Below are 144,179 nucleotides of genomic sequence, written 5' to 3' on the forward strand. Positions count from 1 at the left end.
GAATCCAGTCTGATAGTTATATTTATTGTCATATCACACACAGACACACACACACTCCACGCAAATTATATATACTCTAATTCCAAAGCACTCCATGAATGAATGATCATTTGAAGCTTGTTAGCTAGTGAGTTAGAAGTAGAATTCAATGACTAGTGGCTCACAGAGCTGAAAAACTGTTAATGCATGGTATTAACAATGATGTAGAAATAAAGAAAACAGGCTAAATTATACAAGGTTACAAAAGAGCAACAAAGATATTAAAATAGCTGTTTAACTTAATGATACAAGCAATTTCATTTCATTCTTTCTTTCTTCTTCTTCTTCTTTTTTTTTTTTTTTTGCTTTTTTAGGGCCATACCTGAGGCACATGGAAGTTCCCAGGCTAGGAGTTGAATTGGAGCTGCAGCCGCTGGCCTACGTCACAGCTACAGCAACGTGGGATCCAAGCTGTGTCTGCAACCCATACCACAGCTCATGGCAACACTCAGTTTTTCACCTGCTGAGCAAGGCCAGTGGATGGAACTTGCATCCTCATGGATACTAGACGGGTTTGCTGCCACTGAGCCACAACGGGAACTGCGATATCATTTCATCTTAATGTACTTTCTCCCCAAAATATTTAATCTATCCCAGATTCATTTCCTGTATTATTTAATTACCATGGTAATTCTATGAAACCCCTTAGAGGTGAGTAAATAATACATCTGGGAAAGACCTAAATGAATAATACACCTAGAAAGAGTCCGGAAAAGTTAGGAGTGTTCTACTAATCTGACATTTGCTGCCCATCTGTTCATGCTCGTGAGCTGCAATAGGACAAATAGAGAAGCCACTTCTCCCCAGAACCAGGAGGGCAGAACACAGATGTCACAGGACAGGTGAGTTTTACAGGTATTGTGGCTACTTGCTTATGCACTCATCAAAACATTTGCTGCTTATTTTCTTCTTCTTTATGTTACACTTGCTCTGTCCGCATATAATTTATATGCAATCAAATTTAATGAATTGCTTTTCAGTCACTAGCGTCACCTGTTTATGTGATTTCATTTTCCAATAAATGTTATTTTGTTGCCTATTATATACACTAGTGTTCATTGATAGCAATATATTTATTTTTAGCTGTATGATTTTCTGTTTTATTTTTAGGACTGGTAGACATTACTTTTTCCATTATGGTTTATTATGAGATATTGAATATAGTTCCCTATGCTGTGCAGTAGGGCCTTGGTGGTTATCATTTTTTTATTAAGATAGATATCACTGAATATCCAGGATTTATGATTTTGTATTTCCATTTCATAGAAACAGTATACTTTATTTGATGTGCAATATAATCCTTTCCCCTAAAATCAACTCTAGATCATCTTTCAGTGCTTTTATGTAAAAGAGTACAAAAAAGTAAAACTTTCTTCAGCAAATTGGGAGGTGCCATATGTATCTGCAATATAGTAACTAACAGTGATAACAGCATTAACTGCCATCATCGAGTACTAAACAACTCGTATCCATTATCTTACTTAATTTTCTGAGTGACATCAGGTTATCCCATGCAGACAATGACACCATGTAGCACAGAGCCCAGGGACAGTCAATATTTGGAAATCCAACCAGCTAGGTCGCCAGTGGCACTGGTGCTCTGAGGTTTGTTCTTTGTAAAATAAGCCTGCAGAATAAACCCACTTCTCTAGCCAGCAGTTTTAGCTAACCATTTCTAATTTTTTTTTTCTTTTTATAGCCGCACCTGCAACATATGGAAGCTCCAGGACTAGGGGTTGAATCAGAGCTGCAGCTGCCGGCCTACACCACAGCCAGCGCAACATAAGATCTAAACCACATCTGGGAGCTATGCTGCAGCTAGCGGCAACGACACATCCTTATCCCACTGAGCAAGGCCAGGGATTGAACCCACATTTTCAAGGATATTGTCTCGGGTTCTTAACCTGCTGAGCCACAACAGGAACTCCTCGCTAACCACTTCAATTAACATGTGACCACACTAGCAAAAGTGTTAAATTATTTCGGACATCTTTCAAAGGCAACATACTAGCTGAAAGCACAGAAAGAAGAGGAGGCTGGACGGCTCACATGGGGCAAAGTCTGTTTTGCAGTTTCCTGGTTTGGGGGAGGGGGTATGGCTGGGTGTGTGGCAAAGCATCCGATGGAATATTTCCCTTCTTTTTTCATAGGTGAAGTAAGGGCTTGTTTTGTCTCTACACCTTCCACAGCGGGACATTTTTATCTTTCTTCCTGTACATACAAATATTTCCAGCTAATCTAGCTTATAAATCAGGTAAAACTAGAGTCTCAAACACCACCTAAAACAGATGAATATATGTATCTGTTTATATGGAATAAACAGAATTATGGGATTAGTATAAACATACGATACTGCTGTGGAGAGTAAGGTTTCAGTCCCCTTGGATGACAAAGATGAGTGAGACCCATGCCTGCCTCAAGGACTGGTGATCTGGGTGGGGTCACAGGTAGGTGAGCAAGTGTCACATAAGGCAATGATGCAAGGGAACACACGCACAGGCTCCTGTGGGGGCCCAGAAGGAGGAGCCTCCTGGATGGCATGAGTCTTTTCACAAGGTCTTCAATGCCCAAAGCCAAGGACAGGGTGGGGGGAAGGGGGCTTTGAGACCTCCGACAGCAGCATTTATAGCATTTACCAGAGATGAGCTGGAAGAGGCAGTGGTTGTATGCCCTTCAAATTGGGTGGTCTAAATACTTGCCTTTCCCTCTCTGTAAAATGACTCATTCTCAGCATATTTATGTGTAAAACTGCTTTGGACTTTAAGTTTATCAAGGACCAGAATCATGTCATTCTAACATGAATTACCACAATATAAGACACAGAATTGGGTTGAAGCAGCACTTAGCAAGTGATTTCTGGAGATGACAGAGATATTTCCAGGCACGACTGTGCTCAGGCTGTGTTCCAAAGTACTTAAAATTCCCTGGTGCCCCACCCCCACCCCCCCCTCATTCTTTCCAGGCACCAGTCTCTCTGCTGCCCTTGGGCTTGGCTCAGGGCTTCCCTACTTGAGCCCCTCCCCACCTGGCAACCTGGCCAAAGACTCCCCTGCAAATGAGCCTCCTCCTCCCCTCTCCTGCCTGTCAGAGTCCCCCTTTCACATCTGTTCACTGGAAGGATGGCTGTATCATTTAACTGGATTTCACTAATGTGTGAAAGCCCAAATGCCTGGCTTATTGTATGAGCTATCACAAAAAATTAAAAAATATTTTTGCCTTTTTAGGGCCGCACCCACGGCACATGGAAGTTCCCAGGCTAGGGGTCGAATCGGAGCTGCACCTGCTGGCCTACGCCACAGCCAGAGCAACACCGGATCCAAGCTGCATCTGTGATCTACACCACAGCTCAGGGCAATGCCGGATCCTTAACCCACTGAGTGAGGCCAGGAGAACAGGCATCCTCATGGGTATTAGTCAGGTTCGTTACCGCTGAGCAATGACGGGAACTCCGCCCCAAAATTTACTTTTTTAAAAGAAGAGGTTTTACGTTCCAGTAGGCAAAGAGCGTAGCTTCAGCTGAGATTGTTTTCTTTTTGCTCTCCTGGTCTCTTAAATTATGCCCTTGGGAAACAGAGTCTCTGCTCGAGTCAACCTGCTGTGACCCTTGGACTTTAGAATATTCAAGTGCCCTCTGCAGGCAAGAATAATCTTGTGTTACATACAACATTTATACTGTGTGTGTGTGTGTGTGGTGTGCACTGCACACACCTCCACCAAGACCGTGGAGGGTTCCATCATCATGCTTCCCTCATCTAGACCCCAGGGCAGGCCACCCCTCTCCTGGGCCTTGCTTGCTTCAGCGGTCACCTACTTGGTTCCCCTTATTCTCATTGTCCCACAGTTTCTTCTATACCCAGCCACCAAAGTGATCCTTAACAATTTAGGCCATCTTTGTCACCTATTTCTTTACTTTCTTTTTACAGCCACACCTATGGCAAATGGAAGTTCCCAGGCTAGGGGTCAAATTGGAGCTGCAGCTGCCAGCAATGTGGGATCTGAGCTGTGTCTGCGACCTACACCACAGCTCAGGGCAATGCTGGATCCTTAACCCACTGAGTGAGGCCAGGGATCGAACCCACATCCTCACGGACACTATGTTGGGTTCTTAACTTGCTGAGCCACAATGGGAACTCCTATTTAAGATCTTGGAATCTTCCCCTTGCCCTCATAATTTTTTCCCCCAGAGGGTAAGATTTCCCTTTATCATTACATCAGTTTCACAAAATAAACCCAGCACAGCCAGAAAGATGGAGCAGATAAAGTGTCAACACAGAGGCCTGGCAACAGAAGGAGGGGAATCTAGTCACCTTCTCCACACGCCCAGCCTGGGAAGAGATTTCTGTCACACAAGAGTGACAGCAGCCCACACAAGAAGTGATCATTCTACGGACACTGTGAGGTAAGAAGCAAAACATCTTAGCAGGCGGGGGTCTGAGCAGGGCAAGAAAATAATGTGGTAAGTGACCTTGCCTACTGCCCCTGCCTCCTTCCCTCCTCTCTGCACCCCTTGCTCACTGCACCCCCTGACTTGGGCCTTCTTTCTGTTCTTTGCACAGCCTTGCTTTAGGACTGTTGGCTTTGGCTTCAAATACTCTTGGGCCTGGAATATTCTTCTCAAAGTCTGTCCGTGATTAGCTCCTTTCACACCTTCCTGTTTTAGCTCATCAGTCGCTTTGTCACTTTCACCTCTAGTGAAACCAACCTGCCCACTGCATCACGTGGCTTTGTTTTGTTGCCACCCTAGTGGCTCTGTTGCCACCCTAGCGGCTCTGTTACCACCTGAAATGATTTTTCATTCACACAACACTGAGTGCCGGCAGAGGGCGCTATCTTATACATTCAGGACACATCCCGGCTCAAACAGACCAGCTCCCTGCCTCCTGGAGCTGACACATGTTGTCAATCTTATTGTTTACTTATTTAGGTCAGCCTGCTTGACTGGAATAGGAGCTGTATGGGGGCAGGGACCTTAGACAGCCTTGTTTTCTGCTTTTTCCCCAGAGCCTATAACTGTGCCTGCTACATCCTTTATGGCCAATCAATATTTGTTGAATGCATGAGCAAATGTTTCTATTTTTTCTTAGGGTACATAAAACAACACTTTAAATTCCTATCATTGTGATAAAGTTAATTCATTTATTACAAAAAAATGAGCCAAACAAGAAACTTAATTTTCGATTATTCAAATAATCTGTAACAATAATTAGCATTTATTGACCACTATGTGTCAGTCATTGTAGTAAGTGCTTTATATGTATTATCTTTTCAAAATTTCCTGATGCAGATAAGACTGTTCTCCCCTCTTTTTTTATTTTTTGCTTTTTTAAGGCCACACCTGCAGCGTATGGAATTTCCCAGGCTAGGGGTCAAATTGGAGCTGCAGCTGCCAGTCTACACCACAGCCACAGCAATGCCAGATCATAGCCATGTCTTCGAGCTATACCACATCTCACAGCAATGCCACTGAGCGGGACCAGGGATGGAACCCACGTCCTCATGGATTCTAGCCAGGTTCATTGCCACTGAGTCACAACGGGAACTCCTATTCTCCCCTCTTTAAGAAGAGGAAATTGGGGCTTAAAGAAGTTGCCCACCATCACGAAGCCATCAAATGGGAGGACAGGCCAGTCTGGATTCCAGAGTCCATGCTTTCAACCTCCTCTCTGTGCTACCTCTCCACACACCCACACTCATATCTCAAAGAATGTCTACTTTACTCAATGGCTCCCTCTACCACCCTCTGAATAAGCTCAACACTCTTAGCAGAGCAAGTGGGACTCTTACAGGTCAGGCTCTCTCCTGTGCTGGCCTCCTCTCCTCCTCCCCTCACTTCCTACTCTGCGCTGAACCATCACAGCTCCCTGATTTTCCATGCTGCTTTCCCCTCCTTGCCACTGTATATTTTTCCTGCCTTTGAAACTCCTACTCATACCTCAAAACTCAGCTATCCCTTTCTCTAGATGCCCTTCCTGCTTTCCTGGGCTGGATTATGTGCCCTTTCTCTGCTGCTCCCCAGAACCTTGGATGTGCCCCTATAAATCACACTGAACGGTCTTCCCTCATCTCCACATTTCCAGGGATAAGTACAAAGCTTGGAACAGAGATGTTGGAATAGTGGATTTTTATTTGGGGATTGGTTGAGTGCCCTGCTCTAGTGTTTTACACACGGTGGGGAAAGAATCCTACGACAAAGAGAAGGTCATTAGAATGCAGCATGTGCATCTGCAGCAGCATGGATGCAACTAGAGATGATCATACTAAGTGGAATAAGACAGAGAAAGACAAATACCATATGATACCATTTATATGTGGAATCTAAAATATGGCACAAATGGGAGTTCCCATTGTGGTGCAGGGGAAACGAATCTGACTAGTATCCATGAGGATGCAGCTTTGATCTCTGGCTTCTCTCAGTGGGTTAAGGATCCAGTGTTGCTGTAAGCTGTGGTATAGGTTGCAGACATAGCTCAGATATGGTGTTGCTGGGGCTGTGCTGTAGGCCGGCAGCTGTAGCTCCGATTCAACCCCCTAACCTGGGAACCTCCATGTGTTGTGTGTTGGGCCCTAAAAAGCAAAAATAAATAAATAAATATAAATGGCACAAATGAATCTACCTGTAAGGGGGTTGATAGCCAAGGGGGAGGGGGGAGGGAGCAGGATGGACTGCGAGTTTGGGGTTAGTAGATGCAAACTCTTACATTTAGAATGGAGAAGCATGAGGCCCTTCTGTATAGCACAGAGAACTGTGTCCAGTCTCAGGATAGACCATGAGGGATGATAATATAAGAAAAGGAATGTATATATAGATAGGACACTGGGTCACTTGGCTTTACCGCAGAAATTGGCACAACATCGTAAATCAACTATAACTAAACAATAAGAATGTGGCACGTGGAAATCCTCATTGGTGAGATCACACGAACATAAAAACGGTGGGCCAAGAGGCACAGGCATTGGGGGGTGGGGCGGGAGTGGTGCTTAATGCATTCGTTCCTAGAACCGTATCTTTCCCTTTATTCTCACCCAGAAGGCTTTTGTTCCTCATTCAGCTGAAAAATGAGATGCTGGGATTTCTCCCTCAGGCCTCAGATTCCAGAGTCTCTACTGATCTCTAGGCTCTGTGGCCTCAAATATACTGGGGCCTTCCACAGAATGAATGCATCCCTTTTTTTTGGTATATCCTTTCAGTGGTTATATCTGCTGGTATTTGCACAAAATAATCAATTTTCTTTCTTTTTTTTTTTTTAATTTTTCTTTTTTGGGCCACACCTGTAGCATATGGAGGTTCCTAGGCTAGGGGTCAAATCGGAGCTACATCCACTGGCCTACACCACAGCCACAGCAATGCCAGATCCGAGCCACGTCTGCGACCTACACCACAGCTCATGGCAACACCAGATCCTTAACCCACTGAGTGAGGCCAGGGATCAAACCTGACACCTCATGTTTCCTAGTCAGATTTGTTTCCACTGTGCCATGACAGGAACTCCAGAATAATCAATTTTCTAAAAGTGCTTTTATTTATTTTTTTAATTTTTTTTTGTCTTTTTGCTATTTCTTGGGCCACTCCTGCGGCATATGGAGGTGCCCAGGCTAGGGGTCGAATCGGAGCTGTAGCTGCCGGCCTACGCCAGAGCCACAGCAACACTGGATCCAAGCCGTGTCTGCAACCTACACCACAGCTCATGGCAACGCTGGATCGTTAACCCACTGAGCAAGGGCAGGGATCGAACCCGCAACCTCATGTTTCCTAGTCGGATTCGTTAACCACTGCGCCACTACGGGAACTCCTAAAAGTGCTTTTATTTTATTATTATTATTATTTTGCTTTTTAGGGCTGCACCATCAGCATATGGAAGTTCCAAGGCTAGGGGTCGAATTGGAGCTGCAGCTGTCAGCCTACACCACAGCCATAGCAACTCAGGATCTGAGCCATGTCCATGACCTACACCACAGCTCATGGCAATGACGGATCCCTGACGCACTGAGCGAGGCCAGGGATTGAACACCCATTCTCATGGATAGTAGTTGGATTTGTTTCTGCTGTGCTACAGTGGGACTCCCTAGCCCATCTTGTCTTAAAACAACGTAGCCATTCAGTGATTTGTTCTACAAATGTTTATTGAGCTCTACGACATGCCAGCTATTGTTCTAGATGAGTAATGTTCAATAAAATTTTGGTGGTGATGAAATGGTCTATACCTGTCCTGATCAATATAGTAGCCACTGACCCCAGTTGGCTGTAGAGCACCCCCATGTGGCTAGTACAACTGAAACACTGAGTTTTTAAATTTTATTTCATTGCAGTTAAGTTAAAGTAAGTAGTCACATGTAATGAGGGGGCTGCCGAGATGGACAGTATAATTCTAGATGCTGGGGAAACATCAGTTAGAAACAAAGATCCTTGCCCTTGTGGAGTTTACACTTTGGATGAAGGTAGAGGTGAGAGAGGACGAGAAAGGCAATACATAAAATGTAGTAAGTAAATATGTCAAATAACAAATAACTAAAACATAGCACATGATGTGCTGCAGAAAATGAAAAACACGCAGCAAAGTCAGAAGGCCCGGGTTGCATTTTAAAATAGGGCAGTTGGGGAGTTCCTCTTGTGGCTCAATGGGTTAAGAACCTGACATAGTGTCCATGAGTATGCAGGTTCAGTCCCTGGACTCGCTTAGTGGGTTAAGGGTCCAGTGTTTCCACAAGCTGCAATGTCGGTTGCACATGCGTCTCAGATCTGGTATTGCTGTGGCTGCAGTGTAGGTTGGCAACTGCAGCTCCAATTCGACCCCTAGCCAGGGAACTTCCATATGCTGCGGGTATGGCCCGAAAAAGAAAAAAAGAAAAAAGAAAAAATAGGGTGGTTGGATTAATCTCAGAACTTTGGGATCTTTTGGTTTTGATAATTCAGCCCAATCCAATTTCAGCCTCATTTTTTCTCCTTCCCCCCTTCCTTTTCAGAGGAAGAGGAAATTTTATTCCACCTTGCTCCTTAAGGATGGAGCAAGAAAGGGATAGAAATGGCAGGTTTGCCCTTCCAACTGGCCTTGCTCTAGGTCCCTCTGATGCTGATGGTCTCTGCCAGAGTGAGAGTTCCATGGAGATGATGCCATGGGGCTTCCTAAGGGGTCGGGTAGGGGTCACCCCAGCCCCGTGTGTGGTGGAGCCCTTTCTTAGAGAAGGGCAGACATGCATCCTTCTGCTGCCATTAGCCCATCCCCAGAACACCCTCTTTGCCTGCCTGAGTAGTCCTAGGGCCCCTGCCCTTCCTGTAACTGATACTGTCCCTCCTGTGAAAGTCAAGGGAACCATTGAGAACCCTGCTGCCCTTCACCAGGCCACTGACCCTTCTGACCCGCTGGCCAAGCCTCCCACCTTCAGAATCTCTGTGAGAAACAGGCACCAGTCCTTATGTCCACAAGACCCCTGTCCTCCCACTGTCCCAACACACACACCACGCTCTTCCAAGACCCCCTCCTCCTGATCAACTCTGTGTGGACAGGAGGTGCACTGAGGAGGGTGCAGCCTGGGCAGCTCCACCAGTGGCCAGCTGCGGAGGGAGCTAAGTGGGTTCCCTTCAGTCTCTTGGTGACCCAAATGATTTGGCGGGGGTGGGTGGGTGGGGGTGGGAAATAGGGCTCCTGACACAAGCCCTGCACAGTCCCTGCCTCCTCTCCTCGTTTGCCTTTGATTAATGACCAACTTCTCCCCTCACCCCCCCAGCCATCCCTTCCCAGTCCAGGCTGTGATGGTGGAGCCTGGGTCAGGCAGGCTGGGGTGATGGATGAGGAAGCAGCAGGGTCCGGCACCTCTTAGTCAGCTCTGTAAGGACTAATGTCTCTCTCTCTCAACCTCTCTCTCTCTCATGACCTTCCCCTAAGCATTGAATCTTAGCATCAGTTTGGACAAGAAAAATCCTACCTAGCACCACATTATACTTTTCAGTATTAAATCACAAGTGGGTTTTTTTTTTTTTTTCCTGTCTTTTCTAGGGCCGCTTCTGCAGCATATGGAGGTTCCCAGGCTAGGGGTCTAATTGGAGCTGTAGCCACCGGCCTACACCACAGCCACAGCAATGCGGGATCCGAGCCGCGTCTGCAACCTACACCACAGCTCACGGCAATGCCGGATCGTTAACCACTGAGCAAGGGCAGGGATTGAACCCGCAACCTCATGGTTCCTAGTTGGATTTGTTAACCACTGCACCATGACGGGAACTCCTTTTTTTCTGCACAAGTGGTATTTTTAACTCCATGTTAAATGATCAATTTACACAACCACCTGGGCATACAACATAAAGCCTTCCTTCTCTGGTTGTCGTTTGATTCAGAGAAAGGGATTCTCCACAAGAGAATAGAGACAAACTTCAGATCTCCGACTGACCACAGTAACCAAAATACATGAGAAGAAGAAAGATTGAAGAACTATAGGCTGGAGGCAGTCTAGCGCAATGGTTACCAAGGCAACTGTTCTGCCATCATTTGTGTCACCTGGCCTGCTCTGGTTATTAGTGACCAAACTAAGGACTGTTTCTCCAGATCTGATGATGAGGTTCCCTTTGCAGAGCTGGGTCTAGGCACATGACCCAGGCTCCAGCCATCAGCTGCATCCACAGGAGATCAATTTGGAAATGAGAAACACAAGGCAGCAGAGTGGCGTGGCTGGGGCTTCTCAGGCAAGGCTGGGAAGGAAGCTGCCCAGCTTCAGAAGAGCAGCAACTCCAGGCTGAGGCCCTGGCACAAATGGGACAGTGGTAAAAACTATAACATCCAAAGCTCGGAAGGAGCATGGTTTCCATGGCTGACCAGTGAGCACTGGGTTTGAGGACTTGTTTCAAGTCTTCAGAGTGAATCATCTCCCTGTTCAGCAGCTGTGAGAGTCACCCAGTATCCTTTTAGCAAGATGACTTATGTTTTTGAATTATTTGTGACTCCAATTAACACTTTGTTAAAACACACCCATATGGTATCAGAGCCAAAAATCAAGTGGTGAAATTATTTCTCCTTTTAGTATCATTAACTAGCACATTGTGAAATTCTGTTGAAACAGCAAAAGCTCCCTTATCCATGTAACCACTCTGTCCCCTCACCTCTGACCTGTGTCATACCTGCCCTCAAGTCACAGAGCTAGCTGCACGGACAACCGTGGATTGTGCAATTCCAACTGCAGCAAACAGCTGCCTGAGCAAAGAGGTCAGGGCATTGAATTATTTGCTGTTTTGAACCTGGGTCCGAAATACCATTGGGTTAACTTACTTATGGAGAGCAGTGGTGTATGTTGCTAAAATTCTGTTCTCAAGAGACCATCAGGTCCCTGGGAAATTACCCTTAGGACAAAGCTGGCACAGAGACGTCCACGATCTAATGCCAACCAGGTGGTTTTCCAATCAATCCCCTGAGCTCCTGTGAGATGTTAAGCTTTTACACATCTATGTATTTCTATTTTTTTTTCTTTTTATGGCCACACCTGTGGCATATGGAAGTTCCCAGGTCAAATCTGAGTTACAGTTGTCGGCCTATGCCACAGTCACAGCAACACCAGATCTGAGCTGCATCTGTGACCTATGCTGTGGCAACTCTGAATTTTAATCCACTGAGGGAGGCTAGGGATCGAACCTGCATCCTCAATGAGACTATGTTGGGTTCTTAGCCCACTGAGCCACAGTGGGAACTCCTATTTCTCTATTATTAAATCAGAGATAGCAGGGCCATTGCTGTGAGTGATTTTAAGCTGCTGAGGTCGTTTTATAAAACATTATGGAGGGAGATTTATTCCAGGAGAAATAAATTCTGGTTCCTGCAGCCCTCTTGCTTTTAAGAGGAAGCCTTCTGGGAGGTATTGCTGTGTAGCATAGCAGTTAAGTGCATGAGCTTTGTTGAGTCCCAGCTCTTCCCTTCATATCTGCACCTCATTGGGCAAGTTCACTTGACCTCTCTAAGCCTCAGTTTCTTTACCAGCATCGTTGTCCACCATGGTGGTACAGCAAACAAGACAGCAGGTAGAGAAAAAAACCATGAGGGTTTGTGCAAAAAGGCAACTTTGTAGATTAGGGGTTAAAAACTTGCATGAAAGTTTCCTGGTTGCTTTTTAGCTTATAGAGTTGAGGCTGAGGGTTGTGAAGGAGAGGTGAGGGAGAGGGGAAATGCAGAAGGCGTGGGGAGAGTGATGAGAGTTTGGAACAGCCCTTTTGAGGGTAGGGAAAAAATGGGCTCAAGCAAGAAAGAACAAAGTATTAGGGGGGAGCTGATGGCTTGGTGAGGGTGCAGACCCTGATCTGGAGGGGCACCCCTCTCCCCCGTGCCGGATTGCTGCAGCAGGCTCCTTGAGCAGTGAGGTTCAAAGGAAGCCTCGATGCTGTCATGTGATGGTTGGGGTTTCAAAAGGTTAAATGACTCATTGAAGGTCACTGAGATTTTTACGCAAGTGGCCTGTCTCCAAGCCCAGTGCTCTTTCTCATCTGTAACAGGAGATATAGCCCTATCCCTATCTCGTTCCCTTGGGCTTCATCTTTCAGGTTTGCAAGAGCCTCTGGGCCAGGCGCTGCGGAAAGGCCCAGTCCTCTAGGACGTTGTACTGTAAGTTCTGCTCCTCATCTGCTGCCCACCGGTTATGTTACATGTCACTCAAAGCCCCTGGCTTGTTTCTATAATGAAATTATGTTCTGGAAGCTTGAGTTCTAAAGTGCTGATTTTGGGAGAAGGCAGTCTTGTGCTGTGTTGAGAAGCCCCCCATTCACCAGGAGCTCCGACGCCTTCATAGCACCTCCTTCCTCCAGAAGGTCTAGTCAGCTGTGCATCCATGTTTAAAGACTCACACAAGTTACCTCAAATATTTGCCACTGGCCCTCACCTAAAATCACTTAAATATACATTGGCAGTAGTCAAACATTACATCCAAACAGGGCAGAAAGTTGTAAAAGAAAATGACGGCACGTTTTAAGGAAGAAAACTGTGTAGAAAAGTCAAATAAATCCATGAAGTTTGAACCAAGGCACTCTGAAGGCCATGGCTGTGACACTGAGCACCTGTCAGTAATAGACCAAGACCTTTCCAACTGAGTGGATCTGTGTCTAGTGCACTAGAGAAAATTCCTTTACTCCTGGTACACAAGACTTCTTCTTTTTAAAAAAGGGCTGCACCGGTGGCATATGGAAATTCCCAGGCTGGGGGTCGAATCAGATCTGCAGCTGCCAGCCTACCCAAAGCCACAGCCACCAGGGATTCTAGTGGATCTGCTTCCTCCACCACAGCTCACGATAACGCTGGATCCTTAACCCACTAAAGGAGACCAGGGATCCAGCCTGTGTCATGGACACTAGTCTGCTTGGTTACTGCTAAGCCACAACAGGAATTCCCAACAGACTCCCTGAATTGAGCTTTTTAATAAAATGCCGGAGAGCCATAGAACCAACTATAATTCATTAGGAATTGAGAAGACATTTAGGGCTATAGTTTTCATCGGTGGGTGTGCTTTTCCAAATGTCATCAGTGGAGCTGGAGCTCCTCGAAGAAGAATTAGTGGGAAATGTTTTGGGTTTGGTTTTCACCGGCAATAAGTGAATTTATTTTCCATCACTACCTTTCCAGTACTTTCGTACTCAATTATAAAATGAGGGCCTTGAGTTTCGAGTCCGAGCAAGGTTAACCAGCGTAAAGGCATCAGTCACTCGTCCAAACTCCGGGCACCCTCAGCCCCCTCCCTGAGGTCTCACTAGAATCGAGCTCACCGAGCGCTTCCGGGAACCGCGAGGTAGGAAAGCGACGTGGAGGCCTGGGCTCCCAGAACTCCCGCCAGCCCCGCCAGCCCCGCCAGCCCCGCCTGCTCCCGGCGAGGGGCGGCCTTTTGGCCTGAGCGCGTCGCCGCACCGCGCCGATTTCCGCTTCCCCGGCCGGCGGCTGGGGGCTGGCGGGCAGGAGGTTCACCGGCCCCAGGCCGGCCCCGCGCAGCCCGCCCCGGCTGCAGGGGCGCTCCTGAGCCCGCGGGGCCGCCCTGCAGGGTGCAGTCCGGCGCGGGAGGCGGGGCGGAGGGCAGGCCTGGCGCCGACGTGTGTGTGAAGCGGCCGCCCCCGCAGCCCAGGGAGAGTCGAGAGCAGGCGGCGGAGCGCGAGCAGGACGCGGCCGGTCGGCTGGGCGGTGAGCGCAGCCCCGCCGGGCGCTCGCGGGCTTAAGGGAACTGGCCGGGAGGAGGGAGTGGGGAGGGGGCGGGCCTCCGCGCCTGGGCGGCGTGACCTTCCCGGGCAGCTGGGATCCGGGGTCTCGGACCCGCCGCACACGTGCCCGGGGACCCGCGGGCGCCCCACTCCCGGGCGCTGCACCGGGCTCGGCGGAGACTGCGGGGCTCTGCGGCCTCCTGCCCGCAGTGGTCAACTCCTGGGAAAGGTTGTCCTCCTTTGCCCCCTCGTCGTGTCACCGAGCCTCCGGGCTCCGCGCCATCTGAGTCTCGCGCCGGACGGGGCGGAGGCGCTTATGAATGGGAGACTCGCAGATTGCTGGGCAGAGTCAGCGAACCGGGAAGACCAAGTTAGAAGTCGTTTCCCTAAGCCGCCCCTCGTGCGGACTGGGATCCCGAGCCCCCGGAGCTGGAGCTCCCGCCCCGGCTGCTGAGCAGCGAGGCCGGTTTGCATCCCAGAGCCCTTGGGCTTCAGCTCTGGGCGGTCTGGATGGGGGGCGGCCTCCCACCGCGCCAGCTTCGGCCTGAAGCTGGAATCTTCCCGGAGCAATTCGTGTTACTTAGTGGGGAATGAGGCCTCCTCGGATTTTCCCCCAAGAGAAGAGAATTTCCCCAAGGAACGGGAAGATATTTGGCGCTGTTTCTTCTGGAGTCGGACTTTGGTGTAGTTTGAAAGAGGGGTAAAAGGGACGCTGTAAGGACTCGGTTTTTCTGTCCCACGGGTACCAAAGGCTCACGAATCAATGTAATTAAGTCATGCTAATCAGTCTTGCCTCTGCAAGACCTGTTATCTTCAAGCCAAACCTACGCTTAATTTGAAACAGTTGCCCACACCTTCTGAGTTACTCTGTGTTCTGTTTACTGTCCTAAAAATTCTACAAGCGGTTATTTGTAGCAGTTGATGCGTTTAAGTCTGACTTTTACCTAAAGGGGTTGACTTCGCATTGATGAGATAGTACCATCTGCTGTGCCTCTTTCCTGCTAAATTAAGAAAGAGATGTCCACCCCCCAAGGGAATGAACCCTAGAGAATTTTCTGAGAGGCTCTGCTGGACATACCCTGCCTGTGTGGCTCCTCTCCTCACTGCCTCCATTTTCCTCTAAAAGGCAGGGTTGGGTTTTTCCTGTGTGACCAGGTTGGGATACTCTGGAGTGAAGTATTGGTTGGTAGGCACAGACCCAAAAGGCAAGACGTGCCTTGCACCCTCTCTGCCACTGATTCCGTGTGTGACCTTTGACAAGCCTTTGCCTTCTTTGGCCTCAGCTTTCTGTCTGGCAAACGAGGATGTTGGATCGGGACCCTGATATCCTTCTCTAGATTTCCAGTGGCTACCCCCTTATCGGTAACTGGTGCTGCCTCTCCAGGCCTTCAGTAACGTGAAATTGGGTTCATGTGGCTTAGTTGCTTTATTAAGTGCTATGCTTTTTGTTGTTGCTGGTTTTAAAGGCTTTTTTTTTTTTTTTCCTTAATTTTTTGGTAAAGAAAGGAAGATTTTTGGTGTCTGGTCATTGGCAACATGCTTGAAGTGGTTCACAAACTTCTTGGTGGCTAAAGTGATTTTCTGCTGATGATCAGGATGATGTCGGTGTGTTCATTGATCGGGTCCTCTGGCCTGGTCACCCCCTCCAAGAGGTGTCCTAATGGGGGACACACAGGTCTTCAGTGTGAAGAGTAAAAAGTGTTCCATGTTATTCACCCAGGAGTCAATGACGTAGTTTGAAAACCGTACAGCATTGTTTATTGAAATATTCTGTTAATGAGCCTCTCCTTTCCTAGACACTGTTTATTAAGTCCATGCCTCAGCAGTGGTTGACGTCTGTCTAAAGGTGGAGGAGAAGTCTCTGGGTTTCCCAAACTGTTAGGCTCCAGCTCAAACCTATTAAATCAAGATCTCTGAGAGAGAGGCCTGGTTATTTGACTACTTAACCAGTGTCCCAGGTGATTCTTATCTAGCCTTTTGGGGCACAGTGGCTGGGTGTTGCTTCTCAAATTGTGGTTGGTAGGCTGGCATTATCAGCCTCACCTGGGAGCATTCCAGGGCAGTAGCGTCAGAATTGGTAACTTAACAAGGTCCCCAGGTGATTTGTGTGCCCCTTAGGATTGAGAAGCTCTGGAGGGGACTCTGACGGCAGAGTTTGGTGCTGTGCTGTAGTTGTTCTAAGATCTCGTGGTGGGTGGCTCTCAGTTCATCATTGTGTTTGTCTGGTGCGGCTATTTGTCATTGCCCTTGTATTGTAATGATAGTACTTTTATTATTCACTTGTATAAACAGGGACCTCCAGCTTTAGGGACCCAAAGGGCCACCCTACTGGTGGTAGGGCAGGCGAATGTCACTTGGCAGAACTCTTAACCCCTTCTTTTCCAGACCTGCTGTTTTGTGACCTTCCCTTAGGGGCTTCTCACAGGCTGCTGTCCGAATTTGGAAGAGTCTGGTGGAAAGATAGTTCAATTTAGGCCTTTGAAAAACTAACTGGGGGCTTGGGATGTCTTGTTGGCTTCTTATTGGGCATTCAATTGAGGTTTCAGAAAGGTTGGTTGAAGTGCTCCCACCTGTTGCCATAGCTGCTCTGCTCAGGCAAGGGTTTGGATCTGCATGCTTTTCATGGGGAGGTGGTGGTGGGTGGGGGAGGCAACACAGATGACTAATCTGCTCTGATATCTCAAGCCCCCTCTTTTGAAGCAATGTAGAGCCAGTTTCCTGGCTCCTAGAAGTTCAAGTCCAGTAGCTATGCAGCTGGCCTGACTGATGGTGAACTCTTGCCCCCTCCAGGGATATGAGGTGCCCGTCCTGAGCTCCAGAGAGCTGCCCTCCACGGAGCCTAGGAGAGGAGCGGGCGAACATGAAGTCCAATCCTGCCATCCAAGCTGCCATTGACCTCACGGCGGGGGCTGCAGGTAATGCCAGAGAAAACCCCGACCTTTGTTCAAGTACCTTTTGTAAGTGAGATCATGTGAAGGCGTGATGAAAACACCCATTCTTTTTTATAATTTTATTATAGTTGATTTGCCATGTTCTGTCAATTTCTGCTGTACAGAAAGTGACCCAGTTATACATACATATATATATATATATATATATATATATACACACACATTCTTTTTCTCATATTCTGTCATGTTCTGTCTCAAGTGATTGGATGTAATTTCCTGTGCTATACAGCAGGACCTCATGGCTTATCCATTCTAAATGGAATAGTTTCTTCTATTAACCCCAAACTCCCAGTCCACCCCACTCCCTCCCCCTCCTGCTTGGCAACCACAAGTCTGCTCTCTGGGTCTGTGAGTCTGGTGAAAACATTATCTTTGTCACTTCATTACCGCAGAATGAATTCCCTTAATAGTGTAATACTGTGGTCCAGGCACAGCAGGAGGTGGAGTAGTTCCTATTGCATGAAAACTGAGTCAGGTATGGGGTGGAATGTCCCCAGTTTACAGCTGGAAAACATCACAGTTCAGAGCTGAAGTCACTTGTCTGTTGCCATGTGTCTGGGAGATGGAGAATTCCACTCCAAGCCTGGCAGTCTTCAGGGTCCTTGTAGTGAGACAATAACACTGGGCCATCTGTCCAGGGAAATCCCAGTTACTGTCCTCACTGCTGCTGGCGAGAGAAAAGAAAGCCTCAGCCATGGCTTTGGTAAATGAGACTGACCTTTGGTTATGTCTTAAAGCCAAGAAAAGAAAGGAGAGGACCCAAGATTGGCTGGGGAGTGGTAGGCGGGCGAGCCGGGGCAGATTCTGGCCCCACCTGGCACAGGCAGGCTCTCCTGGGCAGCTCCTGCAACCATAGGCTGCCCTTTGGAAAGGCTGTTCTTGACTCAGCCTGAGGCAGATAATGGAATTGGAAGCGCCTGGGTGGTAGCTTGGGTCTCCAGATTCCTGGATGATTTTGGGGCCGGAGGAGCGGTGGAATGCCCTTACTTTCCTGGTGAAAATGCTGCCTTAGCCTTGCCTCCCTCACTGATTCTTAGAATGGGACACTGCTCCCTGGGATGGAGAGGCCTGGGGAGTGGGTTACCCATTGTTCTCTTATCTGGGTCGACAGGTCTAGGGCAGTCAGGAGGCCACATCCTCTCATCTTGTCATAAAACAAACAAAAAACAAACATGGGTTCGTGGGTTCAGGGAAGATCAGTATTTTCCCATGAAGCACAAATCTGCCAAGGCAGGCTGATGAGGACGGCTGGCGAGGGCGCATTGCAGACGCTGATAAGAAGCTCAGGCAAGGGCGCTCCCAGGTCAGAGACCACGAGAAGCGGGGGGACTAAGGGCCGCCGGAGTTCCGCCTCTTGTATGATGAGTGCCTTTGGGTCGGACCCTCATGGTGCTGAGGAATCGAGCCCCCCAGACCCTGTGTACTGTTGCCTCCTCCAGTCCCTTCACCGCCCTCCCCTGTGCCTTGCTGCAGAGGGTGCTGATGCTGGCAGCAGTGGGCCCCTGGGCTTGCCTCTGGCCTCCTCTTAGCCTCCTGTGAATGCCGGAGCTCACTTGCGCCTCTGCATTTAGGATGCTCAGCTTTTGGAATTCTGTGTCTTTTCAGTTAGTCTGTCAAAGATGTGGGATCTCTTGTGATAAAATTAAAACTTAACTTTTACTAGAAAGGCTTTTATGCTTGGGCAGATATCTGGGTGTTGCATTTATGACATACTGTAAGGTTTTTTTTTTGTGTGTGTGTCTTTTTGCCTTTTCTTGGGCTGCTCCCGAGGCATATGGAGGTGCCCAGGCTAGGGGTCAAATCGGAGCTGTAGCCGCCGGCCTACACCAGAGCCACAGCCACGCGGGATCCGAGCCGCGTCTGCAGCCTACACCACAGCTCACGGCAACGCTGAATCCTTAACCCACTGAGCAAGGGCAGGGATCGAACCCACAACCTCATGGTTCCTAGTCGGATTCGTTAACCACTGCGCCACAACGGGAACTCCTGTCCTGTCATCTTTGAATTAATAGTACGCGGTGGCCAACAGCGGCCCCCAGAAGTGGGGTTACTGTGGGGCCTTCACTGCCCCAGCTCTCTGGTTGGGGAGATGATGGGCTTTGGGATTTTTCTGTGGCTGTTGCCAGGAGCAGAGCACTCTAGTGTTTGTGGACGCAGCCTGTCCATGGAAGTGTGAGAGCAGAGGCAGCTGTGGTCCCAGGTGATACAGGTGTAGCGTCCGTGTGTTCTTCTGGGTGTGTCTCCTTTTATCTTAACCCTCCCCCTCCAAGAAGTTTTTCAGGGCTGGGAAGCTGTCAGGGACAAAGCTGTTTAGGAGAGACTCCAGGAAAGAATGAAGAGCCCCAGGCGGCTGCGTTGGGGCAGATTTGAAGGAGGTAGTTAGGTAATTGGACAATTACTGAAAAGAGGCAGCTTGCATCTCAAAAGTTAGATTCCCGTAAAGGGAAGCCTTGGTAGCACTTGAAGTTTTGGTAGTTTAACACTGTGAAATGACGCATTCCTTCTATGGACTGCTCTGTCGCAATGTTCCTTGTTTTAAGTAGTGTAGTTGGGAAATGGGGCATTTTAGATCATTGCAATTTATCCTCTTGGCTGCCAAAATTAACAACAAACCAAAACCTTTTTTTTTTTTTTTTTTTAAACTATATGGCCATACCTGTGGCATATGGAAGTTCTGGGCCAGGGATTGAATCTGAGCTTTAGCTATGACATATGCAGCTGAGGCAACACTGGATCCTTAACCCTCTGTGCTGGGCTGGGGAGTGAATCTATACCTCTAGGGCAACCCATGCCCCTGCAGTTGGATCCTTAATCTGCTGTGCCACAGAGGGAACTCCCCCAAAGCTTTTTTTTTTCCTTTTTAAAAGTTTCATTGAAGTACATTTTATTTACAATGTTGTGATAATTTCTGCTGTACAGCAAAGTACATGTACACATATCCATTTTTTTAGTTTCTTTTGTAATAGAGATTATCACAAAATATTCAGTAGAGTTAACCGTGCTATATAGCAGGTCCCATTAGCCAGTCATTCCATATACCACAGTGTGTACACGCCAATCCTGAACCCCCTAGTCCATCCCTCCCCCCCACCCCGCCTGTCCCCTTTGGTAACCATAAGTTTTTTTTCTAAGTCTGTGAGTCTGTTTCTGTTCCAAAAATAAGTTGATTTGTATCCTTTTTTAGATTCCACATATAAAGGGTATTATATGATGTGTATCTTCCACTAACTTCATTTAGTGTAATAATCTCTAGGTCCATCCATGTTGCTGCAGATGGCGTTATTTCATTTTTTATGGATGAGTAGTATTCCATTGTGAATATGTATCACATCTTCTTAATCCATTCATCTGTCCATGAACATTTAGGTTGCTTGCATGTCTTGGCTGTTGTAGAAGTGCTGCAGTGAACATTGGAGTGCACGTATCTTTTCGAATTAATGGTTTTCTCCAGATACTTGCCCAGGAGTGGGATTGTTGGATCATATGGTAACTCTATTTTTAGTTTTTTGAGGAACCTCCATACTGTTCTCCTTAGTGGTCATACCATTGTGCATTCCCACCAACAGTGTAAGAGGGTTCCCTTTTCTCTACCCCCTCTCCGGCATTTATTGTTTGTAGACTTTGATGATGGCTAGTATTCTGATTGATATAAGATGATACTTTTGATATGCATTTAGTAGTTTTAATTTGCATTTCTCTAATGATTAGTGATGGTGAGCATCTTTTCATGTGTTTCTTGGCCATCTGTATGTCTTTTTTTGAGAAGTGTCTAACTTCTGCCCATTTTTTGATTTTTTTTTTTTATATTGAGCTATATGAGTTGTTTGTATATTTTGGAGATTAATCTCTTGTCAGTCGTTTGATTTGGATATATTTTCTCCCATTCTGTGGGTTATGTTTTCATTTTGCTTATGGTTTCCTTTGCTATGCAAAAACTTTTAAGTTTAATTAAGTCCAATTTGTTTATTTTTGCTTTTTTATTGTCATTACTCTAGGAAGTGGATCTGAGAAGATACTGCTGTGGTTTATGTCAGAGAGTGTTCTGCCTATGTTTTCCTCTAAGAGTTTTAGTCTTATAGTTAGGTCTTTGATCCATTTTGGGTTTATTTTTGTGTATGGTGTTAGAGAGTGCGGAATTTCATTTTTACATGTGGCTGTCCAGTTTTCTCAGCACCACTCACTAAAGAGACTGGCGTTTCTCCATTGTATAATCTTGCCCTCTTCATAGTAGATTAATTGGCCCAGGTGGGTGGGCTTATTTCTGGGCTTTCTATCCTGTTGCATTGATCTCTGTTTCTGTTTTTGTGCCAGAACCATACTGCTCTGATGACTGTAACTTTGTTATACTCTGAAGTCAGGGAAGCCTGATTCCTTCAGCTCCACTTGTCTTTCTCAGGATTGCTTTGGCTATTTGGGGTCTTTAGTGTTTTCATACAAATAATTTTTGTTGTTGTTGTTGTAGTTCTTTGAAAATGCCAAATGCTTTGGGTTGTATAGTCGTTTCAGTGATACTGATTCTTCTAATGCAAGAGCATGGTATGTTTTCAACTATTGGTGTCGTCTTGATTTCTTTCATCAGCATCTTAGAGTTTTCAGAGTGCAGGTCTTTTGTCTCTTCAGGTAGACTTATTCCTAGGTATTTTGTTGTTTTTGATGTGATGGTAAATGGGATTGTTTCTCTATTTCTCCTTCTGATTATTCATTGTTATTATATAGAGAGGCAATATAGGGAACTCCCCCAAAGCTTTTTTTGATGGGAATATTTTGGAAATGACACGCCTCTCTGCACTGTTAACATTGACTGACTGCCTCCGGGGGTTTGAGCCTGTCCCCTCTGCCTGAGAGGGTAGGGTGAAGGAGGCCTTGCTGGCTGACAGTTTGCTTCTCCGTTCCACCTCTGCACTCCTGTGCGCTGTACCTCACCACCATCACTGCCCTGGCCCTGCTGCATTTCCTCAGTGCTTTGTCATTTGCTGACTCTTGTATGCTAAGGATGGAAAATCTACAACTCTAGCCTTGGGAAGCTGTAGGATGCAACACACATCAGCATCTCCCACAGAGGAAAGTGCAGTGGGGACACCTACACAAAAATGCAAGGGCTGTTTCCCTCTGTCTCCTAAGGAGAGTGAGACGATGAGGTCTGAGCTCTAAGCAAGTGGGAAAGTAGTTCCTGGACATTGTTCTCAGCTTTGTTGACTTTTAGGTCTGAGGACCTGTGAGGTCTCAAGGGGTTGGGGTTGGTATTCAGAATAGTCATCACCCCCAAGGGTGGGGCACAGTGAGTGTCCTGACTGTGTGATGGTAAATTACACAGGAGTTAGCTTACTTCTGGGAATTGTAGGCAGCATTGGAAAATCCATTTGCCTCCTACCTTTTCCTGGCTGGAGATGTAACTGTTACAGATACGCAGCAAATGCATACTGTCATAACCCACATGTCTGAGCTGTTTAGGGTGATTGGAGAACTTTCTTGTTAAAATGTTACAGCTCTGAATTAACTGCTTTATTCTATGTAGCTGAATCTAGGTTATCAAAATTGAGAACCTGCTTTAAAAATTCTGACATTCCCCTCTTCTTTTGGAATCATTATTTTTGATATAAGTAGGATCTTTAAGACTAAAAGCCCAGGCATAACTGGGAGAGAATAACTAATTATGGAAACATCTTATTAAATTATATTCCACTAATTCAGAACTTGGGATAGGGTGGCAAGACAAAGTAGAAATGTGTCACTGCTCTCCTAGAAGAAAGAACAGTGGTGAAAGGGTCCCAGAGATCATACTTGTACTGCTTAAAAGACATAGTCAAATAGTTTTCAGACTCTTTTTTGGAAATATATCCATCTACCTACAGTTAATTAGGAATTACTCTTTTTTTTTTTTTCCTTCGGTGGCAGTGGAAGTTCTTAGGCCAGGGAATCAAACTTGTGCCACAGCAGCAGCCCAAGCCAAAGCAGTGACAACACTGGATCCTTAACCCACTGAGCCACCAGGGAACTCTAAGTGGGAGTTCTTTTTTTTTTTTAATCTTTTTTTGAGGCGTTCCACTTGTGGCTCAGTGGAAACGAACCTGACTGGTATCCATGAGTTTGCAGGTTCAATCCCTGGCCTTGCTCAGTGGTTAAGGGCCTGGTGTGGCTGTAGCTGTGGTGTAGGCCAGCAGCTGCAGCTCCAATTTCACCCCTAGCCTGGGAACTTTCATATGCCACACATACAGCTGTAAAAAGAAAAAAAAAATTCCTTTTTAAAAATTATAGTTGATTTACAATGTGCCAATTTCTGCTGTACAGGAAAGTGACCTGGTTATACATATATCCCAGGCGATTATATGTGGTTCCCTGTGCTATGTAATAGGACCTTGTTTTTTATCCATTTTTATTTTTATTTTTAATTTATTTTTTATCCATTTTTGAAGTAGTAGTTGGCATCTACTGACCCCAAATTCCCAGTCCAACTCCCTCCTCCCATGTGGCAAACACGTCTATTCTCTATGTCCTTGAGTCTGTTTCTATTTTGTATATAAGTTCATTGGCGTCACATTTTAGATTCCATATATAAATGATAACGTATGGTGTTTGTCATTCGGTCTGACTTACTTCACTTACTATGATAATTTCTACGCCTGTCCATGTTGCTGCAAATAGCATTATTTCATTCTTTTTATAGCTGAGTAGTATTCCATTGTGTGTGTACATACCACATTTGGTTTTTTTTTGTTGTTTTTTTTTTGTCTTTTTGCTATTTCTTGGGCCGCTCCCATGGCATATGGAGGTTCCCAGGCTAGGAGTCTAATTGGAGCTATAGCTGCCACCGCCGGCCTACACCACAGCCACAGCAACGCGGGATCCAAGCCGTGTCAGCAACCTACACCACAGCTCACGGCAACGCCGGATCGTTAACCCACTGAGCAAGGGCAGGGACCGAACCCGCAACCTCATGGTTCCTAGTCGGATTCGTTAACCACTGCGCCACGACGGGAACTCCAATACCACATTTCTTAATCCATTCACCTGTCTGTGGACATTTAGGTTGTTTCCATGTCTTGGCTATTGTAAATAGTACCTCTCTGAACATTAAGGTGCATGTATCTTTTTGAATTAGGGTTTTCTCCAGATGGATGCCCAGGAGTGAGATTGCTGGATCATATGGCATCTCTATTTTTAGTTTTTTAAGGAACCTCTGTCCTGTTCTTCATAGTGGTTGTACCAATTTACATTCCCACCAGCAGTGGAGGAGGGTTCCCATTTCTCTACACCCCCCTCTAGCCTTTGTTATTTGTCGACTTATTAATGATGGCCATTCTGACCTATGTGAGATGCTACCTCGTAGTTTTGATTTGCATTTCTCTAATAATTGGTGATGTTGAGCATCTTTTCATATGCCTACTGGCCACCAGCCATCCGTATGTCTCCTTTGGAAAAATGTCTATTTAGGTCTCTGCTCATTTTTCAACTGGGTTGTTTATTTTTGTTGTTGTTGTTGAGTTGTGTGAGCTGTTTGTATATTTTTGAGATGAAGCCCTTCTCAGTTGCATCATTTGCACCTGTTTTCTATAGTTCTGTAGGTTGTCTTTTTTTTTTTTTTTTTAAATGGTTTCCTTTGCTGTGTAAAAGCTTGTAAGTTTGAATAGGTCCCATTTGTTTATTTTTGTTTTTATTTTCATTTTTAAACATTTTGTTGAAGTTTAGTTGATTTACAATGTTTTGATAATTTCTACTGTACAACAAATGATTCAGTTATACATGTACACATCCATTCTCTTTCAGACTCTTCCCATATAGATCATCACAGAATATCGGGAAGAATTCCCCACGCTATATAGCAGATTGCCCTTGGCCAGTCATTCCATATACTACAATGTGCATATGCGCTAATCCCAAACCCCCTGTCTATCACCCCTACCCTCCATCTGTCCCCTTTGGTAACCACAGTTTGTTTTCAAAGACTGTGATTCTGTTCCTGTTCTGCAGATAAGTTCCTTTGCATCCTTTTTTAGAGTCCACATATAAGTGACATCGTATGATACTTGTCTTTGACTAACTTCCCTTAATATGATAATCTCTAGGTCAGTTCATGTTGATGCAAATAGCATTATTTCATTTATTCCATCGTATATATGTACCACATCTTTATCCATTCATCTATTTAGGGTGCTTCCATGTCTTGGCTGTTGTAAATAGTGCATGTATCTTTTTGAATTATGATTTTCTCCAGATATATGCCCAGAAGTAGGATTGCCCAATCATATGGTAATTCTATTTTTAGTTTTTTGAGGAACATCCATACTGTTCTCTATAGTGGTTGTACCAATTTACATTTCTACCAACAGTGTAAGAGGGTTTTCTTTTCTCTACACTCTCTCCAGCATTTATTGTTTGTAGTTTTTTTTTTTTTTTTGGCTTTTTGAGGGCCACACCTCTGGCATATGGAGGTTCGCAGACTAGGGGGCCAATCAGAGCTACAGCTGCTGGCCTACACCACAGCCACAGCAACGCAGGATCCAAGCTGTGTCTGCTACCTACACCACAGCTCATGGCAATGCCAGATCCCTGACCCACTGAGTGAGGCCAGGGATTGAACCCGAAACCTCATGGTTACTGATCGGATTCATTTCTGCTGCGCCACAACTCGAACTCCTTGTTTGTAGATTTTTTGGATCATGGCCATTCTAGCTGGTGTAAGGTGGTAACTCATATTTTTGATTTGCATTTCTCTAATGATTAACAATATTGAGCATCATGCATTTGTTTGTTTGTTTTTGGGCCATCTGTCTGTCTCCTTTGGAGCAATGTATATTTAGATCTTCTGCCCATTCTAGGTCGGGCTTTTTGGTTTTTTTGATATTGAGCTGTATGAGTTTGTGTAATTTGGAGATTAATCCCTCGTCAGTCCCTTCATTTGCAAATGTTTTCTCCCATTCTGTGGGTTGTGTTTTCATTTTGTTTATGGTTTTCTTTGCTATGCAAAAACTATTAAGTTTAAGTAGGTCCAGGAGTTCTGTCATGGCTCAGTGGTTAACAAATCTGACTAGGAACCATGAGGTTGCGGGTTTGATTCCTGGCCTTGCTCAGTGGGTTAAGGATCCAGTGTTGCCGTGAGCTGTGGTGTAGTTCACAGACGAGGCTCGGATCTGGTGTTTTGGTGGCTCTGGCATAGGCTGGCAGCTACAGCTCCGATTCGACCCTTAGCCTGGGAACCTCCATATGCCGCAGGTGTGGCCCTAGAAAAGACCAAAAAAAAAAAAGTTTACTTAGGTCCAATTTGTTTATTTTTGGTTTTATTTTTATTACTCTAGGAGGTGGGTCTGAGAAGATACTGCTGCAGCTTATGTCAGAGTTTTTGGCCTATGTTTTCCTCTAGGAGTTTTATAGTATCCAGTCTTATATTTAGGTCTTTAATTCATTTGGGGTTTATTTTTGTGTATGGTGTTAGAGAATATTCTAATTTCATTCTTTTACATGTAGCTGTCTGATTTTCCCAGCACCACTAATTGAAGAGACTTTCTTTTCTCCATGTTATAATCTTGTCTCCATAGTAGATTAGTTGACCCTGGGTGGGTGGGTTTATTTCTGGGCTTTTCATCCTGTTCCATTGATCTCTAATTCTGTTCTTGTGCCAGTACCATACCATTTTGATGACTGTAGCTTTGTATTATAGTCTGAGGTCAGGAAGCCTGATTTATTCAATTCCATTTTCCTTTCTCAGGATTGCTTTTGCTATTCGGGGTCTTTTGTGTTTCATGCAAATTAAAACAATTTTTTTCTTTTTATCTATTGCCTTGGGAGGCCGACCTAAGAAAACACTTGTATGGTTTATGTCAGAATGTTTTGCCTATGTTCTCTTCTAGGAGTTTGATGGGGTCATGTCTTATGCTTAAGTCTTTAAGCCATTTTGAGTTTATTTTTGTGCATGATGTGAGGGTGTGTTCTAACTTCATTGATTTACATGCAGCTGTCCAGTTTTCCCAGCACTACTTCCTGAAGAGACTTTTTCACATTTTATATTGTTGCCTCCTTTGTCGAAGATTAATTGACCCTAGGTGTCTGGGTTTATTTCTGGGCTCTCTGTTCTGTTACATTGATCCGTATGTGTGTTTTGGTACCAGTACCACACTGTCTGGATTACTGTAGCTCTGTAATATTGTCTGACGTCTGGGAGAATTATGGATCCTGCTTGTTTTTTTGTTTGTTTTTTTGTTTTGTTTTTCCCCCCCTCAGGATTGCTTTGGCAATTCTGGGGCTTTTATGGTTCCATATAAATGTTTAGATTATTTGTTCTAGTTCTGTGAAAAATGTCTTGAGTAATTTGATAGGGATAGCATTAAATCTGTAGATTACTTTGGGTGGTATGGCCCTTTTAACAACATTGATTCTTCTGATCCAGGATCATGGGATATCTTTCTATTTCTTTGAATCCTTTTTAATTTCCTTGATGAATGTTTTATAGTTCTCAGCATGTAAGTCTTTCATTTCCTTGGTCAGGTTTACTCTTAGGTATTTAATTTTTAGGGGTACAATTTTAAAAGGTATTGTTTTTTATATTCATTTTCTAATATTTCATTGTTAGTATAGAGAAAGGCAACCAATTTCTGAATGTTAATCCTACCTGTTACTGTTAATCTTATCCTGCTACTTTGCTTAGTTTGTTGATAACTTTGAGTAGTTTTTGTGTCATTAGAGTCATTAGGGTTTTCTATGTAAGTATCATGTCATCTGTACATAGTGACCTTTTCTTTCCTCCTTTTTTTTTTTTTGGTCTGGTTGCTATGTTGAGTAAAGGTGATGAGAGTGGGCAGCCTTGTCTTGTTCCAGATTTTTGCAGGAAGATTTTTAGCTTTTCTGCATCGAATGTTATATTGGCTTTGGGTTTGTCATGAATGACTTTTATGATGTTGACATATGTTCCCTCTATACCTACTTTGGTAAGAGTTTTTTTTGTTGTTGTTGTTTTTTCTTTTTAGGGTTGTACCTGCAGCATATGGAAGTTCCCACCCCAGGTATTGAATCAGAGTTGAAACTGCCAGCCTACATCAGCCACAGCAACATGGGATCTGAGCCGTGTCTGCAACCTACATCACAGCTCACAGCAATGCCAGATCCTTAACCCATTCAGCAAGGCCAGGGATCAATCCTAATGGATATCAGTTGGGTTCATAACCTGCTGAGCTCCATGCAGCAACTCTCTGGTAAGAGTTTTTATCATGAATGGATGTTGGACTTTATCAGATGCTTTTCCTGCATCTGTTCAAATGATCATGTGATTTTTGACTTTCCTTTTGTTAATGTGTATTACATTGTCTTAGGTATGTTGAACCATCCTTGTCCCATTTGGTCGTGGTGTATGATCTTTATGTATTGTTGGATTTAGTTGGATAAAATTTTGTTGAATTTTTGCATCTATATTCTTCAAATATTTATTGGCCTATAATTTTCTTTTTTGGTAGTATCTTCATCTGCCTTAGGTATTAGGGTGATGGTGGCTTCACAGAATGTCTTTGAAAGTGTTCCTTCTTCTTCAATCTTTTGGAAGAGTTTAAGAAGGATCAGTATAAGTTCTTCTTTGTATATTTGGTAGAATTTGCCTGTGAAGCCATCTGGTCCTGGACTATTGTTTGTAAGAAGTTTTTAAAAATAACATAATTAATTTAATTTCTAGTAATTGTTCTGTTCAAATTATCTGTTCTTGATTCAGTGTTGGTGGGCTATTTGTTTCTAGAAAGTTGTCCATTTCTTCTAGGTTGTCAGATTTGTTGGCATGCAATAGTTCATAGTATTCTCTTATGGTTTTTTAGTATTTCTGCAGTATCATTGAGATTTCTCCTTTTTCATTTCTTACTTTGTTTATTTGGGTTCTCTCTCTCTTCTTGGTGAGTCTGGCCAGAGGTTTGTCAATTTTGTTTACTCTTTGAAAGAACCAACCCTTGGTTTTTATTTCCTTTGTATTTTTTTTAAATTTTCTTTCTATTGTTTTATTTTAAACTAAATGAATTTTACTGTATTTATATTTGTACAACCATCATCACAGCCTAATTTTACATTTCCGTCCCAAATCGCCAGCCCATCCGTCCCCCACAGCCTGTCCGCTTTGGTAATCTTAAGGTTTTCAAAGTTGTGAGTCCGTTTTCTGTTATGCAAGTAAGTTCATTGTATCCTTTTTTAAGTGATAGCATATGACCTTTGTGTTTCACTGTCTAACTTTACTTACCATGGTAACTTCGAGGTATATCCATGTTGTTGCAAATGCCATTATTTCGTTCTTTTTTGTGGCTGAGTAATCCATTGTGTGTATGTACCACATCTTCTTGATCCACTCCTTTGTCAGTGGACATTTAGGTTGCTTCCATGTCTTGGCTATTGTATATGGTACTGCAGTGAACACTGGGGTACATGTATCTTTCTGAGTCATGGTTTTCTCTGGATAGATTCCTAGGAGTGGGATTGCTAGGTCAGATGATAATTCTATTTTTAGTTTTTTGAGGAAACTCCATACTGTTTTCCATAGTGGTTTCACCAGTTTACATTCCCACCAACAGTGGGAGGTTGGTTCCCTTTTCTCCACACCTTCTCTAGCATTAAGTTTGTAGACTTCTTGTGATGGCCATTCTAGCCAGGATAAGGTGGTACCTCATAGTAGTTTTGATTTGCATTTCTCTAATAGTTAGTGATGTTGAACATCTTTTCATGTGTTTTTGGCCATCTATAAATCTTCTTTGGAGAATTGACTATTTAGATCCTCTGTCCATTTTTCGATGTGGTTATTTTTTTGGTATTGAGCTGTAGGAGGTGTTGATGTATTTTGGGAGGTAATCCTTGTCAGTCACTTCATTTGCAAATGTTTTCTCCCATACTGTGGGTTATCTTTTTGTTTTGTTTATGGTTTCCTTTGCTATGCAAAAATTTTTAAGTTTAATTAGGTCCCATTTATTTATTTTCATTGTCATTACTCTAGGAGGTGGATTTGAGAAGATAACTTCTGCGGTTTATGTCAGAGAATGTTTGACCTATGTTTTCCTCTAAGAGTTTTATAGTATCCAGTCTTATAGTTAGGTCTTTAATCCATTTTGAGTTTATTTTTATGTATAATGTTAGAGAGTGTTCCAATGTCATTCTTTTACATGTAGCTGTCCAGTTTTCCTAGCACCACTTATTGAAGGGACTCTTTTTTCTCCATTGTGTATTTTTGCCTCCTTTGTCATAGATTAGTTGACCATAGGTACGTGGATTTAATATTGGGATTTCCATCCTGTTCCACCTATTACTATTTCTGTTTTGGGGCCAGTACCGTACTGTTGTGATGACTGTAGCTTTGTGATATAGTATGAAGTCAGGGAGCCTGATTCCTCCAGCTGTATTTTTCTTTCTCAGGATTGCATTGTCTATTCTGGATCTTTTGTGCTTCCAAACAAACTTTAAAATATGTTGTTCTAGTTCTATAAAAAAATGCCATTGGTAACTTGATAGGAATTGCATTGAATCTGTAGATTGCCTTGGGCAGTATAGTCATTCTAACAATATTGATTCTTCCAATCCAAGAGCATGGTATATCTTTCCATCTGTTTGTGTCATCTTTGATTTCTTTCATCAGCAACTTAGAGTTTTCAGAGTACAGCCATTTTGTCTCTTCAAATAATTTATTCTTAGGTTTTTTATTCTGTTTTGATGAGGTGAATCAGATTGTTTCACTAATTTCTCTTTCTGATCTTTCATTGTTAATATGTAGAAATGAAGTTGATTTCTGTGTATTAATTTTGTATCCTGCAATTTTACATAATTCATTGATGAGCTAACAGTTTTCTGGTAGTGTCTTTAGGATCTTCTAGATACAGTGTCATGTCATCTGCAAAGAGTGATAGTTTTACTTGTTCTTTTCATTTTGGATTCCTTTTATTTCTTTCTTCTCTGAGTGCTGTGGCTAGGACTTGCAAAACTATGTTGACTAGAAGTGGTGAGAGCAGACATCCTTGTCTTGTTTCTAATCTAGCAATTGTCTAACTGTTCTGTTGTGTCCTTTAGGATTCCTGTTACCTTGCTGATTTTCTGTCTCAAAGATGTGAGCCTTGTGTGAGGTGTTAGTCTCCTACTATTTCTGTATTCCCATCAACTTCTTTTATATGTATTAGTATTTGCTGTAGGTATTTGGGTGCTCTTATATTAGGGGTATATATTTTGATGTGTTTAATATCCTCGTCTTGGGGAGTTCCCATCGTGGCGCAGTGGTTAACGAATCCGACTAGGAACCATGAGGTTGCGGGTTCGGTCCCTGCCCTTGCTCAGTGGGTTAACGATCCGGCATTGCCGTGAGCTGTGGTGTAGGTCGCAGACGCGGCTCAGATCCCCCGTTGCTGTGGCTCTGGCGTAAGCTGGTGGCTACAGCTCCGATGGACCCCTAGCCTGGGTACCTCCATATGCCGCGGGAGTAGCCCAAAGAAATAGCAAAAAAAGTCAAAAAAAAAAAAATCCTTGTCTTGAATTGATCCTTTCATCATTAAATAGTGTTTTTCCTTATGACCTTTGTTTTAAAGTCTATTTTGTCTGATATAAGTATTGTAACTTCCACTTTCCTGTCATTTCCATTTACATGAAATATCTTTTTCCATCCTCTCATTTTCAATTTATGTGTCCTTTACCATAAGGCAGGTGCCTTATAGGCAGCATATTGTAGGCTCTTATTTTTTTTTAATCGGTCTTTTTAGGGCCACACCTGTGGCATATAGAAGTTCCCAGGCTAGAGGTCAAATCAGAGCTACAGCTGCTGGCCTACACCACAGCAAGGCGGGATCCAAGCCACATATGTGACCTACACCACAGCTCATGGCAACACTGAATCCTTAACCCACAAAGCAAGGCCAGGCATCAAACCTGCATCCTCCTGGTTACTAGTCGGATTCATTTCCACTGTGACACAATGGGAACTCCCTGCTGCTCTGATTTGATTGGAGCATTCAGTCCATTGACATTTAAGATAATTACTGGTTATTAATAATTGTCAATGCGATTTTTTTTTCCTCTGTCTTTTTGCTATTTCCTGGGCCGCTCCCACGGCACATAGAGGCTCCCAGGCTAGGGGTCGAATCGGAGCTGCAGCCATCGGCCTACGCCAGAGCCACAGCAACACTGGATCCGAGCCGCGTCTGCAATCCACACCACAGCTTATGGCAATGCCGGATTGTCAATCCACTGAGCAAGGGCAGGGATCGAACTCACAACCTCATGGTTCCTAGTCAGATTTGCTAACCACTGCACCACGATGGGAACTCCATCAATGTGATTATTGATACATATGTATTTATTGTCATCTTAAACCTTGTTTTTCAATCGAGGCTATGTTTCTCCTTAATTCTTTTTTCTTTGCTTGGATGATTTCCTTTCATTTTATGCTCATGTTCTCTTTTTTGATTTTTGTGAATGTATTGTTTCAGATTTGTGACTGCCCTTTTTTCCAGTATGTTAACCCTTTCCTATATCTCCTTCCTTTAGACTGGTAGTCAAATAGGCTCAAACACATTCTTAAAAAAAAGTAGATTTTCTTACTCTGTTTCCCCACATTTTATGATTTTGATGTCCTCTTTACACCTTCATGTTTATCCTTTCGCTGTTCCTTGGATTTATCTCTGCTTTCTCAAATAGGTTATTACTTTTTGATCTGTATACTGGCTTATTTAAGTCATTACTTTGCAGTTGTGATTTCCTCCATCTTGTATCTTCTTTGGTCCTACTTAGAGGAGACCTTTCACTATTTCTTTTAGGGCAGGTTTAGTTATTGCTGTATATTAGTTTTCGTTTGAGAAATTCTTTATTTCTCCTACTTTAAATGATAATCTTGTTGGGTAGAGTATTCTAGGTTGCAAATTATTTATTTATTTATTGTCTTTTTGCCTTTTCTAGGGCCACTCCCACGGCATATGGAGGTTCCCAGGCTAGGGGTTGAATTGGAGCTGTAGCCACTGGCTTACACCACAGCCACAGCAACGTGGGATCCGAGCCGCGTCTGCAACCCACACCACAGCTCACGGCAATGCCGGATCCTTAATCCACTGATCAAGGCCAGGGATCGAACCCGCAACCTCATGGTTCTTTAGTTGGATTCGTTAACCACTGTGCCACGACGGGAACTCTGAAAATTTTTGTTTTTTAGAACTTTTAATATATCTTGCCACTCTCTTTTGACCTGTAATGTTTCTGTAGGGAAATCAACTGACTGCCTTATGGGTGTTCCCTTGTAATTTACTCTTTTTCTCTTACTGCCTTTAGAATCCTCTCCTTTTAACTTTTGCCATTTCTATTGTCATATATCTTAGTGTATGTTTGTTTGGGTTCATCTTGTTGGGAAACTTCTGTGCTTCCTTTATCTGGATATGTTTCCTTTTTTAGATTTGGAAAGTTTTCAGTCATAATTTCTTCAAATAACTTTTCAATCCCTTTTTTTTTCTTTCTTCTCCTTTTGGGATCCATATTTTACGTAGATTGACATGCTTTATTTTATCCCATAGATTTTATATTGCTTTAATTTTTAAAAATTTTAGTTTTCTGTCTGCTGTCCTGATGGGGCAATTTCCATTCTATTTTCCAAGTCACTTATTCTTCATTATTCATTCTGCTCTTCATTGCCTTTTATTCAGCTTTCATCTTGGCGAAGGAATTTTCTAATTTTCCTTGGCTCCCCATTATGGTTTCTAGTTCCTTTCTAACATAATCTGCATTACTGTAAATATCCAGTCCTTCAGCAACAGCCTACATGTCCATCACAGATGATTGGATTAGGAAGATGTGGTATATACACAATGGAATACTATTCAGCCATAAAAAAGAATAAAATAATGCTATTTGCAGCAACATGGATGGAACTAGAGACTCTCATACTGAAGTCAGAAAAAGACAATACCTTAGAGTTCCCTTCGTGGCGCAGTGGTTAACGAATCCGACTAGGAACCATGAGGTTGCGGGTTCGGTCCCTGCCCTTGCTCAGTGGGTTAACGATCCGGCGTTGCCGTGAGCTGTGGTGTAGGTTGCAGACGCGGCTCGGATCCCGCGTAGAGCTGTGGTGTAGGTTGCAGACGCGGCTCGGATCCCGCGTTGCTGTGGCTCTGGCATAGGCCGGTGGCTGCAGCTCCGATTGGACCCCTAGCCTAGGAACCTCCACATGCCATGGGAGCGGCCCAAGAAATAGCAACAACAACAACAACAAAATAAAATAAATTTAAAAAATTAAAAAAAAAAGACAATACCATATGATATCACTTATATGTGGAATCTAATATATAGCACAAATGAACCTTTCCACAGAAAAGAAAATCACAGACTTGGAGAACAGACTTGTGGTTGCCAAGGGGGCGGGGAAGGGAGTGGGGTAGATTTGGAACTTGGGGTTAATAGTTGCAGACTATTGCCTTTGGAATGGGTAGGCAATGAGATCCCGCTGTATAGCACTGGAAACTATGTCTAGTCACTTATGATGGAGCATGATAATGTGAGAAAAAATATTGTATACTTGTATGTGTAACTGGGTCACCATGCTGTATGGTGGAAAATTGACAGAACAATGTAAACCAGTTATAATGGAAAAAAAAAAATCAATTCCTTTAGCATTTTCCTTACCTCCTTTTGAACTCAGTGTCATACTGCAGAGATCTGTTTCATTGTTTGCTTCTTTAGGGATATTCTTTTGTTTTTTAAATTGGGAATGGTTCCTGTGCTTTTTCATTTTGCTTATATCTTTCTTATTCTGTGAGTTTAGGGGAAACAATTATCTTCTGTAGTCTTAGAGGGCTATTTATATATGGGAGCATCCCTTGGTATCTTGTGTCTTTACTATTTTTTTTTTTTTTTGGCATGAGGGCTGCTTTTGGTTGGGATGCTTGCCAGCTCTTTCCTCAGTGTGTGAGGGCTGTTATCTTCTAGTTAGGGGGTATGCAGGTATATGGCCTGCACATGCTTCCAGAGAGGTGGGGGCAAGGGGAGGTTCCTTCAGGTGGTGCGTGGTTACTAGGCCCTTGACAGTGGTGAGAATCCACAGAGGGGTGGGAGTTGCAGGCAGTGCCTGGTTGCAGGGCTCTTGGCAGTGGTAGTGACCCCTAGGGAGGTGGAGGTGGTGCCTGGAGCCCTTGGAAGTGGCAGCTGCAAGGTGTGTGTGTTCCCAGGGAGGTGGGGACAGATGCTCAGTTGCAGGGTGCTCTGCAGCAGCATCCCCTAGGGGTGAGTTGAGTGGCAGGTGGTACTGAGCATGGAACTCCCAGTGGTGGTGGGCTGTGCCCACCTCTGGAGTCCCAGATGGCTGCAGCAATTTGCACCTGCTCCTGTAGTCTGTGCAAGAGGCACCCTGCTTCCTGCAGCCTGTGCATGTGCAGAGGAAGAGGTTCCTATGGCAGTCCTACCCTACCCACCCCCAATATACACACAATCCCCAATAATGGGGCCTTGCTTCTCTGATGTGCCTAGGCCTCCTCCCACACTCCCTTGGCTATAGCACACACCACTCCGACACCCACTCATACTGTTTACCTGCAGCCAACCCCGGTCCTCTCTTCAGGACTGACCTCTGAAGCCTGAGCCTCAACACCCAGCCCCCACCCAAGTGCCTCAGGCTGTGGTGCCGCAGGTGACAGTACTGATTGTGAGGCGGTCTCTGCTTTGCTCTCCTCAGTCTGGCTGCTGCACTCTTCTTCAAGGCTTTCAAGCTCTCCATCCATCCCAGCTGATCTCCCTGCCAGCTGAGTGGCCTCCTTAAGTGGGTACAGATTCTTTTTTTTTTTTTTTGTCTTTTTGTTATTTCTTGGGCTGCTTCCACGGCATATGGAGGTTCCCAGGCTAGGGGTCCAGTCGGAGCTGTAGCTACTGGCCTACACCACAGCCACAGCAACGCGGGATCTGAGCTGTGTCTGCAACCTACACCACAGGTCACGGCAATGCCGGATCCTTAACCCACTGAGCAAGGCCAGGGACCAAACCCGCAACCTCATGGTTCCTAGTCGGATTCGGGTACAGATTCTTTTCCTCTTTCATAGTTCCCTCTTAGAAGGGCTGGTCCAGTCTTGGTTCCTTTTTTTTTTTTTCTTTTATCTCTCTCTCTCTTTTATTTTTCTTTAGTTCTACCCAGTCATGTGGAGGGTTTCTTGCCCTTTTTGGACATCTGAGGTCTTCTGCCAACATTTAGTAGATGTACTATGTGAATCATTCTACATGTACATTTTTTTTAAAAAATTTCATTTAAGTATAGTTGATTTACAGTGTTCCTTCAATTTGTGCTATACAGGAAACTGACCCAGCCACCCATACACACACATTCTTTTTTTTTTTCCATCATGTTCTAACCCAGGAGACTAGACACAGTTCCCTGTGCTGTACAGCAGGACCACATCACCCATCCATTCTCAATGGAACAGCCTACATCTCCTGACCTCAAAACTCCCTGTCTGTCCCCCTCTCTCCCCCTTCCCTGACAAACACAAGTCTGCCCTCCATGTCCATGATGTGTTTCTGTTTTTTGTAGATAGATCATTTGTGCCATATTTTAGACTCCACTTATAAGTGATACCATGTGATGTTTGTCTTTCTGACTTACTTCACTTAGTATGAGAGTCTCTAGTTCCGTCCATGTTACTGCAAATGGTGTTATTTTGTCTTTTTTATGGCTGAATAATATTCCATTGTATATATGTACCACATATTCTTACTCCGTTCATCTGTCAATAGATGTTTGGGACATTTGGCTATTGTGAATAATGCTGTGATGAACCTAGGGTGCATGTATCTTTTTGAATCAAAGTTTTGTCCAGATATATGCCTAGGAGTGGCATTGTTGGACCAGATGGTAGTTCTATATTTAGTTTTCTATATTTAGGTACTTTGATATTGTTTTCTGTAGTGGTTGTACCAATTCACATTTCCACCAACAGGGAAGGAGGGTCCCCTTTTCTCCACATCTTCTCCAGCGTTTGCTGTTTGTTGACTTGTTAATGATGGCCACTCGAACTGGTGTGAGGTGGTACTTCATTATAGTTTTTATTTGCATTTCTTTAATAATTGGTGATGTTGAGGATTTTTTCATATGCTTGCTGGCCATCTGTATGTCTTCTTTGGAGAAATGTCCCTTAGGTCTTCTGCCAATTTTTCAATTAGATTGTTTTCTTGTTGTTGAGTTGTATGAGTTGTTTGTATATTTTAGAGATTAAGTCTTTATTGGTTGCATCATTTGCAAAGATTTTCTCATTTGTGGGTTGTCTTTTTGTGTGTGTGTGTGTGTGTTTTTAATGGTTTCCTTTGCTGTGCACAAGTTTTTGCATTTAATTAGGTCCCATTGGATTATTTTTGTCTTTTTGTCATTATTCTAGGAGATAGATCAAACAAGATGTTGTGGTGATTTATGTTCATTATTTCTAGGAGGTGGATCAAACAAGATGTTACTGTGATTTATGTTAAAGAGCATTCTGCCTATGTTTTCCTTTAGGAGTTTTATAGTATTTGGCCTTACATTTAGGTCTTTAATCCATTCTGAATTGATTTTTGTGTATGGTGGTAGAGAGTGTTCTAATTTCATTCTTTTACATGCAGCTCTTCAGTTTTCCCAGCAACGCTTATTGAGGAGACTCTCTCCTCCACTGTATGTTCTTGCCTCTTTTGTCATAGATTAGTTGACCATATGTGCTTGGGTTTATTTCTGGGCTTTCTATCCTGTTCTGCTGATCTCTATTTCTGTTTTTGTGCTAGTATCATACTGTTTTGATGACTATAGCTTTGTAGTATAGTCTGAAGTTAGGGATCCTGATTCCTCCAGTTCCATTTTTTCTTTTCAGTATTGCTTTGGCTGTTGGAGTCTTTTATGTTTCCATACAAATTTTAAAACAGTTTGTTCTAATTCTGTAAAGAATGTCATTGGTAATTTGATAGAGATTGCATTGAATCTGTAGATTGCCTTAGGTAACAGTCAATTTGACTGTATTGATTCTTCCAATCTAAGAGCATGGTATTTTTTTCCACCTATTTGTGTCTTCCTTGATTTCTTTCAGCAGCATCTTATAGTTTTTTTGGGTTTTTTTTTTTTTTTTGTCTTTTTGCTATTTCTTTGGGCCGCTCCAGCGGCATATGGAAGTTCCCAGGCTAGGGGTCGAATCGGAGCTGTAGCCGCCGGCCTACGCCAGAGCCACAGCAATGTGGGATCCGAGCCGCGTCTGCAACCTACACCACAGCTCACGGCAACGCCGGATCATTAACCCACTGAGCAAGGGCAGGGACCGAACCCACAACCTCATGGTTCCTAGTCGGATTCGTTAACCACTGAGCCACGATGGGAACTCCAGCATCTTATAGTTCGCAGGTCTTTTGTCTCTTGAGGTAGTTAATTCCCAGATATTTTTTTTTGATGACAGGTCTTTTGTCTCTTGAGGTAGTTAATTCCCAGGTATTTTATTTTTTTGATGTGATGGTGAATGGGATTATTTCCGTAGTTTTTCTTTCTGATGTTTCATTGTTAGTATATAGAAATGCAATTGATTTCTGTGTATTAATTTTGTATCCTGCAACTTTACCAAATTCACTGAGCTCTAACAGTTTTCTGATAGCGTCTTTAGGATTTTCTAGGTATAGTACATATCATCTGCAAACAGTGACAGTTTAACTTTCCTTTTCCAATTTGGATTCCTTTTATTTCTTTTTCTTCTCTGATTGCCATGGCTAGGAATTCCAAAACTTATGTTGAATAACACTGGTGAAAATGGACATCCTTGTTCCTGATCTTTGAGGAAATGTTTTCAGCTTTTCACCATTGAGAATGATGTTAGCTGTGAGTTTGTCATAGATGGCTGTTGTTATATTGAGATAGGTTCCCTCAGTGCCCACTCTCTGGATAGTTTTTAATCAGGAATGGGTGTTGAAGTTTGTCAAAAGCTTTTTCTGCATCTATTGAGATGATCATATGGTTTTTATTTTTCAGTTTGTTGATGTGGTGTATCAGTGATAAATTTACAGATGTTGAAAAATCTTTGCATCCCCAAAGTAAATCCTATTTGATCATGGCGTGTGATCTTTTTAATGTATATTTGGATGTGGTTTGCTAATATTTTGTTGAGGATTTTTGCATCTATGTTTATCAGTGATATTGTCCTGTAATTTTCTTTTTTTTTTTTTGTCTTTTTGCTATTTCTTGGGCCGCTCCCACGGCATATGGAGGTTCCCTGGCTAGGGGTCGAATCGGAGCTGTAGCCACCAGCCCATGCCAGAGCCACAGCCACACGGGATCCGAGCCGCGTCTGCAACCTACACCATAGCTCACAGCAACGCCGGATCGTTAACCCACTGAGCAAGGGCAGGGACCGAACCCACAACCTCATGGTTCCTAGTCGGATTCGTTAACCACTGCGCCACGACGGGAACTCCTGTCCTGTAATTTTCTTTTTTTATGGTGTCTTTGGTTTTGGTATCAGGGTGATGGTGGCTTCATAGAATGAGCTTGGGAGTGCTTCTTCCTCTGCAATTTTTTGGAAGAGTTTCAGAAGGAGAGGTGTTAACTCTTCTCTGAATGTTTGATAGAATTCTCCTGTGAAGCCATCAGGTCCTGGACTTTTCTTTTTTGGAGGTTTTTAATCACATTTAAATTTCTGTGCTTATGATTGGTTTATTCCTATTTTCAATTTCTTCCTGGTTCAGTTTTGGTAGGTTGTACCTTTGTAAGAATCTGTTCATTTCTTCTAGGTTGTCCATTTTATTGGTGTACAGTTGCTCATAGTAGTCTCATGATCCTTTGTATTTCTGCAGTGTCAGTTGTAACTTCTCTTTCATTTCTAATTTTGATTTGAACCCTCTCCCTTTTTTTCTTGATGAGTCTAGCTAAAGGTTTATTTTGTTGATCTTTTCAAAGAACCAACTTTTGGTTTCATTGATACTCTCTATTGTTTTCTTTGTCTCTCTGTTATTTCTGCTCTAATCTTTATGATTACTTCAACTAATTTTGGGCTTGGTCTATTCTTCCTTCTCTAGATGTTTAAGGTGTAAGTTTAGGTTGTTTATTTGAGTTTTTCTTCTTTCCTGAGATAAGGTTGTTTTTCTATAAACTTCCCTCAGAACTGCTTTTGCTGTGTCCCCTAAGTTTTGGATTATTTCATCTTCATTGTCATTTCTTCATTGTCTCTAAGTATATTTTAATTTCCTCTTTGATTTCTTCAGTGATCCATTGATTCTTTAGTAGTATATTGTTTAGCTTCCATGAGTTTGTGTTTTTTATTTATTTATTTTTTCTTGTAGTTGATTTCTAGTCTCATAGTATTTTGGTCAGAGAAAATTCTTGAAATAATTTTAATTTTTAAAAGGTTACCAGTGCTTGATCTGTGAACTGAGATGTGATCTAGGCTGGAGAATATTCCATGTGCACACTTGAGAAGAAAGTATATTCTGCTGCTTTGGGGTGGAAAGTTCTATAGATACCAGAAGTCTATTTTAAGTCTGTTTGGTCTAGTATATTTAAGGTCTGTGTGTCCTTGTTGACTTTACATCTGGAACATCTGTCCATGGCTGTAAGTGGGGTGTTAAAGTCCCTCACTATTACTGTGTCAGTGTTGATTTCTCCTTTTATGGCTGTTAGTAGTTGCCTTATATATTGTGGTGCTTCTATGTTGGGTGCATATATATTTACAATTGTTATGTTTTCCTCTTGGATTGATCCTTTAATCATTATGTAGTATCCTTCTTTGTCTCTTGTGACCTTCTTTATTTAAAGTCTGTTTTATCTGATACAAGTATTGCTATTTCTGCTTTTCTTTGATTTCCATGTGCATGTAATATTTTCTTCCACCCCCTCACTTTAAGTCTGTATGTGTCCTCAGATTTGAAGTGGATCTCTAGTATACAGAATATATATAGGTCTTGCTTTTGTATCCATTCTTTAAGTCTGTGTCTTTTAGTTAGAGCATTTAATCCATTTACATTCAATGTAATTATGGATAGCTATGTACTTATTGTCATTTTGTTAATTTTTATGGATTGTTATTTTGGGTCTTTTTTCTTCTTCCCTTCTTTTGTTGTCTTCTCTTGGATTTACTGACCATATTTAGTATTATGTTTGTCGTGCTTTTCTTTTTTAGCTCTGTGTCTGTTATAGCTATTTGATCTGTGCTTCCCATTATATATATATATATATATTTTGTCTTTTTGCTTTTCTGGGGCTGCTCTCGCGGCATATGGAGGTTCCCAGGCTAGGGAACCAATTGGAGCTGTTGCTACCAGCCTACACCAGAGCCACAGCAACGCGGGATCCGAGCCGCGTCTGCAACCTACACCACAGCTCACAGCAACGCTGGATCGTTAACCCACTGAGCAAGGGCAGGGACCGAACCCGCAACCTCATGGTTCCTAGACGGATTCGTTAACCACTGCGCCACAACGGGAACTCCTGAATGAGAGCTTTGCTGGGTAGAGTATTCTCGGGTCTAGGTTCCTCCCCTTCATCACCTCAAATATATCTTGCCACTCTCTTCTGGCTTGTACACTTTCTTCTGAAAAATCAGCTGTTATCCTTATGGGGGTTCCTTTGTATGTTATTTGTTGCTTTTCCCTTAATGGCTTTTTAATATATTTTTTTTTCTTTGTATTTAATTTTTGTCAGTTTAGTGTGTGTCTCACTGTGTTCCTCATTGGATTTGGCCTGCATGGGATTCTCTGTTTCCTCAACTTGAGTGTTTCCTTTCCCATATTATGGAAGTTTTTGGCTGTAATCTCTTAAGATATTTTCTCTGGCACTTTCTCCCTCTCTTTGCTCTTTCTGGAACCCCTATGATACAAATGTTGGTATCTTTAATATTGCTCCAGAGGTCTCTTAGACTCTCCCCAGTTCTTTTCATTCTGTTTTCTTTATTCTGTTTTATGGCAGTGGATTCCACGACTGTCTTCCACCTTACTCACTTGTTCTGCTGCTTCCGTTATCCTGCTATTGATTCCTTCTAGTGTATTTTTCATTTCAGATATTGTGCTATTCATCTTGCTCTTTAGATCCTCTAGCTCTTTGATAAACATTTCTTTTAAGTTCTCAATCTGTCTCCCTTCTTTTTCCAAGATCTTGGATCATCTTTACTGTCATCAGTCTGAATTCTTTTTCACAAAGATTGCCTTTCTCCTCATCATTTAGTGGTTTTTGCCTTGTTCCTTTGTGTGAAAGCTACTTCTTTGTCATCTCATAGTGTCTACCTTTCTGTTGATTGTCCCCTTGACAGCAGGTATGTCAATGCAGCAGCAGCTGTCTAGTCCTAGAGTTCTCAGGGGTGACAGCAGTTCATCTGTACCCAGAACATGTGATGGGAGCAGTGGTATCACACTACCTCTCCTGGAGCTGGGTGGCTGCTAGGGATGGGGTGTGTGAGGGGGTTGGCAGTGATTCACAGTTCACAGGACTGCTCTTATAGCATGTGGGGACAGCTTCTGTGACCCATCCTGCTTCTAGGTAGCTCTTGGGACTATTTCCTATAGCTTGCAATGTTAGCATTTGCTCCTTTAGCCCCTCCCTTAACAGGGAAGGCTCTAGGGACTGCTCTCTGTAGCTGCAGGTACCATTTTGCAGTCCCTCCCCTTGTTCAGCCACTCTAGGGATCTCTCCCTATAGCCCCAGAGGTGGGAACTGCTTCCTAACTGTTGCTAAAAGCCTCTCTTTGGGATCTGCACTTCTGCTGGTCCCTCCCCCGTCTGGCTGCTGACAAGAGTGCTCTCTGTAGCTGCTGCAAATTGGAATGTGGACCAGTGGGTCTCCCACAGCTCCCTTGGTGCGGAATGAGTGCCACTGGCATGGTCCCTCATGGGGCCACTGGCAGGAGCCCTGTAGCATGTGCTTTTCTCTAGCTGGGCAGCCTGTAGCTCTGGCAGGGGGAGTGCATGGGCATCCCTCTCTCGAATATTTTGGCACAAATTGGGTCCCGCTAGTGTGGGTCCCTGCAGAGCCACTGGGCTGAGCTGTGGACCTTTTCCCAATCAGGCAGTTTGTGGCTCCTGTGGGAAATAGATGCCGATGGCTCTTCGGGCATGGGATGGGTGCCACTAGCGCGGAGGCCACTGGCAGGAGCTGGGAGCTTCTGTTACTCCCCAGGGGTTTAGTCTACCTTCTCGAAGATCTCTGCAGCCCTATGGGTGGGGCTGCTTCCCAGGTGTTGCTAGGCAGCCACTACCACATGGCTTTCAGAGCTGAAGCAGACAGCATCCTGCAGCTGGGGAATCATGCATGCAGGGAACAAGGCTATCATGGTGGCTCCTGCCCCTTCTTTCCAGCACCCCCAAACAATGGCATCTAGCCTCTAAGCCCGACTGGTTTCCTCAGTTGCCACTTCCTCAATTGTGGTCTTCTCATACTCCAGCCCCTCCAGGCTGCCGTTTCTGCAAGACCAAGCCCTGTTTGTTCCCACATAGCCATCCCCAGCTCTCTCTTTGGGTCTGATCTCTAAGGCCAGAGTTTTAGTCCCTGACACCTGCTGGCACCTGCATGTGGATACCTGGGGCCCTGACCATTGGTGGAGGATTGTTTGTGTTTTAACTGCTTCACGCCAGTTGTCCAGAGTTCCTCCATCTCTGCTGATCCGGCTGGTGGGGGAATGCTCCCAGGGTGCAGGAGCTTTTCCTCTTTCCAGCGCCCTCCTGGGGCGCAGGTCCCACCTCACTTCCTTTCTCTCCTCTCTTTTTCTTCCATCTTCTTTCTTTTGTCCTATCTTGTTTCATGAAGTTTTTCTTGCTGTCATAATCCTGAGGTCTTTGTCAGTTTTAAGCAAATTTTCTGTGCAAATAGTTCCGCATGTAGATGCATTCTCAGTGTATTTGTGGGAGTAGGGGAGCCTCACGTGCTGTTACTCTGCCATCCTATGTGTAGATTTTTTTATGTGTTCGGGGGAGAAAGTGAGCACCACGTCCTCCTCCTTTGCTGTCTTGGTCCTGGATCCTGAGAGTTATTCTTAGCAATCCTGCCTCCATCTCTACTTGCCACAACTTAGTTGGAGGAACTATGTATTATGTCAAAGATAGGAAATTGAATTTTAAAAGTATTATATGTAAGCCTTGTCTTCAATTTTGTTGAGGCTTTGTTAAGCTTATCCCGTGATGGTTGTTTCCTGACACAAGCAGGGGGCCGTCTCGGGCCCAAGGGGAGGTGGATCCGTTTGCCAGTGGTACTTTCCTAAGTGCAGACCCAGTCCAGGGCTTGGGGATACTTTAGGGTTTCTTTATTTTTATTTTTTGTCTCTTTGTCTTTTTAGAGCCGCACCCGCGGCATATGGAGGTTCCCAGGCTAGGGGTCGAATCAGAGCTATAGCTCCCATCCTACACCACAGCCACAGCAACATGGGATCCAAGCCACTTCTATGACCTACCATACAGCTCACAGCAACTCCAGATCCTTAACCCACTGAGAAAGGCCAGGGATCGAACCCGCAACCTCATTGTTCCTGGTCGGATTCGTTTCCACTGTGCCAGGATGGGAACTCCTACTTCAGGGTTTATGGTTCATTCTTTTCCTTACAGTCAGAATTTTAATTAAAGCAATTCAACTGCAATTTAGATTTTGCTATATTTAATAGTCTTACAGTATAAAAACATGTATGATCTATCTAAGCAAAGGTAGGTTTCAATCCATTTCCTTTCTGAATACAGATCACTAGTTGGTTGAGTCCAAATATGTGGTTTTCCCATTGGATCAAACATTTAGCTCTCCAGAGACTAATTAGTCAGACTCTTTGTTATCTTTGCCTGGGGCCTATTGCTGTGATTTTTCTGATGGCCATCAGTACCACTGGGCAGCAGGCAACAGTGATAAACTCCCCAGACTCTGCCCCTCCCCTTCTTTTTATGTGGAGACACACACACTCATACACACTAACTGCTACTCAGCCACTTGTAGAGCTGTCATTATGTTGAGCTTTCTCATCCATTTTTGTTAATCCTCATGCTAACCCAGTAGGCTCAGAAGTCACATCACTTGCCCAGGATCTCACTGCAGAGCCAGGCCCCTCTGACCAGTGCTCCCGGATGCACATCACACGTTTGCATCCTGTGGCTCTGACTGTTGAACACATGTCTCTCTCCCCTCGTGAGTCTGAGCTCCCTCCCGGCTGGGGTTGGGAGGAACCTGCTAGAAGTTTTACTGGACTGGGCAAGAAGGTCTGAGGGGGGGTGCGGTCCCAGCAAGGTGACCCAGAGGTCAGCCTTGAGCTGAGCTGCCCTCTCTCCTCTCCACGGGTCCTCGGGGCCTCACCCCAGCACTCAGCCATGGACTGGGCTGGACGAGGACTCTGTCCTGCTTGCAGGGGGCACAGCGTGCGTCCTGACCGGGCAGCCCTTCGACACGATGAAAGTGAAGATGCAGACGTTTCCCGACCTGTACAGGGGCCTCACCGACTGCTGCCTCAAGACCTACTCGCAGGTGGGCTTCCGGGGCTTCTACAAGGGGACCAGCCCGGCACTGATCGCCAACATCGCCGAGAACTCCGTCCTCTTCATGTGCTACGGCTTCTGCCAGCAGGTGGTGCGGAAGGTGGCGGGACTGGACAGGCAGGCGAAGCTGAGGTGAGTTGAGGTCGCCGACACTGCATTTGCTTTGAAAAACACTTGCACAGTCAAGATTTTTAAGAGACCTTATGGGGAAGGGCGTTTCCTTTGTAAAAAACCACTGCTTTCTTTCTGATTATGGAGCCAGACGTTGCCATCCCAGACAGCTTGGAAAGCACATACGTGTTGTACAAAGGGAGTGTTGCCCACAGTCCACCAGAGAGAACCAGCCACCCCACATGAAGGAGGGCGCTTTTCAGGTGCTATTGGTGCCATGTCCCTGTGGGCAGACGTGCGGGACCTAAACCATAGATGCAGCTTAGGATCCCAGTTCTGGGCTCCACATCATCAGCAGTGTGTCCGAATGCAGTGCATTCGAAAAGCCAAATAAATAGGCTTGAGGGGACACTGGCGTTTTAGGAAAGGATAGAGCATCTGCGAGGATTCCGGTGAACCTGTTGCTTCCTTGGCCGCGTCTGCTGCAAACATCAGACTTTGGCATGTGCTCGGTCAGCCCTTGGGTATTTATTAAACAGAGACTAAAAGGAATTCAGAAACCACTGGGATGTTTAGCCTTTGCTCCTTCAAGCAATTTTAAATCATTTAAAATTACAGTGTCAGCTTTGTGGTTGCAAAGGGCAGTCTTGTTGGCTGTCATGGTAGGAATTTGAGACCCTGCTGCAACTACAGGTCCCACGTGGCTAAAATAGGTTCCTTTAGTACAGATGTGTTCTCCGGGGGTGCCTGAAGATGTGTCTGTTTATGGGCAGTAATCCTATCTTTTTTTGGCTGCCCCCTTGGCATGTGGAAGTTCCTGGACCAGGGATCCGACCTGAACCACTGCAGTGACAATGACAGATCTTAACCTGCTGTGCCACCAGGGAGCACCAAGGACTCCTATTTTGATGAAAATTTTTTTTCTTTCCTTTATGTGGCCACAGGTGCGGCTTATGGAGGTTGCCAAGCTAGGGGTCAAATCAGAGCTACAGCTGCCGGCCTACGCCACAGCACGTGGGATCTGAGCCGTGTCTGTGACCTATACCACAGCTCTTGGCAATGCCAGATCCTTAACCCACTAAGCAAGGCCAGGGACTGTACCCACATCCTCATGGATACAAGTTGGGTTCATTACTGCTGTGCCATGATGGGAACTCCTGGAATTTGTTTTTTAAAGGCTCGGGATGAAATCACCCAGGGAAATAATGTTTATAGGATTGAGTACAGGTCCTAGGACCCTCCAGGAGGGAGAGGTCAGGCAAAAGGAGGAAGTAAAGAAATACTGCCTTCTCCTGGTTTATCTTCTGCGTATCTCACAGTAGAGATGGACTGAAAGGACACTGTGACTTTAGGTCTCCTTGGGCATCCTTTTTGTTTGGTTGTTTTTTTTTTTTTTTGCTGTTGTTGTCGTTTGTCTTTTCTATGGCCGCACCTGCGGCATATGGAGGTTCCCAGGCTAGGGGTGTAATCAGAGCTGTAGCTGCTGGCCTGTGCCAGAGCCACAGCAACATGGGATCCGAGCTGCATCTGCGACCTACACCACAGCTCATGGCAATACTGGATCCTTAACCCACTGAGCGAAGCCAGGGATCAAACCTGCAACCTCATGGTTCCTAGTCAGATTCATTAACCACTGAGCCATGACAGGAACTCCTTTGGGCATCCTTAGAGAAGAACAGGGAAACAACAGCCACACGAGAAAGCTTCCTCTTGCACTCAGCCAGACCCCACACACTCATCTTTCTTGAACTCGGGGAGCAGAGGGGCTGCTGCTTTCTCATCGTGCAGGACAGTGGTTGCTTATTACCGTTGAGTACCTGCTGCCTGAGAGTCTTCATGTCAGGCCTTTTTCGCCCTCGCCATGGTCCTGGGGGAACATCCAGGCAGGTGGTGGTCTCTGCTTTATAGACGGGCAAACTCCGGTGCAGATACTGACAACACTGAAGATCACTGGGTTAATAAGTGACAGAGTCAGGACTGCAGCCCGTGTCTTGTGAGCCCCCGTGCAGCATTCTTCCCATAAGACCACAGGCGGACTCTGGAGTGCTTTATAGGGGTCAGGTCTAGGGAAAAGATTAATAATTAAGCAGAAGCAGCAAAGGGAAGAACTGCTTGTAAGCGCCTGTTGGGAACTTATGCGGTGATGCTATAAATATTTGTTCTCAGGTCGAACACTTCCCATGTAGTAGTCTCTTTTCACCTTTGGCTGGACAAGGTCTGACGCACCGTAAGTGTTCAGGTACATGTGTGTTGACTGGGTGACACGACAGTGAATTCTTACAAAATCACATTCTGTGCCTATTGCTGTTTGAGTTTCAGTTACAAACGTTTTTTAGGGAGTTCCCTGGTGGCTCAGTGGGTTAAGGGCCCAGCATTGTCACTGCTGTGGCTCGGATTGTTGTTGTGGCACAGATTTGATCCCTGGCCTGAGAATTTCCACATGCTGTGGGTGTGGCCAAAAAAAATAAAAGTTCGTACTCTAGGCACAGCCTGGGGCCCCGTGTCCTCCGTGTCTGGTAGGTGAAAGTGTTGATTAAAAAGCCATAGTCCACCGCAGATCTGCTTTGGTCTTGTCGTTGCACTGCAGCTGTGCGTGGGGCTCCTTCAGGTGTTGCTGCATCTTAGATGGACTAGGCGTCTCCATTTATTGATGCCACCTTTGTTCCAGCAACACTGGCAAACCCTGGTCAATGACACCAAGTGACTGCGGCTGTCAGCAGGTTGACAGTCCCCGAGGGAGGCAGAGTAAGGATCTGCAGGCTGGCTGAGAGACAGAAACCATTTAAGCTTTGGTTTTGACAAACGAGCCAAGTTGGAGTGAAGCGGGAGGGATGGGACGCAGTGTCAGGCAGTTCCCAGCGGTGTGCCCTACGCTCCCAGCTGTCCTGTAAGCGGGTCTGACCTGTCCTTCTCTAAAAACAAAAGGAAGGCCGTGCTGCAGGAGGCGGTGTTTCCTCCTGAAAGAAAGCTTGCTCCAGGCCAATTCGGAGACCTGGCTGCTAACTGGCTGACTTGGCCCTGGGTGCCTAACTCCCATCCCTCGGAGGCCAGGCCCCTAGGGATAGGAAATCAGGCCCAGATGGGAGGTGGCCCCTGCTTTTAGGCAGGTACTCCATGTTTGGTTCTAGACCATCTCTTGAATTTTTTGGTTTCTCAGGGCATGTAAAGTTAGGTTTACACTAGGCTGTAGTTTAGCTGTGCAATAGCATTATGTCTCAGAAGGAAATGTTCCTACCTTAATTTAAAAACATTTTATTGCTGGAGTTCCCATCGTGGCGCAGTGGTTAACGAATCCGACTAGGAACCATGAGGTTGCGGGTTCGATCCCTGGCCTCGCTCAGCGGGTTAAAGATCCGGCGTTGCCGTGAGCTGTGGTGTAGGTTGCAGACGCGGCTCGGATCCTGCACTGCTGTGGCTCTGGCGTAGGCTGGCAGCCACAGCTCCGATTAGACCCCTAGCCTGGGGAACTCCATATGCTGCGGGAGCGGCCCAAGAAATGGCAAAAAGACAAAAAAAACCCAAAAAAACCCATTTTATTGCTAAAAAATGCTAAGCATCATCTGACAACACACAGTGGCCATAAACCTTCAATTCTTTTTTTTTTTCTTTCCTAGGGCTACACCCACGGCATGTGGAGGTTCCCAGGCTAGGGGTCTAATTGGAGCTGTAGCTGCCGAGCAATACAGCCACAGCCACACTAAATCCAAGCCACGTTGCGACCTACACCACAGCTCACGGCAACACCAGATCTTTAACCCGCTGAGCGAGGCCAGGGATCAAACAACCCACAACCTCATGGTTCTTAGTTGGATTCGTTAACCACTGCGCCACGACAGGAACCTCCCCTTCAATTTTTAAAAAATGTAAAGTGCAATAAAAAAGTGCATTAAAATGAGGTTTGCTATAGTCGTGTCTGAGCCATTAGTTTCTTATAACTTTAGGGCAGTTGAGTGTGGGAGGTCTTTAGGCTTCTGCTCACAGATTGGAGGGAGATGGTGAGGGAACCTCTCTATCTGGGCAGGTGGCGGGGGTGGGGGGTTAAATCGGGGCTCCTGGAGGTCTGAGCTGTCCTGGCCGTCCAGTGACAGCAGAGGCTGGCACTTATCGGGTAAGTGCTGAGGCCAGTTGTCCAGCTGTGAGCAGCTCAGTCCTTCCTGCCCAGTTGGAGGCCGTCCCCACCACATGCCGGAGGTGCTGTCTTGGGGTTTGGAGAGGAGCTCCTTTTCTGAGCTGCATGACCTCTCAGGAGTCTTCCTGACGATTGTTTCTCATACTTCCCCCCGCATCCTTGAACTCTTACTGGGTTCCAGCTTTGCCACCCACCTGGTGACTGAGGCTGTTGGCACTAACCCACATGAGATGAATTGTTCCATTTATGCACATTCATTCCTCCGTTGAGATTTCCAGCTTCGCCACTTGCCCTACAACGTGGGGTTTGATGACTCATTGGCTGCTCTCCTCCTGCGGCACCAGCTCAGCCCCTCATGCCTCGGGGCACCTGAGGACCAGGAGATCATCAGCTGAGCTGGGGAATCTTTTGGCGATGAGCAACTTTTTGGTTAAAAATTTATCTTGGGTTTTCACCAGTGGCAGTGACATTATACTTTTGGCTGCTCCCAGCTGGATTTGGGGCATGGGGGATGGCCTTAGAACCTAGGAGGTTTGTTTTTTTTGGGGGTGGGGGTTCTTTTGGCTGTGCCTACGGCATGTGGAAGTTCCTGGGCCAGGGATCAAACCTGCACCACAGCAGTGACCCAAGCAACAGTAGTGACATGCTAGAGCTGTAACTACTAGGCCACCAGGGAACTCCATGAACCTAATTTTATGTAAAGCTCAGTGGCAAACGCACTAAAGCATTAATACTGTGTGTTTTGGGGTGGTGGGACCACGTGTAATATTTCCTTCCTGTCTGTGTTTTTTTTGGTTTTTCTGTGTCACCGTGTGTGATGCTAGAACAAAATACCACGGACTGGGTGGTTTAAACAGCAAACATTTGTTTCTCATAGTTCTGGAGGTTGGAAAATCCAAGAACGAGGTGCTGGCTGACTTGGTGTCAGGTGAGGGTTTGCAGAGGGCCAGCTGGCTGTGTCCTCACCTGGTGGAGAGTGTGCCCTGCCAGCTCGCCTGGTCCCTTTTGACTAGGACACTATCACAAGGACCCCACCTGCGTGGCCTCATCTAAACCTATTACCTTCCTCCAAATACCATCCCATTACGCTTCAACCTCGGAACTTGGAGCGGGGGACATAAACGACCAGGCCACGGTGCTGTGCCCAATAAAGCCAGCGTGGGTTTGCAGTCGGGCAGGCCTGGCGTGAATCCTGGCGGTGTCGCTCAGGAGCTGCGTGACTTTGGGCACAGCACGTGTCCTCTCTGGGCATCATTTTCCCACGTGGACGCTAGGGTATGGCTGTCACCTCCCAGGGTTGTGGGCTCCTCTGAGGAAGCGGCAGGTGCCTGGTGGGCTCTGGGGACACGTCCCTCTCCTCTCACGCTCGCTGTCCTTTACTGCTGAGTCTCAGCGTGCCCAGTGGATGAATAACTGGGCCGTACTGGTCTCCTGTGCTTTCAGTGACCTGCAGAACGCGGCTGCTGGCTCCTTCGCCTCTGCCTTTGCTGCCCTGGTCCTCTGCCCCACCGAGCTGGTGAAGTGCCGGCTGCAGACCATGTATGAGATGGAGACGTCAGGAAAGATAGCCAAAAGCCAGAAGTAAGTGCTGCTCGGGCACACACCTTGTCTCTGCTGCCTTGGTGTACTGCATGTTTTTACACTTGATGTTGCATTAAAATGAAATGGTAGAGATGGAGTGCCCGTCTTGGCTCAGTGGTGACAAACCCAACTAGTCTGCCGGTTCCATCCTCGCCTTCGCTCAGTGGGTTAAATGATCTGGTGTTGCCGTGAGCTGCAGTGTAGGCTGCAGACGCGGCTTGGGTCTGGCATTGCTGTGGCTCTGGTGTAAGTCGGCAGCTGTAGCTCTGATTCGACCTCTAGCCTGGGAATCTCCATTTGCCACAAGTGCAGTCCTAAAATAAAAAAGACCCCCCCCCCCCAAAAAAAAAAAAAAACATGAAGTGGCAGAGAAAATTTATTCCAGACATTTCCCCCTACCAGTCAGAGATAATGTTCTGGTTGGACCCACCACCCAGCCATAGAATGGCAGAGGCAAGTATTTAATGTCCCAGAACTGGAGAAAGCAGGAGCTTACCCCCCCTTGTGGCGGGAGGAGAACATAAGGCCTGCCCCCAGCTATCCTGGGAGGCACTGAGCAGCTGCCTTGGGACTGAGGGCCTGGCTCTCGTAGTACCAGTTTGGATTCTGAGATGAATATCGGCTCACTCTCCAGTTGCGTGTGAGCGTTCAGCTGAGCACCCCAGATCCTAGTGTAACTTCCTTTCTCCTCCCTCATCCTTCGGGGGGCCCTACAAGGGCTCACATTCTGAAGACACTCATCAGAACCCCTGCAAGTGTAGCAAGTCCTCAGTGATCAAGTTGCTCTCCAACTCTGCCTTAAACAGATTCTAGTTACCCTGCGAATGTCTGGATCAAATTCAATGTGATTTAGTATATGATTGACTTGAAAAGCAATTTATTATCCTGGAGTTCCTGTCGTGGCTCAGTAGTTAATGAATCTGACTAGCATCCATGAGGACGCAGGTTCGATCCCTGGCCCCGCTCACCGACCCGTAGCCTGGGACCCTCCGTATGCTGTGGGTGTGGACCTAAAAAGCAAAAGGGGGGAAAAAAAAGAAAAGCAATTTATTATCTTTATTAATCTCAGAATGTGCTTATTTATCTTAACCAACTAGAGGTTTGGCCATGGATATTGCTGAGGTGAACTCAGAGCCAGTCAATCTGTCGGAAAAAACCTGTAGGTAAACTGACTGTTTTTAGAGTCATCTGTTGCCATCCAGTGAGGAAACTGTTTTCTGCACCCATGACATTCCTTACAACCAGCTTGAATCTATTTTTCCTACAGCCTAGGAGTCTAAAAGTGTAAAGCTTTAAAGGTTTATTGCAGTACAGTGTGCACACAACAGCAGGAATACACCCAGAAATCCTAAGGACTCTTAAGTGGCAGTTTGACAAAGAGTCACAGAACGAACACGCCTTTGTAAACCAGGGCTCAGATCAAGATAGACAACATCAACACCACCCAGAACGAGGCCTTTGCGTCCTTTGGAAGTACTTGAAGCTTTTTCGGGCCGAACCTGTAGCGTAGGGAATTTCCCAGGCTAGGGGTCGAATCTGAGCTGCCGCTGCCGGCCTGCACCACAGCCACAGCAATGCAGGATTCGAGCCACGTCTGAGACCCACACCGCAGCTCACAGCAACACTGGATCCTTAACCCACTGAGTGAGGCCAGGGATCAAGCCCGCATCTTCATGGATACTAGTCTTAACTGCTGAACCACAATAGGAACTCCCTACTTTAAAGTATTTTCAAAGCAAGTTATTGGAGTTCCCGTTGTGTCGTAACAGAAAAGAATCTGACTAGTATCCATGAGGTTGCGGGTTTGATCCCTGGCTTTGATCAGTGGTTTAAAGCATCTGGCATTGCAGTGAGCTGTGATGTAGGTCGCAGACGTGGCTCAGATCCCGAGTTGCTGTGGCTGTGGTGTAGGCCGGCAGCTGTGGCTCTGATTCAGCCCCTAGCCTGGGAACTTCCATAGGCCCCGGGTGTACAGCCCTAAAAAGCAACAAATAAATATTAAAAGAAAGTTATTGTTAGACCCAAAGGACTGAGGTAGACAGACACCTTGTGCAAAGGTAAGTATTGGCTGTCTGCATTTTAGGTACAGCCATGCCCACACCGTGGTGGCATGTCATTAAGACTTGGATGGGAAGCAGGCTAATGGTGCTGAGTTGGATTACTTTGTTAGTTCAACTTATAGAAGGAGAGGGTGCCCCAGGCAGGGCCAGCTAATGGCTGATGCCTGGGAAGGAAGATCAAAATTAAAAGCAGGTGGCGTTTGTTACTTGGTGACCTGATCCCTCCCTGGTCCGAGCCAGTCATCTGCTGGGTACCAAGTGAGGAGCTGGGGGCTCACTAAGCTGACTGCTGTGGTTTCTGGCCCTGTTCCTCCCAGGACAGTGCCTCCCACCTCCGCCCGCGGGAAGAGGAGCCGGCACTGAAAGTGTGTGTGTTCTGGCTGCCATAGGCTCCAGTCTGCTTCATAAAAAAGTTCTTACACAACCACTAAGAATTAAATTCCTGGTGTGTCTCACCTTAAAGCTGTAGCTCAGCCCTGCGCATTTCTTGTGTCTTGCCTTGAAGTAGCATTTAAGTTTACTTGCTCACTTAGAATTAACGCAAAGCAAACCCGAAACACCTGAACCAATTCCCTCAGAACACACCAGACCCAGAGAAAGGCTGAGGAGATAGGCATCGAGGGAGTGGATGTATTCTTGCTGAGTTTTGGACAGTCCTCCTCATAATTGTAGTTCCACTTCTTGATCCTTGAAAAATGGGTATTGGCTCTTTTAGATCTCGGATAAGATGGTTTCTAGAAATGTGTGCATCCGTTTTAGTAAAATCTCTTTATAGAAAATAGTTCAAGTGGCAAAACTTACTCTAGTTGTTTCTGTGGGAGAGTCCTTCCTGCAGAAGCCTTTTACTCCCGGGGTGCCTGGGTGGATAAAGGCAGCTGCCTCCTCATCCGGGCGGCTCTTGGGAGCGAAGGCCGTCCTGCGCCCTCCCCCGCCGCCCTAACCGTCTCTTTGCCTCCGTCTCCTCCCAGCACAGTTTGGTCTGTCGTGAAGAGCATCCTTGGCAAAGACGGCCCCTTGGGCTTCTACCATGGACTGTCGAGCACTTTACTTCGAGAAGTACCGGGCTACTTCTTCTTCTTCGGGGGCTATGAACTGAGCCGATCTTTTTTTGCATCGGGGAGATCAAAAGATGAATTAGGTAAACCTGTGGTCAAGGACAGCCGTTGGATTGGATGGTGTTGGCTTCCCGTTGGCTTAGCCGCAGTGGGCGGGGGTCGAGGGGGCGGGGGTGTCTGTGCACTGCGCCCCCTTGTGGGGGGTCGGCCTGGCGCCGGGAGCTGCTGGATCCCAGAGGAGTAGCGAAGCTGGTGGTCACTAACTAGCACCTTACTCCCTCCTTGGTAATTTCCTCAGGGCGGGGGCTGAGGCAGGACTTCTCCAACTTTTTATTTTATTTTTTTTTAATACTAGGATAACATTTGTTCATTTGCTCTGGATCCATTTTAGGGGAGAATGAAATTATTTCCCTGTGAGAAGTCATCTTGCTGTAAGCTTAAAAAACTTGGTAGTAAATCTCGATAGGGGTTTGGGTTTTTTGTTTGTTTGTTTTTGTCTTTTTGCCTTTTCTAGGGCGGCTCCCTCGGCATATGGAGGTTCCCAGGCTAGGGGTCCAATCGGAGCTGTAGCCGCCGGCCTACCCCAGAGCCACAGCAATGCAGGATCCGAGCTGCGTCTGCAACCTACAACCACAGCTCACGGCAACGCCGGATCCTTAACCCTCTGAGTGAGGCCAGGGACCGAACCCGCAACCTCATGGTTCCTAGTCGGATTCGTTAACCACTGAGCCACGACGGGAACTCCTCAATAGGGTTTGGAGAGCAACCATGACGTGTAGTTCTTTCAAGCTCATCCTGATAAGCTGCTTGACTCAGCTATATTTAAAAAAAAAAAAAAAAATTTAAAAATGCGTGGCTCACGTGAGTGATTACTTTTTTCTTAAATATCCCCCCTCGGTGTTTGGGACCTATTCTAGAGTTAGGCTCTCAAGCTTAACTGTCTCGTTTAATAAGATGGCTTTGGTTTTTCGTGGTAAAGGAGGAATTGAGGCTGTGGGGCGTTTAAATATTAAAAGACTTTGAGAAAGTTGAGACAAGATGCAGTGGTGTTTCAGCAGCCTCTCATCCTTTGGGGTGGGCATGGCTGTGCTGCTGGGGGCCTGCTGGTTCCGGGCGGCCGGCCGAAATCGGACCCTCACTAGGGCTGCCCCTCGTCCTGGGGTGACGGCCACACACACAACCAGTGCTGAGACAGTTTGACCATTGCCCCAGAGAACTGTGTTCTGAGCTTGAGCATTTGTGTGTGCACCTACCTGTAGCTGCTACCATGCTGACCCCTGGAAATGTCACATCAGCTGTTGCTGAGACAAAATACAGCCTTGCTCATTTTCTTCCCTAGGCCCTGTCCCTTTGATGTTAAGTGGAGGGTTTGGCGGCATCTGCCTCTGGCTTGCTGTTTACCCCGTGGATTGTATCAAATCCAGAATTCAAGTTCTTTCCATGTCTGGAAAACAGGCAGGATTCATTGGAACCTTTATAAGTGTTGTGAAAAATGAAGGTGAGTCTGCCCAGCGCACAACCGGAGGAGGTAACATAGGGAGCGGTCGTTTCCCTGCCAGTCTGGTCAAGGTGGTCAAGGTGGATCAGATGAGTCAATGCTCTCATCTCCCTGCCTCATATCCTTTGTTTTGAAATCTTTGATTTATTTATTTTTTGGGCTGCACCTCAACATGGGGAAGTTCTTGGGCCAGCAATCAAATCCAAGCCACAGCTGTGATCTGTGCCACAACTGTGGCAACACCAGATCCTTAACCCACTATGCTGGGCTGGAGATCAAACCCACACTGCTGCAGAGACAACACCAGGTCCTTCATCTGCTATGCCATAGTGGGAACTCTCTCATATCCTTTATCTAGCACTGTATATAATTCACGTTTATAGATTTGTTTTTAAACTACTTTTTTTGTCTTTTTAGGGCCACACCCTCGACATATGGAGGTTCCCAGGCTAGGAGTCTAATTGGAGCTACAGCGGCCGGCCTATGCCATAGCCACAGCAACGCCAGATCTGAGCCACATCTGCGACCTACACCACAGTTCATGGCAGCACCAGATCCTTAACCCACTGAGCGAGGCCAGGGACCAAACCCACGTCCTCATGGATACTAGTCAGGTTCTTAACCTGCTGAGCCACAATAGGAACTTGCTCCAAACCCTTTTCTTTAGCTTGCTTTCATTATTCTCAAGAATATTTAAAGCTGATTCTTATAATCTCTGGGCCAGGATTCTTTCTTCCTAAATAGCTTGGAGGGAATTTTTAAAGTATGAACTTTGTCTAAGAGGACAAATGTCTCAAAGTTAGTATCGCTTGTTTTACGTAATATCAGGAGATGATCTCTAACAGAATCACAAAGACACCTAAAAGAATGTACATCCTTAAGGCTAAGACTTCTGGAATTAGGAAGGAGTAGACAATTTCTGATTTGCTGTCAATTTGTAGTTATACGGGAGGACCAAGGTTTTTTTAAGTAGTGTTTCTATAAAGCCAATTTGATGCCACACGTGAGTGAAGACCTCTCCTTCGAGCATCCACTGTGTAGCTTGAGCTTGAGATGTGCACGTCTGTCTTGATTTTGAGAGCGAGACCATAGTAACAGCATGCGGAAACTCATTCAATCCCAAACAGAGCATAGACATTTGTATATTACTAACAGTAACCCCTTTTAAATGCACATAACCCTTTGCACCTCCCTTACCTGACTGGATCTTTAGAACCACTTGGAGCAGTGCTAAAGCTAGACACGGGCCTCTGACTTCCGCTCTTTGTCCTGGCCCGATGCCTTGTGGGCCTCACCCCTCAGGTGAAGCTGCAAAGCTGCTGCCGTGTGTGGCTCTGTGGTTGCCTTCTGTCTGCCCATGTGAGTGCTCCCCACCACCTGATCAATTTACCAGGAGTTCCAGAGGCAAGGGGCTGGGGAATGTTACCTGAGCCTCACCAGCTTTGCTGGGAGACCTGACCTTGCCCTTGTTTCTGCTAGGTTGTCTTTTTTTTTCTTTTTTTGGCCAGCCTACAGCATATGGAAGTTCCCGGGCCAGGGATCAGATCCAAGCTGCAGTTGCAACCTGCGCCACAGCTGTGGCAATGTGGGATCCTTTAACCCATGGTGCCAGGCAGGGGATTGAACCTGCATCCTGGTGCTGCAGACACACCACCGATACTGTTGTGCCATGGTGGCAACTCTGTTTCCACTAGTTTATTCAGTTCCAGGAGTCCAGGGAAACCTGTTCCGTTAGGTTTTTAGCACTGATGCCTGGAGTTGGAAGCGTAAAATACCTGTGCTCTACAGGTTCTTGGGATATTTCCAAGGGGGAGACGTCTCAGTCTCTGCTCACCCTCTTGTTTTTTTAGGGATAACGGCTCTATACTCTGGACTGAAACCTACCATGATACGTGCGTTCCCTGCCAATGGGGCACTCTTTTTGGCCTACGAGTACAGCCGGAAGTTGATGATGAGCCAGTTTGAAGCATACTGAAATGTTCTGGTGAACCTCGATCCAAATGCAGGCGTCTGAGGACTGCAGTTCATCTCAGGGTTCATGGAGTACAAGACCAACATGGAATTACTGGGATTTCGTGGGAATTTTCTTTTTTTGTCTTCTACTCTTCTACCTTAAATCTTTCAGCTTTATAGAGGAGCCTCTATTTTACACCAGATAATTTCTGCCCATAATTGTATTGAAATGGGACAGTGGCTGCTCTTGTCCTTGGCGGGACATGCAGGGTGGGGTGCTGGCCGTAGGTCCCTAATCTGAAAGGCCAGATAGAGCTCTAGCAAGGTTTTGCATCACCCTTTATGTGGATAGGTTTAGATGGTTACATTGTGAGTGAAGCACAATTTAGTTCCATGTTTAATCTCAAATCTTATCGGAAAAACCAGAGGTAACTGTGTTTCATGAAGATGGTTATAAATGCTTACTCCATTCTAGATGTAGGGTCTCTTTTAAAATCTGCTGAGCACGTGCACTACACTAAGTGTTTATCAAGTTTTTTAAAAGTTTTCCTGTGGTGCTTAAAAACTAAGAGAAGATCCATCTAGATTTTCAAAGAGATGATACCCACACACTAGTGTGGCTTCCATGCTCTTGATTTAATTTTCAGAGGAAGCATCCTGGATTTTCCCATGATTCTCCTCTGTGCAAACCGTGCCATTCATCTTTTAGGTGGGATCACATTCCACACTCGGACTTACTGTTGGGTGTGGCCTCAAGCCGACAGCCTTTGGGAAGCGGCATGGCCTCACCTGTGCCAGCATCTCTCCCTCTCCCGAGGAGCTCCCCTCTGCTGGCCTTGGGCTTGAGGAAGGGGCTGAGGGGGAGGGGGCTGTGCTGCTACAGCTGACAGCCTCCCCGAGCCCCTGCCTCTGGGTCCTGGCCTGGGTGGGATTCCAGAGTATTCTGTTGGACCATCTGTGGGCTGTTGATCCACTTTGGACCATACCCTTCTTGCCAAATGGAAATCCTTCCAGGGAGCAGAGTGCCAAAGCCAAGAGAAGCCCTGGCTCCCAGTCTGGGGACAGAGTGACAGAGTGACAGTGCTCGTGGGCGATGTCCTCTCCTCTCGGACGGAACCAGACAGAGTCTGGTGCCTGCATAGCACCACATGGGTGGTGGCAGGGCTGCCCCAGGCCTGGGAGTGGGACCCCTTGGTGTGCTTTCACGGTGCTGGAACCTTTGACACTGGGTGCTGGCCGCCAGTGGATTTCAGTCTATGGGGTCTATGGGGTGTGACTTTGCAAAGCAATGAAGCAAAAATAATTTTATTAAATGATGCCATCCATATGTATGCACTACCAACAAACCTCAGTTCATCCGATTCCCACCGACTTGAGATGCACAGCTATTCTCTGGCCATCTGGTGTAAAGGGCCTTCTTGTCCTCACTGAATAAGCTGCCTCATTCCATGCTGCTCTAGAACCACCGAGGGCTTTTGTAAAGTGCTCTTACACAGCCTGTGCGGCCCTCGGGACCAGGCTGACGTGTTCGGATGAGTCCATAGTGGTGTGTCTGTCCTGTGGGCAGAGGCCTCCAGTTCCTACAAGCTTTCTGTTCCCCGTAAAGCCTCAGTGGTGACACCAGCCACGTCCCGGAGGCCAGAGGGTCAGGGAGACATTGATGCTGCCCCATAGGCTCAGAGCTGGGCCTGGTTTTCCGTTTGCTTTTTCTTGAAAACCAGTTTTCTCCCTTACCTTTCTCCATCCTTCAGTGGTCAGCAGCTCCTGAGTGGTGCTTCATCTGAATAGGCGTTTGGAGTGAAGCAACATTAGAAAGTGGGGCTGGTGTCCAGCAGGAGGTGAACTGGTCCAGTGCCCACCGGGCTTCTTCTTGGGCAGTAGAGCTTCTCACGCGTGGTCCTGTCGCGGTTTAACCGAAAATCAACAGAAACGGCCTGAGGCGAGTAAGGGTGAGTGGGAGTAAGGAATGCAAATTGAATTTGGGAGTTTTGCTGTGTTTCCCATTCTACTTGGATCATTCATGGTTCAGTATTTGGGTACAATGTGTATCACTTCAGATCTGTACTCCAGACAAAAATATAGTAACTCGAAATAGTGTGCTTAAAAAAATTCTCATGTTCTGTCATTAAATTATTTGCCTAATCTTGGACGATATGGTTTGTTGACGGGCCTGACCTACATGCTCAGAACCAGCCGTGGGGAATGGTGAAGCGTGATGGACGGTAACATTTCGAGGTGGTTGTTTATTGCAGTGAGCAGTGTTTGGTCAGCAACATTCCCAATGTGAAAGAATAACGTGATAAAAATACATGTTCTTTCTATACACCCCAGTTAGGAAACTTGGCCCCCTAGAATTACTTTCAGTCTCCACCGGGCTGTGGGTGTGATGTGACTGCTTTGGGAGAATGCCGTTCTGTTTTTTAAAATAAACTTGATATCAGGTTTTAGATAGTTCTATTCCAGGTCAGTCAATTCTCTTTTAAGAAAGCCAATATCATTCTGACATATAATGATGTAAGTTTCTCAAGTTGTTCAATGACTTACACTGGGTTTCGGGAGAGCATCCTTGTGGGTAGCCCTGCAAGTTCACTTTGTGAGCAAAAGCAGAATAGTGACAACACATAATTGCCAGAAATTTTGATGGACCTTGGGTGGTTAGAGAACAGAGACCAGCTGTAATCTCCTTTATTTCAAAAAGTAAGAGGAGTTCCTGTCATGGCACAACAGAAAGAAATCTGACTAGGAACCATGAGATTGTGGCTTCGATCCCTGGCCTCGCTCAGTGGGTTAAGGACCCGGCATTGCCGTGAGCTGTGGTTGTAGGTTGAAGAACCCAGCTCAGATCCCGAGTTGCTGTGGCTCTGACGTAGGCCGGCAGCTACAGCCCTGATTAGACCTCTAGCCTGGGAACCTCCATATGCCTTGGGTGCAGCCCTAAAAAGACAAAAAAACCAAAACAAAACAAAACAAAAAAAACAAGAGGAGTTTCTATCATGGCTCAGCGGACATGAATCTGACTAGCATCCATGAGGACCCAGGTTGGATTCCTGGCCTCGTGAAGTGGGTTAAGGATCCGGCATTGCCGTGAGCTGTGGTGTAGGTCGAAGATGTGGCTTGGATCCCAGATTGCTGTGGCTGTGGTGTAGGCCAACACAGATTCGACCCATAGCCTGGGAATCTCCATATGCTGAGGGTGCGGCCCTAAAAAGACAAAAAAAAAAAAGTCAAAAAGCAAGATTCTGAAAAATGGGGGTTTCCCAATTTTTGCTAGTATTAGAGGTAGATGTTAGGCCTCACTTTTTCCCCCCATTCACCTAAGTCTACTACGTGATCTGCCTTCCGCGGATTATGGCTTCAGGAAATAGAATAACCTGCTCTGCCGTAACATGTTTCTGTAGCCCGTAGTCCAGGGATAATGTAATGAGGACATGGAAGGGATTGGAAAGCATATTCCTCCAAGATCTTTTCCTCCAACAGAGTCAGATTAGGAGAAGGATAACTTTTGCCAGCAAAGCAAAACGCCTTTAGCTGGGCTGCTGCACTGGTAGCTGGGACCCTTTATTTGGGCTGTTTTGAGGGGAGGAGAAGCACCTGCATGGCCTTCCATGCCACGATGATGGCAGCCCGGAGCTGTCCTCCCATCTCTGCCAGGTTGGCACCCTCCTGCCCTTTTCTGTAAAGTATTGCTCTAATGTCCCTTAAAGAAGAACCTACTGCTGGAACCTTCAGATCTCCTGGGGCTGCCAGTCTAAGTGGTTGCCAACCTTACTGTGCTCATACAACTTTGCTTAGTGGGAGTGGTCTGCTCCAGCCCCACAAACCATTTTAATGTGTATTTCGTGGAAAGTGCAAGATTTTTCAGGGATGAGCGTATTGTGTTTTAGCAGAGGTGCTGGTCCTCATGAGTTGCTACCTTTCATTTCCTGATGGATTCAGCTTGGGCTAGATGGTTGAGAGCCTTGCCAATAAGGGGGAAACTACTCAAGTAAGGATAATTGCAATAAAGTCAACATGGAACTGTTTTCAAAGAACAGTTGTGGCCTTACAATTAGTGGCAGTGAAGGTACTTAGAAAAAAAAATAGCACCCGGTACCAAAGAGAAAATGATGCTTCCCTGTGGACACAGGACTCACCAGTGTCTATAGTGAAAAGGTGACCTTACGGGAGAGTTCCCCAAGTTCAGATGAAGCTGGTTGTGAGGAGGCGTGGTGGATTTTAAAATAATGTAGATTGCTCGAGGCGCATGTTTCCTTTGACTTCATTTGTGATGTTACACCAAAGCAGAGGTCACTGAAGCTTCATTCATTCATGTTTACCAGATTTCTCTGGCCTTCCCGACGTTGTGTGTGTAATGAAAGGAAGCTTGCTTGTCAAGCTCTGTGCAGTGCTTGGGAGCAAAAGAAAAGCATGTGCTGGGGGGTGGAAGGCTGCTGCTGTCAACATTTCTCTGGGTTTTTTCAAGTCTTTGCTGCCATTCTGATGTTGGTTAATAGTTTGTAAATCAAGTAGAGGAAGGGATCAAAAATGACCTTTCTAGGAGTTCCCGTCGTGGCGCAGTGGTTAACGAATCCAACTAGGAACCATGAGGTTGCAGGTTCAGTCCCCGCCCTTGCTCAGTGGGTTAACGATCCGGCGTTGCCATGAGCTGTGGTGTAGGTCGCAGACGCAGCTTGAATCCTGCGTTGCTGTGGCTCTGGCATAGGCTGGCGGCTATAGCTCCGATTTGACCCCTAGCCTGGGAACCTCCATATGCCGCAGGAGCGGCCCAAAGACATAGCAAAAAAGACAAAAAAAAAAAAAATGACCTTTCTAAAAAATCTGTAATTACCCACTTAAAAGAAGGGAATACATACTTGGCCAAATATATGTGAGGAAATAAGTAAATGAAATATATATGTAAGTATTGGGATGAAATGTATATATACATATTGGGAGAAGATCACAATTTTTAAATATCCCGGTTATTTTGATATGAAAGTTTTATTTCTAAGTTTGTAAAAGTGATAAATAACTAATGGTTCTGTGTACTGTTTCAAGTGTATCTTAATATAGATGAAAACTTTGATGTGTATATCTTCAAAAAAATTATCACTGATCGTTTCTTTTGTGTATATTTAATAGATTTCTCAAAAACATATGTACATATATCAGCAGGGAAATAGGTTTAAAGGACATGGAAGTGGAGCAAGGATTGGGGAGAACAAGATACGGGGAGGGGAAACTTATTTAGATACCAGCTACGACTTCATCAAAATGTACCTCAACTGCAAACTCTGGACGGTAAGTTTTCCATGCTCTTGGTTTATGGGGATTGTCCAGTTCACTTCTTGGAAGATAAAGCCTAGAATAGAAAAAAAAAAAAAGTGATTACAATTTTTCCCCATTCCATGCTACAGTACACCCTTGTTAAAGCTTTAAAAAAGCCTTACTGGCCACCATCAGTCTCGGTCCCTTCTCTGTGTCTAGTTAACTTCCTAAGCCCCAAATGCCAATGTTATCCATCTCGTAACTAATAAAAGCACCTTTACCAGGTAGTAGGGAAATTTAAATGTTAAGCCTGTAGAAACTATGAAAGTGAGGAGAAAGAATGAAGCTTGTTGCCTCTCCAATATGAACATGGTAGTTTTTTTTTTTTTTAATTGGGGTTTAGTTGATTGAGAATGTTTGTTTATAGCAGAGTGCATCAGTTATACATCTATCTATTCTTTTTTCCCATGTAAGTTAAGAACATTGAGAAGATCTCCCTGTGCTGTAGGGTCTCCCTATTAGTAAAGCACACCCTTTATGGAGCAGTGTGCATGTGCCAACCCCATCCTCCCAGTTTATCCCTCCCACCCCACAGATTCCCCTTTGGTAACCCTAAGTTTGACCTTGAACTCTTTGAGTCTGTTTCTGTGCTACAAACAAATTCTTGTGTATCATTTTTTTTAATTAGATTCCACATTTAAGTGATATCCTGTTTTTGTCTTTCTCTGCCTGCCTTACTTCACTTAATACGATGATCTCTAAGCCCATCTGTGTTGCTGCAAATGGCATTATCATTCTTTTTATGGCTGAGGAATACTCCATTGTATATATGCACCACATCTTTATCCAGTCCTCTTTTGGACATTGAGGTTGTTTCCATGTCTTGGCTATTGTCAGTAGTGCTGCAGTGAACATGGGGCTATCTTCCAATTAGGGTTTTTTCCAGATAGATGCCCAGGAGTGGGACTGCTGGATCACATGGTAGTTCTAGATGTAGTTTTTAAAGGAATTTCCGTACTGTTTTCCATAGTGGTTGTATCAATTTGCATTCTCACCAAAGGTTCCCATTTCTCACACCCTCTCTAGCATTTATTATTTGTAGATTTTTTGATGATGGCCATTCTGACTGGTGTGAGGTGATACCTCATTATGCTTTTGATTTGCATTTCTCTAATAATTACTAACGTTGAACATCTGTTCATGTGGTTTGTGGCATCTTTCTCTGCTTTGGAGAAATGTCTATTTAGATCTGCCCATTTTTTGATTGGGTTGTTAGTGTTTTGTTATTGGTGGTGGTTTTTTTCTTTTTTCTTTTTTTTTTTTGTCTTTTTATCTATTTGTCTTTTCAGGGCTGCAGTTGCGGCATATGGAGGTTCTCAGGCTAGGGATCTAATCTGAGCTACAGCTGCTGGCCTACACCAGAGCCACAGCAACTCAGGATCCAAGCCACATCTGCGACCTACACCACAGCTCACAGCAACACCAGATCCTCAACCCAGTGAGCGAGGCCAGGGATTGAACCCGCGACCTCATGGTTCCTAGTCGGATTCGTTAACTACTGTGCCACAACGGGAATTCCTAAAGTCTTTTTCATGGAAGTTGATATTTTCAAAACCACTTAGCTGTTGTTCTGCTTTTATTTTTTCTTGTTCCTTTATCTGAGTCATAATCGTCTACTTTTATTTTTCTTGTTCCTTTATCTGAGTCATAATCGTCTGCGTTTTCACTTTGTATAGGTTTTTTAGTGTGGTCTCCTTTTTGTAGACAATAGGGTTGTAGCCTCTCTTGCTTCTGGTGTCTGCCTCCTTTGTGGGTGAAGTTGGTAAGGGGGCTTACTGCAGGTTTCCTGATGGGAAAGACTGGTGCCTGACAACTGGTGGTTGGAGCTGATTCTTAGCCCTCTGGTGGGTGGGGCTTTGTCTCTGGGTGTGATTAGAGGCAACTATGTGTCTGTGGGGTCTTGAGGCAGTCTATTTGCTGATGGGTGGGGCTGTGTTCCCTCTTGGTCTGTTGTGTAGTCTGGGGCTTCTCAGCCCTGATGGGTGGTTTCAAATTTTTCCACAGTGGCCACCTTTGGAGGAGTTTACACTGATGATTATTCTCAAGACCTTTGTCTCCGATGTCCTTCCCCCACAATGAGCCACACTCACCCCCTTTTTACCCAGGGGATCCTCCAAGAACTGCAGGCAGGTCTGCCTATATTCCTATGGAGTGTCTGCTTTGCCCTGGGACCTGGGGCACACAAAAGCCTGTGTGCACCTTTATAGAGCAGAGTCTCAATTTCTCCCAGTCCTGTGGAGCTGCTGTGCACCAATACCACTGGCCCTCAACCCCAAGTGCTCCGGGGGCTTTTCCCAGGAGAAGGAACCTGACACGGGGCTCAAAACTCTCACTCCTGTTAGTGAGCCTCTGCAATACAGTTACTTTCTCTTCTGTGGGCTCCCCACCTGGCCGGCATGGGTTGCTTATATCACGTCATCAGCCCCCTACCATCTCAGTGTGGCCTCCTCTTTGACTTGTGGAGTAGGTTATCTTTTTGGATAGTTTCCAGTCTATTTTGTTGAACATTGTTGACTATTGGGTTGTAATTTTGTTGATTTCATGAGACGGTAAGCTCATCATTCTACATCGTCATCTTAATCCTGCCTCCTGTCTTGTCTGTCTTCTGTGATCCATTGCTTGTTTTAGTAGCATATTGTTTAGTCTCCTTTTAGTGTTTTTTTTTTTTTTCCCCTTGTTGATTTCTAATCTTAAAGTGTTGTGGTCACGACTTCAGTTTTTTAAAATTTACTGAGGTTTGATTTATGGCCCAAGATGCGATCCCGGAAAATGTTCCATGTGCGCCTAAGAAGAATGTGGTAGTTTTCTGCTGCTTTAGGATGGAATGTTTTATATCAGTTTAGTCTATCTGGTTGTAATGCATCATTTAAGGTCTGTGTTTTCTTACTGATTTTGTATGATCAGTCTGTTGCTGTAAGTGGGGTGTTAAAGCCCCCCACTATTATCGCGTTATTCTCAGTTTCTCCTGTTATGGCTATATATTGAGGTGCTCCTGTGTTGGGTGCATTATATATATTCTTTGTGGATTGATCCTTTGATCATTATATAGGGTCCTTGGTCTCTTGTAGCTTCTTAAAGGTCTACTTTGTATGATAAGCATTGCTACCCAAGCTTTCTTTTGACTTCTATTTGCTGGAATACCTTTTTCATCCTCTCACTTTCAATCTACATGTGTCTCTAGATCTGAAAAGAATCTCTTATACACAGCACATACACAGGTCTTACTTTTGTATCTACTCAGTCAGTTTATGTCTTTTGTTTGGAGCATTTAATCCATTTACACTTAAGGTAATTGTTTCCCTTTTTTGGGCAGTCAGATCCATGCCACAGCAGTGACCTCGGCTGCAGTAGTGACACCAGATCCTTAACCCACTATGCCAAAAGGGAATTTGATTTAAGGTAATTTTTTTTTAGGGCCACTCGCATGGCATATGGAGATTCCCAGGCTAGGGGTCTAATCAGAGCTACAGTTGCCTGCCAGAGCCACAGCAACACCAGATCTGAGCCATGTGTGCAGCCTACACCACAGCTCTCGGCAACACTGGATCTTTAACCCACTAAGTGAGGGCAGGGATTGAACCCAGAACCTCATGGTTCCTACTCAGATTCCTTTCCGCTGTGCCACGACGGGAACTCCAAGGTAATTATTGATATAGATGTTCTTACTACTGTTAATTCCTGTGTGTGTTTTCATACTTTTTCTTCCCTTCCTCTTTTGTTCTCTTCACTTGTAATTTGAGTATCTTTAGTATTGTGTTTGGGCTGCTTTTTCTTAGTTGCGTGTGCATCTATTGTATGTTTTTGGTTTGACATTACCATGAGGTTTTGATATAGTAGTTATATATATATACAAGATTATTTTAAGTTCCTGGTCACTTAATTTCAACTTTCCAATGTTCTACGATCATAACTCTCCTCTTCTCACAATTGCTGATTTTGATACCGTATTTTTCACCTTTACTGTATGTTTGCTTTTACTAGTGACCCCTCTCATTTTTTTTTTTGTTTCTGGTTGTGGCCTTTGCTTTTCTGTCTAGAGCATTTCCTCTAGCATTTTCTGTAAAGCTGGTTTGGTGGTGATGAATTCTCTTCACTTTTGTTTGTCTGTAAAGCTATTGATTTTTCCATCCAACCTGAGTGAGGGCCTTGCTGAGTATTCTTGGTGGTAGGTTTCATCACTTTATTTTGTGCCACTCCCTTCTGGCCTGCAGAGTTCCTATTGAAAAATCAGCTGATAATCTTATGGGCCCTCCCTGTATGTTCTTTGTTGCTTTTTGCTAGTTGCTTTTAACATTTTCTTTGTGCTTAATTTTGGTCAGTACGATTAATATATGTCTTGGATGCTCCTCCTCGGGTTTTTTGGTACATAGGCCTCACTGTTTCCTGGGCTTGAATTGATGTTTCATTTCTCATGTTAGGGGAGTTTTTGGCTATTATTTATTCAAATATTTTCTTAGGTCTTTTCTTTTTCTAGGACCTCTATAATGCAAATGTTGCATCTGGTGTTATCCCAAAGATCTCTTAGACTGTACATTTATTTTACTTGTTTTTTTCTTTTTGTTTTTTTTTTAGGGCTCCACCATGGCATATGGAAGTTCCCAGACTAGGGGTCAATCAGAGCTACAGCCACTGGCCTACACCACAGCAACATGGGATCTGAGCTGTGTTTGCAACCTACATCACAGCTCATGGTAATGCCAGATCCTTAACCCACTGAGCAAGACCAGGGATTGAACCTGCATCTTCATGGATACTAGTCAGATTCATTTCTACTGTGTCACAATGGGTACTCCTTCCTTGTTTCTTCTTCTTCTTTTTTTTTGTCTTTTTGCCTTTTCTAGGGCTGCACCTGTGGCATATGGAGGTTCCCAGGCTAGGGATCCAATCAGAGCTGTAGCCACAGGCCTACACCAGAGCCACGTCTGCAACCTACACCACAGTTCATGGCAACGCCAGACCCCCAACCCACCTAGCGAGGCCAGGGATCGAACATGCAACCTCATGGTTCCTAGTCGGATTCGTTGCCCACTGAGCCATGACAGGAACTCCCCCTCCTTGTTTTTTCTTAATTCTATTCTGCATCAGAATAATTTCCACCAGTCTGTCTTAAATCTCATCATTCCTCTGCCTCATGTATTGTACTATTGGTTTCTTCTGAGGTATTTTTCATTTCAGTTATTGTATTATTTATCTGTTTGTTCTTTAATTCTTCTATTTCTTTGTTAAACATTTAATTTCTTAATCTTTGCCTCCATCTTTTCCTGAGATCTTGGATCATCTTTATTATCATTACTCTAAAGTCTTTTTCATGTAGGTTGCCTATTTCCACTTTACTTAGTAGTTCTTCCAGAGTTTTGTCTTGTTCCTTCATCTGGAGCTTATTTTTCTGCTATTTCATTTTCGTCTAGCTTTTTGTTTGTGGTCTCCTTTCTGTAGGCTGCAGGGTTGTAGCCCCAGTTGCTTCTCTAGCCCCACCAGCTTCTGCCCACTGGTGACTGAAGTTGGTTCAGGGACTTGTGCCGACTTGACAATGGGAGGGACTGGTGTCTGCCTACTGGTGGGTGGAGCTTGGTCTCATCCCTTTGGTGGACAAAGCCATGTTAAGCAGTGGGATTAGAGGTGGCTGTGTTCCTGCAGTTGGGTGGGGCCAGAATTTTCCAAAATGGTAGCCTCCAGAGGAGCTCATGCCATTGATTCCCTGGGATTTCTGCCTCCACTGTCCGGACCCTACAGTGAGCAGCAGCTGGCCCTTGCCTCTCCAGGAGACCCTCCAAGATGCACAGGTAGATCTGGCCCAAATTCTTATAAACATGGTGTTTTAAGAGGAAAAAACTGTGTCCTTTACTAAGAACCACTTCTGAGAGTAGCACCAAAGGAATTTCTACCCAGATGTCTCTTTGAGGGATTTTACTCATGTTATGAGTCAGTTTTCTGTCTGTATATATCCAGGGGAAAAAATGGTACAAATGTTCTATCAAATCCAAAGTTCATTCTATTGAAGTTGACTAAATATGTGTGCATCGTAGGTGTGTAGGCTAGATGTTCATTTACTCTTGCCGTCCCGGACTTGAGGTGGGATTAGATGCAGTTCACATTTGAAGCAAAGGGTAGGATTGTCATGAGAACTATCCATTCATGCTAACATACAATCACAACCATTGCTTCAAAACTCACCTGTACAATTTTTTGAATATTACCTTTTTGTATTAGATGGTATCGTGATACCAATAATCTCAAATTTTCAGATTTAGGAATGAGTTTCTAGATATGATAGAATAATCATCAAGTCAAATACTTTTAAAAAAATAGATTACCCAATTTACTTGTTAGAAAAAAAAATTTTTTTTGGCCACACCTGCAGCGTGTGAAATTTCTCAGGCTATGGCTTGAACCCATGCCACTGCAGTGACAATGCCAGATCCTTAATTGCTGCACCACAAGAGAACTCCCTAGAAAATCATTTTTAAATGGAAGACTAGTCATTTTTTTTTAAGCTGTCTTCATTAATACTGTCTTATAACGTCTTCCCTAGGTATAAGTGTGTCAGTCAGCTTTTAAACTAGCTGAAGCCTCTCTGGATGACCCCTTGCTGTGGCATAAAATTTGGTGTTGGTAAGTCAGTCATCAGTAAATCAACACATACTGAGGATCTGCCATATTCAAGGTACTGAGTAGACTCATTTAAACTTCCATGGGAGGGATTTATGACCACACTCAAGAGCTGATTGTATTATGTATTAACTTATAATGCAGCAGTAGGTCTCAAGACTAGCCTTATATAAGTATTTTTTGGGCCACACCCACAGCATGTGGAAGTTCCTGGGCCAGGGATCAAACCTGAGCTACTGTTGTAACCAGAGCCACAGCAGTAACAATGCTGGATCCTTAACCCACTGAGCCAGAGAATTCCAAGCTATCCACATTTAAAAAAAAAACAAAAACAGATCACAGTAAGTAAGTTAATGAAGAACTGTGACTCAAGGGTTTTTGCGGTTTCTGTAAATTGAGCTTATGGCAATTAGCCAAAGACTTGTTATTAAAGCTTTTATAGACATTGAAGATGAAGTGGTATCTACTGGATTATATCCTAGACATACCTGTTATTCTGTATAAAAGACGTGTGGAACCAAAAGAAAAATGGACAGTTGTCGTAGTATTTAGGCAGATCCTAAAAAGGCATGGTTTAAAAAAAGAGAGATTATTTTTCACAGTAAAACTTATACCAAGAACTAATCATTCCAAAGGGCTTAAAATTCCTTCCTTTATTCATTTTTATGTTCATCAAATAGTTGTAGCTATTAAATATGCAGCACTTAGGCTCTAATATTACACCCAAGACAGCAAGGAGGAGGCTTTAAGAGAGATGACTGTTCCTTTCTCTTGGCATTTCTAGCAAAATTTTCAAGGAAATGTATTTTCTCTATGATATATATTTATAAACTTAGATGCTGATCTTTTTATTCTGGCTTGGATAATGCTAAACAGAATCTACTACCGTCCTATGCCCATTTATGCCCCAATATGTCATCCATTTCTATAAGAAGCTGCTTCACTGGCTTATTAACCACTGTTGATGACGATGATAGAAATAACTAAAATTGATGAAAGTGCTTTCATCTCATGCCCTTGGGTGGTGCTTCTGCTTAGAGACCACTGATGAAGAGAATTCAGACCAGCCCCATTGTTCAAGGAGTAACCACCCAGTATGGGCACTACCCCGGTTACTCGCTTCAATACGTTTCCCATTTCAAACTCAGTAAATTCTCCCCCAGCACGGAGCAAGCAGAGGATGAAGGAGGGCACAGGAAATAAGCTTTAAATTGATCCACATAGTTACTTGTTGGCAGTTTTGTTGGAGTTAATAGGAAAAAAACTACTAATGCTTAGAATTTTACTATATGCAGAATAATACTCAGACAAATGTTTTATAACTGGTCAATATAAGTTATATCCTCATGATAGAATAATGACAATGGCAGACATTCTTCCTTTTCATAAATGTTGGATTAAACATTATTTAAAATGAATTATACATCAATGGAGAAGGAAAGCACAATCTCCCTCATTTTAAAGTATTTTGTAAATTATGGGGAGGCCTGTTTAAAAGATACAAACCAAAACTACTAGCGCTATGTAGTAAAACATACCTTTTTATTTTTTAACATCCTGCTTTTGTTTTCTTATTTGAAAATGAATACATGCAGGAGTTCCCATCGCAGCGGAAATAAATTGAACTAGGAACCATGAGATTGTGGCTTCGATCCCTGGCCTCGATCAGTAGGTTAAGGATCTGGTGTGGCCGGCAGCTATAGCTCCAATTGGACACAGCCTGGGAACCTCCATGTACCGCAGGTGCGGCCCTAAAAAGCAAAAAAAAAAAAAAGCAAATTGTATAGAATTTCTAAAAAATGAGGACGTTCCCATCATGGTGCTGTGGAAACGAATCCAAGTAGGAAGCATGAGGTTGTGGGTTCGATCCCTGGCCTCACTCAGTGGGTTAAGGATCTGGCGTTGCTGTGGCTGTGGTGTAGGCAGGCAGCCGTAGCTCCAAATTAGACCTCTAGTTTGGGAACCTCCATATGCTGAGGGTGTAGCCCTAAAAAGACAAAAGAAAAAAAAATTCTGTATGTTCTTCTTAAAAATAAAAAAAAATTTTTTTATAGATCTGACTTGTTTTTCTCCCCATCCCTGGCTAGGAGTTGACATCGCCTATCATCTCCTGTGTTGGGAAATGTAGCAAAGGAAATCCCAACCCAGAATTATTCAAAAGACGAGACAAGATTAACGGCATAGATTGTTTCTTGATTACTCACTGAAGAGAGAAATTTGACTTTAACCTCATCATACAGAGGGGGACAGCTGAGTAGATTAAATATTACTCTGTCCGTTTCAGCATCATGAACCATCTGTGGATAGACACATGGATTTTAGAACTATAAGCCTAGCTGATAATAATAGTGAAGTTCATGTTTACTTACTGAGGCTTTTTATATTTACAACATACTCTTGGTCTCTTAGCCCAAGGACTGCGTGTATAAATGTTACTCATTATTTCTACCAAGTTGGAATACTGTTGCTTACTTTTTTATAAGGCCAGTATGGTCAAGGGTTATGGTGAAGTATGTTTGAAAAGCAAAGTGTTCAGTTTTCTTTTTTGGGCTTTCTAGGGCCACATCCACTGCATATGGAGGTTCCCAGGCTAGGAGTCAAATGAGGGCTATAGCGCTGGCCTATGCCACAGCAACACCAGATCCAAGCCGTTTCTGTGACCTACACCATAGCTCACGGCAACGCCAAATCCTGATGGATACTAGCTGGGTCCTTAACCCACTGAGCGAGGCCAGAGATCAAACTTGCATCTTCATGGGTGCTAGTCAGATTCATTTCCACTGAGCCATGATGGGAACTCCTAAAGTATTTAATTTTCTATCAGACTTTAACCAAGTAAGCCTATTGAATGTGTGTCACTGGATTTTCATATGTTGGGACGAACACTGAGAAGCTGAAATTTAAAGCCAGTATTCACATTTAAAAAGCTTTTGCGGCTCAGTGGGTTAAGGACCCAACTAGTATCCATCAGGATTTGGGTTCGATCCCTGGCCTCCCTCAGTGGGTTAAGGATCCAGCATTGCTGTGGAGTAGGTCACAGATGTGCCTCAGATCTAGCTTTGCTGTGGCTGTGGCCCTAAAAAGCAAAAACAAATACAAACAAAACAACCCAAAAAAGAGTAATGCCTAATTGGTCACATTTTATCAAATACTTATTGATGGGATCGTAGGCCTTGCCCATAGCAGACTGCTGGAGGAATGACCAAAGGTAGGCTAAGTTTTTGTAAAGAATGGTGTTGAAGCTCTCTGCAATTCTTTGTTACTGATACACCCTTGTATGATAATGGCACCCACAATGGGAATGGTCTTTGCTGGGCCCTGTGAAAAATAGAAAAGAAGGTGCAGATCTGTTGATGCTTCAGGGAGTTAAACACATGAGGAACAGCAGTGGAATGGCATAGCGTCATGTGTCAAGCTGCATGGAAGACTAAGGGTGGTGATGTATACACTTCAGGGAGGTTACCAGGAGGTGTAGAAGGAGTGCTACGCTGAGGAGACAGAAACTGACATGGGCATCCAGGAATTTTATAAATGAAGAAGAGCACTGAGCTGGGATCTGGATGGTGGAGCAGGAAGATGCTGGGCTCACCTGCTGCCACGGATACACCAAACTACAACGCCATCTAGAACAACTGCGAGAATGACCTGAAGCCTAGCAGAACAGCTCTTCCACGACTAAGGATATAACGAAGAAGCATTGCGACAGGTGGGAGAGCAGAGTTACAGTCTGATGAGGACCCACCCCTCCCAGCGTGGCTGCCCACAAGCAGGAGGAGCTATCATAAACATGGCAGTTCTCCCTAAAGAGAGAGGTTCAAGCCGCACATCAGGCAGCCCAGCCCTGGGGCCCTGCAGAGGGAAGATGAGCTCCTGTCACATCCAGCTTGAAATCGAGCAGGGCTGTGTCTGGAATTGCTGCAGGGCTATAGAGGAAGCCCCACTCTTCAAGGGCACTTGCACAACCTCATTCACTTTGAGTCTCAGTGCAGAGGCAGCAGCTTGAAAAGTGCCCAGGCTGTATATGATATAGATTTATTAACTAACTTTAGAGTGAGTCCCAAAGTGCTCTCAGATGCTCCCTCTACCTAGCTGACCCAGAGCTGACCAGTCAGACACTTGACATCTACCTTGCTAGCGCCCTTCTGCAGCAGGAGTCCTCGGCTAGTTCTCCCCGACTCCCAAAGCAACTCCCAACCCTGGGGGGCCAGCCCCACTCACAACTGCACTTGCAACTGTTGTGGCTGGGCCCCACTGCTAGCAGCATTGCCCAGCCCTGCCCACCAGTTTTAGCCAGGTCTCATAGCCAGCCCTATCCACGCATGTGCATCACAGGAGGGCTGCATAGCCCCACAGAAAACATCCTTGGTTCTAATGACTGGTTGGGATTACTCTTACGGGCCCTACAGGAAACCACCTACTTTGGCCACTTCTTCAAGACCAGAAGATACAGCCAGTCTACCCACCAGATAGGAACAAGTCCAGAGGGGGGAAACGAGGAGGCAAAGGAACATGTTCCCAATGAAAGAACAAGACAAAACCTCAGAAAAAGAACTGATCAAACCGAACATAAGTAATCAGCCTGATAGTGTTCAAAGTAGTGCCCACAAAGATGCTCAGCAAACTTGGGAAGAGAATGAACACAGAACTTCAACACACATAAAAGCAATACAAAAGAACCAGTAGGCTGAAGAATACCGTAACTGAAATGAACCGTATACCAGATGGAATCAATAGCCTATTAGAAGCGAAATAACAGAAAAACAATTAGTCACACATAAGGTAACTCCTGTAAGACTATCAGCTGATTTTTCAGTAGAAACTTTATAAGCCATAAGGGAGTGACATAATATACTGAAAGCACTGAGAGGTAGAAACATTACAACCAAGCAAAAAAGGTGTTTTTTTTGTTTTGTTTTGTTTTTTGTCTTTTTTCTATTTCTTTGGGCCGCTCCTGCAGCATATGGAGTTTCCCAGGCTAGGGGTCCAATCGGAGCTGTAGCCACTAGCCTACGCCAGAGCCACAGCAACGCAGGGTCCGAGCCGAGTCTGCAACCTACACCACAGCTCACGGCAACGCCGGATCATTAACCCACTGAGCAAGGGCAGGGACCGAACCCGCAACCTCATGGTTCCCAGTCGGATTCGTTAACCACTGTGCCATGACGGGAACTCCAGTTTTGTTTTTTTTTTTAAGCAAAAAAAGAAAAGCCATACATAGAAATAAGAAAATACATAAAATGAAAAATATCCTTAGTAAAAGCAAACATATAGTAAAGGTAGTTGATCAACCAGAGTTAAAAGTTCTCCTGGGATGGAGCAGATTAAGGATCAGCATTGTCACTACAGTGGTGTGGGTTCAGTCCCTGGCCTGGGAACTCCCACATGCCATGGGCATAGCCCGAATAAAGTAATAAAACCAACAACTGGTGCAATAATTGGTTGTTATATACACAAAATTAAAATGTATAAAGTATGTCAAAAATAAAACAGATTGGGGGGAGTAAAAGCAATTTTTTTTTTGGTCTTTTTGCCTTTTCTAGGGCCACACCTACAGCATATGGAGGTTCCCAGGCTAGGGGTCTAATCAGAGCTGGAGCCACCAGCTTACACCACAGCTCACGGCAATGCCGGATCCTTAACCCACTGAACAGGGCCAGGGATCAAACCCACAACCTCATGGTTCCTAGTCGGATTTGTTTACCACTGAGCCATGACGGGAACTCCAAAAACAATGTTTTTGAAGTTCATTTGATCTTAAGTGACCATCAACTTAAATAGACTGCTATACACATAGGTTGTTACACACAAATCTCAACTTCGCCACAAACCAAAACCTTATAATGGGACACAAATAATAAAGAGAAAGGAATTCAAACAAAACACTAAAAGTCATCAAATCATAGAGGAGGAAAGCAAGAAAAGAACTGCAAAACAGCCAGAAAACAATGAATACAAGGGCATTACATAAAAACCTCTCAATAATTTAAAAGTAAATAGACTAAATTCTCTAATCAAAAGATATAGGATTTCACAAAATAAGACCCATCTCTATGCTGCCTACAAGACAAACACTTCAGATCTAAAGACACAGTGAAAGGATGGGAAAAGATATCTTACACAAATTCAAACAGAAGTCTAGGATGGCAGTACTTAGAAAAAATACTTTAAAACAAGGGTGATAGGATAGCTCCATGTAAAATAATGAAATTAGAACATTCTCTGACACCATATACCAAAATAAATTCAAGATGGATTAAATACCAAAATGTAAGATTGGACACTATACAACTAAAAAAAAAAAACCATAGGCTGAACACTGACAAATTGTAGCCCTAATTTTTTGGAACTATCTCTACAAGTAAAGCTTTCTGCACAGCAAAAGGAACCACTGACAAAATGAAAAGACAGCCTACTGTGGGAGAAAATATTTGCTAATGATATGACTGATAAGGGGGTTAATACATAAAATGTATAAATAGCTCCTACAACTCACCATCAAACAACCCACCCAATTAAAAAATAGGCAGAACTAAGTAGACTTTTTTTTCAAAGAGGACATGCAGATGGCCAAAAGGGACATGAAAAGATGCTCAACATTATTATTTTTGGCTTCCATGAATGCAGAAGCATGCAGAAGTTCCTGGGCCAGGGATCAAACTTGTGCCACAGCAGTGATAATACTGGATCCTTAACCCACTACACCATGAGGGAACTCCACTCAACATTATTAGTCATCAGAGAAATGCAAAATGAAACCATCTCAAAATATCACCTCCCCACCCTGTCAGAATGGCTATCATAAAAAACAACAACAACAAAAAACCCACACTCAAATAGCAAATGTTGGCAAGGTTATGAAGAAAAGGGAACCCTTGTACACTGTTGATGGGAATGTAAAGCGGTTCAGTTGCTGTAGAAAACAGTATAGTGGTTTTGCAAAAAAAGCTAAAAACAGAACTATCATATATATGACCTAACAATTTCACTCCTGGGTATATATCCAAGAAAAAAACCCAAAACATTAATTCAAAAAGATACATGCACCCCAATATTCATGGAAGCATTCTTTACAATTGCCAAGATTTGGAAGCAACATAAGTGTCTATCAATGGATGAAAGGATAAAGAGGTGTTTTATATTTATATTTATATATTTATATATATATATATATACACATATATACACACACACACACACACAGTAGAATACTACTCAGCCATAACAAAGAATGAAATCTTGCCATTTGCAACAACATGGACAGACTTGGAGAGTAATATGTTCCGTGAATAAGTCAGACAGAGAAAGACAAATAGTGTATATTACTTATATGTGAAATCTAAAAAATAAACTAGTGAATATAACAAAAGAAACAGACTCAAAGATATGGAAAACCAACTGGTGGTACCAGCAGGGCGAGAGAAGGAGGGAGGGACAGGAATGGGTAAAGGACTAAGAGATACACACTACTGTGCATAAAGTAAAGTACAGGATATATTGTACAACACAGGGAACATTTGATAACTATAAATGGAATATAACCTTAAATTGTGAATCTGTGTTGTACACCTTAACATATAATACTGTATATCAGCTACACTTCAATTTTAAAAATCCAAAATAACTTCACAAGATTTTTAAAAGGCTGTAATAGGAAAAAAAAAGCATTATATAATAATAAAGGGATCAATCCAAAAAGAGGATATAACACTTGTAGATATCTGTGCACCCAACATAAGAGCACCTAAATATGTATAGCTCATATTAACAGACATCAAAAAGAAATCGAAAGTAATACAATAATAGTAGGGGACTTTAACATCTCCTTACAGCAGTGACAGATCATCCAGGCAGAAAATCATGAAGGAAACACCTACTTTAAATTACATGTTAGATCAGATGGACTGAATATATACAAAATATTCCATCCCCAAACAGCAGAAACACACATTATTTTTAAGTGCACAGGGAACACTCTCCAGGATAGATCACATGTTGGCCTCAAAACGAAATCAACTATAAGAAAACTAGAAAAAAAAAAAAACCCATGGAGGCTATAAACAACATGCTAACTAAGCAATCAATGGGTCACTGAAGAAATCAAAGAGGAAATAAATACCTTAAGACAATTGAAAATTCAAACAACATTCCAAACTCTCTGGGACACACCCAAAGTAGTTCCAAAAAGCAAGGTTATAGTAATACAGTCCAAACTCAAGAAACAAAAAGAATCTCAATCTAAACTTACACCTAAAGGAAGTAGAAAAAGAAAGACCAAAGTTAGTAGAATGGAAGAAGTCCTAAATAATGAAACAGAAATGAAGGAAGTAGAGATTTTTAAAAATAGAAAAAAAATCAATGAAACTAATAAATGGATCTTTGGAAAGATAAAATTGACAAAACTTTAGCCAGAATCATCAGGAAAAAAAAAAAAAACAGGGCCCAGATGAATAAAATCAGACTCCACTCCAAATAACTCATGGGGATATGACACACAGAGTAGGGAACAGAGTCAGTAATATTGTAATAACTTTAAATGGTGACTAGACTTATAATGGTGACCATCTTATAACGTAAATAAAAGTCAAAGCACTATTGTATGTCAATTGTACCTTTTTTTTTTTTTGGTCTTTTTGCCATTTCTTGGGCCGCTCTCATGGCATATGGAGGTTCCCAGGCTAGGGGTCGAATTAGAGCCGCAGTCACCAGCCTAAGTCAGAGACACAGCAACGCGGGATCCGTGCCATGTCTGCACCCCACAACATAGCTCACGGCAACACTGACTCCTTAACCCCCTGAGCAAGGCCAGGGATCAAACCCGAGACCTCCTGGTTCCTAGTTGGATTCGTTAACCACTGAGCCATGACGGGAACTCCTATTGTAGTTCATCTTAAACAATGAACTCTGCAAAGAAAATTCAGTAGGGAGCCAGGAGGGTGGGGGGAGGGGAAAGGCAGATGAGACCAGGAAAAACATACCACAGAAATGAGAGTGTTGTGTTCTGAGGGCCAGGGGGAACTCATCCTAGGTGGAATGGAGTCTGCAGGCCATGTTACTGATGGAAATAAGCTCAGGTATGAAAGGGCTGAATCTTGAGAGTTAAAGAGCCAGGGAAGTAAGAATGTAATTGTTGAGAATATAGGGGCATTTCCTGTGTGATAAAGGGGCCTGATAATTGTCACATATAACATTGATTTAGTGATATTTAACTCACAAGGCAACTTCACATATATTACCTAATGTAATCCTCACCACACTTGAGATGTGATCTTTATTTTACAGATAGGAATATTAGGCCAAAGATCTTAACTAGCTTTGACCATGAGCACAGAGTGTCTTCTATTCCACCTGCTGCTTTTCACAAAGCAGGGGAAGGGTGTGCAGAACTAAGAATAGAGGGTATGTGGTGTGATAAGAACCGAAAGCCAGAGATCAGGCCTAGGTGAGTGTCCCCAGCTGGGGGCGGGTAGCAGACAGATGGGAAAGCAATAGTAGAACTAAGACCAAAGCCTGGGAAAGAATTTTAAGTTTGTTTCTTAGACCCATGAAGGAAGCTTTCTTAGTACTTCCAGAAAGTTCCGTAGTCTTAAGCATTTCTTCAACATTTAAGAAAACACTGCCTGGTCCCATTGCTTTGGTTAGAGATTCCTCCCCAGTTCATATGCTGCTACATTGCTTCTCCAGGTGCAGTCCTGGCAAGACTTTTGAGTTAGAATCACTTGGGACACTGCTAAGTCTGGAGACTCCTGGGCCCCATTCCCTATTTCCTGAATCACCTTTGCATCACCTTTGCTTTGCGGATATAACCTAGGAATCTGCATCTTTAGGTTTCTAGGTGATTTTCATGCACGTTACAACCTGAGAACCAGTGCCATGTAATAAAATGACCAAAGAAGAAAATATAGCTCAAACTGACCAGATGCATGCATTTAAAACTCTGATTCCTGGAGTTCCCATCGTGGTGCAGCAGAAACAAATCTGACCAGTAACCATGAGATTGCAGGCTCCATCCCTGGCCTCGCTCAGTGGGTTAAGGATCTGGCATTGCTGTGATCTGTGGTGTAGGTTGCAGACACGGCTTGGATCCTGTGTTGCTGTGGCTGTGGTAGAGGCTGGCAGCTGTAGCTCTGATTTGATCCCTAGCCTGGGAACCTCCATATGCTGTGGGTGTGGCCCTAAAAAGCAAAACAAAAAACAAAACCTCTTATTCCTGAGAACATGCTTGGCTTTGGTGGAAAAATCAAAGGCACCACTCTGAACTGAAAATACCTTCTGAAAAACATTCTGAAAACTGTTTTGAACAATGATTTTAACTCTTGACTCGAATCCAAACCCAGGGACACCAAGTTGGATAGTAACCAGAAAGCAGCGTGGCCTCTCCCTGTGGTGAGCAATGGTTTGGGGAGGTCAACAGGCTGATTTGACATTGAGATTTAAAACAAACACCAGAATTTTCAGTTCACATGCTTTCTCTTACCCTGCAGTTTTGTGAAGCAGAACCGGAAAAGACAGTCTTTTGTTGCATTATTATCTGTACTTTTAGATCATTTCCATTGCCTGTTCCAACACCTAAATGGAAATAAAAAGTTAGGCTGGTTAAAGATCAAAACGTTTCACCCATTAACTATGGATTAAAAAAGAGAGAAAATTATCCCAGCTAACAATGAGTCAATATTCAATCATTTGGATCCTGCATGGATTTTATCTTTGAAAGACAAGGCTTCAAGTCCAGTTCTGTCCCCTAAAGCAGAATTTATAAGGCTGTAGAGGAAAAAAATAAAAGCCATAGTACAGCTTCAAAGACTTAGAATCTCTCTGCTTCACCTTTCTAGGGAAAAAAAAAAAAAAATGAGGGAAGCGGGCTTGCAACCTTTCTTGCTGATGTGTTGCTTTCTTCAGACTTTCAGTCATGGTGTTTCTTAATAATAAATACTCTAAACTCCTCCTGCCCTAATCAAAGTCCAGTTCCTAGCACAGTCTTTACGGAAAGCATAGAAGAGCCATACCCAAACATTCCTGCTGTGTGCCGTGTATGTCTACAGACAAATGGTTTTGGTGATTCACAACCCCCCTTTTCTTCCAATGTAATTGACCCACTTACTTTAGCATTTCCTTAAAGGGCTGGTTTCTCAAGCCTCCAATTAATTTTATTGGCTTTCCTGTCAAGCCTGCATATTTCACTTAAATATGCATGGAGCTAAAAGTCCAGAACTAGAACAAATATTCCAATAAAGTCATATATTCACCATTCTTGATTTCTACCTCATGTTTTGTTACATTAAATTTGGTTCTAACATCACATCATTGCCTTGTCATTAGGAATCAAGGTTTCTGTACCTCAGTTCCCTCTGTCCCATCCAGTTGCAGAACTTTCTACTGATGTCAATCAAAAGTCAGTGAAATGTCGACTAAACTTAGATACTTATCACATAAGACAAAACAAGGGCATTGCTTTATGAGCTTAATCCCCACACATTTAAAATTTAAATATATTTGTATGATTTAAAAATAAAAGGTAAAAAAGTAAAAAATATCCATTTCACATAACCCCCACCTGTTCTTCAGCCCCAAAGAGATAACCTCTATTATTTCTATTTTTAATGCATGTATAATCAAATATGAATATATATTCTCCCTGAGGTTTTTATATATGTACATGCAAACATAAATATATATTATTCTCCTTTTGTTTTATAGAAATTGTTGCATACCATAGCACTGTCCTGTACTTACATTTTTAACACATCAGAAATTTTATTTAGGAGTTCCCGTCGTGGCGCAGTGGTTAACGAATCCGACCAGGAACCATGAGGTTGCGGTTCGGTCCCTGGCCTCGCTCAGTGGGTTAACGATCCGGCGTTGCCGTGAGCTGTGGTGTAGGTTGCAGACACGGCTCGGATCCCGAGTTGCTGTGGCTCTGGCGTAGGCCGGTGGCCACAGCTCCGATTTGACCCCTAGCCTGGGAACCTCCATATGCCTCGGGAGCGGCCCAAAGAAATAGCAAAAAAGACCAAAAAAAAAAAATTTTTTTTATTTAACTTATTAAGGAACCAATAAGATGTTATAGCTGGTTCAAACTACTATACATTTATTAAGGAACCAATAAAATGTTATTGCTGGTTCAAAGCACTGTACATTTATGGGGAGATAAGGACTGATGAAATAACAGATACAAAATAGGTCAATAATTGCATTCCATTAGACACAACTAATTTGCATTTCTGTGTATAAAAATGATTTGCATTATTACCAGTTTTCTACAACTGTGAGTTGTCAAATAGCTTAAAGACCATGAGAGGTGGAGATAAGCCTGGAAGGATGCCCTAGAGAAGATACTGCCCATTTCAAGGTCTTTCACACTTTTTCCCGACAACTTCCCCATCCTCTCTGTCGTGATCATAACAATCTCAAAGGGCTTTCCAGGTTTTTTTTTTTCTTGTTCTTTCATTTTAAACATACTCCTCTGTCTTCTCATTTTGTTTGACTTTCTCTATGAAGTTGGATGCATCAGGTACCTGGTCTTGAAGGCGTGTCCTTGAGTGGGAGCAGAGTGCAGTCCGCCTGTGCCCAGTGGCTTTGCTGGGAGAGCTGCCCCTCCAGTGAGCACAAGTCACAGCTTCCCGTGGGGTGTGCTGGCAGCCACCACCTTGGTGGGAGGGGGGCTAGAGCCAGAGCCAGGGGTGCGCTGGGCTTCTCCTGAGCTCAGTGGCGGTCACCCCTCCTTTTCTTCTCTCCCAAGTCCCAGAGAAGCATGATCCCTCTGACCAACCTTCCTGCCTCCCGGGCCCATGGCAGCTTCCCCTCTTTCTCCTTACATCCCCGAAGCAGGCGCAGTCCGCTCTTTTGATGTTTATAAGGACTTTTCCTCCTGGTAAGAACTGCTAATAGCCGGGGCGGGGGAGGGGGCTCAGAGACACCCCACGGAGGCCAGGTTTCTCCCAACCCTTTCTATGCTCCTGTGGGGTCCGGGAGGGCAGGCCTCAGCGTTGTTCCCCTAGGAAGCTTTCTGACAGGGCCGTTCATCTGGGTACAATCCCTCTCCTCTGTGCACCTCCTGGGGGACCTGGGAAAAGAGAGCAGGGGGCCTGGCCCGAAGCAGTGCTCGGCAGTTAACTGTAGAAAGAATGTGTAGCAACAAAATTCAGTGGCTGTTCAGGATTTAAGACACCCTGATGGAGTTGCTGGGGGGAGAGGGAGCTGTGGAGGAGGTGGGAAGGGAGAGACTGGGTGATGGGAGAAAAAAAAAAGGAGATCTCTGAGAGAAGTAGGGAAGAAAATGCTAGAGAGAAGCTGCCAAGACAAACCCAAACCAGAGACGGGCGTGGGGAGAAGTGGTCTCCAGGGCTCACGGGCCCTTCTTCTCCTCAATCTCAGGGGTTCCTTCTGCAGAGGCCACCCTGGGCTGAGGCCAGAGCAGTAAGGAGACCGGAGAAAGGGAAGGGGAGATGGAGCCCCCACACTGGTGATGGGAAAGGAGCTCTAAGGGCTGGCAGTAAGGCCACAGCAGCGCTGGGCTGGTGGGCAGCTCTGGGGGGAGGGGTTCACGTGTGACGATCACACACACAGCTGTGAGCTGGGGATGTGTGTACACAGCGACGGGAAAGCCCTCCCCAACAGTAAGAACAGTGGCCCTCCTGCCCAATTTTCCAATTATCCATAAAGCACTTACCATGAATTGAATAAATAATGATTTTTTTAATCGTGAGGATTTTCCGGAGAGGAAGAGTCATGTTGAAGCTATTTTTCACCTTTGCAAAATATCCAACAAATCTATTCTGCAAAAGACAGAAAACTCGATTTAAGCGGAGATGAAAAATCTCTAGGCAGCATTCCCGATTGTTTTTTTAAAGGAAGGCAATTGACGAAGGAGACATTTTTGGGTGCCATTATTACCTGCAGGCATTTATGCCTCTGGACTGAACATGTACCTTAGGAAAAAAAAAAAATATATATATATTTTTGTCTTTTTCTTTTTTTTGTCTTTTTTTGCTATTTCTTGGGCCGCTCCTGCGGCATTTGGAGGTTCCCAGGCTAGGGGTCGAATCGGAGCTGTAGCCCCCGGCCTACACCAGAGCCACAGCAACGCAGGATCCGAGCCACGCCTGCAGTCTACACCACAGCTCACGGCAACGCCGGATCGTTAACCCACTGAGCAAGGGCAGGGACCGAACCCGCAACCTCATGGTTCCTAGTCGGATTCGTTAATCACTGCGCCACGACGGGAACTCCAAGGAAAAAATATTGAACTAAGAGCTGGAGGGAAGGGACAAGAAAAATCCAGGTGCTGCTCAGAGGCCACTGGGATTGAGAGGGCAACTAACCAGAACCAACGAAACGGCTATGACAACATGACAGCAAGATGCCGTCGAGTGCAACCGAGAGAGAGGTCGGTCTGGTCTGCGGGAGAAGCTTCGGCGCGGCTGAGTTAAAGGAAGGTCTGTGCTTTGGAGGGAAAAATGCAAAAGCCCAAGGGAGGGGGGCTCCACCACAGACCAAAAGCCCAGACATACTCCTCTCTCGATCCCGCCAGCACAAGCTTCTCTGCTTCCCATTTCCCCACTTCTGTTTTTACAAAGAAGCCCCAGGGATTCTCTTCGGCTAGTCCTTCTACAGCAATCCGCTCACAGGGGCTCTCCTTCAGCGTCTAGAAGCGGAAGGGTTCTGGTACGAATCACCTGGACTTGGAAGTTCACAGACTCTCCTCCACCCTCCAGGAAGCGTGAATGACACTCACCATCACACTCTCCACGGGGAAGGGCTGGTCCAGAGAAAGGCCCGTGCGAGTTCTTAACTCGGGGGTGGATGAAATGTGGTGTGTGCAGTGGCCCAGGGAGCAGGGTCAGGAGGGGGCAGTATCCAGAATTACCGCCCCACACACAGGAAACCGTGTCCTGGGGCCTCGCCGACACAGCCCTCAGGCCTGAGGCCGAGTCCCTGCCTTGCCAGGCCAGTGACTCTGAAGAGGCTCAGTTGGAGGCGAGGCTGTTCCAGTTCTGGACCAAAGTTAGAGAAACGGTGCATGACCGAAGCAGAGACGCGGGAGGGGAGAGGCCCTGGAAGGAGTTACACCTCACGTGCCCTTGACTCCCGCCACCAGATTTTTTTTTTCCCTCAACATTTGATTAATTAACCACCTATTTGTGGCTGTTCCTGCAGCATGTGGAAGTTCCTGGGCCAGGGATCGAACCTGCCCCACCACAGCGGCCCGAGCCACTACAGTGACAATGCCAGAAACTTAACCTGCTGCACCACAAGGGAACTCCTCCTGCCACCAGATTCTTGACCTTCCGAAAAAGGCTTGCGACCCACCACGGCTCTGGAGCTGCTTTTGCTCTCACTCTTCCTTCTTTTATAGCCCCAAACAACACATATTTAGTATACGCTCACTCCAAACAAAGGGGATACCACATGAGGCACATTGCGGTGCCCAGCGTGGAAAGGTGGGGAGAAGACACAACTTCAAAGAGCTGGAGGGTGACGTAAAGTAACTCAGTCCCTAAGGAACACAGAAGGCTAAGAACTGAGCGGGCAGGAGACTACTTAGGGCTGGGAGGGGACAGGGACTCCAGGACGAGGGGCCCACATGAGCGGGTGGGTATAAAGTGTGGACAGGCTGGGACGAGGCACACTGTCCAAGTGTGTTAGATACAGGCATGGGAATGCATATATATGGTGGAAGGAGCACTTGGGAAAATCAAATCCTAAAAGGTCTCGAGGGCCAGGTTCAAAGATACTTGTGACCAGTGGCAATCAGAAGCCATGATGGATTTGGAGCATGAGATGCCATAGCTAGAGCTGGGCTTCTGTAAGCTCATGTATTACTTTTAGCCCATGGCCTATGACTCTCTTCTTTCTTCTTCTTGTTCTCCTTGAGCACAGCAGAAAAGTCTGAGTAGGTAAGGCTTTTATCCCCAGCAAAATGTCTAGAGCCGGCAGCTGCAATGTTCTGCCTAACTAGGCCAAGAATATTCCATTCAGCTCCCATCTCTCCCTGCAAAGAAAACTTTCCTTCATGGCCACATCCACATTTCCTTAAGAATTCCCAGCCGGTTCTCGCTGGGGCTTAAGGGGCCATATAGAAAAGGCCATCTAGTTGAGAAGCTCTGCACAGGGTGGGAAATAATGGACTTTAAGGTCTGAGAGATCTGGATTTGAGCTCTTGGGGGAAAAAAATTAATTTCCCTGGAAAGAATCTGAAAAAGAATAGATATATGGATACATATAACTGAGGAATCAATTTGCTGCACCCCTGAAATGAACACAGCCTTGTACATCAACTATACTCCAATATAAAATAAGGATGTAAAAAACATAAGTGATTTGACAAAATTATTCAATTCTCTGGTTCACAGAAAAGAAGTTCTTTTTTGGCATCAAAATGTAATATGTATGGCGAATTTAGGCATACTCTTTTCATAATTCTAGCAAATACATATTTTCAAATTATCTATGAATAGAGACTGTTTTTCTAAATATATGAGAATACTTAATAATCTGTATCTGAATATATATACAATATTTATAAAATATATAATTATAAAAACAACAAAAACAACAAAAAAGTCAATTTCCCTGAACTTCAACTTCAATAAAATAGGAATCACAATGATGCCCACTCACTGAGTTATGGAGAATATTAAATGAGATAATCGATGTAAAATCATTAATGTAATTCAACAAAGTGTAGAATGTTGTAAATTCTATAGGATAAATGTCCTGGTTTCTGCAATAAACAATTTACAAGGAAAAAAAAAAAAAGAGAGGTGGGAAACCTGTGAAAGGTACATAGTAACCCAATGAAATGCTTGTTTGGATCCCGTGTTTGGATCCTGATTGAAACAAGTTTTAAGAAGATTTTAAGATAACTATGGAACTTTAAACATGTACTAGGAGTTCCCGTCATTGCTCAGTGGAAATGAATCTGGCTAGTACCCATGAAGACGCAGGTTCGATCCCTGGCCTCGCTCAGTGGCTTAAGGATCCGGCGTTGCCGTGAGCTGCGGTGTAGGTCACAGACTCGGCTCACATCCCACATTGCTATGGCTGTGGTGTAGGCCGGTGACACCAACTCCGATTCGACCCCTAGCCTGGGAACCTCCATATGCTTCAGGTGCGGCCCTAAAAAGACAAAATAAATTAAAAAAACGTGGACTAGACATTCGATATTATTGAGGTATTTTCAGATATGTAAATGGTTTTAAGGTTTTTTTTTTTTTTTAAGAGTTTTTATGTTAGACGTCATACTAAAATACTTGTGGAATAAAATGACCTAATGTCTGGAATCTCTTTAAAAATAAGCCCAGTCTGAGACACAAGTGGAATGTGTATGCACACACGTGTGTGTGTGTGTGGGGGGGAGTGTGGAAGTGGATGAAGCATGCTTGGCCACAGGGTGAAATGTTGCTGCAGCAGTGTGTGCCTGTAAGGGGATTTATTGTATATCTAGCCCAACTTTCAATGTTTGAAAAAGCCACAATGTGTTAAAAGGAAAAAGGAGGGCGATAGCATATCTCACATGGGCTGTCGATTAAATGAGATACTATATGCAAAGGTACAAAAAGTGGTGTATAATAGCACATCCTATCTAGCGAGTCTATTATATATTATATCTGTATATGGATTATATCTGCATATCTAGTACATAATGGGTTTTGGAAAAACATTATCTTTCCCTTTGAAGTACAGCTCTCCCCACTGTCTCTGTGTCTTTCTGTCACTGTCTGTCTCCCTTGCGCACATGCGCACACATGTGATGTCCTGCAAGGCCTGAGGTGCCCCGGGAGGGGTTGGTGAAAGACTCCGTTCCTCTTCAGAGGGAAATAAAAAGGCTGGTGACTTCAGATACCCTTCAGGGGTCCGGAACCTTAGGAATTGGACCTTCCTACATCGGGAAGAGAAGCAACTCCTGACCTCAGTAAACACTATGAAGTGGAAAGCAGGGTGCTCCGGGGAGAACTCCGTGCTGGCAAAGCGAAGCCACACCTGAGGCAGGGCCACTGGCTTCTGGAAGGACCAAGGCCTGTCCCGGGCACCCAAGGAGAAGATCACCCAAGAAGAAGACTCTAAAATGAAACCAGGTAACAGGTACCAGTCATAACCTAATTCCCCAGAGTATCCCCTTTTGAAAAAAAAAAACACTCACCTGAGAAGGAGTTTCTATTCCCTGAAATTTGCTGCTGGTGGATTTATCTGTTCGTCTTTCTCCAAAATAATAACAGCTGGCCTATAAAAAAGGGGACAGTCCGATCATGGGTCATCTGTGCTCGCCCATCTTGGCATGCTGCAAGTGTCTGAGGACACATTCCCTCACGTCAGTGGTCTTTGGGCAGAGGCTCCCCAGAATGACAGAATTAACAAAGCCACATCAAGGCCTACTCACTCCAAAATTCAGAAAGACATGGAATTCGAGAGCTGGAAGACCTTCGAGATCATCCGGCCCTTCTTCCTACCTTCCCATTTTACAAATAGAGAAGATGACGAGCAAAAGAAAATTAAGTGTCCTACCACGGAGCTGTGTGCACCCCGTCGGACATGGCCTTGGCCTGGGACCCGGGCCCCTGGCTCTCTGTTCAGGGCTCTAGACCAAAGGCTTTCAAGTTTTTTTTGGGGGGGGGGGTGCGGAGAGGCCACTCCTGTGGCATGTGGACGTTTCTAGACCAGGGATCAAACCCAGGCCGCTGCAGTGACAACTCTGGACCCTTAAACCACTGCACCATGAGGGAATTCTTCAAACTTATCATTTTTTCTTTGCAGTTGCTTGATGACACTTTCTTGAGACTAATGAAACCCTTGGGATGATTAATCCAAATCAAGCTTCAAATAGAGCCTGGACTGGAAAAGCAGTAACAACAACTTTTCATTTTTAAAGCTACAGTCCACATTCATAAACACACGCACACACTCACTCACACAACTAGAAACTGGTTTCACAAACAATATCTACCTTTTGATATTTTCTAATCTATTCCATTGTTTTTAAAAATGCTAGTCATGGAGTTCCCGCTGTGGCTCAGCAGAAACGAACCCGACTAATATCCATGATGATGTGGGTCGGATCCCTGGCCTCTCTTAGTGGCTTAAGGATCTGGCGTCACTGTGAGCTGCAGCGTAGGTCGCAAGCATAGCTCAGATCTGGCGTGGCTGTGGCTATGGTGGAGGCCGGCTGCTGTCGCTCAGACTCAACCCCTAGATGGAGAAATTCCATGTGCCGCACCTGCAGCCCTTAAAAAAAAAAAAAAAAAAATGCTAATCACAACCCAGTAAGATGATTTCACAACTCACTGATAAATTTGAAAAACAGAAGTTGCAAAACACTGTCCTAGCACATCCATTTTCCCAACCTGTGTGTCTTCAGTTAGAAAAAAAAGAAGAAAAAAAAAAGATGATGGAATCAGAGCATCGGACCCTGTGCACAAGCCCCAGCTTCTCTCATCGGGGCTGCAGAGAAGTGAGAAGCAGAGCTTCTGGGAGCCGACCCTCTCAGTGGTAACTTCTCAGCAAGATCATGACAGAAAAAAGAGCGCTTTTTTCTTCTTACAAACCCTGCCTTACAAAGTACAAACAGCCTATCCTTCCTCTGGGAAATTTCCTGCGGGCACAGGCCCCACAGATATCAACTATGCAAACATAGTAACATCCAGGAGAGACTTTGTTCTGAGTTGGAAAATGATGCCTTTTACATACTTGGTACTTCCAAGGATGTCCAGGCTCTTTTAGAAAATCTCCCTATCCAGTCTTCATATTACCCTTGTGAGGAAGGAGGAAGGCCTTGAATTGGCGGGAGTAAGAGCAGGGCTGGGACTAAGGCAGGCAGGCCACGCCTCTGGATGCCTAGGCTTTTTGCAATTGTATAACTTGACCTTACTCAAGTCACATCAATCCTGCCACTATTGGGTCCTGTCTTTATCTAAAATACTGAGGCTGTATCCATCCATGATGGATTTTTGCCATGAATTTTGATTTATAAAATATTGCATTAGAAAATGACTTACATTCATTAGTGAGATTTTTTTTTTGGTATTCCCTTAAATGTTGTGCCCAAGGTGAGTGACTCACCGACCTCACCCTTGTCCTGACCCAGAGGAAGAGGCACCTAGGTCACTAACCAGTGCCAGTTAAACAAGAAAGCACCCATACCAGACTTTCGAATAACCACGTCACCAGTTACAATTTCGTTAAGTACCATGACTCAAGGACTCATCTGAACATCATCCCATTGAGCTTACAGAGCGGGCAACTTCAATCAGCCTAAGACAGAGTCTGTAACACCATCTTCCATACCTCTGCAGTTGTAAATATTTCACTGGCAAGGAGGTAGGCACAAATCATTGTTCCCGTTCTTCCTAGAAAAGAAGGTAGCTCATGACCCATTGTTCATCGTAGCACTTGGTTTAAAACACTCCGAATTATTCACAGAGCTCATTTTGGATGGATGTTCTTTTACTCTGAAAAGAGCTGGTTCAAAATATTTCAATTCAGAGAAAACCAAAGGCATTTCTCTGCTCTGGGGTGCTGCCTGGGATTGTGGGCTGTGTGCGTGTGTGTGTTGTTCCTGAATCACAACCCTGCAAGTGCAGAAACAGGCAGAGGCAGTGAGCCCTGCTCCAGGGCTCTAACGCTAAAAAGGGACTCACCAGTTAAGAGCTGATTATTTTCTCTGTTTCTCTACTAACACAAATAACAGAAACGACGACAGATAAAACATGGACAGAACCCAAAACACCATCTAGCATTTGCAATACCTATTATTCCCTCCATTTTAGTTAAAATTTTTAAGTGTTTTACAAAACATATATCAAAGTAGGAAGAACAGTATAATCAGCTCTCATATACCGGCTTCCATAATTATCACACAGATTGCGATGCGTGTTTAATTTTTCTTCTCTTTTCTTCTCTCCCCTCCCCCTCTCTCCTGTAGCATTTTAAAGCAAACCCATGATTTCATGTCATTTCATCCTCAAAGCCTGTTATTCGAATTTATTTTCTTGTGCTGCCGAACAAAATGTCACTTTAAAACATAGTGTTGCTTCTAGTATTTCTACAATGATCTGCAGCTTTTGTCCCAGGCAGAACATGCTGAGCTTGTTCTATGTAGTTCCAAGCGTAGCCTGTTAACTTGAGACGCACTCTATTTTCTACTCTACTCTTAAAAAGAACCACAAAATTTATTTTGCAACCCACACTTTGAAAACCACTATTCTAAGTCAGGTGCTTTCGCAGAGGGCTCTGTACCACCCTGTGCTGCGGTAAATAAAAGCTGATGGCGGAAGGAGGCTAATGACCGGCAACTATCTAGTTCTCAGTTGTGTGGACTGTGAACGTTTCAGTTTCATATATGAATCATCTGAGGAGCTTATTTATTTATGTCTTTTTTTTGTCTTTTGAAGGCCGCACCCATGGCATATGGAGGTTCCCAGGCTAGGGGTCTAACCGGAGCTGTTGCTGCCGGCCTATGCCACAGCCACAGCCACAGCCACGTGGGATTCGAGGCACATCTGCGACCCACACCACAGCTCACAGCATCGCCGGATCCTTAACCCACTGAGCAAGGCCAGGGATTGAACCCCAATCTCATGGCTCCTAATCGGATTCATTTCCACTGCGCCACAACGGCAACTCCATCTTTTTAAAATTTTCTAATAAGACTAAATTTATTCAATACCCTAGTAAAAGTTTTGATTTTAAGTTTCCAACAGTATAAAAAGTACAAAACAGAGTTGCGGATTTCTAATATATTAATATAAGGTGCATGACTACATACAGTACATCCTACAGGCGAAGAGAGGGGAAGGAGGAAAAGAAGCCTGCGGTGGAGGTCTAGTAATAAATAAATACAGAAGTGGAGATGATCCATATGATAATATATTCTACCACCAACACTGCAGCTGAAATGCGCAAAAAAAAAAAATTTTTTTTTTTTTCAAAAATAACTCAAGAGGAGGATGAGAATGGCTAGGATTCATGTAATACATCTCAGAGTCTGCGGAAGAGCTCACCCAAGTCGCTGTGTGTCCCGTGCTTATGGTGGCTTGTGGTCTTTCCCAAAAGGAAGAAATATAACATTTCAAGTTTAGACTAAGAACTATAAAACTCTATGGTACCCATAAAAGGGAGCTCACTCCTTATTGTTAGTTATACTATCTGATCTTCAAAATCCAGTTTTAAAAATAAGCACTGAGCCATGTTATTATTTGGTAGGCAAATGACCCTCCCTCATTACAAAAAGTCTGAACTGGCGATAGATTTTTCCTGAACTTTTAGAAAAGAGGCAATAAAGCATACTTTGGTTTGGGTTCAAGTAAGAGGCTTTAGCTGAGGGTTTTTAGAATTGAAAAGCTCCACATGTACCATGGATCAGCTAACGCTTCAATGTTCAGAGACCCTGACTAAAAGAAACCAAGCCAAAACCAACCACTCAGCATTAACACACACCTCTTTTCTTTTACTGGAATTTTACTTGCCTAGAGAATAAAAACAACAACAAAAAGCCCAAACCCTAACAGCTTAAAACAAGGCAAACGCCCACTCTATGCAGATAAAACCTTCAACGAAGGTCAACTGAAGTAATCCAGAGTGAAAATGGAAGCGTGCAGGTTTTCAGTGAAGTCATCAGTCATGTAATATAAATTATTTACCCACTCGCAAGTCCTCTAAGAAATGCACCCCAAGAGGCATCAACCTTTGTTTTTTTCGTGTGCCATCCTGAAGACTTGCACATTTTATTTTTCACATAATTTAACATTTTTACCAAAATGTGTTTCTACCATGTGCTAATGCTCTGGTACTATTCCTACAGGATTGCCTAGCCTCAAGGCTTGACATTTCCCCAAGAGGAACTTGGATCCTGCTTTAGAAATTTCATTCATATAAATTGAAATCTTTATCAAACACCAATACAGAGGGAGGTGACACAGGATGCAACATACACATTAAGTTACCTCTGTCTATTTAGAAATTACTCCTACAAGACAGTCGCACCAGACAGCTCAGTCTGTCCTGCTTACTATTCAGTAGCACGGGTTTACGTCATCAGAACCTTGGCAAGACCCTAATATTTTAAAATTATTAACAACTACCTCTAGGGGCAAGTTCATGTGACTGAATTATGACAAATTTATTGTAACAAAGGAAAACCAATGTAGCCAGACATCTTAAAAAATGCTCCAATCGGAGTTCCCGTCATGGCTCAGTGGTTAACAAATCCGACTAGGAACCATGGTGTTGTGGGTTTGATCCCTGGCCTCGCTCAGTAGGATCAAACCCACGTTTGATTCCGCGTTGCTGTGGCTGTGGTGTAGGCTGGCAGCGACAGCTCCAATTCGACCCCCAGCCTGGGAACCGCCATGTGCCACAGGTGCAGCCCTAGAAAAGACAAACAAAACAAAACAAAGCAAAACAAAAATGGCGTGACTAAAAAAAGAAAGAAGGAAAGAAAGAAACCCAAATAGTCAAGTAAACAACCAAGGAAAAACATGCTTAACCTTCCTTAGTTCCCCTATTCCTGCTTTATTTGCTTCTTTATTCTTTCTTCCCTTCGTCCTTCCATCCCCTTCCTTCAGTTCACTGTATTTCTCAAACTTCCTAAGAGAGAGATGGAGAGGAAAACGTGCTTACCTTTGCCTCCTTTGCAGTGAACCGCGATGACGTTTTCCTCATCTTGAGCCATCCACTCTTGCACATTCTTGGAGAAGGCCAGCATCTCACTGATTTCAAATGTAAGATTTTCAGTTGAGTTCAAACACCTCTCAAAAAATCAAGCCCAATGTATTTAGCCCTCTTCTAACACCAGCTTGGCATCAGACTGACCTGAGAGTGGGGACGTTGTGATCATCAATCATGTATCGATGGACCCGATGATGGAAGATCTTAGGATCGTAAGCATTTTCACCTGAAATAAATGATGCATGCATTGCTCATAGTTATATGACACTAACAAACCCAGTAGATGATCAAGTTATGAACAAGGTATGCTTTTCTATTAGAAATTCCTTATCTACCTTTAAAAGGAGCTTTTAGACTGGTTCTTGCTACTCTAAAAGACACACAAGGGGAGTTCCCACTGTGGCAGAGCAGAAACGAATCTGACTAGGAACCATGAGGTTGCGGGTTCGATCCCTGGCCTCACTCAGTGGGTTAAGGCTCCAGCGTTGCCGTGAGCTGTGGTGTAGCTCGCAGATGTGGCTGGAATCCAGTATTGCTGTGGCTGTGGCGCAGGCCGGCAGCAACAGCTCTGATTAGACCCCTAGCCTGGGAACCTCTGTCTGGCATGGGTGCCCTAAAAAGACAAAAAAAATAAAAAAATAAAAAAAAAAGACACACAAAGAGCTCAAAAACCTAAGCATAGTATTGATCTATCCATCTTGAGTATCCAAAATTATTTTGGTTTGTTTAATAGGCCTTGTCATTTTCTAGCAGGCTACTCATTACATTGTCCTGAGGTTACACAGAGCAGAAGCATTTGGCCAACCAAATACTTGCCTCCTGAAAATGTCCATTTAGACGGTTAGCTATGATATAATCTGTTTTCCACAGGGTTTGGGTTTGTTTGTTTTTTTCTTTCTGAAAGGGGCCCTAGTTTCCTCACACTGCATTCCTGGTGGGTTAGAGAGTACATCTGTTGAACTGTCTCATCTTCAAAACACAAACTGGCAGGAAAAACAGCAATGTTTCCCTAAATGTACCATCACTGGAGCCGACTCCTTTTCAAAAGGCTCTGCCTCCAGTCTTCTGCCCGTGCACAGGGCACTTTGGGCTACTGAGCTGTCTTTTCCTACCAAACAGGACCAGCACAGGATGGAGATTTTCTTAAAACTTATTTCCTGCCACCACCAAATACTTTCGATTAAATAAAATGTAAAAAAAAAAGAATCATCTCTTACACGTAGTGACCTGTTTTCTATCTATAGTAGCAAAACATCTAGTCATGTACGTACTGCAGAGATTGTAGACTTGATAGTGGTTTTGATGCTTGGTATCCAGAAACCGCACAACTTCCTAAAAAAGATAGACACAGACCTTTCATAGGTCCACGTGGCACCAGCACAAGCCTTTTCCTAGGACTAATCTCAAATAATTATTACTTTTATTCACTTGTCCCTCAGCACCTTGTAGGGGAGATTCAGGGAAGAAAAGGATCCACACATTCTGAGTCACATCTAACTCACTGTCCGTTTTCAAATAGCCCACAAAGTAGTGCTTGATGACGCTGATCAGCCTCGACTATAAACACTCACTGTTTAAAGCTACCAAAGGAGGAAACTCAGTGGTTAACGAGCTTTAAGAAATGTGTTCCAAATCATTAATTCACAGTGATGTGTGGTTCTTATCTGGATCTACTTATAAATAGGTATGCCTTTTCGATAAAGATCTGGATATTACAATCTAAGCGCCATGTAAATAAGTGCCAAAAACTATGGTATGATTATATGTGTGTATACATGATAGAAAAAGAGAAACATGTTATATTATATATAAGGTAAGTGGTTAGCAATACAGAGATTTTTTGCTCATCTATATTTTCTTTTCTTTTCTTTCTTTCTTTCTTTTTTTTTTTTTGTCTTTTCAGGGCTGCATCTGCGGTATATGGAAGTTTCTAGGCCAGGAATCGAATTAGAGCCACAGTTGCCAGCCTACGCCACAGCCACAGCAACAGGGGATCTAAGCTGCATCTTCGAAATGCACCACAGCTCACGGCAACACTGGATCTTTAACCCACTGAGCGAGGCCAGGGATCGAACCCACATCCTCATGGTTATTAGTCAGATTCATAATCTGCTGAGCCTTAATAAGAACTCCCTTTTCTTTCTCATTTTCTAAAAGGAATACATATGTGTGTGTGTGTGTAGATGTATATACACACATATGCATATGTATAATTTTTTAAATAAGAGATAGTGGTAATTATTTAAAGCATAGTTAATATCACCATCCTAGTAGAACAATATTTCCAGCAAATGTCTGGAAACGTGTTGCTTTAAACACACACGTACATGTCTCTGCAACACCAAACATGACTGTAAAAAGTTCAAAAACTTTTACTCTCAGAGCAATGTTTACTGGCTTAACATTGGAAAACAAATCAAGGTATCAAAGTGATCCATTTGTTAAACTGGGTATCCCTGACCGGAGGAAATAAGATAATACTGGGCTGGCAGGGATGAATAGTCTTATGCACATCAACAACTCCTATGATCTCTCACACCACGAGAACATCCAGCTGGACTGAGGAATCAAATATAAAACCCCACAAATCTAAGAAATGTAGGATTAATTATTTGGATGAGGAGGAACTAAGTGTTAAATCAAAGGAAGATCAACAGATTTACATTCAACTTCCTAAAAACCTGAAATTTCTGTTTAAAAAATACCACGGTACCATGAACAAGTAACAGAGATTTTTCAATAAAATTGAGTGGGGACTATACCTACTAGTTTAACTAGTCTATAAACTAGTTAAACTAGTATAAACTGATAACTCATTATTAACAATTTAAATAGCACTCCCGGAGTTCCTGTTGTGGCACAGTGGTTAATGAACCTGACTAGTATCCATGAGGACGTGGGTTCGAATCCTGGCCTTGATCAGTGGGTGAAGGATCCAGTGTTGCCGTGAGCGGTGGTGTAGGTCGCAGACGTGGCTTGGGTCTCGCGTTGCAGAGGCTGTGGTGTAGGCCGGCAGCTGCAGCTCCTTTTCGACCCCAGTCTGGGAAACTCCATATGCCGCGGGTACAGCCCTAAAAAGACAAAATAAGTAAATTAATTAATTAAAAATAAATAAATAAATAGCACTCCCTAATTCTATAAATAAATGGGCTGAGGTCATATATAAATTTATAAAAGAGAAAATTCTAACTGGCTAACAACCTACTAGATAAATACACAATCTCACAAATGAAGAAGTCAAAACAACAATGAAATGCCGTTTTCACCCATGAAATTAGCCTTTTCCATTTTAATGAGCAAATTCAATGCTGGCAAATATGGCATGAAAATAAAGCCTTTGATTTACTGTGGCTATAATCCTTCAGATATAGCAATATATATATGTGAAGAACCCTAAAATATTCATAATCTTCAACCAGGTAATTTAATTCCTAGAAATCTATCCAGAAAAGATTTTATGGCTTTGTTGCTTGCTGTGTTATAGACAACTGTGACAGCTAAATATCCAATGTTAGAGGTTAATTACAGCGCTAATGAAATATCATGCAACTATTAGAATACTGTCCTGTCCTTCATTCTCTTAACAAGTAAATATTTCACAGTGGTTAATTATCCTCAGCGTTCTTTAATATACCCACACATAAGAGGAGTTAGTATTTGCTTTTTTATGGGAAAATTAATATACCTAGATGGTTAAGCTTCAGGGATTTTTAAAATCACCTTTGCATTTCTCTAAATGTCTAAAAACATGATCTTAAAGATTTCCGTTTTCTCTTTGGGTCTATCCTTGACTCAACATGCAGACGATTTACTGCTGTTTTCTGATCTAAGTATTTTCCCTAAAGGCTCTAAATACCACTTATTCAAATTAACTGAACATAGGCATAAAGCATTTAGAGAAAGATTTACGTCTGCTGAGAAACCACATTTTGGGGGTCACAATCTGTCAACAAAGGGGCAGTTTTTGTCCTCCTGAATAAAGAAAATTCAACCGTACCAAGTTCAAAAAGCACAAGATAACTAAGAAGATTTTTAGGACAGCAGGTAATGTATGAGCTCATTTTCTCAACAGCTCAGCCTTTACATGGGCTTATTTTTACAATTCCTGAAACTCTTTCTTGGGATGCAAAAGTGGAAAAGGCTGCCTACTCTTGGAAAGTCTTCTTGCAACAACTTTTCACCTCTGCGTTTTGTAAATGTGCCAAGCCCTTCTATTTGTTTACACAATATGAACTAAACAGAATAGTTCACACTAGAGTCTTATTGACTATCTCAGTGTGTCCCTTAATTTGGAGGTGAAGGTTCACGCTTGTTAGTTATAGGTAGAGGGGGCAGTGGCCAAACATGTGACACTTCCACCACAGTGCTTTCTGGAAATTCTGTTTGCTCTTTATATTACCAAAGTATAACCTGGCAATTTTATTCCCTCTTAAGAGTGGAAGGGAACCGCCAGACGGTTTAGCATTCTCTCCTAAGTTAAGCATGCCCAGGACTGAATCGTGCATCCTTTAGTCAACCTTGATTTAAAATAGTTTGTAGATGGTTCTTATCTAAAAAATGACAAAGGCAGGCTCGGTGCAAGACATGCTGTTATTATTGAACATGCAACTATTGAAACAGCTCCAATGCCCAATGAGAATAAATATTAATAGTATACTGAATTTGAAATCCAAACCATTATACAAAGAAATCTAATAAAATATTGGTTTAAAAGGTAAAAAATAAGTTAAAGTTGCAGGGATTATATGAAAATTCTCAAGACTTATTATAAAGCCATAATAATTAAAATAGTGTGGTTTGGGTTCAAATATAGACAAATAGATAATGAAACAGAAGAGAATGCTCAGAAAAAGACCAACCTACACACACACACACACACACACTCATACACACACATACATACACTTGATTTAGAATAAATGCACCTGTGCAATTTGGGAGGAAAGTATGCTCTTTGCAATACATGGCACAGGAACAACTGGACAGCTGTATGAATCCTGAGAGCTTATTTACATCTTTACAATTAATTAGAGGTCAATCATAGACCCAAATATGAAAGGTGAAACAATAAAGCTTTAGAAGACTGATTATTTTCCTAACCTTGGGGTCTGATAAAGATTTCTTAAACAGAATGCAAAACCACTATTCATAAGAAAATGATAAATTGCACCTCATTAAAATTAAGTATTCTACTCATTATAGTAACCAGTAAGACTATTAAAGGGTGAGCCACAGACCAGGAGAAAATATTTGCAACTCAAATATTCAACAAATGACTTGGATCTAGAATACATGAAGAACAGTTACAAATCAACAAGACAGACAGACAACTTTTTTTTTTTTAATGGACAAAAAAATTAAATAGGGACTTGATAAAAGAGGATACCCAAATGCATATGTCTACTAAGAGACACGAATCAAGTTGTTGGCAACTTCACTCACAATAACCCCAAACAGAAATAATCCAAATATTTATCAGTAGTCAGATATACTGCAGTGTATTCAAGCAGCACTATTCAGCAGTGAAAAGAACTGCTGAGGGGCGCCTTATGAGACGGCTGGTGGTAGCATCTAGGATTCTCCTCGGCGTCCTGCTTCTCCTTCTATGTTTGTTCCCCAACTCCAGGATTCTATGTGTGGGAGTGTGTGGAGGGTGAGGGAGGGCACAGGGACAGCAGTGCCAGGAGGCGTTCTGTCCCAGGAAACCTGCAGAGGGAAGCAGAGGCTGCAAGGAACTTTGGGAATCCATGGACACTGAGAGGCTACAGGCAATGGAGCAAGATTTTTGAGAAAAGGTGGCAAAAGGAAGTTTATCCTGCTTTGGAGAAGTTTCTTTGTCATATTGCCAAGATGGGAGAAACAGTGATTCCGTGGTTCCAGGTTAAAGCCTTTTTATCAAAGTGGAAAAGGGATGATTACAGAACTTCAGTTCTTAAACCAAGAGGTAGAGTACATGAAATAAAGAATACTGAAAATTGTCCCTGGAGTTACTAGGAGAAGATGGATTATAGCTAATCTCTAGACTTGAAATTACATTTTCTTAATATCTTTTTTTAAAAATTATTCAGCCACAGGAGTTCCCGTCGTGGCGCAGTGGTTAACGAATCCGACTAGGAACCATGAGGTTGCGGGTTCGGTCCCTGCCCTTGCTCAGTGGGTTAACGATCCGGCGTTGCCGTGAGCTGTGGTGTAGGTTGCAGACGCGGCTCGGATCCCGCGTTGCTGTGGCTCTGGCGTAGGCCGGTGGCTACAGCTCCGATTCGACCCCTAGCCTGGGAACCTCCATGTGCCGCGGGAGCGGCCCAAGAAATAGCAACAACAACAACAACAATAACAACAACAAAAGACAGAAAAAAAAAATTATTCAGCCACAATGTGATTTGCTAAAAGGGGTAAGGAGAAACTATACAGAAACGGATACATTTCTCAGAATAGAAAATAATGTTATGGTTGTTGTGCTTATCCTTCTTCAGGAAACAACAAATTTCATAAGCTTAAATTGAATGAATGGTGGTGCTGTTTCCTGAAAATTCACCAAGTTGTACTGAGTGTTCTCCCCAACAAGAAATGGTTTGCCTGATATTTCAGACAACTGGAACAAATAATTCTAAAATTTGTATGGAATACAAAAGATATGGAATAGCCAATCTTCAGAAAGAAGAGCAGAGCTGGAGTTATCATGCACCCCAATTTTAAACTACGCTACAAAGCTATAGTAATCAAAACAGTATGGTATTGGCACACACCAAAAAAACCAGACACACAGATTAAATGAGGGCCCAGAAATAAAGCCACATGTATATGGACAATTAATTTATGATAAAGAACATACAGAAAGGATATAATGTTGGTAAAACTGGACAGCTGCATGCAAAAGAAACTATACCAGTATCTCACACCATACATAAAAATTAAGTCAAAAGGATTAAAGACTTGACGGTAAGAGGTCAAACTATAAAACCCCAGGAATAAAACATAGCTGGTGATTGCACTGACATTGGTCTTAATGATGTTTTTGTGGCTCTGACTCCAAAGGTATAGGAAACAAAAACCAAAACGAACAGATGGGACTACATCAAACCAAAAAGCTTTTGCACAGTGATAGAAACCATCATCAAAATGAAAAACGTACTGAACGGGGAAGATATTTGCAATTCATATATCCAATAAGGGGTTAATATCCAAAATATATAAAAAACTCATATAACTTAAAAACAAACAAAAAAACAATTTAAAAATGGACAGAGGGAGTTTCCTCTGTGATGCAATGGGTTAAGAATCCAATTGTAGTGAGTGATGTTACTTCAGAGTAGTTCTGATTCCCTGCCCAGCATAGTAGGTTAAAGGATCTGGTGTTGCCAAGGCTGCAGTATAGGCTGCAGCTGCAGCTCGGATTCAATCCCTGGCCCAGGGACTTCAATATGCTGTGAATGTAGCCATAAAATGGAGGATCTGAAGAGACAATTTTCCAAAGAAAACATACAAATGGTTAACAGACACATGAAAATAGTTTCAACATTATTAATTACTAGGGAAATGCACATCAAAACCACAATAAGATATCACCTCACCCCTATTATCAAAAAGATAAGAAATAACAGGAGTTTCCATTGTGGCTCAGCAGAAGTGAATCTGACTAGTATCCATGAGGACACGGGTTTGATCCCTGGCCTTGCTCAGTGCGTTAAGGATCTGGCGTTGCCATGAGCTGCGGTGCAGGCTGCAGATGTGGCTCAGATCTGGCATTGCTGTGGCTGTGGCATATGCCAGCGACTACAGCTCCAATTCGACCCCGAGCCTGGAAAACTCCACATGCCTCAGGTATGGCTGTAAAGAAAAAAAAAAAAAAAAAAAAGAAGAAGAAGATAGTAACAAATGTTGGAGAGGATCCAGAGAAAAGGAAATCCTCAAACACTGTTGATGGGACTGTAAATTAGAGCAGCCGCTACGGGAAATAGCATGGTGACTCCTTCTAACATTGAGAATAGAACTAACATATGAACCAGCGATTCCGCTTCTGGGGATATATTCAAATGACACCAAAAAAACAATAATAGCAAAATATATATGCACCCCTATACCCACAGAATTATTAACAATAGCCAAGATATGGAAACAACCTGAGTGTTCATCAGTGGATGAGTAAAGAAGGTGCAACACACACAAACGCACGCACACACACAATGGAATACTACTCAGCCATAAAAGACTGAAGTCCTGCCATTTGCAACAACATGGATGGACCGTGAAAGCGTAATGGTAAGTCAGACTGTGAGGTGGAGAAACACTGTACACTTTCACTCCTATGCGGAACCTAAAAAAATAAAATGAATGAACAAAGAAAACAAAACTCATAGGTACAGAGGACAGATTACGGGTTACCAGAAACTGAAGGGGTTTGGGACGTGGCTGAAATGGGTCAAGGGGGTCAACTGTGTGGTGATGGACGGCAGCTAGACCTGGGTGATGGTCATTTTGTGGTGTATACAGAGCTGAGTCATAATGCTGTACTCCCAGAGAGGGCACGGGAGCAAGAGAGCGGGAGCAAAGGAGGGGTGGGGGGAAGGAGGGAGAGAGGAGGGAGGGATGGTTTGCCTGAGAGTACAGTCAGCAAAGTGTTTACAAACTTTCAGCATGATGAGGACAAAAATCAGTGGCTCTGACGTCTGGATCAGAAAGCTCTCAGTGAGCCGCACACAAAATAAACATCCAAATGAAGAGGTCCTGGAAGCTGAGGGGCATGAGGTTAAGAAACTCAGGTTTGACCAAGAAGGTGAAGTCAGACAGATGGGCAAACAACTTCTAGCAACATTTCCTCCGTTATGGCAAAAGAAACAGAAGAAACAATCTCCATCTAAGAATAAAGACAAAGAAAGTGTCCGGCAGCACCAAAGAGAAGAGGGTGAAGGTGAAGGGCATCTTCCGCAACATCAGCAGAAATGATTCTGGGGGAAGAAAATCAAGAAAACGCATCTGATGGTGCCTTGGTGGTAAAGCAAGAGACTTGACTGGAACGTAAGGACTGAAGGACTCTCTGTCTCAGGCTGAGGCAGATTTGCTTGCTGAAGAAAATGAAAATAGAGGCCCTGTACGTAGGAGTCGATGGCCATGAAACAGAAGACTTGGGAGGGTCCAGTACCAGTAGAACAGAAGAGGTTCTCTCAGAATCATCTATAGAACTGACAACAAAGCCACAGAAGTCACAGGTGAACTGATGGAGCCAGACGGCTCAGAAACATTTACATGCAGTATTTCACATTCAGTTCTAGTTTTATACTGTATGAAAACTTTCATATAATCATGTGGACTTTTAGTTGTGCAAGGGAAGCAGGTTGTAAAATAAAGCACTTCATGGGAAAAATCCTGAGAGTTGCTCATATAGCAACTGTGAATGTCAGCTTTTCATTCTGGGTCTTGTTTACTAAAGACTTTTTTGTGGTGGGGGGAGGGTCTGATGAACAGTGGTTTGTGCATAGATTTTGAAATGTAGAATTTAGTTTTTAAGCTGGAAGGGAACAATTATAATTCTTGGTTCTTTTCGAGAGTATCACGTTTAGTTTATATACATTAAAGGAAAGCTTTTCGTCTTGTCTTTTTCTGATAGTTCTGGCAGTTTTCATATTTTGGTAAGAGCTTCAGCATTTTACCACGTGAATTAGTTTCATGGTAGTTATATTTTATATTTATAAATATAAATCACATATATATTCATCTCATAAAAACAAAAATATAAAATTTGCTTTCTTAAAATATCTTTTTATATGTAATGTGCATGCCATATAATGTATTTAATATATATTACATAAAATAACAATGTTATTCAGGAATAATATATAATTATAGACTTACATAATTATATATTATATGTATTATCTATTTAAATGTATATATAATTTATACAAAATGCAAATTGTCTAACTATATGTTATAAATTTATATAAATTATATACTACGCAATTATAATGTATTGGTATTAACATATTTATATCATATATAGTCATATAATTATGATACAGAACATACAGTTATATATTTATACATAATATAACAATATACATAAGAGAGAAATGTTCTATTTCTGTTTCTATAGGAGATAAATTTATATATTTCTAAATGGAATACTATATATTTGATATGACATATATTAAGTATACATCTAATCTATGCATGCAATTATATATTATTTTACATAGTACGCATATATTATCCTAAGGGAGAAATGTTATATTTTCCTGTTTCTATGAGAGTATATATATATTATATATTTTATGTACATCATATATAATTTACATATAATTATATATGATGCACCAATTATATACTATATATGAAATGTATTTAATATATACTATTCTAAGAGGAAAATATAATATGCTAATATATATTATATATGCTATATAATTACATATATCAACTATATATTATCTAATATATGATATATGGAATATGTATTACCTATAGTTATATACACATTATTTGGAGGGGAACTGTTATATTTTTCTGTTTCTATAAGATATGAATACAGTGGATACTTCTTCTGTTGGTGATGACTGAGTTCATATTTTTCTTTTATTTTTTCCTTTTTAGGGTCACAACAGCAGCATATGGAAATTCCCAGACTAGGGGTCAAATCGGAGCTGCAGATGCCAGCCTACACCACAGCCACAGTAATGCCAGACCCAAGCCACATCTGCGACCTACACCACAGCTCACGGCAATGCTGGATCCTTAACCCGCTGAGCGGGCCCAGAGACCAAACCTGCAACCTCCTGGAGACCAGTTGGGTTGTTAACCCCCTCAGCCACAATGAGAACTCCCGAGCTCACATCTTTCAAGGCAGTTTCTTTCTCCTGTGAGTAATTAAAAAGCTGGTCCTTGTGAAAGCGTGGGAACTTTAAGTCATGAAATAGCAGGTTAAACACATTCTGAGAGAACTGTTCAACCTAAAATTCTTTCGTATTCTGTGGTGTTTGACAAAAAGACTTCGCCATTTATGAGAAAATGTGTTTTACCTTGGAAATTGTGTTCAAACATTAGCTTATTATTTTGTAGAATGAATAGGCTTATGAATCTGATAAGAGACCATCTTAGAAGAGATGGGCAGGTTCATTGACTCTGCTTTTCTGAACATTTGTGAACATTACACATTTCTTTCTACCATATTCTAGATAATGCAAATATCAATGGTAAGAAACACAATTGTAATGGAAATATTAACTGTGGTTATCCATATAATTATTAATGATGTTAATTATGAATGTATTATAATTATTAACCACATAAATATAATTAATATATTATTATAATACAATTATTGCAAAATTATATGACAATTATTAATATTATACTTATTGATTATAACAATGCATTATTTAATGATGAACTTGAGCTAAATAGCTGAAGGTCATAGAAAACACAGTTTGTATGACATTTGGAAGTGAATTAAATATTCTGATTCTTTGACAGCAGTATTATTTTTCATATCAATACAAAACAATCATAAGAGAGTAATAATGATTACGCTAAACTCACTATTTTCAAATACACAGATGTAAAGTCCTGCAAGCCATATAACTTCCCTGTCAAAATTATTGGCTGTCAAATTTATACCTGTTTCTTCAGATGTACCTTTTGATATTTAGAATTTTAAATTTTCTATAAAGTAGATTTTTTAAAGAATGTAAATGTGTTTGCTGCCCTTGTTAAGCAATGTATAACAGTACAATTTCTGTAAGTAAACTGAATGCTTGGGATTTCAGCCAGTGTTCTAGAAGCAATAAATATTACTTTAGAAGAACTACTGTATACACAACAATATTGGATAAATCTCAGAATTCATTTTAAGCATTAAAAAGCTGGTCACAGAAGATGTAGTGTATGATCTCACTTATGTGGAATTCAAGAAAAAGTAGAACTTAGTAAAAAAATTTTTTAAAAAAAGAAAAAGCAGAACTGATCTGTCATGACAGAGGTTAGACTAGAAATTACTTCCATTGTGTGGGGGAGTGACTGAAAAAGAGCAAGAAATGTTCTGAAGGGAATGGTCCTGCACTGTTGGTGGGAATGGAAGATGGTACAAACACTATGGAGAGCAGTATGGAGGTACCTTAGAAATCTATACATAGAACTACCATATGACCCAGCAGTCCCACTCTTGGGCATATATCTGGACAAAACTTTCCTTAAAAAAGACACATGCACCGCATGTTCATTGCAGCTCTGTTCACAATAGCCAAGGCATGGAAACAACCCAAATGTCCATCAACAGATGATTGGATTAGGATTGGATTCCATATACACAATGGAATACTCCTCAGCCATAAAAAAGAATGACATAATGCCATTTGCAGCAACATGGATGGACTTAGAGACTCTCATACTGAGTGAAATAAGTCAGAAAGATAAATACCATATGATATCACTTATAAGTGGAATCTAATATACAGCACAAATGAATGTTTCCACAGAAAAGAATATCATGGACTTGGAGAATAGACTTGAGGCTGCCCCGGGGGGAGAGGGAAGGAGTGGGAGGGATCGGGAGCTTGGGGTTAATAGATGCCAACTATTGCTCATGGAATGGATTTACAATGAAATCCTGCTGTGTAGCATTGAGAACTATGTCTAGATACTTACATCATAACAGAACAATGGAAGGAAAAATTATACATGTATGTGTAACTTGGTCCGCATACTGTACAGCAGAATAAATAAAATATTAAAAAAAGAAATGTTCTGTATTTTGATAGAGGAATTGTTTACATGCACATATACCTATTCATAACTTTATCAAGATATATATTTGAGATTAGTGCAATTTATAGCATTTGTTACACCTCAAAGGATAATTATATGTTATATAATACACATCTAAATACACACATACATTTCAATAAAATGTAATTATGTATAACAAGTACTGTAAATTGCACTAACATATACACACCCACACACATATGAAAACTTCTTAACCAATGATTTTCAACAGGAATTTCATATTTAATGTTTGAACTTAATCTACATAATCTAGAGCAGGATGCCTCCACTGTCATCTAAAATCTCAACCTAAGAAGACACATTTCAGTTAAAGAATTGTCATCCTTCTCCCCTGTGATAGACCATGACAAATTGCCACAATTTGTTACAATTCCTGCCTTCCAGAGATGGCATCTGTTGTCTACTCCTGGAATCTGGACTGGGTTGGTAGTTTGCTTGTCCAATAGAATGAGGTAGAAGCCACATTATACTAGTTTGGAGTCTGGGCTTTTAGGAGCTCTGCATTCTTTTGCTTGCTGCTTGTGAGGTCTTCGCCGCTGCCTTCTGTGACCAAGACTGAGCTAAGCCTGCTGCAGAACGAGACATCACATGGAGCCATCCAGTCATGCCATTTCAGACCAGCCAACACTCAGACGCCCAACAGCTGGCCCCAGAGGCATGAGTTAGCGCTGCGAGATGCCTTAAGCCTGTCCCTGATCAGCAGAACCACCCAGCTAAGTTGCTCTTGGAAGTCATTTAGCTTTTGGGGTGGTTCATAACACAGCAAAAACTAATTGCTATCAATCCATGATAATTTTTTTTTTAACCTAAGAGAGCAAATTTTTAGGAGAATGTTGTCCTCTCTGGGCCAATATCATCTTATGACTGCACAGTAAATGTTTACTGAGAAGTATGAGCATTTGTTAGATAAATACTCTTACCTCAATGGGATTCCTATAGAGAGACTGCTTTCCAGAAGATGGGAATGACATGGCAATAACTCGGTCTGGAAGTCAAAACAGTCCCTATTACAAATGTTACATGGATGTGAAACAACACATGAGAACTCAAGCCACATATAATTAGATGCCTTTTTCATAAAAAAAGAATGATTAGAATTGAGAATGACAGGAGGAAAAAAAAAAAAAGCTAACTAACCCTCAGGATAATCAACATCTTAAAGTATCCAGTACTGTTACCATTAAACCCACAGTGTTCCCAAGACTCAGCTGGTTCCAGCCTTAGGCAACAGATCTGTGTTGACCTTAGTCTGAAGGACCAGCCCCCTGTCCCTGGGGTGGGAATTTATTTCTATTTAAATAGCAAAGAAAAATGAGAGATCTGGGCTGTGGAAAATGTTGGGAACTCCCAAGGTATTTTCCAGTGCTCCCAACACAGAAACCTGAGACTTACAAAGCAATGACCTTATCTTTAGGGTTCTTGGAAGAGAACAGGTCTCTCCAAAATCCGTGCAACCAAAGTTAACTACTAGAACTCAATAAATTCTAAACCCGATGGGGTCGGCTGAAAATCCACTTAACTTCCTACACTATAATCAAACAGCCGTGATTTGAGATGACAATTAAGACTTTCCATTGTCAAGGTTAAACTCCAAATATGTCACACTACCACAGCATCGTATGTCTTCATGCATAAAGAATGCTTTGAAAGAACATGGCTTAGGCAGGGAAAGAACAAAATAAACATATCATCATTCACATACTAGAAAAATGTTAAACTTCACAAACCAGTAACATAAGTGAGGTCTAAGTCGAATCCATTTTTCTTATATCGCCTTTTGTTTTCTGAAACCTGAGAGTTTAAAACAATTAATTTGTAAACTCAACATAAAAATAAAGAATATATAAATATTTACCACCTGTGCCACTATTTCCCCAAACTTTTTTTTTTCTGAACTGTAAACATGTTTTGCCTACTTACCACTCTTCTGGCCAATATTTCAAGATGTTTCTTTTGATGAACCAGATGAAAAACTCTTAACAGGATGATAAGTCGTAGAGGTCGGAAAAAAAACGTCAATCTAACAATAAATTTAAAAGGTTCAGTTTTGCTTTAGAAACAGAGGATTTTTGTCAATATGGAGTAAGTGTCTAGAGCAATGGTTGTTTTTGTTTGTTTGTTTCTTGCTTTTTTGGGCCACACCTGCAGTATATGGGGGTTTCCAGGCTAGAGGTCGAATTTGGACTTCAGCAGCTGGCCTATGCCACAGCCACATGGGGTCTGAGCTGAGTCTGTGACCTACACCACAACTCACAGCAACACCAGGTCCTTTAACCCACTGAGTGAGGCCAGGGATCAAACCTGTATCCTCATGGATACTAGTCAGGTTCTTAACCCTCTGAGCCACAGTGGGAACTCCTAGAGCAGTGGTTCTTAACCAGGGACAAGTTTGTACAGAAACAACCCTGCCCTGCTCCCCCCAACCTCCCACCCACCTATCCGTCCAGAGTTATTTTTGGTTGTCACAACTGTGTGTGCGAGAGGGCACTACTTGCATCTAGTGGGTAGAGGCCAGGGATGCTCCTCAACAGGACAGCCTCTTTAGTAAAATCATTCTGGTCCAAAATATGAATAGTGCGGAGTTGAGAAACTATGGTCTAGAGAAAGAGTCATATGATAGACTCTTCGAGTTTGTGAACTTGACCTTGGTGGTTTAAGACAAGCATTTTTCAATCTTCCCCCATCCAGAGTTCTTGTCCACCTTGGTCGCTCCCCTGGGTCCCAGAGGTTCAGTGGAGCTGTGAATACACATTAGGCGGCAGACTGAGATGCTTCTACCATCAGGAAGAAACACGATGGCAGACAAGAGATGGTGTGGACCAGGGCTTCCCTGACTTGAGCGTGCATTCTGATTCAGTAGGTCTAGAGTGGGCTCCCAAGATGGTTTTCCTTCTTGCACTTCTGGCAAGCTCCTTGGTGATGCTGAAGTTGCCGGTCTGAGGCCCATACTGGTGCTAGTTATTTTCAAGCAACTCCAAAAGCCTATCACATCATGTCAAGTTTTGTTGGGACTTGAATGAAAGTCCAGAGAAGCCAGAGTGTAGAAAGCTATTCAACTAAGGAATAAGCCCCGCAAGCCAGCCAACATCTTCCTCCCAGAGCACTTCTGCATTGCTTTTCTGCAGGGCCACAGTAGAGATGAGAAAAGCCTTAGTCTTTCACACAGTCTTGTTTCCTGATCTCTACCAGTTTTAATTTGGCCTCGACTTTCATCATTTCAACGAAACCGCCAAGTTCTACCTCTGTGCTGCTACCCACGTCACCTGGTTTCCTGTCCCAGTGGTTCCTTTTTTAGAGAGAGTCATCACTGGAGTCGGACCAAGTGTGCCTAGGTTCAAACCAACACTCTATTGGTTAAAGGGAAAACCCAGGAATTTCATGTGTAAGAAGCTTGTGGTTGAAGCCCAGATGGGAATTTAGTGGGAAATTCAGAATGTAGAGAAAAGGTTAGGATGAGAGGCAAGCCCCCAGCGTCTCCTTTGGGTGCTCCGTCTGCGTCATTCAACCAAAGGTGCTTCATGTGTGTGCCCTTCACGGGGCCCTTAATGCCACCACTTTCATTTCCCAGGCATGTGGACATTTATCTAAACACCTCGTTTTCCAACAGTTCTTTGGCACAGAATTGTCATATTCAGAGTTAAAATGATTGTACAAAATGAAAGCCACGGGAAATGCCCCCCCAAGAGAGAAAAACTTTGAGAGGTGAGTCCTATGTTTCTTACTTGGAGATATCTTTAAGACTCTTAAAGTCATAGAGAATATAAACGATATCAACCAGTAGAGTCACCACAATAACAGCAGCATCTAAGGAGTTAAACATATCAGAAAAATACGGTCGTATCCTGTAATAAAAAACAAACAAAAAAAAAACATGTTTATGCTTCCCCAAAGAAGAAGAAGGCTATTTTAAGAGCAGAAATTTGACTCATCCCTCCTAAGAATTCTACTTTAATGGTTTAAAATGCATTTACTAGACTAGGGGGAAAATATTTGTCATTATTATTTTATACTTACAGACAACAAAGCATCCATATGGCAATTTAAGGATAGTAAGAGATATAAGCAAACCACTGACTAAGAGGCAAGCATCGCCTTCAAAGGAGTGGGAGAGAAAATGGGATGTTGGACCATTCTATCAGACAATGGAAGCTGAACACGTCACAGCCCTAGAGAAACTGGGCGGTGAGAGGTGCATTGGAGGCGCTTGCAAGAGAAAGGTCCACTGTGGCCTGCAAACTCATTGTCTGGCTTTGCACCTGTGGTGAAATTCTGGTGGGCTGGTATGTCTCCCCTTTGCAAAGCTGAACTCCCATCCCCTGCACCTGCTCTCCAACACTGGCTCCATTAGTCATGGGCACTGGTGCTCCAGGGAAAGCTGCTTCCCATTCTGGGGTCACCCCTTCTAGGCTGTGAGTAACCTTGGGTGGGCAACTGTCCTTACCTCAGAGGCATGAGGATAGAAGAGAGGAGGAGACAGGTGCCTTCTGAAATATTCTAGATGAAGTGAGGCTGGGGAGTTTAGTCCCTGACTCCACACCAGTCCAGCTCCAGGGCTGTGCTCCCTCCACCCACCTTCTTGGGAAGCCAGCAGCCAGGAAAGTCAGCTGCTGACTCACTACCAGGCCCCTGATGGATGAGCATCCTTCAGCTCGGCTGCGGATCTTAACACAAATTTTAACCAAAGTAGGGGCTTGTTCAGGATCTATTATCTAACATACTATCTAAAGCTGACAGTACTTAATATACCATCAGCTTTATTATTCTCTTAAAGCTACAGCTGTGGCATAATGAAATTCCTGGGGCAGGGACTGAATTCGAGCCACAGCTGTGACCTACGCTGTAACTGTACCAGTGCCGGATCCTTTAACCCCCTGTGCTGGGCCAGGGATCAAACCTGCACCTCCGCGGAGACCCAAGCCGCTGCAGTGGGCTTCTTAACCCACTGCACCATGGAAGGACTGTCAGCTTTTATTTACAATCAACTCAATAAAAGTATCAATATTTATTCTTTCACAGATGTAGTCCACTTAATAGTGTACATATGGACACATTGGCTGCCTGGTCCCATTTTGCAAACCATTTAGGCTTTGCCTGATAAAGGAACCATCTAGAACACATTGTTTGGAGACTTTGAGTGCCAGTTGCAACAATAACACTAAAGCCTAATCGAGGACAAATTGCGATTTGGATTGTTGTTTCTCTGATAGACTGTGCCTTTGAGGAGAATTACAGGTGGAGATAAAGATGGACCTATTTGCTTGGACGGACCTGGTAATTACTTGGGATACATCCTATGGCAGTACAAAAAGCTGCATGTGTTTTTTGAAAAATTAATCAAACTTACCCGTCTATAAATACTCGAAGACAAACTTCCATCAAGAAATATATAGCAATAGCTAAAGAAATTGAACGATATTCGATAGGAATAGAGTGTGTGCTGTCAGTGGCCAGGAGGTCTGTAACGATGAGGAAGACATCCACAAAAGTCAGCAAAATCCCAAATATTCTACGACAAACAAATAAGAAAAAGACTAAGTAGGTTTCACCCCTGCAGGTAAGACGAACTTCAGGCCAATGATCTGATGCCAAAATGCCACTATTTCAGACTAAACAAATTACTCAGCTTTGATCCAATAAAAGCAGTCAGAGCAATGAATTTCCCATTAAACCACTTCGTGTTACCATTACTCTTTCATAACAGGCACAGCGGACTAACCCTCCAAGACAGAATAGCCAAGCTGCACTCAAATTACTTGTCTCCACTTGTAAACTCTTAAAATTTGAGAATTTTAGAAGGGTCTTCTACCAATTTCTCATAATAAATTAAACCTCATTAATCTTGATATTTTTAAGGAATTTAGTTAAGAAAAACCAAGTGAAAGCATGACTAACATAAGCCCTTAAATGGTCACTTTGACCACTAAGATTTCTTGTCAATGAGATTTCTGACAAATAGACAATTACATATTAACGGATGCTTCTGGCACCATGCTGGGCACATGAGAAGGAGTTCAATTCCTTAAATATATATATGATTAAACTCTAAAGTACTCCTAAGCCTTTCTCTTACATGTTCTAAACACATTCTCCATAAGTTGATTATATTACTTGTATTATCTATGAGGATAAATTTATCTTCAAAGCACTTTTTCACAATTGTGATGTCAATTAAGAGTATCGATTTAAAAGGAAGCAAATATATTGTGTGAATCTGTAACACAGCATGAAATCTTAATATTATGTAGAGAAGAAACCTAAGTAGAATGCTTCCAGAATAAAGAAGTAATTCTAGATGGATAAGGTGTTTATTAAAACATCTTCCTTATAACTATGGAATTTGGAAATGCATGCTTCATTATTTTTACTTTTACAGGTTAAAAAAATGTTAATATATTACCATTAGACTCAGGTAAATGCCATTTATCGCATTTACTTAGGTAAATGCAATTCTGAATGTTCAGCTTAAATTAAAATTCCAAGATAAATTAGATTGCATTGAATGAGGCACAAAAGTTATTTAGCAACATACTGACTGTGGAAATGCTTCCTCCCACCCAGATCCTTTGGCATTGAAAATATTAATATTAAATGTAATACATACTTAATTACCTCCTTCTCTACAATCTCACATACCTGAAAGTGAAGGATGATACAATCAGGTGCACAATTCTCCTAATGGTGCTGCTGCAAAAAGAAGTAAAAATAAAATTTCAGAACTTTCAAGTGTATCACAGGTTTCTCCCGCCATATGAATTTACCAACGAACAAAAGCCTTTGTAAAGATAATTTTTAAAGTCTTCAGAAGTTGCATAACAAAATAGTTTTTACCAATAACTGCAAATATTTCACCTTTCTGCTTCTTTTTTACTTTTATATGTAGAATATATGTAAACACTAAACTTCAGATGTTTAGTATCATTTTTCTCGCCTATAAAGCCTCAATCCCAACTTTATGGTAAGGTTAAACCTGGGGTCATCATTAAAGCAACACAGCATGGAGATAGGAAGGAGAGGGAGAAGCACTGTCCAGCTCTCCCATGGATAAGCTGTGGGATCCTGGCCAAGTCATCAAATGATGGCCAGACCGTGGTTTGATGTATTAGAACAAAGGGCTTCAGGGATGGATAGGAAATAAATGACACTCTTTGGTAATATCCATCTCTTGAAATGAGATGCCCCATGAATATGACACATTTGGGGTGGCAAGTGCATTTTGGAGGTGAGGAATTTAAGCAAGATACATTTCAGAAGAGAAACACCCTAGAGGCTGGGCTCCTTCTTTTAATAGGAGGAGTCTGTTTGACAGCATCTCCAGTTATGTTTCATTTCACTCAATGGCTGGAGACAAGGTAGCCACTGGGGAGTAATTTCTTTCTTTCTTTCTTTTTTTTTTTTTTTTTGCCTAGACATCAACAAATTGCAACAGTAACCAGTTAATTTCCTCTTCAGCTCTACTCTCAAACACTGATTCAAGCTGGTGAAAGGTAAAATAACTAGCCAAGAGAGAAGCAGAAGAAAAATTCTGCAGTCCAGACACATGGGACTTTTTTTTTTCTGTCTTTTTGCCTTTTCTAGGGCCTCACCCACCACACACGGAGGTTGCCAGGCTAGGGGTCCAATCAGAGCCACAGCCACTCGGGATCCAATCCGCATCTGTGACCTACACCATGGCTCACAGCAACACTGGATCCTTAAACCACTGAGCAAGGCCAGGGATCGAACCTGCAGCCTTGTGGTTCCTAGTCGGATTCATTAACCACTGAGCCACCACAGGAACTCCTGGATTTTTTTTTTTAATTCAAGTATAATTGATTCACATGATGAGCTTAGTTCCAGGAGGACAACATAGTAGTTCAATAATTTTATAGACTATATTCTATTTAAAGTTATTACTGGCTCTGTTTCCCTTTGCTGTACAATGTATCCTTAATGCTAATTTTATACATCGTAGTTTGGAGGGAGGGAAGAGAGTCTGATACATGTGATTTTAAGAATGTATTGGGAGAGAACATGATGGAAGATAGTATGAGAAAAACAATGTATGTGTATGTATGATCAGGTTACTATGCTGTACAGCAGAAATTGACACAACACCGTAAATCAACTGTACTCTAATTAAATTTTTTTTAAAAAAGAATGTATTGTGTCCTTCCATTGAGTACAGGTGAAAATGCCTTCAGAGCAGTGCAATAAGAAGTACTCTTGTGAAATTATTCACAAACAAGTCAAATTAATAAAATTCCAATGGACATTAATGCTGGAGGCCAGCTCCGGCAGCCAGGGAGCGTATACTTTTTCTTGATGGGAGAGGGACGTGGCGTCAGCGAATGTACAAATACGGAGACAGCCTCTTTGTCCCTTCTTTCAGGGCGCTGGACTGCTCAAATTTTATTGGCGTAAGTGGTTGATTATATAGACAATTTTTCACTACAGATTACATCACAGTGTTAAAAATACATTGGTTATAACTATTACATGGTACAGCAGCTATACGTCACGTTCTAACATCTTTGTCTTAACTAAATTTAGTGAGTACAGTTGAAGGGCAGTTAGGTACAATACATCATGTGGAAAGGAGGAGACCCAGTACAAATCATCCCATGGCCAGCAAGTCTCCACAAGTTAAAGAGGTCACGGACACAAGAATTGGGCATTCACAAATCTTGTTTTTAGACTGGTGCTTATCTTTAAAGTGTTATGGCAAGGAGACAGTGTAAGAAAATATAAACCAACTTAACTAGCTATCACTTAAAAGCTTCCATAACTCATAGCTAGGTGTCTTTTGGTCAAGAATAATATATGTCTAACTTCTATGAACCTCATTAAAATCCTAACGCTAAAGTTTACCGTAACTAGTTAGTAGATGAACACTATATATTAATTAAGTTGGATATGAATAGGGAAAAGTCCTTAAGGATGAAATTTTTATTATATTATTGCTGTAACTTTGTTAAATCACAAATCGCCACAGAAAAATAAGAATGGAAAATAAGAATAATGAGTAAATAATCAGGAAAGACTGAGGAAAATTGAATAACAAAGAAAACAACAGGAAAGACTAGGTCACCCAAGAAACAATCCATGTTCTCCAGTGCAAACATGGAAATTGCTTTCCCAGGAAAGCCCCAATTCTTCCCCATAAACATCAAAATGAGAGCTGTGTAACTTGAGGCCTGCCCTCGGCTTGTAGCGTGCAGGCAGGCTTTTTATCCTGTCCAGAGGCCCACCTTCGGCTTGTACCATTCAGGTGAGCTTTTATCCTGTCCAGAGGCCCACCTTTGGCATGTACCATTCAGATGTGCTCCCTTCCTTGGTTAGGAACCTGCCTTCAGGTTTTTCTGCCATCAGGCAAGGTCCTTTTTTTGAGTCCTTGTATTTTCTCAGCTCCCCGCATATTAATAGGTCTTTAATCAGCAAAACATGTTTGCTTTTGCTACCAGTTCCATTTGCTCATAGACAAATCAACAAAACTAGCAATAGGAATCAGAACATGTGCAAAAAAAATGAGAAAGGAACACAACTGCAGAGCGAGTAGCTTCCTGAAGCCCTCATTAAGAAACTATGTAATAAAATCAGTATCTACTAAGAGTATTTTCACAGTTTCACACTAGAAGAACACTTATGAATATGTGAACATGCAGAAATATTTTTTCAAGCATGGTGCTTCTATGCAAGTTCACGTCAAGTCACTATTACATACCCTCCCTCCCAAACATTTTATCTTTCCACAGTTTTTCTTTTTCATTTCAGCACAAGCCCCATCTTCTACAAGTGAAGAAATTCATCAACAGCTCCCTCCCTCCAAACTTCAAACTGACTTACTACCTTGAATTGAGAATGTCAGCGTCATCCACACCATTGTCGAGCTTAGAGAGTTGTTTCAGGATACTTTTGCTGCCAACAAATGCAAAAATGTGTCATTAGAGATTTGTTTCCAGGGAACGGTGATTTGAAACACGTATTTGAACAAAAAGAATTCCTTAAATCTAAAGGATAGTAGACATGACTTAGCTCACTGGAAGACTACATCTTACAGAAATATCTAGAAAAATTTTCTAGACAATGATTCTAATCTTTTCTCTGTGTTTTTTCCCTATGTCTCCGCCTATATATCTGTCTTTATGTCTCTGTCTTTCTCACCTTCTCTCTAGAGAGATTAATACTATAAAGAGAGCTCTGACCCAAATAAATGACATCGGTGGTCTTGGAAGGCACCATCCCTGAAAGGTTAAGATAAAGCAAAGTAGTCAAAGATCTCTGAGATCGCCTTACTCAGGTCAGTGTGAAGACTTAAACAGTATGGAGTCAGAACCAAATGACGTCACCTTTTTGGCTAAAATTGGATACACCTGCTCTAGACCTTCTAAACCAGTTGACCTCTTCAAAAATTATACATCAATTAGTTCAGTGGAACCTGGGTCGCTGCCCACCTACTTTTCACATATTATGGACATTTCGTTTGCTCCTTGGATAGGTTTCAAATATCTGCCTGAGACCGATGAAGGGGTCAGCCTAAGTTACTTTTTTCCACCTGGCTCTGGTCATCGCTCAATGATGAAAAACGCACACAGTAAGACTTTAGACGTCTCCCTAGACTTAGATTTAGTGCACATTGGCTACATTTACTCTACAATTTATAATCGAATTGTGCTAAAAATAACATTTGAATCAGTTCTTTGAAACCCTGCTTATTTAATTTTTCCCTGTAAATGAGGCTTTCTAGGTTTGGAATGAAAACCTTGGTCCGGTGGGGGTGGGGTGAATGAATCATATTCACGGACATTTCTTTACTCTTAAAGGCCCTTTCAGGAGTACAACCTTCTCCTTGCTCAGCCCACTTTAGTGAGGTCCCCTACACAGGCATTTGGATAGTTTTCTAGGACTTTTGGCTGCCACTAAGAGTGATAAACAGGTGAGTGAGAAGTTTCTCTTTTATCCAACAAAAAAAGAAAGCTACACTACAGTAAAAAGATTTAGAAATGACACAAAGACTCCCCAAGATGAACCCCTCCCAAATCAATCTCTCTCCCCCACTTTCTGTCTCACTCTCGTGCCCTCTCTCTCTCTCTGCATTTATATACGTATATATATTTTTGTTTACATCTCTCTATTTCTAGCTCACGTTTCAGTAGTGGGTCCATCAGGCATCCCTGTTGTCAGTTCACTCAAGACAGTGCTAAAGGATTAAAAAGGCACATAGTCAAATACCACATAATTTTCTAGATTCAACTTTTTAATTCAAATTAGTTGAAATTACACTTTCACTTAGAAATTAGATGACCCTTTAAAACTGACATGCAAATCAATTATTTGAAAGCTGGTATGAGTCATTTTCCCCAGAAATGAGGCTTTAGGTGTTTGTAACGACTATCTTACACGTGTTGAAAAGGTAGTGGCTCGAGATTTAGGTACCGTTCTTTACTACTGAACTTGACCCAATGTGTGACAGCCCTTGGGGGGTGGAACTTATTTCAAATTCAACTCCAGTTTGTAGGTGTCCTTCTTACTTGGCCAATCTAACTTCTTGACCTGAAGATCTGTGCTCTTCAGGAATCATGGCTGTCCTTCCTGCCCTTAAAATCGTGTCAGGAACTCCAAGCCTGAGTCAGGGGCTCTGGCCAATGTGATCATGGCTTTGGGTTTGGATTATCAGCTTCACTTGGGGGCTGAATCTAGAGGGTGGGGACAGATCTGGGTCTACGAGCTCCATTCTTTTCTGTTGAGCCCTCCTCTGTCCATTGCTGCTATTACTTACTACTAACAATTTGCTATTTTTCTCCTTGCTCCACATAGGTTTTTCTCTGCTCCTGACTCACTCTAGTGGACTCTCACACACAGGCAACCTGAAAGCGTCCCAAACGTTTGGCTGTAAGTAACGGATAATTAAGCCTGGGAGTAAGAAGACTCCCTCCATGTTGTATGCGTCTTTCTGTACCTCGATTCAAAAGACAAAGCATGTTATACACAGAAGCTTCCCAAGGCAGGACTTTAGAACCAGTATCGAGGGAACTGTGTATTCCCATGCGAGCTCCTAAGGGTGAGCATCCTAAATCTCAATCTCGTGTACATGTATATTAATGTGTGTGTGTGTGTGTGTGCGTGTACATGTTACACATATATGAACTTATTCATCAGCGTTCACCTTGCGGTGGGGAATTCTTCAGAGGTTATTACTTCTGTCAGTTCATCGAGGGCAACACTAAGGATTAAAGGCAGACATAGTTAGGCATCAATGACCTCCAGACCTCCCTTTTTTGGTTTGAATTAGCAAACTCAGTTACTCTGGAACTTTAATATTGGTTGATTATTAGAAAACACTAGTTCTAGTAGTTATTATCAATTATTTGGAATCTGATATTTCATTTTCTCTAGAAATGATGTCTGACATGTTTGTCATAAATACTTCAGACCCATCAGCTTTCTCTGCTGGCCAAGACAGCAGCGTAGGAGGATCCTGAGCTACGTCCTTCACGGGTACACCAAAATTACAAGGATTTACAGAGCAACTGTCAAAGAGAACAACCTGAAGACCAGCCAAAAACATTTTCTAGGACTAAAGCTATAAATAAGGCATCATGCCAAGAAGATTGATAGGAGGGGCAAAGACAGGATACAGACAAGGCCCCTAAGCGGGAGGTTAATTACAACTGCAGAGGCCCTCCCCAGGGAGTGAGGGGCCCAAGCCCCACATCACCCTCCCCAGTCTGAGGGACCTGCACTGCGAAGAAAAATCCCAAATGAACAACCTAACCTTACACCTAAAGGAACTAGGACAAGAAGAAAAAACAAAATCCAAAGTCAATAGAATAAAAGAAATCATAAAAATCAGAGCAGAAATAACTGATAAAGATGAAAGATCCAAGACATTAAAAGCTGGGTCTTGGAAAAGATAAACAAAATTGATGAAATCTTCAGCCAAATTCATCAAGAAAGAAAGGAGCCCAAATCAAAATGATAAGCAAACGAGAAGTTACAACCAGCACCATGGAAATAGGAAGAACCTTAAAATAACACAATGAACAATTATAAGTCAATAAAGTGAATGACCTGGAAGAAATGGATGAATTCCTAGACATATACAATCTCCCAAGACTGAATCAGGAAGAAATAGAAAATATGAACAGACCTATTGCCAATAATGAAACTGAACCTGTACTTTAAAAAGTCTCCCAACAAAATGCCAGGACAAGACAGCTTCACAGGGACATCCTATCAAACATAGTTAACACATATCCTTCTCAAACTATTAGAACAAACTGAGAGGAAAGAACACTTCCAAACTCATTCTACAAGGCCAGCATCACCCTGCTGCCAAAACCAGACAAAGACATAACTAAAAAAAATAATTACAAGCTAGTATCTCTGATGAACATAGATGTAAAAATCCCGAACAAAATATTAGCAAACTAAATTCAACAATATATTAAAATAGTCATACACCATGATCAAGTGGGGTTTATCCTGGGGTTACAAGAATGGTTCAGTAATCACAAATCAATCTGATACACGTGAGCAAATCAAAGAATAGAAGTTCCCTGGTGGTCTAGCAGTTAAGGACCTCGCACTGTACTGTGGTGGCTCAGGTCACTGCTGTGGTATGAGTTTGAGCCCTGGCCTGGGAATTTCTGCATGCCGCAGGCATGGCCAAAAAAAAAAAAAAAAACCCAAATCAAAAAACAAAAATAGGAGTTCCCATCATGGCTCAGTGGCTAACAAATCTGACTAGGAACCATGATGTTGCAGTTCTAACCCTGGCCTCGATCAGTGGGTTAAGGATCCGGCATTGCTGTGAGCTGTGGTGTAGGTTGCAGACACGGCTCGGGTCCCACATTGCTGTGGCTGTGGTATAGGCCGGAGGCTATGGCTCTAATTAGATTCCTAGCCTGGGAACCTCCATATGCCACAGGTGCGGCCCTAGAAAATACAAAAAGACCAAAATATATATATATATATACACACACACACACAATTATCAGATAAAGATGTGGTGTTACATACAATGGAAAGCCACCCAGCCATAAAAAAAGATGAAATGTCATTTGCAGCAACATGGATTATCATACTAAGTGAAGTAAGTAAGAGGAAAATAAATATCACACTGTTTCACTTATATGTAGAATCTAAAAAATGATACAAATGAATTTATTTACAAAACAGAAATAGACTTACTGACTTTGAAAACAAAGTTATAGTTACTAAAGAGGGAAGATGTATCACAGGGAGCTATACTCAATATTATATAATAACCTATATTGGAAAAGAATCTGAAAAGGAATAGATATATGTATAACTAAATCACGTCACTGTACACCTGAAACCAACACTGCTTTGTAAATCAACTATACTTCAACAAAAATAAAAATTAAGAAAAAAAATATAATTATGTCAATGGATGTAGAGAAAGCTTCTGACAAAATTCAATTCCCATTCTCAGCAAAATGAGTTTAGAGGGAACATACCTCAATATAATAAAGCCATATAAGACAATGGCTAATATCATACTCAATGTTGAAAAGCTGAAAGCACTCCAAGATGAGAACCAAGACAAGGATGCCCACTCTCACTACTTTTATTCAACATACCAGTGAAAGTCCTAGCCGCAATGGCCAGACAAGAAAAAGAAATGAAAGGAATCCAAACTGGAAAGGAAGAAGTAAAATTGTCACCATTTGCAGATGACATAATATTGTAAACAGAAAACCCTAAAAACACCACCAGAAAACTATTAGAACTCATAAATGAATTCAGTAAAGTTCCATGGTTCCAAAATTAATAAGCAGAAAAATCTGTTGCATTTCTATACACTAACAAACTATTAGAAAGATTGAGACAACAACCTCATTTACAATTGCATCAAAAAGATAAAATACCTAGGAATAAATCTAACCCAGGTGGTAAAAAGACTGATACTTGGAAAATTTTAAGTTACTGATGAAAGAAATAGAAGATTACACAAACACATGGAAAGACATACCATGCTTATTTCCTTAGAGAATAACAAGGCCATACTCCCTAAGGAAAGCTACAGATTTAATATAATCTTATAAAAATACTAATGACAGGTTTCCCAGAACTGGAACAAATAAATCTAAAGTTTCTTTGGAAATGCAAAAGACTAGAAAGAGCCAAAATTTTGAGAAAGAACAAATCTGGAGGCATCACACTCCCTGATTTAAAACTATACCATAAAGCTGCAGTAATCAAAACATTATGGTACTGGCATTAAAACAGAGACATAGATCAATGGAACTGAAGAGAGGGCCCAGAAATAACCCATACTTAAATGGTCGATTAATCTATGGCAAAGGAGGCGAGGATATACAAGGGGAAAAAAGACAACTTCTTCAATAAATGATGGTGGGAAAACTGAACAGCTACATGCAGAAGAATCAAACTGGACTCTATTCTCTCACACCACACACACACACACACACACAAATCTCAAAATGGATTAGAAATTTAAAAGTTAATACCCCAAACCATAAAACTCCTGGAAAGAAACAGGTAATACACTCTCTGACATCAGTCTTAGCAATAATTTTTTGGATCTATCACCTTAGGCAGTAGAAACAAAAGCCAAAATAAACACACTGCATTATACCAATCTAAAAAGCTTTTGCACAGCAAAGGAAACTATCAACAAAACAAAATGTCAATCTACTGAATGGGAGAAGATATTTGCAAACAACATACCTAATAAGGGGTTAATATCCAAATGCACAGAGAACTCAATTCAACATCAGAAAAACAAACAGCCTTATTAAAAATGGGTGAATGGAGTTCCCGTCATGGCGCAGTGGTTAACGAATCCGACTAGGAACCATGAGGTTGCGGGTTTGGTCCCTGCCCTTGCTCAGTGGGTTAACGATCCGGCGTTGCCGTGAGCTGTGGTGTAGGTTGCAGACGTGGCTCAGATCCCGCGTTGCTGTGGCTCTGGTGTAGGCCGGTGGCTACAGCTCCAATTGGACCCCTAGCCTGGGAATCTCCATATGCCGAGGGAGCGGCCCAAGAAATAGCAAAAAGACAAAAAAAAAAAAAAAAAAGGGTGAATGACCTGAATAGAGCTTTTCAAAAGAAGACTTAAAGATGGCCAACAGTTACATGAAAATATACTCAATATCACCAGTCATCAAGGAAATGTAAATCAAAACTACAGTGGGCTATTAGTTCACACCAGTCAGAATGGGTATTATCAAAAAGACAGCAAGTAACAAGCACTGGCATAGATATGAAGAAAAGGGAACCCTTATGCACTATTGGTGGGAATGTAAATTGGTACAGCCACTACAAAAGACAGTATGGAGTTTACTCAAAAAATTAAAAATAGAATTACCGTATGACCTAAATATTCCACTTCTGATTTCTTTCCAACAAAAGCAAAATACTAACTCGAAAAGATACATTCACCTCTATGTTCATTGTAGCATTATTTACAATAACCAAGATATGGAAGCAACCCAAATGTGTATCGATAAATGAAGAGATTAAGAAGATACGATACACAGACACACTCACGCAATGGAGTATTACTCAGCCATAAAAGATAATGGAAACTTGCCATTTGCAGCAACATGGATGGACCTAGAGAATATTATGCTACATGAAATTAAGTCAGGCAGAGAAAGACAAATACTTGATCTCACTTATATGTGGGATCTAAAAAAAAAAGAAAACAAATGCGCATATACAACAAGACAGAAACAGACTCATAGAACAAATAGGTGGTTGCCAGAGGTGAGGTGAGTAGGGGGTTAACTGAAATAGGTGAGGGAGATTAAGAGGTACAAACTACAAAATAGCTAACTCATGGAGATGAACGGCATGAGAAACATAGTCACTAATTTTGTAATTTTGTAACTGTCACTAACTGACAGTTACCATCTGTCAGTTAGTGACAGATGGTAACTAAGCTTAACATGGTGATCATTTTGAAATATCAAATCACTATGTTTTACACCTAGAACCAACAGTGTTGTAGGTTAATTATACTTCAATTTAAAGAGATATATTGACATAAAAATATTTTAGACATACGAAATATTTAATGACCTGAGGATTAAGTATAGTTCTTTTCTACAGAACCTGACCCACTGTGTGACTTCAGTTTGTCCTCTTCTCCCACCTAATTCCTGCCTCTTGAGTCCCTTCTTTCACCCTCCTTGACTTTCACACATCATGGCTTTTAGATACTCTCAGACAACTGGTGGCTTGGGTCAGGAGCTCCTTCCCTGTGATGCAGGTGTGGGTTTGAGACCTCACATGGGGGCTGAATCTGGAGGGTGGGGATCTATTTGGGACTATGAGCACTGTTCCTTTCTACTGAGGCCTCCTCTGCTCTCTGCCCATTGCTATGATCATTTACTTACAATCGACGTTTCGCCTCCTTGCCCCAAATAGGTTTTTCTCCGCCCTTAACTCATTCTCATAGAGTCTCACACACAGGCAAGCTGGTAGCTTCCCAAGGGTTTGGCTGTGAGTGACTGAGAGTTAAGACTGGGAGTAAGAAGACTCCCTCTATGTCCCTTTTTCTACCTCAAAATTCAAAAGACAAAGAATGTTACACATAGAATCTTCCCATGAGAGGACTTCAGAACCAGTATCATGGGAACTCTGTATTCCCACGGGGGCTCCTAAGGGTGAACATCCCAAGTCTCATAATCTCTCTGTACATGTGTATTACGTATGTGTGTGTGTACATGTCACACATATATTTACTTATGCGCCACAGCTCACTTTGCATTGGCGAGTCCTTTGGAGGATGCTGCTGTCCTTTTACTTGGGGTGGATAAAAACAGACACAATAAGACACCACATGACTTCTGGACTTTTACTTTGTTGCATCGAATTAGCTACAATTACTCTTGAACTTTCAACTAGTTGGTTGGCTCTTAGAAAATTCACATGTGTATCAGTTATTTGGAATCTGATATCTAATTTTCCCTAGAAATGATTCTCTATACATTATTATATCTGACCTATCAAAAAAGTTAATGACAAGAATTCAGCATAGTTCTTTACCATGAATCTGACCCAAGGTATAACAGACTTTGGGGGTGGAATTGATTTCAACTTCAGGTACACATCCCTCTTGCCCCACTTCATTTCCTGCTTCTCAAGACCCCTTCATCATCCTCTGACTCCTAACTATAACTGTCTTTTCTGACTTCAGACACTGTAGAGTAACAGGGGCTCCTTCCATAGGATGGTGGGTTTGGGTTTGGTGTACCAGCCTCACATGGCAGCACAGTCTGGAGGATGAGAGAAAGATCAGATTCTACTGGTTCCTGTCTTTCCACCGAGGGCTCCTCCGAGTCTTAAATAAGATTATGCTCTCTCTTCATCCAATCTAGTCAAGTCCCAAACACAGGAATTTTGGAAATGTTCTAAGAGTTCTGGCTCATAGTTACAAAGGTAATACTAGAGGGACGCTTTCCTCTTATAATCTGTTCTTCTTTTATCCAACTAGATCCAAAACAGAAAGTTATCATAGATGCTATAGTGAAAAAGACTTGAGTCACTATCAGAAATGCATGTTGAATTTTGCCAAAAGTTTTTCTGCCTCTGTTGAGATGATCATATGGTTTTTATTCTTCAGGTTTTTTCTTTGTTTTCTGTTTTTTGTTTTTTGCTATTTCTTGGGCCGCTCCCGCGGCATATGGAGATTCCCAGGCTAGGGGTCCAATCGGAGCTGTAGCCACCGGCCTACACCAGAGCCACAGCAACGCAGGATCCGAGCCGCGTCTGCGATCTACACCACAGCTCACGGCAACGCCAGATCGTTAACCCACGGAGCAAGGGCAGGGACCGAACCCGCAACCTCATGGTTCCTAGTCGGATTCGTTAACCACTGCGCCACGACGGGAACGCCCCTATTCTTCAGTTTTTTGATGTGGTGTATCACATTGATTGATTTGTGGGTATTGAAGAATCCTTGCATCCCTGGGATAAATCCCACTTGATCATGGTGGATGATCCTTTCACCATATTGTATTTGGCTTGCTAATATTTTGAGATTTTTCTATGTTCCTCAGTGACAGTGGCCTGTAATTTTCCTTTTTTTGTGGTGTATTTATCTGGTTTTGATATCAGAGTGATAGTGGCTTCATAGAATGAGCTTGGGAGTGTCCCTTCCTCTGCAATTTTTTTTGTCTTTTTTTTGCTATTTCTAGGGCTTCTCCCATGGCACATGGAGGTTCCCAGGCTAGGGGTCGAATTTGAGCTGTAGCTGACGGCCTACACCACAGCCACAGCAACGCCAGATCCGAGCCGCATCTGCAACCTACACCACAGCTCACAGCAACACCGGATCCTTAACCCACTGAGCAAGGGCAGGTACCGAACCCGCAACCTCATGGTTCCTAGTCGGATTCGTTAACCACTGCGCCACGACGGGAACTGCCCTCTGCAATTTTTTGTTTGTTTGTTTGTTTTGTCTTTTGTCTTTTTGTTGTTGTTGTTGTTGTTGCTATTTCTTGGGCCGCTCCCGCGGCATATGGAGGTTCCCAGGCTAGGGGTTGAATCGGAGCTGTAGCCACCGGCCTACACCAGAGCCACAGCAATGCTGGATCCTAGCCGTGTCTGCAACCTACACCACAGCTCGAGGCAACGCCAGATCGTTAACCCACTGAGCAAGGCCAGGGACCGAACCCGCAACCTCATGGTTCCTAGTTGGATTCGTTAACCACTGCGCCACGACGGGAACTGCCCTCTGCAATTTTTAAAAAAAGTTTCAGAAGGACAGGACAGACAGCCCAGAAATAAACCCAAGCACCTATGGTCAACTAATCTATGACAAAGGCGGCAAGAGCCTACAGTGGAGGAAAGACAATCTTTTCAATAAGGTGCTGGGAAAACTGGACAATGAGATGTAAAAGAATGAAATTAAAACCTTCTCTATCACATACACACAAAAATAAACTCAAAATGGACTAAATTCTTAACCATAAGGCCAGATACCATAAAACTCCCAGAGGAAAACACAGGTAGAATACTGTGACATAAATCGCAGAATTTTCTTGTTTGATCCACCTCCTAGAAATAATGACGATAAAAACAAAAATAAGCCAATTGGACCTAATTGAACTTAAAAGCTTTTGTAGAGCAAAGGAAATCATAAACAAAAGACAACCCACAGAATGGAGAAAATCTTTGTAAAAAAAAGTGACTGACAATGGATTAATCTCCAACATACATAAACATTTCCTGGAAATTTATATCAGAAAAACAAGAAAGCCAATATAAAAATGGGCAGATTTAAATAGACATTTCTCCAAAGAAAGATATACATATGGCAAAAAAAAAAAAAACATGAAAAGATGCTCAACACCACTAATTTTTAGAGAAATGCAAATCAAAAGTACAATGCGGTATCACCTCACACCAGTTAGAATGGCCATCATCAAAAAGTCTACAAACAATAAATGCTGGAGTGAGGAGAGGGTGTGAAGAAAAGGGAACCTTATTATACTGTTGGTGGGAATGTAAATTGGTGCAACCACTATGGAGGACAGTATGGAGACTCCTTAAGAAACTAAATACAGAACTACCGTATGATCCAGCAGTCCCACCCCTGGGCATACATCTGGAGAAAACCATAATTTGAAAAGATACATGCACTTCAGTGTTCAATGCACCACTGTTTACAATAGCTAAGACATGGAAACAACCTAAATGTCTATCACCAGAAGAATGGATAAAGAAGATGTTGTGCATATATACAATGGAATATTATTCAGACATTAAAAGAATGAAACAATGCCTTTTGAGCAACACAGATGGACCTAGAGATTATGATACTGAGCAAAGTTCAGAGAAAGACAAATATCATATGTTATCACTTATATGTGGGATCCAATAAAAAGTGATGCAAAAGAACTTATTTATAAACAAACAAACTCACAGATCTCAAAACCAAATTTAAGGTTACCATAGCCAAAACCACTGCAGTTGGGGGAGGGAAGAATTGGGAGGGTGGGAACAACATATACACACTATTGAATAAAATAGATGATTAACAAGAACCTACTGTTTAGCACAGGAAAAACCTAAAAATAGTTTATAATAACCTGTATGAGAAAAAAGAATGGATATACTTATATGTGAGAATGATTCAATTTGCTGTACCCCTGAAACTAATACAACATTGTAAGTCAATTTTACTCCAATAAAATTAAAAAAAAAAATACAGAGCCAAAGGCACTCAGTATATACCACTGGAGTTTTTATCATTTTAGAATCAGAAATCCTTGATCCAGAAAATCCTGCATCGCCAGGGATAGTCCGGAGACTGAAATGTCTCCACCCCATCCCCATCCCCCGCAAGCTATACCTCACCTTCCAGAGACTGTTGCGTCGCAAATCACTACTGTAACGTCATCTGGATCACTTCTAAGGAATTAAAAATAGACGGTCAAACTCACTTGAATTCATAGAGTTGGTTACCAGTAGGCTTCCCTTGGTAAACTGGCTGAACTCTAAACATCTACTCGGGGAGCTCCCGTCGGGGCGCAGTGGAAACGAATCCGACTGGGAACCATGAGATTGCGGCTTCGATTCATGGCCTCGATCCGTGGGTTAAGGATCTGGCATTGCTGTGGCTGTGGTGTAGGTGGGCAGCTGTAGCTCCGATTCGACCCCTAGCCAGGGAACCTCCATATGCTGCAGGTGCGGCCCTGAAAAAGCAAAAACAAGCAAATAAACAAAAATAAACCTCGACTCGGAAATCTGTCACCAGGCAACCTGTATTTTCTCTACAAACAGAGCTTTAGTCTATTGCAATGAAGACCTTAGGTCTGTCGAAAAAGACTCACAAATCAAGAGACGGACAATTCTTCACTTCTAAACCTCACTCCCATGTGTAACGGCACGGTGGTTGCATTGACTTCACCACGCAACGGCAGTTTGTAGGTATACGATCTTCCAGCCCCTGTGAATTTCCCCAGGTTCCCGATTCTCAAGTCCCTCCCCTGCTTCCTTACTTTGCCTGCATCATGCATTCCTTTCTGGTCCTCGGTTGGGTACAAGTCACTACAAGCCTGAGACAGGGGCTCCCCTACACGATGGTGGGTTGAGAGCTGGAACAGCAGCCTCAGATGGCAGCAGAATTCTGGAGGGCGAGGGGCAGAACCGATACCCAAGGGGGGCAGCTCTTCCCTGTCGAGGGCTCCGTGCTCCCACTGCACGGCTGCTTCCTCCTCCCTCCGCCCCTGGCCCTGTCTCGCAGGCTCACACAGAGACATTCTGATAACTTCCTAAGAGTTTTGGCTGCTAAATACGAACGGTCACCAACACAAACTGATTCGCCCACTTGCAACCTATTCTTTTCCCCACCGAGCCCTAAATAGAAAGGTCCCTACAGGAGCCTACAGTCTTTTCTAGACACTTCCATCGCCATCACTGCTCCCAACACTTTTCATCGCCCAGATCAGTTCACTCACCGCTTCTTGTCCACACTGTCAGAACGGAACAACGAGGCATCCATGGTTCGGCCAAGAGGGTGAAACAGACAAAAAAGAAAGTCAGACACCTTGGAAAGCAATGAGGTTCTCCATTTCAGACAGAAAAGTTGGGCGATGACAAGTGAGATCATAAGGGAATATGGCAGAAATTAAGACCGTTTCAGGGTGCACTCCGGGGGGCGGGTGTGTGAATACACGAAAAGAAGGAGGAAAGGGGAAAGGGAGGTAAGCGATCCCTGCGAAGTCTCCTTTCTTCTCCCCACTTTGCAGCCAATTCCGGCACCATGAGATCAGTCTGGGAGGAGCTCCGGTCTGGGGGCAGTGGAAAGGAATCTGACTGGGAACCGTGAGGTCGCAGGTTCGATCCCTGGCCTTGCTCAGCGGGTTAAGGATCCAGCGTTGCCGGGAGCTGTGGTGTAGACTGCAGGCGTGGCTCGGATCCCGCGTTGCTGTGGTTGTGGTATAGGCCAGCGGCTACAGCCCCGATTCGACGCCTAGCCTGGGAACCTCCATATGCCGCGGGAGCGGCCCTAGAAATGGCGAAATGACAACAAACAGACAGACAGACAGACAAAAAGCTAAATAGAGCTGGCCCGACCAGTGCCTGATGCCTGACAGGCGGCACTCCATACACACTCGCCTCTGTCGCCACCATCCATCGAAGTCATCTGGCACCTCCTAGGACCCGTCTCTCCAACGAAGGGGCAGAACACACTCCTCTCTCGGCCCATGATGGAAGGGGTCCGAGCAAATGGAAATTCATAGGTAGTTGGAAGAACTGGTTGTGTTCATCAGTCCCCCCCTTTCTTTGCCATGTAATCTTGGTCTAGACACCCACAAGTGGCAAAGTGGCCGCTAGTTTCTTCCTTCAGCACGCCTCCCTCTCTCACGCTGGCACAATATTGAATGATGCACTAACTGGCCAAGAGAGAGGCAGACGAAGAACCACAGGCGTGTTTCTGCAGCCCGAGACCCTGAGCGGGCTTAAGACGGTATCGTGGCCCTGTGGTGAGCCCATTACAAAAGTCCTCGGACCGGTGCAGTAGGAAGCACTCGGTAAGACTATGCATAAACAAGCCGAAACTAATTAAAACCCAAAGGGAGCCCCCCAAATTAAGCAAAACATGTTGGCTTTTGCTACTCCGGCCCATCGGCCGAAACGCACAAACCTGGGAGCCAGATCACAGCCAGGAAACATGTGGAAAGATCACAGCTGAAGAGCAAGCAGCTTTCTGCATTGGTGTATGGAGACTGCGACTGTAATGAAATCACTCTCTAAGGATATGGTCACATTTTCAACCTAGAATGTTTAATTGTGATCAATGTTTTTAAGTGGCACTTTTCTCTAAATTAGAAGGGACGTATTGTACACCCTCTCCTTCCAAATGTGTTTTTAGCTTTCTACTCTTCTCCCTTTGCCTCAGAGTAAACCCTGTCTTCCCAAGAAGCTGTGCCACCAACCGTTCCCTCCTGTCAAACCTCCCACTAACCTCGTCACATGAATTAGGACAGCGCGTGTCTCCATTACGACCACCAAGCTTGGAGAGGTGTCCGCCTTAATTCTACTTTTGTTCTTTTTAGGGCTGCGCCCACGGCACGTGGAGGATGCCAGGCCAGTTGCCGGTTCGGAGCTAGAGCTGCCAGCCACAGCCAGGCAGGATCTGAGCCACACCTGTGACCTACGCCACACGCTCACGGCCACGCTGGAGCCTTGACCCACGGGGCGAGGCCAGGGGTTGAACCCGTGTCCTCGTGAAGACTAGCTGGGTGCGTCACCGCGGAGCCACGGTGGGTGCTCCAAAATGTCTTCTTTTGGATACCAATAGACAGACGCAGGAGCATATCATCCGTGATAGTCTACGTGCAAAAGCAATGCAATTAATTTATCCGAACAAATGAGAACTGCTCGACGAGAAAATATACGTGACATATGTAGTGAACATACCAAAGAGCTCACTGGAGGTTTTATCATTTCAGAATCGGAAATCCTTGGTCCAGAAAATTCTGCATCGCCAGGGACAGTCCGGAGACGGACACGTCTCCACCCCATCCCCATCCCCCGCAAGCTATACCTCACCTTCCAGAGACGCTTGCGTCCCCTATCACCGCCGGAAGGTCACCTGAGTCACTTCTGAGGAATTAAAAATAGACGGTCAAACTCACTTGAATTCATAGAGTTGGTTACAAGCAGGCTTCCCTTGGTAAACTGGCTGAACGCTAAACATCTACTCGGGGAGCTCCCGTCGGGGCGCAGTGGAAAGGAATCTGACTGGGAACCGTGAGGTCGCAGGTTCGATCCCTGGCCTTGCTCAGCGGGTTAAGGATCCAGCGTTGCCGGGAGCTGTGGTGTAGACTGCAGGCGTGGCTCGGATCCCGCGTTGCTGTGGTTGTGGTATAGGCCAGCGGCTACAGCCCCGATTCGACGCCTAGCCTGGGAACCTCCATATGCCGCGGGAGCGGCCCTAGAAATGGCGAAATGACAACAAACAGACAGACAGACAGACAAAAAGCTAAATAGAGCTGGCCCGACCAGTGCCTGATGCCTGACAGGCGGCACTCCATACACACTCGCCTCTGTCGCCACCATCCATCGAAGTCATCTGGCACCTCCTAGGACCCGTCTCTCCAACGGAGGGGCAGAACACACTCCTCTCTCGGCCCGTGATGGAAGGGGTCCGAGCAAATGGAAATTCATAGGTAGTTGGAAGAACTGGTTGTGTTCATCAGTCCCCCCTTTCTTTGCCATGTAATCTTGGTCTAGACACCCACAAAGTGGCAAAGTGGCCGCTAGTTTCTTCCTTCAGCACGCCTCCCTCTCTCACGCTGGCACAATATTGAATGATGCACTAACTGGCCAAGAGAGAGGCAGACGAAGAACCACAGGCGTGTTTCTGCAGCCCGAGACCCTGAGCGGGCTTAAGACGGTATCGTGGCCCTGTGGTGAGCCCATTACAAAAGTCCTCGGACCGGTGCAGTAGGAAGCACTCGGTAAGACTATGCATAAACAAGCCGAAACTAATTAAAACCCAAAGGGAGCCCCCCAAATTAAGCAAAACATGTTGGCTTTTGCTACTCCGGCCCATCGGCCCATCGGCCGAAACGCACAAACCTGGGAGCCAGATCACAGCCAGGAAACATGTGGAAAGATCACAGCTGAAGAGCAAGCAGCTTTCTGCATTGGTGTATGGAGACTGCGACTGTAATGAAATCACTCTCTAAGGATATGGTCACATTTTCAACCTAGAATGTTTAATTGTGATCAATGTTTTTAAGTGGCACTTTTCTCTAAATTAGAAGGGACGTATTGTACACCCTCTCCTTCCAAATGTGTTTTTAGCTTTCTACTCTTCTCCCTTTGCCTCAGAGTAAACCCTGTCTTCCCAAGAAGCTGTGCCACCAACCGTTCCCTCCTGTCAAACCTCCCACTAACCTCGTCACATGAATTAGGACAGCGCGTGTCTCCATTACGACCACCAAGCTTGGAGAGGTGTCCGCCTTAATTCTACTTTTGTTCTTTTTAGGGCTGCGCCCACGGCACGTGGAGGATGCCAGGCCAGTTGCCGGTTCGGAGCTAGAGCTGCCAGCCACAGCCAGGCAGGATCTGAGCCACACCTGTGACCTACGCCACACGCTCACGGCCACGCTGGAGCCTTGACCCACGGGGCGAGGCCAGGGGTTGAACCCGTGTCCTCGTGAAGACTAGCTGGGTGCGTCACCGCGGAGCCACGGTGGGTGCTCCAAAATGTCTTCTTTTGGATACCAATAGACAGACGCAGGAGCATATCATCCGTGATAGTCTACGTGCAAAAGCAATGCAATTAATTTATCCGAACAAATGAGAACTGCTCGACGAGAAAATATACGTGACATATGTAGTGAACATACCAAAGGGCTCACTGGAGGTTTTATCATTTCAGAATCGGAAATCCTTGGTCCAGAAAATTCTGCATCGCCAGGGACAGTCCGGAGACGGACACGTCTCCACCCCATCCCCATCCCCCGCAAGCTATACCTCACCTTCCAGAGACGCTTGCGTCCCCTATCACCGCCGGAAGGTCACCTGAGTCACTTCTGAGGAATTAAAAATAGACGGTCAAACTCACTTGAATTCATAGAGTTGGTTACAAGCAGGCTTCCCTTGGTAAACTGGCTGAACGCTAAACATCTACTCGGGGAGCTCCCGTCGGGGCGCAGTGGAAAGGAATCTGACTGGGAACCGTGAGGTCGCAGGTTCGATCCCTGGCCTTGCTCAGCGGGTTAAGGATCCAGCGTTGCCGGGAGCTGTGGTGTAGACTGCAGGCGTGGCTCGGATCCCGCGTTGCTGTGGTTGTGGTATAGGCCAGCGGCTACAGCCCCGATTCGACGCCTAGCCTGGGAACCTCCATATGCCGCGGGAGCGGCCCTAGAAATGGCTAAATGACAACAAACAGACAAACAAACAAACAAACAAACAAACAAACAAAAAGCTAAATAGAGCTGGCCCGACAAGTGCCTGATGCCTGACAGGCGGCACTCCATACACACTCGCCTCTGTCGCCACCATCCATCGAAGGTCATCTGGCACCTCCTAGGACCCGTCTCTCCAACGGAGGGGCAGAACACACTCCTCTCTCGGCCCGTGATGGAAGGGGTCCGAGCAAATGGAAATTCATAGGTAGTTGGAAGAACTGGTTGTGTTCATCAGTCCCCCCCTTTCTTTGCCATGTAATCTTGGTCTAGACACCCACAAGTGGCAAAGTGGCCGCTAGTTTCTTCCTTCAGCACGCCTCCCTCTCTCACGCTGGCACAATATTGAATGATGCACTAACTGGCCAAGAGAGAGGCAGACGAAGAACCACAGGCGTGTTTCTGCAGCCCGAGACCCTGAGCGGGCTTAAGACGGTATCGTGGCCCTGTGGTGAGCCCATTACAAAAGTCCTCGGACCGGTGCAGTAGGAAGCACTCGGTAAGACTATGCATAAACAAGCCGAAACTAATTAAAACCCAAAGGGAGCCCCCCAAATTAAGCAAAACATGTTGGCTTTTGCTACTCCGGCCCATCGGCCCATCGGCCGAAACGCACAAACCTGGGAGCCAGATCACAGCCAGGAAACATGTGGAAAGATCACAGCTGAAGAGCAAGCAGCTTTCTGCATTGGTGTATGGAGACTGCGACTGTAATGAAATCACTCTCTAAGGATATGGTCACATTTTCAACCTAGAATGTTTAATTGTGATCAATGTTTTTAAAGTGGCACTTTTCTCTAAATTAGAAGGGACGTATTGTACACCCTCTCCTTCCAAATGTGTTTTTAGCTTTCTACTCTTCTCCCTTTGCCTCAGAGTAAACCCTGTCTTCCCAAGAAGCTGTGCCACCAACCGTTCCCTCCTGTCAAACCTCCCACTAACCTCGTCACATGAATTAGGACAGCGCGTGTCTCCATTACGACCACCAAGCTTGGAGAGGTGTCCGCCTTAATTCTACTTTTGTTCTTTTTAGGGCTGCGCCCACGGCACGTGGAGGATGCCAGGCCAGTTGCCGGTTCGGAGCTAGAGCTGCCAGCCACAGCCAGGCAGGATCTGAGCCACACCTGTGACCTACGCCACACGCTCACGGCCACGCTGGAGCCTTGACCCACGGGGCGAGGCCAGGGGTTGAACCCGTGTCCTCGTGAAGACTAGCTGGGTGCGTCACCGCGGAGCCACGGTGGGTGCTCCAAAATGTCTTCTTTTGGATACCAATAGACAGACGCAGGAGCATATCATCCGTGATAGTCTACGTGCAAAAGCAATGCAATTAATTTATCCGAACAAATGAGAACTGCTCGACGAGAAAATATACGTGACATATGTAGTGAACATACCAAAGGGCTCACTGGAGGTTTTATCATTTCAGAATCGGAAATCCTTGGTCCAGAAAATTCTGCATCGCCAGGGACAGTCCGGAGACGGACACGTCTCCACCCCATCCCCATCCCCCGCAAGCTATACCTCACCTTCCAGAGACGCTTGCGTCCCCTATCACCGCCGGAAGGTCACCTGAGTCACTTCTGAGGAATTAAAATAGACGGTCAAACTCACTTGAATTCATAGAGTTGGTTACAAGCAGGCTTCCCTTGGTAAACTGGCTGAACGCTAAACATCTACTCGGGGAGCTCCCGTCGGGGCGCAGTGGAAAGGAATCTGACTGGGAACCGTGAGGTCGCAGGTTCGATCCCTGGCCTTGCTCAGCGGGTTAAGGATCCAGCGTTGCCGGGAGCTGTGGTGTAGACTGCAGGCGTGGCTCGGATCCCGCGTTGCTGTGGTTGTGGTATAGGCCAGCGGCTACAGCCCCGATTCGACGCCTAGCCTGGGAACCTCCATATGCCGCGGGAGCGGCCCTAGAAATGGCTAAATGACAACAAACAGACAAACAAACAGACAAAAAGCTAAATAGAGCTGGCCCGACAAGTGCCTGATGCCTGACAGGCGGCACTCCATACACACTCGCCTCTGTCGCCACCATCCATCGAAGTCATCTGGCACCTCCTAGGACCCGTCTCTCCAACGGAGGGGCAGAACACACTCCTCTCTCGGCCCGTGATGGAAGGGGTCCGAGCAAATGGAAATTCATAGGTAGTTTGAAGAACTGGTTGTGTTCACCAGTCCCCCCTTTCTTTGCCATGTAATCTTGGTCTAGACACCCACAAATGGCAAAGTGGCCGCTAGTTTCTTCCTTCAGCACGCCTCCCTCTCTCACGCTGGCACAATATTGAATGATGCACTAACTGGCCAAGAGAGAGGCAGACGAAGAACCACAGGCGTGTTTCTGCAGCCCGAGGCCCTGAGCGGGTTTAAGAAGGTATCGTGGCCCTGTGGGGAGCCCATTACAAAAGTCCTCGGACCGGTGCAGTAGGAAGCACTCGGTAAGACTATGCATACATAAACAAGCCGAAATTAATTAAAACCCAAAGGGAGCCCCCCAAATTAAGCAAAACATGTTGGCTTTTGCTACTCAGGCCCATCGGCCCACCGGCCGAAACGCACAAACCTGGGAGCCAGATCACAGCCAGGAAACATGTGGAAAGATCACAGCTGAAGAGCAAGCAGCTTTCTGCATTGGTGTATGGAGACTGCGACTGTAATGAAATCACTCTCTAAGGATATGGTCACATTTTCAACCTAGAATGTTTAATTGTGATCAATGTTTTTAAATGGCACTTTTCTCTAAATTAGAAGGGACGTATTGTACACCCTCTCCTTCCAAATGTGTTTTTAGCTTTCTACTCTTCTCCCTTTGCCTCAGAGTAAACCCTGTCTTCCCAAGAAGCTGTGCCACCAACCGTTCCCCTCCTGTCAAACCTCCCACTAACCTCGTCACATGAATTAGGACAGCGCGTGTCTCCATTACGACCACCAAGCTTGGAGAGGTGTCCGCCTTAATTCTACTTTTGTTCTTTTTAGGGCTGCGCCCACGGCACGTGGAGGATGCCAGGCCAGTTGCCGGTTCGGAGCTAGAGCTGCCAGCCACAGCCAGGCAGGATCTGAGCCACACCTGTGACCTACGCCACACGCTCACGGCCACGCTGGAGCCTTGACCCACGGGGCGAGGCCAGGGGTTGAACCCGTGTCCTCGTGAAGACTAGCTGGGTGCGTCACCGCGGAGCCACGGTGGGTGCTCCAAAATGTCTTCTTTTGGATACCAATAGACAGACGCAGGAGCATATCATCCGTGATAGTCTACGTGCAAAAGCAATGCAATTAATTTATCCGAACAAATGAGAACTGCTCGACGAGAAAATATACGTGACATATGTAGTGAACATACCAAAGGGCTCACTGGAGGTTTTATCATTTCAGAATCGGAAATCCTTGGTCCAGAAAATTCTGCATCGCCAGGGACAGTCCGGAGACGGACACGTCTCCACCCCATCCCCATCCCCCGCAAGCTATACCTCACCTTCCAGAGACGCTTGCGTCCCCTATCACCGCCGGAAGGTCACCTGAGTCACTTCTGAGGAATTAAAAATAGACGGTCAAACTCACTTGAATTCATAGAGTTGGTTACAAGCAGGCTTCCCTTGGTAAACTGGCTGAACGCTAAACATCTACTCGGGGAGCTCCCGTCGGGGCGCAGTGGAAAGGAATCTGACTGGGAACCGTGAGGTCGCAGGTTCGATCCCTGGCCTTGCTCAGCGGGTTAAGGATCCAGCGTTGCCGGGAGCTGTGGTGTAGACTGCAGGCGTGGCTCGGATCCCGCGTTGCTGTGGTTGTGGTATAGGCCAGCGGCTACAGCCCCGATTCGACGCCTAGCCTGGGAACCTCCATATGCCGCGGGAGCGGCCCTAGAAATGGCGAAATGACAACAAACAGACAAACAGACAGACAAAAAGCTAAATAGAGCCGGCCCGACCAGTGCCTGATGCCTGACAGGCGGCACTCCATACACACTCGCCTCTGTCGCCACCATCCATCGAGGTCATCTGGCACCTCCTAGGACCCGTCTCTCCCACGAAGGGGCAGAACACACTCCTCTCTCGGCCCATGATGGAAGGGGTCCGAGCAAATGGAAATTCATAGGTAGTTGGAAGAACTGGTTGTGTTCACCAGTCCCCCCCTTTCTTTGCCATGTAATCTTGGTCTAGACACCCACAAATGGCAAAGTGGCCGCTAGTTTCTTCCTTCAGCACGCCTCCCTCTCTCACGCTGGCACAATATTGAATGATGCACTAACTGGCCAAGAGAGAGGCAGACGAAGAACCACAGGCGTGTTTCTGCAGCCCGAGACCCTGAGCGGGCTTAAGACGGTATCGTGGCCCTGTGGTGAGCCCATTACAAAAGTCCTCGGACCGGTGCAGCAGGAAGCACTCGGTAAGACTATGCATAAACAAGCCGAAACTAATTAAAACCCAAAGGGAGCCCCCCAAATTAAGCAAAACATGTTGGCTTTTGCTACTCCGGCCCATCGGCCCATCGGCCGAAACGCACAAACCTGGGAGCCAGATCACAGCCAGGAAACATGTGGAAAGATCACAGCTGAAGAGCAAGCAGCTTTCTGCATTGGTGTATGGAGACTGCGACTGTAATGAAATCACTCTCTAAGGATATGGTCACATTTTCAACCTAGAATGTTTAATGGTGATCAATGTTTTTAAATGGCACTTTTCTCTAAATTAGAAGGGGACGTATTGTACACCCTCTCCTTCCAAATGTGTTTTTAGCTTTCTACTCTTCTCCCTTTGCCTCAGAGTAAACCCTGTCTTCCCAAGAAGCTGTGCCACCAACCGTTCCCTCCTGTCAAACCTCCCACTAACCTCGTCACATGAATTAGGACAGCGCGTGTCTCCATTACGACCACCAAGCTTGGAGAGGTGTCCGCCTTAATTCTACTTTTGTTCTTTTTAGGGCTGCGCCCACGGCACGTGGAGGATGCCAGGCCAGTTGCCGGTTCGGAGCTAGAGCTGCCAGCCACAGCCAGGCAGGATCTGAGCCACACCTGTGACCTACGCCACAAGCTCACGGCAACGCTGGAGCCTTGACCCACGGGGCGAGGCCAGGGGTTGAACCCGTGTCCTCGTGAAGACTAGCTGGGTGCGTCACCGCGGAGCCACGGTGGGTGCTCCAAAATGTCTTCTTTTGGATACCAATAGACAGACGCAGGAGCATATCATCCGTGAATGTCTACGTGCAAAAGCAATGCAATTAATTTATCCGAACAAATGAGAACTCCTCGACGAGAAAATATACGTGACATATGTAGTGAACATACCAAAGGGCTCACTGGAGGTTTTATCATTTCAGAATCGGAAATCCTTGGTCCGGAAAATTCTGCATCGCCAGGGACAGTCCGGAGACGGACACGTCTCCACCCCATCCCCATCCCCCGCAAGCTATACCTCACCTTCCAGAGACGCTTGCGTCCCCTATCACCGCCGGAAGGTCACCTGAGTCACTTCTGAGGAATTAAAAATAGACGGTCAAACTCACTTGAATTCATAGAGTTGGTTACAAGCAGGCTTCCCTTGGTAAACTGGCTGAACGCTAAACATCTACTCAGGGAGCTCCCGTCGGGGCGCAGTGGAAAGGAATCTGACTGGGAACCGTGAGGTCGCAGGTTCGATCCCTGGCCTTGCTCAGCGGGTTAAGGATCCAGCGTTTCCGGGAGCTGTGGTGTAGTTCACGGATGCAGCTCGGATATGGCGTTGCTTTGGCACAGGCCTTCAGCTGTATCTCCCCTTAGACTCCTAGCTGGGGAAGTTCCATATGCTGCAGCTTCAGCCCTTAAAAAAAAAAAAAAAAGCAATCAACATGGGGAACAAAGATTATCGTACACTGAGAATGAGGTGAATGCAGGTAGTGAACAGATACACCGAAAAAATAAACCTCCCAGAAAAATGCATATTCCAATATCACGCACTAGTCCCTCCCCACCATTTGTCAGAGAAGCAACAGGCAAGCCAAGGTTGGCACATGTGATATTTAAAATCATGTTCCACACTGAAGGTAGAGCATTTGTTCACAGGTATTCCTTTCCCCTGATTTATTTCAAAAAAGACATCTGGTTATATTATCCAAAATCAAAACTCCCTACCATCAAATCCCTGGCTTGGCTCTTTTCATCTCTGTACAACTCAGTTTCCTCATCAGTAACACAAGACACGTGAAAACACACTCGCACATGTCAGCCTCACAATATCATGCTGAATAATCACCACTTCCACAGCTACTCATGGTTTTTAGGCAGCCTGCTTTCATCAGATGTGATGCAAAAATGGCAGTACGTGACAACGATACAAGCTGATACATATTTCAAATTTCAAAAACACTTCAAGATTCTCAGAGGCATACACGGCCATAATGCTCTGGGCAATCTTGGATTCCTCCCAAACCTACAGAAGTCAAATCCAAGTGTGGATTCCCAGGAAGAACAATAGTAACAGCAACCCCAAGAGGCCCTACACGAGTCCAGCCTTCCTGGTGGGCAGCCTGGGGGGCTCCGCAGGCGGAGAAACTAAGACATACTCTTGCCTTTCCCCTGAGCAGCTTGCAGACCATCACTGCCTTCTCAGCAGAAACCAGGAGCAACTACCCAGATGTGGTTAGGAAATATTAGAGCAGCATCAGGCTAGCCCATGAGAACCTAATGGCAGGGGCTCGAGAGCAGTCCTTGGCCTTCACGCCTCCAACCCCCACCTCCAGCCCCAGGGGACAGCCTCCTCCGATGCTGTTTTGCTCAGGCGCTTAGAGGAGACACACCCTGACCAGGGAACCTGCCCGGTCACGGCGGTTCATGGTCACTGAGACTCCCTGTGTCCGGGCTCATCACCTCCACGCACGTCAACTTACTGAGAAAAACCCAGCCCAGGGCCTAGCTTTCAACTAGGGGGACTATACAACACCCCCCACGAGACAGGACCGTTTTGGAAGTGACAAGGGTGCACTACAGATCATTATGAGGAGACACGAGCCACAAACTGAGACTGTCCCCAGCAAACCTTCAGCCCTTCCCTGGTACAAGTTACCAAAGGGGCCAATGGCAACACCCTGGACAACAAATACCATCTGAAGCACAACCTTTGGATGCCACCAACCAAGATTTCCAGATGAGAAGAAGCACACTTCCAGATAAAAGACGTTGGTGACATGAAATAAGCTAGGAAATCACAAGGAAAAAACGCAGGAGGACCTTTCCGATGGAAAAGCATAATTGTAGAAATAAAGAATCCATTCACGGGATAAAGAGTAGTTTGCATACATGTGCCCAACAAATGAGTGTTGGAAGATGAGATTGATAAACCCCCAGAAAATAGCCGTTTATAAAAATAGAGAACAGTCCAAAGAAAAGCCAGTTGATACGGGTGATAAAAACGTAACATCTGCATTACAGACACCTAAGAATGAACAAAGAAAACGTTGAAACCTAGTCAGGCTAAAATTCCCCCAATTAAAGAAATAGTGCCACAGAAGTGCATTTTCATCCAGCCCACATTTAAATGGCGTTTACTAAGTGCCAGGCACTGTGCTGACGCTTCACGAGTACTGCTCCACCGGGTCCTCATTACATCCCTTGAGAGATTTACCATTACTTATCGTCACCAAGTCATAGACCTTGAACATTTGAGCATTTCTAATATGCCGATTTGGAAACCACTAACTTCGCTACCAAAGATGCATCCATCGGAGTTCCCGTCATGGCTCAGGGGTTAACGAGTCCACCTAGGAACCATGAGGTTGCGGGTTCGATCCCTGGCCTTGCTCAGCGGGTTAAGGATCCGGCCTTGCCGTGAGCTGTGGTGTAGGCTGCAGCCTCGGCTCGGATCCCGTGTGGCTGTGGCTCTGGCGTAGGTCGGCGGCTACAGCTCCGATTGGACCCCCAGTCTGGGAACCTCCACATGCCACGGAGAAGTGGCAAAAAGACAAAAATAGATTAATTAATAAAATTTAAAAAATAAAACAAAAATCATTGCACCACGATTTTCTTTGTGGTCATTAGTCCTGTTTCAGGTGTTGATGGAGATGGGATAACTGAAATCCTTGTAGTGACCATCCCTGAGAAATGGTCACCCCCTATGGACAGAACATCCTGCATTAAGGCAACCGGCCACCCCTCGAGGAGAAATTTAAAGGGACCATGACTGGCACATGCACGTTATGACTGGCACCTTGCCGAAGCTGTGGTGGCTAAGGAAAATATAGACATAAAACAAAGTCTTTAAATTCTGAGTCTGCCCATTTCATTTGCATACAGTTTACATTTACGATGAAAGAAGGGACACGTATGTTCTCTATTCTGGTAACCAAATCTGAGCATTATCCTTAAACTTCAGTAAACTTGAATCCTATACTTATGTTTTTGATGCAAAGGAACCAGGAATATAAAGAGTTCTCCTTTAATCTCTGCATGGTATTGTCTTGTGGCTGCATTCAGTCCACAATTAATGTAAGAAAAGGAAAAGCATACATGCACGATATACTCAACGTGCTTAAAACACATGAGGAGTTCCCATCGTCGCTGAGCGGTTAATGAACCTGATCAGTATCCATGAGGACTCTGGATACGGGTTCAATGCCTGGCCTCGCTAAGTGGGTTAAGGATCCAGTGTTGCCGTGAGCTGTGGTGTAGGTTGCAGGTGGGGCTCGGATCTTGCGTGGCTGTTGTATAGGCCGGCAGCTACAGCTCTGATTCAGTCCCTCGCCTGGGAACCTCCATGTGCCGTGGGTTTGGCCCTAAAGAGACAAAAGACACACACACACACACACACACACACACACATGCTGACCCCCAATTACAAAGTCACACAGAGGATTTAACTAGATATGGATCGGCATTTCCTAAGTCTTGGAGCCACAAACAAAACCTACAACACTTGGCAATTTTATCAAGCGTGTGAAATACGCATTGGGCATTTGCCCTCGGTATTTTGGCTGAAGAAATCGAGGAAAATGTTTCCTGAGTATTCCGTAAAATTAAAGTTTAGCTCAAGTACAGGACACTTTAAAGATTGCCCACGAGTTACACAGGCCTCAGGGTGAAACCAACCCGTTTCCAACAAATTTTACATCTTCATCATGAATGCTGTTTCCATCCTGAAATACCCTGTGGCGTAAGTCACAAGGGTGGGAAAGCAAAGAGATGTGACCCTCGACATGTCCCAGGGCAGACTTCATGCAGGAAAACTGGAAGTCACTGGAGAATAAAAGGCATTGCCGAGCATACTGCCGAGTTAGCACGTGATAATATTAGGTCCACACTAAGGCAGCCAGTGCTACAAAGCCCCTCAACTCTGGGCAAGGAGAGAACCATGAAAACAAACGGAAAAAAAACTTCAAAAACAGACCAATCTGGGCATCCGTGTTGATTCTGAATTTGGGGAGTGGGCCCAGCTACCTGTAAATTCCATTCCTTTGAGGGACACCAGCTCATGAGCAGTGGCAAGAGGAAGCCCTGTGCTCGGAGGCTACTGCCTCCGTTGCAGAGAGATGCTGGTCCTCGAGAGTCAGGGCGGGGGGGGGGGGTCCCCGCTCGCAAGCCCTGTACCCCCTTACCTGCCGGAAAGCTGCTTTAGCAGAGGCGCTGCATCTCAGAAGAGGCTGGGGCTGCAGGGTGATGGGGCACATTTTGTACACCTTTTCCCAAGGGAGAGCGAAATTTACTCAAGATCCTGGTAGCAGTTCCGCTCCTGCTGCCTTTTCAGGCTGTTTCTTTCTTTCCCCATTCATTCTCATTTATAAATGTCCCCAAACTACATCCATTAAATTAAATCTCAGCCCAATTCCTGGCCAGCCACAAGATTACTGCTAGTTGGTCCTGCTTTGGCTTAGTGCCCCCGCACCCTCCACCCCCATGTCCTTGGGGGTGAGGGGGCTCTGGGAAGTCCCTGGAGGGGAAGAGGAACATTGCTCCCCACAGCTGAGCGCAAGGCAAACCTTCCCGTCCTTGTGGTCCAAGGACCCTCACCCTGTCCCTTCTCCCCCCACCCTCCAGCTGTCCCGCATCTCACTCTGTGAGACCAATAGGCAACATCGGCCTATGAGAGGGCAGAGGACGGGATTGGAGGACCTTGTCCTGAGTTCCCCGTCCAAGCCTTTACCTGGGCTTGTAACAAGCCAGTACTGGAAATGGAACTCCGTGTCCATGGCAACCGTAGACAACAGATTCCAGGTGATCTGAGCAGTTGAACTTGGTTCTGGATCCGCAAGGGCTTAAGAACAGCTGCTGTTGGGAGTTCTAGTCATGGCTCAGTTGTTAACGAACCTGGCTAGCATCCATGAGGATGCGGGTTCGATCCCTGGCCTCGCTCTGAGGGTTAAGGATCTGGCATTGCCATGAGCTGTGGTGTAGGTCGAAGATTCGGCTCAGATCCTGCGTTGCTGTGGATCTGGCGTAGGCTGGCAGCTACAGCTCCGATTCGACCCCTTGCCTGGGAACCTCCATGTGCCGCGGGAGCGACCCAAGAAATGGCAAAAAGACAACGAAAGAAAGAACGAACGAACGAACGAATGAACAGCTGCTGTTCTCTAAGGGGAGTGGGCTCCCAAGATCAAAGGTCCCAGATAATCATCTCAGAGCAGAGTGTCTCCCCCGTTATTTTTTTCTTTTGCATCTAATGGAGGGGAAGCTTCTTACATACTCCAATTCTGATAAAGGTTACATTAGCTCTTGACTTCCGCCACAGGTTGGAGAGAATTACCAGAGGGCTGGATAATTTTCTGGCTGATATTAACATTGACTAAGACAGGCCAGGTTGATAGAGGCATGAGGAGGCAAAACAAAATTTCATTTTACTCAAGCTACCGTTTCACAGGGTTGAGAAGAAGCAATCAAGTAATTAGCTGTAAATAAAGATACACCCATATTCCTGGTAGTGTTAATCCGAAGCTGTAAACAAATACCAAACAAATGAAAACAAGCACAGAAAACAAAGTTTTAAAAATGTAGGTGGAACTTAGAACTTTTGTATGGGAATTATAAAAAGTACCCTCAAAAGAGGAATAAAGATCAATTTG

General features: G+C 43.9%; 2 protein-coding genes and 1 pseudogene across 3 annotated transcripts; 2 read left to right on the forward strand and 1 right to left on the reverse strand.

The window, feature by feature from the left end:
- Window positions 1-14,082: 14,082 nt before the first annotated feature.
- On the forward strand, window positions 14,083-62,692 carry SLC25A15 (solute carrier family 25 member 15). The gene is made up of 7 exons (XM_047756091.1): window positions 14,083-14,171; window positions 16,979-17,103; window positions 45,393-45,651; window positions 51,203-51,340; window positions 54,369-54,538; window positions 55,795-55,953; window positions 57,804-62,692. The coding sequence occupies exons 2-7, from the start codon at window positions 17,049-17,051 to the stop codon at window positions 57,926-57,928; spliced, it is 906 nt and encodes a 301-aa protein (XP_047612047.1). The 5' UTR covers window positions 14,083-14,171; window positions 16,979-17,048; the 3' UTR covers window positions 57,929-62,692.
- Window positions 62,693-63,063: 371 nt separating this feature from the next.
- LOC125113515 (phosphatidylinositol 3,4,5-trisphosphate 3-phosphatase TPTE2-like) lies at window positions 63,064-111,648 on the reverse strand. 2 transcript variants are annotated; one of them, XM_047756275.1, is made up of 15 exons: window positions 111,602-111,648; window positions 109,980-110,099; window positions 108,178-108,277; window positions 107,985-108,048; window positions 107,178-107,242; window positions 94,752-94,812; window positions 93,625-93,706; window positions 93,433-93,521; window positions 90,100-90,161; window positions 87,962-88,042; window positions 83,489-83,594; window positions 80,297-80,376; window positions 72,027-72,119; window positions 70,311-70,381; window positions 63,064-63,247 (listed from the first exon to the last, which is right to left on the reverse strand). In XM_047756275.1, exons 1-15 carry the CDS (start codon window positions 111,631-111,633, stop codon window positions 63,133-63,135), a joined length of 1,221 nt encoding a protein of 406 aa, XP_047612231.1. In that variant the 5' UTR covers window positions 111,634-111,648; the 3' UTR covers window positions 63,064-63,132. The 2 variants fall into 2 exon arrangements, with proteins under 2 accessions (XP_047612231.1, XP_047612232.1); XM_047756276.1 differs by lacking the exon at window positions 109,980-110,099.
- On the forward strand, window positions 101,895-103,085 carry LOC125113606 (serine/threonine-protein phosphatase 4 regulatory subunit 2-like; annotated as a pseudogene).
- Window positions 111,649-144,179: the final 32,531 nt, after the last annotated feature.

This window comes from Phacochoerus africanus, chromosome 13 (genome assembly GCF_016906955.1).
Source record: "Phacochoerus africanus isolate WHEZ1 chromosome 13, ROS_Pafr_v1, whole genome shotgun sequence".
NCBI classification, from domain to species: Eukaryota; Metazoa; Chordata; class Mammalia; order Artiodactyla; family Suidae; genus Phacochoerus; species Phacochoerus africanus.

Excerpts from the sequence above, each read along its gene's own strand:
- SLC25A15 (XM_047756091.1), top strand. The coding sequence starts at position 17,049 with ATGAAGTCCAATCCTGCCATCCAAGCTGCCATTGACCTCACGGCGGGG. Across the intron at positions 51,341-54,368 it reads AAGATAGCCAAAAGCCAGAA|CACAGTTTGGTCTGTCGTGA; the intron begins GTAAGTGCTGCT and ends GTCTCCTCCCAG. Across the intron at positions 54,539-55,794 it reads GAGATCAAAAGATGAATTAG|GCCCTGTCCCTTTGATGTTA; the intron begins GTAAACCTGTGG and ends TTTCTTCCCTAG.
- LOC125113515 (XM_047756275.1), bottom strand. The coding sequence starts at position 111,633 with ATGGAAGTTTGTCTTCGAGTATTTATAGACGG. Across the intron at positions 108,278-109,979 it reads AGTCTTAAAGATATCTCCAA|ATTGACGTTTTTTTTCCGAC; the intron begins GTAAGAAACATA and ends ATTTATTGTTAG. Across the intron at positions 93,522-93,624 it reads CACAACGTCCCCACTCTCAG|TGAGATGCTGGCCTTCTCCA; the intron begins GTCAGTCTGATG and ends ATTTGAAATCAG.